The sequence below is a fragment of the Lampetra planeri genome, chromosome 4, assembly GCF_965212315.1.
Source record: "Lampetra planeri chromosome 4, kcLamPlan1.2.h2, whole genome shotgun sequence".
NCBI lineage: Eukaryota > Metazoa > Chordata > Hyperoartia > Petromyzontiformes > Petromyzontidae > Lampetra > Lampetra planeri.
The window spans coordinates 28,823,317-28,934,345 of record NC_136110.1 but is presented as its reverse complement, the minus strand read 5'-3'; the positions used below and the strand labels follow the sequence as shown (position 1 = coordinate 28,934,345).

At 48.9% G+C, this 111,029-nt stretch overlaps 4 protein-coding genes across 8 annotated transcripts; 3 read left to right on the top strand and 1 right to left on the bottom strand.

Moving 5' to 3' along the window:
- Positions 1-2,178: 2,178 nt before the first annotated feature.
- Positions 2,179-15,819, top strand: LOC144717903 (lysosomal-associated transmembrane protein 4A-like). The gene is made up of 7 exons (XM_078593689.1): positions 2,179-2,387; positions 5,686-5,809; positions 7,394-7,467; positions 7,782-7,904; positions 9,557-9,652; positions 9,862-9,954; positions 15,684-15,819. Exons 1-7 carry the CDS (start codon positions 2,286-2,288, stop codon positions 15,762-15,764), a joined length of 693 nt encoding a protein of 230 aa, XP_078449815.1. The 5' UTR covers positions 2,179-2,285; the 3' UTR covers positions 15,765-15,819.
- An 11,604-nt stretch (positions 15,820-27,423) lies between these two features.
- CARD18 (caspase recruitment domain family member 18) lies at positions 27,424-53,783 on the top strand. Of its 2 annotated transcripts, XM_078593687.1 has the most exons (15): positions 27,424-27,539; positions 36,006-36,085; positions 40,049-40,191; positions 41,776-41,941; positions 43,469-43,489; positions 43,677-43,697; positions 45,021-45,281; positions 46,548-46,583; positions 48,010-48,093; positions 49,084-49,128; positions 50,427-50,504; positions 50,600-50,668; positions 50,826-51,074; positions 51,728-52,180; positions 52,790-53,783. In XM_078593687.1, the coding sequence occupies exons 2-15, from the start codon at positions 36,064-36,066 to the stop codon at positions 53,665-53,667; spliced, it is 2,526 nt and encodes an 841-aa protein (XP_078449813.1). In that variant the 5' UTR covers positions 27,424-27,539; positions 36,006-36,063; the 3' UTR covers positions 53,668-53,783. The 2 variants fall into 2 exon arrangements, with proteins under 2 accessions (XP_078449813.1, XP_078449814.1); XM_078593688.1 differs by lacking the exon at positions 43,469-43,489.
- Positions 53,784-59,619: 5,836 nt separating this feature from the next.
- LOC144718018 (uncharacterized) lies at positions 59,620-68,319 on the top strand. Its single transcript, XM_078593877.1, has 2 exons — positions 59,620-59,982; positions 66,248-68,319. Exons 1-2 carry the CDS (start codon positions 59,646-59,648, stop codon positions 66,982-66,984), a joined length of 1,074 nt encoding a protein of 357 aa, XP_078450003.1. The 5' UTR covers positions 59,620-59,645; the 3' UTR covers positions 66,985-68,319.
- Positions 68,320-80,975: 12,656 nt separating this feature from the next.
- On the bottom strand, positions 80,976-104,021 carry LOC144717901 (NIPA-like protein 3). 4 transcript variants are annotated; one of them, XM_078593686.1, is made up of 12 exons: positions 100,748-100,896; positions 100,377-100,488; positions 96,730-96,798; positions 93,462-93,639; positions 91,730-91,789; positions 90,847-90,968; positions 90,472-90,568; positions 88,153-88,288; positions 86,847-86,935; positions 84,681-84,744; positions 84,105-84,199; positions 80,976-81,876 (listed from the first exon to the last, which is right to left on the bottom strand). In XM_078593686.1, exons 2-12 carry the CDS (start codon positions 100,389-100,391, stop codon positions 81,722-81,724), a joined length of 1,080 nt encoding a protein of 359 aa, XP_078449812.1. In that variant the 5' UTR covers positions 100,392-100,488; positions 100,748-100,896; the 3' UTR covers positions 80,976-81,721. The 4 variants fall into 4 exon arrangements, with proteins under 4 accessions (XP_078449812.1, XP_078449808.1, XP_078449809.1 ...); XM_078593682.1 differs by lacking the exons at positions 100,377-100,488; positions 100,748-100,896 and adding an exon at positions 103,526-104,021; XM_078593683.1 differs by lacking the exon at positions 100,377-100,488 and having other exon boundaries at positions 100,748-100,904.
- Between the last annotated feature and the right edge of the window lie 7,008 nt (positions 104,022-111,029).

Here is a 111,029-nt window from a genome sequence, read left to right as displayed (position 1 = left end):
TTAAAATGTAGATATTTTTCTGGGTTGGGACCCCCAGACACCCTGGAAGATTTGGTCCCCCCCCTAATGTTGACTCCATGGCTACAGCCTTGGTTGAGATGATGTGTGATTGATACGAATCGCTCTTATCGCGTGTAAATTGCTCTGAGACGCCCCAGCGTAAACAAGAGTGGTTCTATTAAAAAAATGTATGACTATCTTAATCATGGACGCCGCGGTGGCGAGATATGAAATACCTCGTCTGGTATAAAGGAAGTCGTGGGTTCGATCCAGACTCTGGCGCCTGCTGTGTATTTGCTCGTGGTCGCGCGAATTTTTCTCCAAGTTCTTGGGATTTCCCCCTCTACATTTAGAATCAACATCACGCGTTTAAAGTATTTAGCTTCTTAAATATTCACATGATAAGGGGCCGTCCATAAATTACGTCACGCGATTTTGGACGATTTTGGACCCCCCCCCCCATCGTCACACGGCGTCACAAAAAGTCAGACCCCCACCCTCAAATATGACGTCACAAAGCTCTGCCCCCCCCCCCCCCAAATATAAAACATGCTTCAAATCTTTTAAAACTATTGTCATTGTAGTGCGTATTTAATGTGGCGCTGCACTTCTGATGTTGTAGGAGAAAACATGTATTAAAAAGTCGGTTTAATTAAATGTAACGTGTTGTCTATATTTATTTAAAGTTGCGCATTTTGATGTGACGTCACATTTCTCACCCCCCCCACCCCCTTCGTTACACATCGTCACAAATGTCTGACCCCCCCCCCCCCCCCTAAGTGCGTGACGTCATTTATGGACGGCCCCTAAGCCACTTCGTTGAGCTGTCGTTTGTGGCCAGATAGCTTCTGAGAAAAGAAGCTACATAGCTCAGTGGGCATTGCCTAGAAAAAAATTAATATAATAATAGTTTAATCTCCGTCTGAGTGAGTCTACAACCACGACACCGCATTGTGATAGCAGCTGCCTGCTGCAATCGATCAGTCGATGGCATCACTTCAACATTATTCACGGGTTTCGGCATCTCCCTTACTGAAGACATCCTGCAGTCGTCACGTGACCATGCACCCGTCCTGTTGTGACGTGCCAATCGATGCCTACTTTATAGCGGGCGGTGTTGCTATTGGTGGGGGGTTAGGGAGGGGGTGGGGGGTGATTAGGGTGACGGTGTAGGGGGGTAGCGGTGTGGGGGGTGAGGTTGAGGGGTGAGGGTGAAGCAGAGGTCGCAACCGGGTACCCGATACCTGTACCCTACCCGATACCCGGCTACCCGTACCCGGGTACCCGTTTGCGACCCTGGTGCGGCCGGGTACGGGTAGACCGTGAGTCACTGGTGAGTCGTCACTGTTTGTCACTCATTTCCCAACGTCTTGTCTCTTCTCACAATTAAAGTTCCTAGAATCAACCCACCCGCGCCTGCAACATGGCTTCATCCCAGAGGTCGCAATCGGGTACCCGATACCCGTACCCTATCCGTACCCGGCCGGGTACGGGTATGGTACGGGTACGGCCGGGTACGGGTACCCGTTTGCGACCCTGGTGCGGCCGGGGACGGGTAAGGCATCAAAACCCGTTTGCGACCTCTGGGATGAAGAGGTGTGGGGGTGGCAGGGGTGAGGGTTTGGGGGGTGGTGAGGGTGGGGGGTGAGGGTGGGGGGTGAGGTTGAGGGTGGGGATGAGGTGGTTGGTGAGGGTGGGGGGGTTCAAGTTCATTTATTAGGTTGAGGGGGGTAAGGGTGGGGGTGACGGTGGAGGGGGGTGAGGTTGAGGGGTGAGGGTGAAGAGCGGTGGGGGTGGCAGGGGTGAGGGTTTGGGGGGTGGGGGGTTTGAGGGTGGGGGGTTGAGAGTGGGGGGTTGAGGTTCGGGAGGAGGTGAGGGTGGGGGGTTGCGGGTGGGGGGGGGTGAGGGTGGGGGTTGAGGGTGATGGTGGGGGGTTGAAGGTGGGGGGTTGAGGGTGGGGGGTTGAAGGTGGGGAGGTTGAGAGTGGGGGGGGGTTGAGGTTCGGGAGGAGGTGAGGGTGGGGGGGTTGCGGGTGGAAGGGTTGACGGTGGGGGTTGAGGGTGGGGGGTTGAGAGTGGGGGGTTTAGGGTGGGGGGGGTTGAGGGTGGGGGGTGACGTAATGCTTATCTCGTGCGGTGACGTCAACACTGCCGTTAGTTCCGCTCGCCGCCGCTCTACTTGTGTATCACTCCGCGAGGGGAGTGGAGGGGTTCGAGTCGCGTTTCGCTCCGTTGTTATCAATAATTCCAATTCTCTGTAAGTTAAACTTCAAACGTCGTCCTGCCATGTCTTTCAAGTCGCCCTTCCGTTACCAGTTCTACTCCACCAGCTGCTGCGTCTGTTTCCACGTCCGCACGGGCGCGATGCTGCTCGGCGGCGCCTACGCGGTGAGGACGCCGACGCAGTTGCCGGCTCGCGGGGGGATGGGGGGGGTGAGGCCCGGGGTGGGCATCAGGCAAGGCCGTAGGCTTCACCGACGTCGAGTTAGGCCGCGCTCTTGCGCACTTCAATGCGATTAAGCGAATAGATGCCACTGAAAAAGAACACCATCATTGATTGTAAATGTTTCGTGGATTTGCTCTCTGTGCTGTGCTAGTAACGAATTGGCATGTTCTGTTTTACGTGACAAACCTTAGTAATTGGCTACTAATTGGCTGGGTCGGGTGGTGGCGGGTTTAACGACACACACGTTTACGCGATCTCATCCAAAACAACAACAACAACAACCTGCGTTGTGGAATTGTAATCGCGTCGTGTTTTTGTAAGCTGCGTGAGTGTCGGGGTTGTTTATGACGCCGGTTTAAAGCGTCGTTAATGACGAAAAAGTGGATGCTTAAGTTTGGTTAAAAAATAAAAAATTGTTCTTCCGATAACGAGGAGATAAGAGCGATGAAATCGATAATTGAAGGCGCCAGGTGGATGATGGGAAGCTTCGTGAAGAGGTAGCTTTGGGAGCGATCCTTCATCCAGCAGTGGAGTGATTGTCATCAAGGGCTCGTGATTGCTGCCACGACGTCTCTTAAACTTTTGAGAGTCCATTACCACACGGTAGCAATGTCAACATCGTGGCTTACAGTCGATTTGTTTTATTAAGCATCGTAGCTGGATATATGAACACCCATTGAGAGTGATGTTTATATCAGAAGTTGCCCTTGGCCTACTAGCAATGTAAGGTTGTGCGCTGTATTGCTTATATCAGACCTGTGCTTATACTAGGAGTATTTACAATCAGCTTCTGTAGAGTTTTTTTTATTCTGAATGGTGAAGATCTGCAAAGCCCTAGGGGTTTAGCTTCAAGATAACAGCTGTCCGTTTCGTGTGGTCTTTTTAAGGAGAGAATGACTTGACAAACCTAACTATTTAAACTATTTTGTATTTTACCAGGTAAGGCCCACTGAGCTATGTAGCTCTTTTTAAAAATCGACCTCGCCACAAATGATAGCTCAACGAAGTGGCTGATGAAGTGGAAATGTATAGCAGCCAAATACTCTAAACGCGTGTTTTCTAAATGCGGAGGGAAAACCCGGAGGACCCTGAGAAAAAATCCACACAACCACGGGGAGAGAGACAGGCAAACTCCAAATATACAGCAGGCGTAAGGGTCGAACCCACGACCTCCTGTATACCAGGCGAGGTAGTTAACATCTCGCTACTGTGATGATGAGAGAGAGACACGCAAATTCCAAATATACAGCAGGTGTCAGGGTCGAACTCACGACCTCCTGTATACCAGGCGAGGTAGTTAACATCTCGTCACCGTGATGATGACGAGAGAGAGAAACACGCAAACTACAAATATACAGCAGGCGTCGTGGTAGAACCCACGACCACCTGTATACCAGGCGAGGTAGTTAACATCTCGCCACCGTGGCATAATGTGAAACTCGAGGTAGCTTCAGACACCCACTTCACTCGAGGGTTCCCCAATCTCCAGTCCTCGGGACCCACAGCGCTCCGTCTTTCCGTGTTTGTCAATTTACTCCCCCCATTCAAATACAGTACACATTTATTGTTAAACACTTTTCTCCCACGTGACGCGACAAGCAATTCGCGTTAATAAAGCCGATTCAAATTAAGATTGCGGTGTGCGCGTAGGCGCATGTGTTCCACGATTAGCACGGCTGGGCTACGTACGGTGTGAAAGAGGTTCAACAAAGATAAAGATCCCCCGTAAAGCCTGAACAGACTGTTGGGGAAAGCGCTGTTAGCGAGCACCTATGAAGGCCCGCGCGGTACACGAAGGGATGGGTGGCCAACACCACACCCGGCCGCCTTTGTCTCCCTATTGTCGATGTATACACACCGCACCAGGTGATCATTTGAGGCTGAGTCGACCTCGGGGAGGCCCAGGACCGGTTCAGATAATTAATCGTCACTGGTGTTGGCCGTGAGAGGGAATCGAACTCTGGATGCCGGGTTCGTAGGGCAGCGCGCTAATCGCTACACCACCGCTCCCCATTAACACACAGAACAACACACAGTACATCACAAAGTACATGACACAGTACATTAACATACACATGACGCAGACGGTGTTTATTGCATGGACTATCATCCTATACCGTCGTAGAGAGGAGCCGGTGTTTCTAGATTGATGAGCGTTCACAGGCAGCAAAGTACAGCGGTTGTGTTCTGTTACAAACAAACAATTTGTGTGCTTCATGGTGGTGAGGCACAACGCGTTTTGTAGTTTACGTGATGACGTTCTTGTGTACACGGATGTTAATCTTCACTTGTAAACTTGTACGACTTAGGTTATTAGGAAAGTTAATTTAATTGGTTTGTATACAAACTTGAGCTTGGGTTACAATATATTGGTAAGACTGTTACGTGCCAATAATTAAGTCTGACGACGTGATTACTTTTGGTAAATCCACTCAACACTTGGTTTAAAAATTAGAAAAACAAAACATTGCAGCTCATACAGCTTTATAATAAATTCACATCACCCACCATTGCCATTCTGACTGCACTTTGTGGCAAGCACAAATATCATTTCATAATGATTAAACACGCTCCTTACCCCCACTTGCCTTGGTGCTGTACCCTCCTTGAATCCCACTATATATTAGTGAAGTCTCCAGAACGCTGTGGACCACATACAAAATAAACATTAAGTTTCATTATTGGTATGTATATTTCCAGGCTTTAATTTAGTATGTAATATGTTTCCTGCACTGTCAGCATGTCTTATGCTTTGACAAACATATCCGCTTAAACGTAACAACAACAAAAAAATGTGGTGACATGGTGCAATTTATGTTGACCAAAACAAATTAGCAAGTATAAACATCTGCCGTGGAGATAACAGATTGGAAAAAATATACAATTACAATTGCCAGCCCTTTTGCCCAACCCACTGTTGGATGAAGGTCTCCCGCCAGACTTGCTGTGTCCGTCCTGGGAGTTTAACTTTGATCAAAATCCCTGCTGGTCAGAGCTGGTTGGTAAAGACAAGCGGGTGGGATGGTGAGACGCTCGCCACTGCTGTGGTTTCCAGCCTCGGTATTCATCAGTTTGCTGAGAATTGTACCAGCCACTGCGCCACCCGTTCCACCGTGAAACACAATAATGTGAATGTGTGGTGGGGTTTTTGTTATTGTTGTTGTGGGGAACTAAGTTCTGGGGCCTGAGTTTTCGAAACACCGACTGTCTTCCAAATCTTGTTTCTTTTTCTCTCTCCAGCTGATGTATTTGGTGATGGCGTCATTTCTCGCAGCTGCCACCATCAGCCCCGATGAGGTAGCAGAGTTCGCACACAAGTACGACCTTCCCAACAGCTACTACTCAAACATGTCCGACGGCGTCGGTAAGCTTGGTGTCAGCGGTCTCTGTCGGTGTCATTTCCATGTTTGCATTCGCCCCTTTTTGCAGATGGGTTTCGGTCGTGTGACTGCAATTTAGGAATTCCATGTTAAGTAGCTCGGCCAAGTTAAAAATAAACTCTGTATGCATGACCGTTCCTGTTTACTTTATAACCAGATTAGTGGGATCCTACCGCCGGTACAGATCGCATTGCATTTTACGTCTTCTGTTACTTCTATTTTTATTGTACCAGGTAAACGCCCACTGAGCTATGTAGCTCTTTGTCAGAAGCTACCTGGTCACAAATGACAGCTCAACGAAGTGGCTTATTCATGTGGGAATTTATAGCAGGTTTTTTCTAAACGCACGTTTTTGAAATGTGGAGGTGAAAAATCGGAGGACCCCGATAGAAATCCACGCGACCATGGGGAGAACACGCAAACTCCAAATATACAGGTGTCGGGGTCGGGATCGAACCCACAACCGCCTGTATAACAGGCGAGGGAGTTATCGTCTCTCCACCGCGGCACACGATTAGGATTTACTGTACAGTACATATGCATGCTAAGTAGCCTAAGCTGATATCAGGAGCATTTCCAAATATATTCTATTGCCGACTATTTAGCACTAATCTTTTTTGAATGCAGCAGAATAAATCCTGCGACTTTATCACGGAATGGTTATACATGTTATATTTGTTTGAATACATAAATTACATATTCTTTGGGTCTTTCGGTAAAGTCACGTAGATAGGTTCAAAGAAAATAACAAAAAATAACAAAACTTCGACGTTTCGATCGCAACACAAGCGTTCGTCATCAGGATGTGATGCGATCGGAATGTCGTAGTTTTTGTTATTTTTTGTTATTTTCTTTGAACCTCTCTACGTGACTTGACCAAAAGAACCAAAGAATATGAATTCATGCGGTCAAGAAAGTTTTAAGTAAAGATTTACATAAATTATAGTTTGTTTATATTTTTAAGATCGTGTATCATGAGCTATTTCGGTGGATGACTAAGCAAAGCATTGAAGTTGAATTCCTACCCCAATCCAATATCATGCAACGTATGTTCTATATGTGTAAAACTATTGGATGAGGGCCTCCCCATGCCATGTGGGTCATTTGACCATACTTCACAAAGTTGGTTCATGTGTCTTCTTGGTTCTTTCGGTAAAGTCACGTAGAATGGAAATAATAAAATAATAAAAATAAAACAATAAAATAATTCTCACGACGTGAAAGAACCAAGAAGATGAATCCCTGCAGTCACGAAAGCTTTGAATCGAAATTTGGTTCATGTGGTTAGTTACCATGGGAGCATAGCTGTGAGAGCATATAAATACAGTACAACAATGGATTTGGTGTCCTGTATTTATGTAGCACTGCCCTGCAGTTGATTTTACCAACCTGGCATGTGCATGGTGGTCACCCACGCAAGCACTGTCCAGGCTCAACTCTTCTCGACTTCTGAGATCGGATGAGGTCAGGTGTGCATTCCAGCTAATGTGGTCACAGGAATCGTCTTGAGAGTGAAATAATTTTTGTGGTATGGTGTTCTGCCTGATGAATTATGCTTTTGCTTACAGACAGCTCCATTGCTATGGTGATATCTCTGGTGATGATGATAATGAGTGGGATGCTGGTCTACGGGTCGTTCAAAGTACGTCCATGTGTTAATTACATATCTGATGTATTTGTCAATGAGTGCATGCAATGGTTATTTGTAGACACGGTAAAACTTAAAAATAAGCCACTGAATAAATCGTACATAAATGTAATCGACCAATGCAACCTGTGCGTACATGCTTTTAACTTTTAAGTCATATTTTGTTTTCAGTAGATTTTGCCTGAATCAAAGATACTGGTTATGGAAATGATATAAAGTGGTGTTTGTTGATGTAGGATGTTGTAAGAGCCCGCTCTGGTGTGAAGCAGTGGAGTGACCATGGCCACATCTTTTCTTTCTGTTCCCAGCATCGCAGTGGCCTTCTCATCCCATTCTTCTGCTACCAGCTTTTCGATTTTGCTCTCACCTGCCTTGTGGCTGTGGGATTTCTCACCTACCTGCCCAAGTTCAAGGACTACGTGGACCAGCTGGTAATTAATTGAACATTACATCACGCAAACTCCGGTCACCCTCGCAGCAGCGGCTTTTGGCTGGCCATCGAACAAAGACGGTCGCTGCATCGCACAGTTTCAGATGTGCTTCTGCGGCCGTCTGGAACGCTCTTCCTTGCGATATTAGTAAGGCACTGGAGCTGTGCACTTTAAAATAATCTAGATTGAAAAACTCGTTTCTTTACAACTGCTTTTTGTGTTAAGTTTGTTGTCCTTCCCCCATACCTCCGAGTAGCGCGATTGGCTACGTACCGTGCAAAAGTAGTTCAACATACATACATCAGCCGTTCTACTGGAAACTCACCAGTGTAAGGATAAGGGTTTTCACGTGGATGGCACTCAAATGTTATAGTGATGGTTTAGTTGTGAGTGCACTACGCTTTGCATCCAGCGAACTCTGTTTTATTTCCAGCCATGGCTACCAAGCAGTGGTGAGTGATATTTGAATCATTCATGGGGCACCCCCTTCACAACATAGGGCTGTAAAATGTGCTATATATATAAAAAGTATCACTACGAAAACTGAAAAAAATCTCCATAATGTAGCGATGGAGTTTCAGTAGGTCCGACTAAAAATTGTGAGTGTTTTAATACTCACAATGGTATTGTAGCTGAGATAAACATAAGTAAAGGTAGTTCTTGCTCTGCAGTAATATTATACTTTCTTTTGGAGTTTGTGTTTTATTTCCCTATATCATCCATAACGAAGGTTATTTTTGGGTTACATCGCGTCAATATAGATGAGATGTGTCGTTAAACCTGCCACCACTCGATGCAGCCAATTTTTGTGTCACACGCGTGACATTACTCCACATGCCACCCCCCCCCCCGTCATTAATATTCATGAGCGGGTGGAATTTTACACTCGCGCAGAAGAATGTCGAGCGGAAAGAAATGTTTTTATCCGCAAATTCGCTTTAAGTTTCACGTTTCTTTATTGAAAGTGAATCTAATAAATAATTCTACGCAGCAACAAAGTGGATTTGGAGTCTTTATTTATTTCTTCAGCACTTGCGACAAAAGGTAAGTCTAATGTATGCTTCTACATTATGGTAAAATAGACATTTCTCAGTGATTTTTCCATATATTGTATCGATTTCATATTAATTTCAATCCCAGCGACCGAATGCAGAAGAGAATAAAGTATCAGAGCTGTGAATTTGAACAAATTGAGGGTCCGTTATATACAGTGCGACAGTGACATGAAGTGAGGTGTTTTATGCAAGAATCACTGCCATTAATACAGTGCTACAGTGAAATGCAGCGAGGTCTTTGATGACGTACTTTCGTGCAACATTCACTGCCATTAAATTTACACAAGAAACAATTATACTCTGCTCAATTTTTTTTCGTAAATATTACAGCTTCCATCCTAGGACAGGCAAAAGGCTAGGTAGTAAGGTTTGTCCCAGAGTAGCGTGTGTCGGAAAGTGACGGACAATGAAATGCATTGATAACTGACAGTGTTTCTCTTCCATGGAACGTTTATTCACAACAATGGAAAGCTTTTTTTTTTCTACCACTCGTGGCTTTCACAGGACAGTGAAAAATGTCAGTGACTTAAACCGTCCGTGCGAATCTGTGGTTAACCGACCCGATTTTTCATGTTGTTTTGTTATCGTGTACTTCAGCCGAACTTCACGTACAAGGAGGACATTGAGAGCATGGATTCCACTTGGGTGGTGCTCATCTTTGTGCTGCTCTTCGCATTTGTCCTGTCGTTCAAGGTTGGTCAAACACACAGCTTGTGTGGGTGCTCACTGCATTGCGTGGCATTTATGTAAACTAGTGGGGCGGGGGGTGGGGTTCAGTGTTTCGTGTGGTTTCAAAATTTCCACTTTTATCCTAATTCCCGACGACCGCCGAACAATTAATATTCCACGCACATGCGACGACCTCGAGTAGGTGCTAATTTTGCTGTGGTTTGTCATTGCAGGCTTACATGATCTGCTGCGTGTGGAACTGCTACAAGTACATTGTGAACAGGAACATCCCAGACATGACCGTCTTCACGGATCAGAACAACGAGGTACGGTTTACCCATTCACTTTAGTGTACCCGGACTCCCGTCATTGGTAAGTAATGTACAGTAAAACCTTGGATTGCGAGTAACTTTGTCTGCGAGTGTTTTGCAAGATGAGCAAAATTTTGTAATAAATATTAATTTGATAAACGAGCGAGGTCTTGCAATACGAGTAGTACGTGTATACGCTTTGTCTGCCGAGCGTCACGTGATCACAACTGATATACGAGTGCTTTGGATTACAAACACGTTTCCGGAACGAATTATGCTCGCAATCCAAGGTTTTACTGTAACCGAAATAATCATCCATTGGCGGAGAGTACTGGCCAGAAATTGAGTTAATCCCTTCTTGTTGCACTTCGCCATCCAAACTGGGGGATTTAAGTATTAGAACAGTTTCTGTGATTAGCCTCTGGCTCTGACCTTCACCCATTAATGCTTTGGAATTACCAGACAGAAGCACATCTGGTGCAATGTATTGATATTGACGAGAGTCCACTAAAACAAAGCAGAGTATTGGGAAAATAAACTTATTGTGTTTGTTGTATAACAGCATATCATTTGTTTTATAAGTATGTTTTTTTCTTATTTCGTTCATGGTTTAGCTGCTCCCAAATTGGGATTTCTATTCCAATGGTGAAGTCATTTGTGGTGTGTGAACGTAATGGTTCGGCCATCTGCTGATCGAGTCTGTGAAACGCCAGTGTAGCAATTTGTGATATCTAGTTCCAATCTTCATATCTCTTGGAGGGAGTGGTGGTGCATTGGATAGCCCACTGCACTCTGTCACCTGTATTCGACCCCTGGACTCGGCTAACAGTATGCATGCGTGTCAGAATCAGAATATTTATTTATACTGGAGGAATCCGATGAACGTTACAAAAACAAACAATACAAAAACATGATAGTGTAAAGTACGAGAAAGGTAAACAATCACACAAACACGTAAAAATTTAACAAAACCATCCCCATCCAACCAGACAAAGCCCACTGAGGTGTATTGACTTATTGTTCAAAGGCGGCCTGGCCACAGATGATAGCTCAACAAATTGGCTAATCACTTGAACATTTTTAGCAGCAAAATAATCTAAATAGTCTAAATGCATGTTTCTAAATGCGGAACTTCTTTCGGACCGTACCTAGCCAGCCGTGTTAATCGGAGTAGTTGACGAGTGATATCCAAAGCGGACTTCGCCAACCCCCCCCCCTCCCCAACTCCTTTCATTAATCAGCACTGATGAGCGCGGTGAAGCGCGGTCAAACAATCGCCATGATGATATAGCGTGGGGGGTCTTCATCCAGCAGTGTGACGCAAGCATGTAATTACACTTTGTCATGGGCTAATTAACAGGCCTCTGTAGTCTCTGATGCAAAGCTAATTTAATTCGTGAACAAAAGCATGTTCAATAAGTTTGGATGCCCGTATTAACAATCGTGGCAAGAGAACAATCATTGGTTTTGGAGCGAAGTCCGATGGAAATGAATTTGACTACAGTGAAAAGAAAAAAACATCATTGCAAGCCTGTTTACCATGTGCGTTATCGCTTAGAACATTCCCTGTGCAAATATATAATATAGTCATGATTCATTTCCTTTTTTTTGAAGTGACAAAATGTATTAGTTGGAAAATTTGTATTAAAAACATGATGGGCGTATAAAATGTACATCTTTTAATGTTCATGATTTTCCTATCATCAAAGGTAAGCACATACACTCACATTAATGCACACACTCGCATATTAATCTTACAACACTTGTACCTCGTGCAGCATCCCATGGTGCACATACACACCAGCCATCGTACGTGCTGTGGAGGCCCAGTGCTCCGTATTATTTGCAGCAGCTGATAAACCGATGCTTGTTGGTAGAGGTTTTTTGAGAAGTAGGCATGCAAAGGTGTGTTCTTGCCAGCGAAAAGGCACAATTGTGAATGTTGGATTGGTCCTCCCCATCATGCCTTGCACGTCAAGTAGCGTCACGGAGACTGCATGCATAATGCACAAAAGTTTCGGTTTAGACCACCAACTCAATACAGTTGAAATGTGTGGCCTTATTATTTTAGTAGGATAATGAGAAGTCTCTTTCAAGGAGAGACCTATGTAAATTTCAATGCATTTTTGCAGCAAAAGATCAGCAGCAGCAGCAGCAGCAGCAAACCGTTTGTATTGTGATAAGTTGTGACAATAAATAGTGGGTTTTGTATAAAATTATTGTTAGGCTGTTGAGAAGTGAGGCATTTTGCACCTGTTGGTGAAGTAATAATGCATATCGACATTTTTATGCGGTGATCTAGACGACTCAAATAGATTTTTGTTTGTATCATGCCGGCTCCCAAGCCCACGGAATAAACGTGACAGTTATTTTGAAAGGAATTGCAGATGTTTATATACAATGACACACATGATTACAGGAATGTGTATATATTATACACTCCACATCGGTATGTTGTGTCGAATATTATATTCGGTTAGGTGTCGGTCTCGGGAGCCTGCTCGCAAAGCGGTATCATTTGTGAGTCAACATTTCTTGGTTTTGGCTTGACACCTGATTTGCCACGGTTAATTCGGAAAACCTGAATGCAACGCTTGTGTGGGAAGGGACCCGCACAGGGTACACAGAAAAAAAGCCACTGGGGCCATCATTTCCTTTTGAGTTTGTAAGCTCGCTGAATCTGAAACCAAGCACAGTTAAAACCACGCTCTCTATAAAGACGGAACGTAATAGGGGGGGGGGGGCTTCATGGTACGAGAATAAGAGAAGCCTTGTCTTCGGTAGAGGCGAGTTGCCAATGGGTAATCCGTGTGACCAGGCAGTGGAGTTCGGAGGGGAATTCTCACGTTTCACGCCCCCCCCCATACTTGAGCTGGTGTTAGTGATGCCGAATCAGAGTCTGTGCTCTGTGCTACACAACTCTTGCCTGTTTTCTACGGCGAGTGTGTGGGCAGCTGATATGCTTGGGGGCAAGCTACATTTGCAAGCAGCTGCTGGCTTATCTGGCTTTACTTTTCACGTGCAAGTCAGCATTTTTTATTTATTTAAAGTTGTTAATGAACTGTGAAAACCCCCCTTTTTTGGAAATTTTTTAGTTTTTTTGTAAATGACAAGTTTAGAAGGTGTAAAGAAATATCGTTAATATATATTAAGGCAATACAACTGTGTGCACTACCATATACAGTAGAACCCCTCTTAACGACCACCCCCTGTTAACGACGGGCTGTTGTAGGTCCAGCAAATATTAATGAATGCATTGATTAACCGTGTTTCTTTTAATATTATGTGTTTATAATGTTGTTAGTATCTTTATGTATTCATATCCATTGTTTAAATATTATAACGTACGTCTTTTGGGTGAAAAATTGATGACTCGCGATGGTTATCGGACCGAATTAAGCCTTTGACGTGTATTTCCTAAACTCGCTTAACGAGTAAATCACTTAACGAACGGTTTCGTGGAACCAATTACTGTCGTTAAGAGGGGTTCTGCTGTATTTCAGGCCCAACGCTATTAACTGTTGATTTATCGCTGTGTGTCGTGAGGGTTAGATGTGAGAGCGTTAACATGATCAGGAGCAGGCTTCTTTACCAGCCTCCGAACAATACTGACTTTCTGCAGGTATTTTAATAAGTAAAAAAAAAATTAAACACGCTTTTATGAAATGTACCCTACTAGTAATGGCAGAACTGCACGACTCCGAGGAAGTGGCCCCGAAGCTTGCCATAACGTAAGGGTCCGTGGTGATTTACAACCAACGTCAGTTGACCGTGGACAATGAGACCCAAGCCGAAACATAACATATAAAAAAATAATTTTGATAGAATATAGTATTGTCATCAGTATCACTGAAGTATACCAAGTTTTCAGTCGATACCACATTGGGAAGTGGGTTAAAATTGAGTTGCAAGCTTTGAGGATATGACAACAACAGACAGAGTGAGTTAAAAGAAAGCGTGTAAAAAGAGTCAGCGACTATGCAAGGTGGGGGGGTGGGTGGAGTTGTATCTCGGCACTGCATCGCCTTACTCAGCCTAGCAAGGACGCTCTGGTAACCGCCTACGTGCTGTGTTCACTTGAGCCGTGACGATAATTTTACGTGGACGCACCTTGAGCCTCTCCTCGCTGCAGTTGTCACGCGACGCTGACCTTCGCTACTCTGCTGCTGTGCGTGGGGCGGGCTGGCGAGCCCTTTGTCCTTTACCTGCTGTTGAGAAGCTTGGACATGTTTCTTTTACTGGTAGGAACCTCCTGGTTCCACCAGCCCACAGGGGATTATTGTGTCCGTCCGTCTGTCGTGCATCCACAAATGGGAGGGGTGGGGCTGGGTGGAGAGGGGAGGGTGGGGAGGGGCTGGGTGGGGAGGGTGAGGAGGGGCTGGGTGGGGAGGGTGGGGCTGGATGGGGGGTTGGGAGGGTTGGGGCTGGGTGGGGAGGGGCTGGTCACCCCGTGGTGCCCTTATAAAACTCAACGTTTAACCTACTCACGCCGGCTTGTGCCCGCCCTCACAGTCGGGCATATTTGCAGAATACACTACGCCGCCGTTGACTCTGGCCATTGACCGAGCAACCCAACGTTCCTACCAGCTCCCTCCGCTGGAAAGTGTTTTATATAATTTTTATACATCTTGTGCTTTTGTGTGCGGGTTTGCTGAAGAGTGGCACAAGGTTTTCTTTGCATTGTAGTGCTCTTTAGTGCTGTTAATGTTCAGGAATTTTTCACATTCTCAACTTTGTTTTCTTCGTTTATCATCACATGTTACATATATCAACGCCTGCTCCATACCACGGATATTGCAAAGCAATGGCGAGCTATTAGACTCGCGGGGGGATGACGGACACTCGCTGAAACAAGAAGGTCTTTGTGTTATTATTTTCCTTTGCTATACAATGCAAAAAGTATGAGGCATCTCCTTAAGCTTGAGCAACAAAAATAATGCTATCTAGGGGAAATGTTTATTAAGTCCTACGTTTGTGCTGTAATACTGCCGTACTTTACTGCGCACGTGAAAATTAAAGCTGCGTGCACGGAAGTGAATGCCGTTGAATGCATTCTAAGCGAAACGTGAATGCACAATCGGTCTATGTCGCCCGTGTGAACTTTGTACAGTTTCCTTGTTGAAAGTGGTTAGACGATAAGAGGTGAATTGTGACCGAATCAAACCAGCATGCACTTGGTCTCGTCACATGTCGGAAACTGACCACCACGCACGACCAGTTTGTGTCATGACAACCTTGGGGTCGTGTGGGGCGCATCAGCATGAGGCAGTGCAGAAAATACAGCCATTGCTGTACTGCGCTTCTACGCTCCAACGTCTCTGCTCCCCCCGCCTTCACCAACCCGCACTAAACAATATGGTGTTGTACGGTCGAGTAACCCCAACAACCTTGCTTGGCGTGGGGAGGCCCGCATCAAACAGTAGACTGGGGCAAGGGGCATGTACGTTGGTCGGTCGGTGTTTATTGTTTGGAAGGATATGTGTTTTTTGCTTAAAGTTCAGTTATATAAGTTTTATTTTAAGTTGAATAGACTCTTAGATTTTTATTATGCTCGTTTTACATTGTACACCATTTTGAACACATCCAGGAGTGTGTCCACTATGGAGATGGAGCGATGAATCGGCTTGTGTGCATGTGCTCGGCTTGTTAAAGCGGCATGGCAAAGCCCTCATCAAGCAGCGGATTGAACATGGCTGATGATGATGATAATGATTTATGCCGTGCGCGTGTGTACGTGTTCACAGTATCTTCTGCCTCCGTACGAGATGGTTGTGATGAAGATTCCACCCAAGGACGACGACCCTCCTCCGTACACTCCGGCTTAAGTAGCAGGGACCGGTCCCGCGGCCTGCTGCCGTTGCAGTGAGCCAGCAAGCCCCAGCAACTCTAGCAAAGTGCCCATCGATTTCCCTTCCGTGTCCTGGCACGGAAGTTGCGAACCTCAGGCAAAAGGTTATTTGGGAGTGTCCTCTGAGGCAAAACAGAATTCATGACATCGGAAATATCTGGAGGTGGACTGCCGTGTGTGCTTGCAGGATGTTGTGTAAGAATTGCGTTACGGTTGCCCCAAGGTTCAAGTGGTGTAACGAATCCCTGAAATCTTCTTGGTTCTTTCGGTAAAGTCATGTAGAAGGGAAATAATAATATAATCATAAAAATAAAAGATAATAAAATAATTCTCACGACGTTTCGGCCACACCTGAGGACGGCTGCTTGCGTTGTGGCCGAAACGTCGTGAGAATTGTATTTTATTATTTTTTGTTTTTATTATTTTATTATTTCCCTTCTGCATGACTTTAACGAAAGAACCAAGAAGATGAATCCCTGCAGTCACGAAAGATTTAAATCGGAATCCCTGAAACTTGAAGTGTAGGAGACACCCTGCGTATGGCATTTCTGGAACCTTTTGCCTCATGTTCGCAATCCCTATTGGAAGACAATCACCACATTCCTCGTAGATTATTTTTTTTGCTGCTTTACATGCCGTAGGTAATCTTAATTGCTGTGTTATTTGGTTAAAATGTGTGTGCGTGACTCATATTTTCAAAGTGCAGATTATTTAACGGAGTTTTCGTTCGCTTTTTTTGCTGTGTGTGCATTGTTGTTAAGTTACTCTTTAAATTAAGTTTGAATTGACGATTTTTGTAGTCTGGCCCCAGGGGTACACAATATATCGATTGTAATCTTAATTTTAATACGTGATTTTTGTTTGCTTCTAGTAGTGTGTGACTTCAAAACGGTTATCATATTGTGTGCTCCATACCTTTATTTACAAGTTAAAATGTTCCACGTTTCACAGGTTACTCATGCAAGGAATGTGACTTTAGAGAAAAGTATATCTCGTGGTAAGCGATGAAGGAAGATTTATAAAAATGAAGAGATCTACATCCAGTAAATATATTTAAATAACTGCTGTCTTCAAGGACTGAGAGTCATGGCGAGTTAGTTTCTCCTAATTAGCCATGTCCACTCCTTCAGATGTCTATTTTCCTAGGATATTTGTATCGTGTTCGCAGGACTTAACAGTATAAGTATGTTTTACCATACATCGAAGAAGCTTAAACTAATTTTCGTCTTTCGTTCAAGGTAGGCGCACTGCTGGCACCATAACGTTTTTTGGCTGTATTGTGATGTTTCAATGTGTTTCCATCCCTCGCCCCCGTTAATGATCCATATCTTTAAAGTGTGTAACGTAGCCGATGCTGTATCCATTCCATGCACATTTTCTTTACAGTCGATCTCAAGAAGGGGTTGTTCTATTCAATTGCAGTCATCGCTAGTTTAAAAACTTGGGACGGATCGTTGCAATATTTTCCTTGTGGCCGTGTGGAATTGCAATGTTTTGTTGCATGCTTTGCCATACGCAAAGGATATCTTTTAATTTAATGCCCAGTTTTGAAAACACCACCGCTATTGTTTATAAACTGCGATTACTGATATGCATATAGAGACTGCACATGACGGTAAATTAAATGTGTTATTTTTTGTTAGCATTTTCAGGAATCTAAGTCACTATAATAAATATAATTTGTATGATTGTCCAACTCATGTGTGGTTTTTCATGGTTCATTATAACACATTCCTGCGGAGGGAGCTGGTAGGAACGTTGGGTTGCTCGGTCAATGGCCAGGGTCAACGGCGGCGTGGTTTATTCTGCAAATATGCCCGACTGAGCGCGGGCACAAGCCGGCGTGAGTAGATTAAACGTTGAGTTTTATAAGGGCACCACGGGGTGACCAGCCCCTCCCCACCCAGCCCAACCCCTCCCACCCCCCACCCAGCCCCACCCTCCCCACCCAGCCCCTCCCTGCACGACGGACACAATAATCCCCTGTGGGCTGGTGTAACCAGGAGGTTCCTACCAGTATAAGATCTGTAAATGTTCAATAGTTGTCTGGAATATTTCATGGATGTTATAGGCTGTGGGTCTGGTGTGGGCAGTAGAGGTCAGTACAGCGATATGCATTGTTGTACAGTACTGAAGTGCTATGCTCAATCGTCTATGCTCCACCTTTACTGTGCACTGATGATCAGCGTTGCCAATTATGGCCAAATAATCCCCACAACATGCACGACATGGGAAAATCCCTTATCCAGCAGTGGGTTGATAATGACTACATATACAGTCACAACAAAAACAATCCAGCCATTTTTTAAATTCTAGATTTGAAGCTTTCGTGACTGCAAGGATTCATACTCTTAGTTTTTTCGGTAATATCACGTAGGTAAAAAATGAAATTAAAGTTAATAAAAGTAATTCTATAGAAATAAAATAATAAAAAATCACGACGTTTCGGAGGCAACACAAGTCGCCGTCATCAGGTGGGACCGTCAGCCAGATTTGCTGCATCAAGTGAGGCAGGGATTCCAAGATGCAAGTTCTTAAATACAAGTTAAGGGGGAGGAGGGGGGGGAGCTTATCAGAATGTGGTAGCCACTGAATGGAACGTATTGGGAGTGGGGTGGGCTAATTTTTTTTTATTCAACAATGGATAAAGGCCTTCCAACATGTTGAGTATGGGCGGGTGAGGGTGACCTTACATCCCCATGCACATTGGTCGGTGAAGGGGTGCGGGATCAGTTCTGATATCATACGATACTCATGTTGGCTTTGGCTTGGAATTCAATTTGGCTCTAGGTCGTTGGCTTAAGTTTTAAACGGATCTGTTGAGATTAGTTTAAAGATATATATTTGTACGCAAGTCACTGGTGAAGTGTGCTGGGAAGCTTTATTTATTTACATTGGCCCAACACACGGCTCTTTGGCCCACACTTTATTTTGTGTCCGGAGTCGTGTGGTTTCTTAAATTTGTATCGGGGTTCATCGTGACGGGTGCCATGAAGTCTCGTGGAATTTCGTGTTATTTTCTGTTAAGACTCTAAACAGGTTTGTATTGCACACTTTAATCGGTTGCCAAGCCCCTGAAGGTATGCTTCGCCAAGCAAAACAATGCTCTTAACGATTAAATGATTGGTATAAAAGAAGTCGTGGGTTTGATCCAGACCCTGACGCATGCTGGATGTTTGGAGTTTGCACGTTCTTCCCGTGGTCTCGTGCATTTTTCTCCGAGTCCTCCGGGTTTTTCTCTCTACATTTAGAAACGTGCGTTTAGAGTATTTGGCTTGCCAATAAAATGTTCTGGATGATGATGATCAGCCACTTCGTCGGGATATCGTTTGTGGCCAAGTCGCTTCTGAAAAATATATATATAGTATCTTCTTGGTTCTTTCGGTAAAGTCACGTAGAAGGGAAGTAAGAAAATAATAAAAATAAAACATACAAGAATATAATAATATAATATTTGTATTATTGTATTACTTCCCTTCTACGTGACTTTACCGAAAGAACCAAGAAGATGAATCCCTGCAGTCACGAAAGCTTTAAATCGAAATCTATATAGTAGCTCAGTGGGCCTTACCTAGTGAAATAAAAAATAGTTTAGTTCATAGTTGCAATGAGCCTTACGACAAGTAGGACGACAGCGAGTACGGCAAGGCAAGACTGCACGCAGGTCGAGTTTGCTATACAATTCGATACGCGTGGATTGGGCGAGCGAGGGATGATGTTGGGCGGCTGGGTTGGAGGAGGATTAAAGGAATCCCTTCACTGCGCCACAGTTGGCAGCGCCGAGCTCAGCCGTGCAGGTCGGTCGCCTTGGATTTCACAGAGCGAGCAGCGGGCGTCTCTGAACTCCTTCGGAAACGAGCATCGCCTGGAGCCAATCGACCGTCGGAGTGCGTCTCTTTGTCTCGCTCTCTCTCGCTCTCTTGCCTTACCCAGAGCTGTAAGGGTCCGCGCGTTCATAGTCGTGTACACACAAACTACAACAACAACACACGCGAGTTCACGTTGTGGGGGACACGTATTATTTGTTGTATTTCAGCACCCACGCCTGTGTGGACAGCGACGTAGACGCGACGGGGTGAAGTTTAAAACACCGTCCACCAAATGCGGACCGCATCTCAAGACGCTTTGAGGTTGTAGAGAAGACGTGCACTTCTCGGGCGTTTGAAGAAGAGAGGGGTTAAAAACACCCAACTTTAGGCAGGGACAGAGAGTAAGAATCATGCAGGCCAAAGGGTCAGTCGATACGACGATATGGTAGACTTGCAACAGAATACGTTAAAGGTCTCACGCCTGGACCTAAACACGATGAGAGCCTCAGCAGTGCGGACAGTCAGAGGAAGGAAATTTCAGACTGTGGGCACAGCAGCGGAGGAAGGCAGCGGAAGGAGCCCTCTCCGATCCGCTCAATCGGGCCACACAGACACACACAAACCCGTTAGTGACTTGCAAAGCGTGTAGACGATCGTCAACTTGCCTTTAGAACACGAAACACGGCCCCGGGGATGTGGCTGCGATGCCTTCACAGATGGAGTGACGAGACCGCCTGCATCCACGGACTATAACCGGGACCGAATGTCCGCTTTCCCAAACAGGAGCACGTATTTTTCTCACCCAAGTGGGGTTGGGGGGGGGACACGATGCCGACCGCCAGCTCTCGCGTCTTGTGGAGCGCCCTCCGAGTGCTCCAGCTGGGCGCAGCCCTGCAATGCCTGCAGGGGACGCTCACAACAACGGGACGCTCACAACAACGAGCGGAACGTCGGACGTATAAATTACAGCAATTTGACACAGTAGGGGGTACAGCTGTTGGTGCATTTGCCAGTCATCTCAACCGGCCAACCCATGGCACCTGCTGGGTCTGTCCCGTGACCTGTCAGCAGCGAGCTTTCGACAATTCATGTGGCCAAGTGTCCACTTGCAGTTGCCGCTGCTGTACAGCAGTCGGCGCTGTATTACTACACAAGTGCAGCAAAGTGACTTGTGGCGTGTCGGTGCGGGTTGACGTGGGCCCTGGTGGCAAGGAATGAAACGGAAGGCCCTGTCAAATTCCCCGCTCCCTCCCTTTGTTGTCTGGTGCTTGAACCCCCACGCCACCAGCCCATGGACCCCGGTGCAGTCGCACCGCCTGCACCCTGGATAGCTACGCCACTGGATGTAACGGCCCCTCTTGTAGGAGTGGTTGGTACTCGATCTAGACACGTGCCATGCATTGCGAGTCGTGCTGCTGCTGCCCTCAAAGCCAGATGTGAAAAATTGGGGCACATTCCTTGACTTTTATTTTAAAACAAAGAGATGGCATTAAAACACACATTCAAATTACTGGCATATGAATGTAATGTAGATACAAATGACCAAGTAATTGTGTCTCGTGTAACTAACCTCAATTCTTTTGAGGTGTTTCATTGAAATAACAATTACAACTTACAAATGTAAATTACATTACATATTTGCGTTACACGTCACGTACGTCACTGCCCCAAATCCACGTGTCTAAAAATCAAGAGGCAATGAAAATAGATTGACACCACGAGCCCCACGCAGGCTGTGTGCAGTCCTTCAAAACGTGAAGGGTCATGGACCTCGGCTGCCACACGACCAAGATACCCCACCCCCGCCCCCGGCTCCGTGTGAGCGGGCAGCAGCTGATTTCGTTTCACAATACGGAAGACAGAGATGCATTGCGGTGGTGCTTGTAACGGTTCAAGAACAGTGGCCAAAACCCGAGTTGGCGTTGCGTGGTGTTTTTTTTTATTCGCAAGAATTCTGAGTGTGACAGGCGACGAGGCTAACGCCCAGGGGAAGCGTGCACTTTCACACTTCAGGGCACCACGGTGGCGAAATGTCAACTACCTTGCCTAATACGCATGGGTTCGATTGCAACCCTGACAGCGGTATATATTTGGAGTTTGCATGTTTTCCCCGTGGTCGCGTGGGGTTTTCCCCGGGTCATCCGGTTTTTGCCTTCACACTTAGAAACACGCTGATATATGTCCACATTGATAAGCCACTTCGTTGAGTTGTTATTTGTGGCCAGTGGGCCTTCCCTGGTAAAAGGAAAAAATAGTTTATAGTTTAGTTTTAAAAGAGATGATTAGCTCAATGGGCTTTACTTGGGAAATAAACTTCTGATTATGACAAGAGTGGATATTTAGAGTTGTAGACTGAATTACTCTTTGGTTATTTCGGTAAAGTCACGTATAAAGATAAAATAATAAATTGGAATCATTGGACCGAAAGAACCAAAGAGTAATTCCTGCAGTCACGAAAGCTACAAATTAAGATTGTAGACTGAACCCTACACCATGAGGCCCGATTGAATGACATTTTTAAGATGATTCCTGATGGAAGTTTTTAAACTGGCATAACTATAGTTGCCTTTTTATATACTGTATATATAATGTTGCTCTGCACATGACTCCGTTGCTTAGAGGATAAAATCGACTACATCCTCTACATTGATCTGCGTTCACCATCTTCCCAGTAAACCATTGGAATCATTGGACCAACGTTGGGCCAACGTTCCGTGTTTACTAGGTTTGTAGAAAACGTTCTCGATTTTGTCCCGTTAGCTTTGCTTTGTTTTCTTTGGCTTTCAGCAGTCAATTAGATCATATCTGACGATGATGGGTAATGACAACCAAAACAACTTTCAGACCTTTGTTAGACCACTGCTTTGAGGAAGACGTCCCACGCTGTGTAGACCACATGGGTTGTTTTAATATAACTTCACCAACGTGTAAATCCAGAATTCTGTCCTCAATTTCTATCAAAGGAAAAGGTACGATTCTCCACATGCGTTTCGACTAATTGGCTGCTATACATTTCCACACAAGTCAGTTCGCAGGTCTATCATATGTGGCCAGGTCGCTTCTGAAAAGGAGCTACAGAGCTTACCTGTGTTGTGTTCTAAACTCGAGACACGAGTTGGAGGTACTTTCTCTTTATTTCTGGCCTTCTCAGCCTTCGTGGATAACTCCGTACCGGGTCGGGACAGTCAGCATGCTGCCAGACCCGCGGTTTGCGGAGACGATCATCACCGCACCCCAGAGGTCGCAAACGGGTTTTGATTCCTTACCCGTACCCGGCCGCACCAGGTCGCAAACGGGTTTTGATTCCAGGTTACCCGTACCCTACCAGAAATGAGTGACTAACGGTTACTCACCAGTGACTCACGGCCAACCCGTACCCGTACCCGGCCGCACCAGGGTCGCAAACGGCTACCCGTACCCGTAACCGGCCGGGTACGGGTAGCCGGGTATCGGGTAGGGTAAGGGTATCGGGTACCCGGTTGCGATCTCTGCCGCACCCCCGACTCTGAGTCGGAGCTCGCCTTACAGCCTGGCCAGCGTGACCAGGCTCCGCCCTGAGCCCCTGCACCCCTCTGGATCCCCCAGGTGGCTCCGTGCCTTGCCCCCAGGTGGAACTGGTAGAACGGGCTGTTACTACCCCCAATGCTATTGTCGACCAATCTCCCAACGGCACGCGCTCCAGTGACTCATTCCACGTCACTACACTTGGTAAAAAATTAACCCGGAAAAACAACGTTTTTCACTATAAATCCTTTATATGCGTGGCATCGGGGCGGCTAGAGTCCTCTCGTCCTCTGGCTTGAGATGGCTGCCACCTATGGGTCAGATGATTGTCTGGCAGCATTAAGCAATTGGTAATTAAATATTTTACAACATTTCCCTAAAAAGTGTAACATTTTGTAAAAATGTTTTCACGAACATTAATTGTCACACACAACGAGTCTGGGTGCAAAATGTCAGCTCGATTGGATCACGGGAAGTGGGTTAAAAAACGACCGAAAGATTTGCACGGTCCTAAGCAAGCAAGCGAACTTAATATAAAGGATTTAAAAATACTAATAATAGTGGCAGGATTGACTTGCTTGGTGCAGATGCTGCCTGAATTTATTCACAGGCCTGCATGGTGGAGTGCGATGGCATTTTTCCTCCCAATAGTACATGAACTCAAGTCACCTGCAACTCAGATTTCATGACCCATGATTGTGGTAGGGTGTATAAATGTCTCAGCGATATAAACACATTCCTGCGGAGGGAGCTGGTAGGAACGTTGGGTTGCTCGGTCAATGGCCAGGGTCAACGGCGGCGTGGTGTATTCCGCAAATATGCCTGACTGTGAGGGCGGGCACAAGCCGGCGTGAGTAGGTTAAACGTTGAGTTTTGTAAGGGCACCACGGGGTGACCAGCCCCTCCCCACCCAGCCCCACCCCTCCCACCCCCCACCCAGCCCCACCCACCCTCCCCACCCAGCCCCTCCCCACCCTCCCCTCCCCACCCAACCCCTCCCTTCACGACGGACGGACACAATAATCCCCTGTGGGCTGGTGTAACCAGGAAGTTCCTACCAGTATAATCAGTGTTGTCGGCTTGCCACCAGGGCCCCATGTTACACGGCAGCAGTGGAGGGCCACGCAGGCTGGGAGTGGCCCCGAGACCTTCCAAGCCGGGCGGGAGGCACGGACGGCCTCTCTCTGTAGCGGTGAGCGCTACGCTGCGCTACGAACCTGGCCAACCCGAGTTCGATTCCGGCTCACGGCCATGAACACCATGAAGTCACGTAGAAGGGAAATAATAAAATAATATTATTTCCCTTCTACGTGACTTTACCGAAAGAACCAAGAATATTAATCCATGCAGTCACGAACGCTTTAAATCGAAAAGACCATGAACACCGTTGAAGAATATCTCAATCGGTCCTGGGCCTCCCCTAGGTTGACTCGGCCTCAAATGAATACCTGCTGCGGTTGTGTAAACATTTCCCCCAGGGAGACAAAGGCGGCCGGGCGTGGTGCTGGCCACCCACCCCTTCGTGTGGCGTTCCGGCCTTCATAGGTGCCCGCTAACAGCACTTGTTCAAACAGTATGTTAAAGAGTACACAGTGGATCGTTGTCTTTGTTTAATAATGTATTTATCCAGAAGTGGTCAGGTGGGTGGGTATATTTGCTTGACTCACTGTGTATCTTGTGATCGCGTGCAATTTTGTTTTGATTATTATTATTAATCTGAACGGACGCATGCATGTCTGAGTGAGCTCCCTGTTTACAACACCGCATTAACAATCGCCGCATAAACAGAAAAAATATTATCCCACAGAGCCGGTGCTAGGCTACTTGCCCATAATAATAAACAAAATACAGAGAAAATATGAGATATGAAGAGATCCAGACTCGTTAGAGATCGGAGATTTGTTGTTAATTACAAAACAGATAAGCAATGCATCGTTCATATATTAGTACGTTATGTTGGACTTATTTCGCACCCTGCGGTAAGGTCAAACTAAACACGAACAAAGCAGTTCTATTTAAATAAACGAGTTTACAATATCAACGATTTAAAAGCCCATAGCCCCCAATGGCTTCCTAACACCGGGAAGCGAGAGCGTTCCAGACGGCCGCAGAAGCGGATCTGGAGGCGCCGCGCGCGACGATGTCGCTGACCACCACCTTTGTTCGATGGCTTCATCTCGCTAAGCGCAAGAACCACCACCACCTCCACCACCCATTGCAGAACGCAACTGAAACTATGGCGTGGGTTAAATGCCTTTTCCCACCCCGCCAATGGAATTTCCCCGCACGCCCTCTGCTGCTCCCTTTCCTCCCCAACTCTGAACATCTCTCATTGAAAGACACAGCAAGCACCACGCTTCTTGTGCGCCTACAATTGTGTGTGTGTGTGGAGGGAGGGTTTTTTTTAAATTATCCATCACTGGGAAATACCCCGGCCCGCGGCAGAGTGTTCGTTGAGTTTGCCCGTGCGTGGGAAATACCCAGAGGGGGACCTCACACACTCACACTGTCACACACCACCACCCCAAACACCAACGCCGCTCTGCAGCCGCAGTTCACCACTGAGCGGCAGTGACGATGATCACGTAACCACCCACCAGCAACCGCGGCGCTCGTGCCAGGCTAGGTGCACATGCTGATCTCCACCGATGGCTCTCTCTCTCTCACTGTCTGGGTCAGCAGAGAGCCGTTGTTTGTGAGCGTCGCTCCTCCGCTGTTGTTCAACGGAGAGCGGCTTGGGCCCCTTCTTTGATTGCTCTGGAAGTTCTAGATTTGATTCTAAATTTGAAGCTTTCGTGACTGCAAGGATTCATACTCTTAGGTTTTTTCGGTAAAGTCCTTCACGAGCCTCCTCCAACAGAGGCCGAGCTCAAAGAACCACCACCCCCCCACCATCACGGAAAGCCTGTTTCAGTTTTCATTCATTAGGTATAACCCTGTGAGCCATGCTGGCTCTTGACTCGGGTGCAACCGCAACAAAACAAAAACATGAACAAGAAACATCTTAAAGTGACTATACACGCAATAGGAAACTTCTGGAAAAAAACAGCAATCCTGGAAGAAAAAAACAACAACAGACTGCTGGGTAGTTTGACACGTAAGGTTTTGGCGACCAATATCATCATCCATAATAGAGGCTGGCTGTGTCGGGTGGTGGCGGGTTTTAACGACACATTTATATATTGACGCGATCTAACCCCCCCAAAAAACCCGTCTATTATAGACTGATGGGTGCAAGTGCTGTTAGGGGTCGTCCATAAATGACGTCACGCGATTTTGGACGATTTTTGACCCCCCCCCCTCCTAGTCACACGGCGTCACAAAAAGTCAGACCCCCCCCCCCTCAAATATATGACGTCACAAAGCTCTGCCCCCCCCCAAAAATAAAACATGCTTCAAATCTCTTTAAACTATTGTCATTGTAGTGCGTATTTAATGTGGAGCTGCACTCTGATGTTCTAGGAGAAAACATTTATTAAAAAGTCTATTTAATTAAGTATAACGTGTTGTGTGTACTTATTAAAAGTTGCGCATTTTCATGTGACGTCACATTTCTCAACACCCCCCCCCCCCATCGTCACACATCGTCACAAATGTCTGACCCCCCCCCCCCCCCTAGGTGCGTGACGTCATTTATGGACGGCCCCTTAGCCAGTAGCAGCACATAAGAAGGCCGGCACGGCACACGATCAGGAGGATAGGTGGCTGGGTGGGTGGCCATCAGACCACCTTTGTCTCCCCTAGTAGCGATGTGTGTGGGTGGTTGGGGGGTGTAGAGACACGTGGACACAAGCCTGGCTCGGCTCCCCACCCAACTTACAGACAAACAACTTGGCCCGGATCACGCCACCCCGAGGCAGATGAGCGCTATCGGTGCAGAGAGAGAGACGCTCGCAATCGTCACCCAAGCCACCCACACATCTGCCCGCCCACCTACCCACCCATTTGCCCATCTACTCACCCATTTGCCCACCCACCTACCCGCCCATCCACCCATTTGCCCACCCACCCATCTGCCTGCCCACCTACCCACCGACCCGCCCACCAACCCACCCGTCTCCCCGCCCACCAACCCGCCCGCCCACCTACCCGCCCACCTACCCACCTATCCACCCATTTGCCCACCCACCCATCTACCCACCCACCCATCCACCCACCAACCTGCCCACCCACCCGCCCATCTCCCCGCCCACCAACCCGCCCACACACCCATCCACCTACCAACCCGCCCATCTCCCCCGCCCACCAACCCGCCCATCTACCCACCCACTTGCCCACCCACCCACCCGCCCACCAACCCGCCCACCACAGCACGCTGATGTCAGTTCCGCGAGCGACTTTGCGCGCAGAGCCTCAATGTGAATCCGCCTCGAGAGAGTTTCTCCTCTCCCTGTTCAGTCGCGGCGGGAAGAGGTCTGCGAGAAGAGACGGAGAGTTGGGTGAGTAGATGAACCTCGGCGGCATCTTTGTTGTTGTTGTTGTGTGTGTGTTTTTTTTTAAATTAAGAATAAATGAAAATATTCATGGTACGCGACCAATTCGGCTGGGCACAGAAACGCGTAAATGTTTATCGCCGCTGGTTTGACTCCTCTTTCTTTTTTGGGTTCAATCGTTAATTTGTTTTAAATGGACAATGTTTAGACACAAACACAATGACCTCCCCGGTGCTATTGCACCCAGCCGATGTCCCGCACCCCCCCCCCCCCCCAGGTCGCCTCGGCCTCAAAATTATTCCCCTGTGGTGTGGAGTAAACGTCGCCACTGGGGAGACAAAGGCGGCCGGGTGTGGTTGCTGGCTACCCCACCTCCCTCTCGTGTGCCGTGCCGGCCTTCATAGGTGCTCGCTATCAGCACTAGCCCCAGCAGTCTGTCACAGGCTACACGGGGCATCTTTATCTTTGTTTTCGCCACGCGTGTCTTCTCTGCTCGCCAGAGCCCTTTTCTAGGCGACACTTCGAATCGGGTCGACCGCCCCGGGCCCCGTGCTTAGTGGTGGGGGGGGCACCTTCGACGTCACAGTGTGAGATGTAAAAACTTTCCCGGTTTGGTTTGAATGCGTCGGGCTGGGTGGGAAAGAGGCCCCAACATCACTGATTTTTCCACCAACGCCACTGATTTTGCACTAACACCACTGATTTGCCCCAACACCACTGATTTTGCCCCAACACCACCGATTTTACCCCCAACACCACTAATTTTGCCCCCAACACCACTAATTTTGCCCCCAACACCACCGATTTTACCCCCAACACCACTAATTTTGCCCCCAACACCACTGATTTTACCCCCAACACCACCGATTTTACCCCCAACACCACCGATTTTACCCCCAACACCACCGATTTTACCCCCAACACCACCGATTTTGCCCCCAACACCACCGATTTTACCCCCAACACCACCGATTTTACCCCCAACACCACCGATTTTGCCCCCAACACCACCGATTTTGCCCCCAACACCACCGATTTTACCCCCAACACCACCGATTTTACCCCCAACACCACCGATTTTACTCCCAACACCACCGATTTTGCCCCCAACACCACCGATTTTGCCCCCAACACCACCGATTTTACTCCCAACACCACCGATTTTACCCCCAACACCACCGATTTTGCCCCCAACACCACCGATTTTACCCCCAACACCACCGATTTTACCCCCAACACCACCGATTTTACCCCCAACACCACCGATTTTGCCCCGCGTCTTCCACCGACGGACCGGTGGGGGCCTTGTCTGCTGCAGTTGCTTCCTGGAAATGTTGTAAGCGTGAAATCCTCGTTGTCTCCTTCCCTCCCTCCCCCTTTGACGTCTGGAGATGCGTGGTTTTTTGTGTGTGGTTGGCCTTTTGACATCGTAAGTTCGCGTTGTGTTGTTCGCGCGGAATGTTGATTTTGAAGGCGATTTGCGACTCGCGGTTAACGCTCGCTCACTGTTGACAATTTGCTCGTAACGTCATCACGATTATAAGACGCTCAGGACAGTACCAAAAAAAAAGGCAACCTTTTGTGGCCTTGAAAGGAACACAAATGTAGGAAAGTCGACGTTTCTGACAATGGCCCGTATCGTCATGGCTCATAGGCCAGAGAGTCACCCTTGGGGCGCAACGGTGGCTAGGAGATGTTAACTACCTCGCCTGCTTTACAGGAGGTCGTGGGTTCGATCCTGACGCCTGCTGTATACTTGGAGTTTGCGTGTCTCTCTCTCTCATCATCATCATCACGGTGGCTATGAGATGTTAACTACCTCTCCTGGTATACAGGAGGTCGGGGGTTCGATCCCAACCCTGATGATAACTGCTGTATATTTGGAGTTTGCGTGTCACTCTCTCATCATCATCATCACGGTGGCTATGATATGTTAACTAACTCTCCTGGTATACAGGAGGTCGTGGGTTCGATCCCAACCCTGCTGTATATTTGGAGTTTGCGTGTCTCTCTCTCATCATCATCACCGCGGTGGCTAGGAGATGCTAACTACCTCGCCTGGTATACAGGAGGTCGTGGGTTCGATCCCAACCCTGATGATAACTGCTGTGTATTTGGAGTTTGCGTGTCACTCTCTCATCATCATCACCACGGTGGCTAGGAGATGTTAACTACCTCGCTTGGTATACAGGAGGTCGTGGGTTCGATCCCATCCATGATGACGCCTGCTGTATGCTTGGAGTTTGCATGTCTTTCTCTCCCCGTGGTCGCGTGGATTTTTTTCCGTGGTCCTCCGGTTTTTCTCTCCACATTTAGAAACAGGCTGATATATGTCCACATTGATAAGCCACTTCGTTGACTTATCATTTGTGGCCAGGTCGCTTCTGAAAAGAGCTGTATAGCTGAGTGGGCCTTACCTTGTAAAATAAAAAAAATAGTTTAGTTTTAAAAGAGATGATTAGCTCAATGGGTTTTACTTGGGAAATAAACTTCTGATTATGGTAAGAGTGTCTATTTAGAGTTGTAGACTGAACCCTACGCCATGAGGCCCGATTTGAATGGCATTTTAAAGATGATTCCTGATGAAAGGTTTTAAACTGTCATAACAATAGTACTGTATATCTAATGTTGCTCTGCACATGACTGACTCCGTTGCTTAAAGTATAAAATCGGCTATGTCCTATGTTGATCTGCGTTCACCATCTTCCCAGTAAACCATTGGAATCATTGGAGCAACGTTAGGCCAACGTTCCGTGTTTACTAGGTTTGTAGTTAACGTTCTTGATTTTGAGAATAGGTTTTTTCCCTTTTATCTGGCAACAAAACAGGTGTGTTAAGTTGTTACAACACCAAACTGAAACCTTTTACAAGGAATCATGTCTGCATTAACCACAATACTTGTGGTCAAAATGCAAACAAAAAACATGCTCTGATAACATATATGCGTTCTTGATTTTGCCCAGTTAGCTTTGCCATGTAATTGATTTTTTTAGGCTTTCAACAGTCAATTAGATCATGTCTGACGATGATGATGATGGGTAATGACAATCAAAACAACTTTCAGACCTTTGTGAGATCACTGCTTTGAGGAAGGCGTCCCCACGCTGTGTAGACCACATGGGTTGTTTGACCATAACTTCATCAAGATGTAAATCCACAATTCTGTCCTCATTTTCTATCAAAGGGAAACGTACGATTCTACACATCAACTTAACATTAAATAACAGTTCACTATCGGCCTTGTGACCGGTTTCTTTTCATCGTTGAAATGTGTTTAAGCAGGCGAGCCGTTGTTTAATCAGGCACAGCTCCATGGCCCAATGTGTTGACTGGAAGATTTGGGGCTCTTGCGGATGGCTCAAATTCTGACCTATAAAGCCTAACCTAACCTAAAATCTAAACTACTCTTAAGTTAGAAGTTAATAGATAATACAATTAAGATTTGTTTTCATTTCAAAAACAATGATTAACCATTCGTAATGCTATAACATGTTAGAAAACAGTCGTCTAGTGCTTTAAATTCATAGGAATAGAGTGTTAAGTACACAGTTTAGTACTAAACATACATTTTTAAAAAATCAAAATTGACACAAAGTAATTTTGATTAATCTTATTTTTTTGTACCTCGTCTTCCTTCCTCTTCTGTGTTTCGCAGTAGAATTATCACCGTTCAAATGTGTTCCGGAGTCATGCCGGGAAGATGCGTCGTAAATGAAGTTTCTGTCTTGAAATCGATCCATGGTGGCATTATATGCACGTCGCAAATATGGGTCGTAAATAAGACCTTCCTAAACCGGATACCGCCTGTAATGTTCCCCAAATTTGAAATCAACATTTTTACGTGCGTAAATAAAATATAAATGAAAACGACATTTGATTGAATATTAATGTTTTTACAAATGTTATGCGCTAAAACAAAAAGGGCCTTTTAAAAATACATTCTGGACAAACGGTAACAGGCAAACGTACACTTCCTCCATTATAGTATCAGAGATGATATAGTATGATGATGAGATGATGATAGGTCTGGCTCTGCTGATGAGACTGTCAGAGTACAAACCACCTCCAGAGTTTTCTGGATGGAGACCACACGGGTTCAGTAGGGGCTATCGGCAGAGGTGGGACAAAGTCATTGTTATGCAAGTCCAAGTCGAGTCGCAAGTCATCAAATTCATGACTCGAGTCTGACTCGAGTCTAAGTCACATGACTCGAGTCCACATCTCATAGGTGGGACAAAGTCATTGTTATGCAAGTCCAAGTCGAGTCGCAAGTCATCAAATTCATGACTCGAGTCTGACTCGAGTCCAAGTCACATGACTCGAGTCCACATCTCATAGGTGGGACAAAGTCATTGTTATGCAAGTCCAAGTCGAGTCGCAAGTCATCAAATTCATGACTCGAGTCTGACTCGAGTCCAAGTCACATGACTCGAGTCCACATCTCATAGGTGGGACAAAGTCATTGTTATGCAAGTCCAAGTCGAGTCGCAAGTCATCAAATTCATGACTCGAGTCTGACTCGAGTCCAAGTCACATGACTCGAGTCCACATCTCATAGGTGGGACAAAGTCATTGTTATGCAAGTCCAAGTCGAGTCGCAAGTCATCAAATTCATGACTCGAGTCTGACTCGAGTCCAAGTCACATGACTCGAGTCCACACCTCTGGCTATCGGTGCATGGACGTGGGAGTTAATTTATTTTCACGTGGAGAACCAAACCTTTGTGTACAGGTAGTCCCCGACTTACGATGGAGATGCGTTACGACGACCCCATCGTAAGTCTAAAAAATAGTATGGTGATGATTTAGCAAAACAAAGCAATTTAAAGTAACGTATTGTATAAACTATATACTGTATGTATTTATTAATTACAATACTGTATTGCACAGTAAAATGTAAAGTAAAAAAAACCAAGGTAAATTCTTAGCCTACCTATATGAACTGCAATTTAATATAAAGTTTTTTCAGGAAACAATCCTATCTGCTATAAAAAAAAACTTTTAACATGCATTGAACGTATCGTATCGTGGTAACCTTAAGATGAAATCGCTAAAGCTACGTATCATACATGCATTGAACGTATCGTAACGTATCATATTGTGCTGTACGCCACCAAGATTCTGTCCGTCGTCTGCAAACTTGAACGATGTTAGGATGTTGATGGCAATTTTGTCGTATTGCCAACGTAAGATCGAAATATCGTAAGTCGGACCATCGTAACTCAGGGACTACCTGTATTTTGAATACTATACTTTATTGTGGCTGTACGTAGTGGTGAAGTATGGTTAAAAAAAAACACCGGGTGGATATATCTCGAAGGTAAAATATCAAGACGAGGGATGATTGAGATTCACCGAAGCTGTGGTGCTGCTTTGTTAGAAAAAACCCTCGCCGGAGAGAGGGCTTCATCCAGTAGTGGAGTGCCATTCCAGCAAGATGATAGTTTACAAAAGGAAAGTATGCCGAAGGAGATAGCTGTTTAAGCTGTATGGGCTATGCTGTCGGTACAGTGTTAATGTACAGTGCAACATCCTTGTTGACTGGCTGCCAAAACGTGAAGGGCAGATCCAGCATTGTCTCTTCTTCCTGTAGAGCCACGTTTACCTCGTGGATATCACAATAAGTCGATTACAATTATACACAGCAAGATAAGAATACTACAGAGATTATAGCAATCGTCACTTCTTTAGTGTTGTCAATAAGGTAGTTATAAAATGTGCTTCTTTGCTGCATTTAATTTTATTTGGTTTGCTTTTGTAATTGTGTCATTTTGGTGAACCAGGTCACTCTTGCAAATGAGACTCCTTCATTCCGGTCGCTTGAGTCTTGGACCCGGGCGAAACAAATAAAGTCACACCAACAACATCTGAGATACGGGGGAGGCGATGGCGCTGTGGTTAGCGCACCGCACGACGGAGCCGGTGACTTGACTTATCGCTTGGCCATGGCCTACCATCCGTGGCGAGTGACATCTGAACAAGTCCCGACCCCCCCTCCCCATTTCCTTCGCTCGCTTGCATTGACCTATGCGGTGAAGTATGACAAAACAACCCCCCAATGGCCACAGTGTGGCAAGGCCTCCATGCGGCAGTGCATTGACAAAAGCCTGAAAGTAATTTTGTTTTAAGATTACGTTGTTATTTTTGTTGTGTGTGATGCAAAGTCCAGAAGGATGTTTTTGCACAGCCGTAATAATATATATTTGGGTAAGCTGCTTAGAATTGAGAATTAATTTGATGTCACTGGGTCCTACATTATTGTAATACTATTCCAAACCGTCATATTCAACCATGGAAGTGTACAGTTGTTGGTGGGGCTTCATAACATCGAATGAGTCCATTTGCGTAACAGTAGATATTTACTGGTACTTGATGCCGATATATAGTCGTATATAATCAGCTGCAAATCATCGTTATAAGTGGCGCATTCTGAAAACATTCTGGCCATAAAGGGACGATGGGTGCTGTTCGATGAGACGCAGCCATAACGCGAGAGTGAAACTGCTCGTCCTCCCCAGCGATTCGATGAATGGTCACGATTCAGGGCTGTGATTCTGATTGGATACTTCGTTTTGTCTCCTATTCACCGTCTCATTTGGTTTGCTTTGTTTTACCTCCTATGCTGTGCTTGCGTGCATTTCATACGAGGCGTGTCAGTTGCATATAATTTGCATCAATTTTAAAACATTGATCCACATATATGCCATTGGCTTCATGTATCGTGGAGCCTTAAGAATCGATGTCAGTTGTCGAATGGATTCATCGTTAGACCCCGATTTAGCTTGGTCCACTGGCTTCCTGGTCATCCGCTTTCTGGACTGCCCTGTGTTTTGGCATCGGCGCTATCAGTCACTAGCCATGAACAGCATCAGAATACGGCCGCGATTGTTTATGGCAGAAATTTTTAGCGTGGGTGGTGTGGCCAGTACCACGCCTGGCCGCCTCCGTCTCGCCTGCACACTGCACCGGGTACTCGTTTAATGCCGAGTCAACCTAGTCGAGGCCCAGGACCTGTTCTGATGTACACCACTGATGTTGTCCGTGAGCGGTACAGCGATTGAACTCCAGTCGCCGGGTTAATTGCGCGGTGCGCGCTAACCACAGCGCCACCGCTCCACCACCACAATCGCCCACACACACACACGGCTCCACAGTCTTGAATTCACAACTTTGACATTTCCATGGAATGCTTTGTCAGTAAGAGCTCTTGACGGTCTGCATTCCTCTAGGACATGTTTTCAAATTGTGCTGCTAGCGATACTGCTATATTGGATAAGTTTCCCAACATCACCGAAAAACACGCCGTACAACACGATATACATCGCAGACCTTCACTGTTCATGATTATTTTCAGTTTTCTAAACTAAGAATCAGTCTGTTCTAAGGTTGCTTTTACTTGACTCATGCTGATGCAACTTTCGGAGGGTGTCGTGACACATCAATGCCCCAATTGATATCGAGTCTTCGAGCGCACGAGAAAGGGACATTGCGCGGAACGTCGCCTGTTGTGTACATCATTCCTTTTAAGACCACAGTGTTATTGATTAATATTGTCAAGTGTTTTTTTGTGTGGGGGGGGGGGGTACAATCGCCACTGTGTCATGAGAACTGATTTCTTCCAATCAAATCGCGTCCCTGATTCATGGCAATTTGTTGAATCGCCAAAAGAGTGAATCGTTAAACGTCTGTTGACCATTTGCTACTTTTACTTGAAGACGTAGGGGAGTTAACTTACTTGAATCAAGATTGCCCTGTTTTTTTTTTGTCATTCAAATGTGAGTAGAGACCAGCCTCCAAATTGCAATGTAAGAGATAATTGCACATCCCAAGGGCAAATATGTATTTGCGTGATGCATTCCAGTACTTGTATTGCAATTACCGTAGAAATAGTTATGATAAACTTGTCCAGGAAAACTTCTTAAGACATTGACATTATTCTATATACTGTACATGTTGTTTAACGAGACTGCGTATTGTTTAAAAAATCCGATTCAAAACTTGTGATGTAATCGAAGAAAGATATATGACTGACAGCAAATAACTTGGGCCCAACTTTTTTTCCTTTGTCATTTCTAAAAACAATCAGTCAAAAGCACTCTGCTCCGGGTTGTTTCTCCTTTGCCGTTTCATGTTTTCATACAAATGTGCACCAACTTGTACTCGTGCTTTTACCAATGGGTTTTTTGGCACGATGTCCAACGTTTCGCTCAAAGTGGCTCCTGAAAAAGCCCCAAGCACGTGGAGCGAAACATCAGACCTTGTGCTGAACAACACGTGGCACAAACAGGAAAGCACGCTTGGGGGCTGTGCGACTCGACTGCGAAAAATCTACTCGGTCCAATTTTGTTTGTTTCTGTTTTCCTGTGTGCGAGCGCCGTAAGACAGGGAAGTGCGCTGCGTGTGTGTGTGAATGCACAGGTGTTGCACGCTTGGTTTTTAAAATATTTTTTGTGTTATTTGTGATGTTCCACAGACCGTTTTGCTGAATTGGTGTGTTGCGCTTTCAAGATTCCACGCCTTCCGCCTTCACGATGGCAGCGGCTCCTGCCTACGGTGAGAGCTCGGATATTTATAACGATTACGCAATAACATTACGTCATCGACACTGGTAACAAACTTAAAGGTGCAGCACTGCAATTAATTGTTCTCCAGTGCTGTGGGACCACGAGAGGGAGCCCTAGAAAGCCTCTCCAGGACGGTGTGTTGGCCCCACACTTCCACTCTGGTCAGACAACCTTGCAGAGGTTGGACTACGCACACTAAAACACGTTTAAACCTACCTACCTTTGTGGGATACACGAAATGTACTGCTGCTTCGATGAGGGCATCTAAAGATGGTTGCTGCATCGGGCGCTTTCTGATGCGCTTCTGCGGCCATCTGGAACGCTCTTCCGATATTGCAAAACTACTGGAGCCATGCACTTTTAAACCCAGAGTGAACATTTATTTCACGGTTGGCTACGTACGCTGCAACATAAGTTCTACATACATACGTGTGGACTAAAGAAACTTGACCAATGTAGCAACTTCCGTGCCAGGAGATAGATTTGAACCGGCGCCCTCTAGATTGCAAGTCCAGCCAGCTGACCATTACGGCACGGCGGCATTCGATTTGACACTGGACTTGTGAGAATATTTGCGCCGATTTTTAAAGGCCACCTTTTTTCACGGTGGGCGGATGAAGACATTGCGGGAGACGGGAAGAGAGCGTGGAACTGAACGCGCGGTTGGAGGTACGCGTCGGAGGTGTTTGCGTGGATATTTGTAGCACAGTGCAGAATGCATTGTCCTCGCTGGTTTGTTTCTTACCCGGGCGAGGTTTAAGTTGTTGTCCAAGCTGCTTCCTCCGTCTGCCCCCTGCTATAAAGAGTGTGTCACGTTGAATTGTCTGCGTGACGTTTGTGGCGGTTTGGACGGCTTGTGGGCACGCGTTGTGTAACTTACCGCTAAATCTGCCCAACTTGCGATTTTGTGTTCCTTATATTTCGTTACGTTTTCTTTTTGTGGTCGGCTGGTTTATGTTGTATACGCTTGCTGTTGTGGGCAGCATTTTGAGATGCTTCTAGCCTGTCGGGGTTTAAGTTATTTCCTGCTCAGCTGAGCATCACTTGCCACTCATTTCCGAATAACAGCCCCGAAGGTAGTGGTATAAACTCCACATTCCTCTGGCGGGGACAAGTTTACATTGTACAACGCACTGTTGTATACTTCCCCATGAAGTGGTGTATAATTAATGGGCCCAGATGACCCTTCTGTTGCAAGCCATGTGTACCGTTGCTGTGCGGCCTGGCTGCTTTATAGCGCTGTATTTAGATGATACTGTACATGATGTTTATGTTGAACTTCTTTCACACCATACGCAGCCAACCGTGCTAACCGGAGGTGACTATATCATCCAGAATGCACCCAGTCTCATCAGATCTCGAAATCTTGAAACTCAATTTTAACCCACTTCCCAATGTCGTATCGACTGCAAACTTGGTATACTTATGTCATAATGGTGACAATACTATATTCTATAATTAAAAATCAAATATTTATATTTTTAAGCAATCTTTTTTATATCTTATGTTTCGGCTTGGGTCTAATTGTCCACGCTCAACTCACGTTGGCTGTAAATCACCACGGCCCCTTACGTTATGGCAAGCTTCGGGGCCATTACTCGTATGGTACATTTCATTAAAGCGTGTTTTACATTTTTTTTACATTTTTTTTTTTAGTATATATTATTCAGAAGCGACTTGGTTCATTTGTGGCAAGCTCTTTGCGTCTAATGAGTGCAACTTTATAATATTAGAGACTTACCCCATTGAAAACCGGCCACATTGATCACATGGCTCTCCAAAACGTTAAGACGCAAACCAGAGGGGAAAAAACACGACAGTATTTGAAAATATGGAAGTGCATCTTGCCTCGTCGGCTATTTTTGTCGGCTTTCATACTGCCACTTAAAAATATTTCACAAGAAGACGCTCACCTGTGGGAGAGTGTCACGTTATCCATTCGTGTGCCGTGTCTCATAGTGACGATTGGCCTCCCACAGCGGTTGGATCGACACGATTTGGATAGCGGTTCAATTCAAGAATCAGTTCTGTCTCATTTTTGCCTTCTCGTTTGTATTATTTCTAACTTGTTTTCCCGTCTTATATTACGTATGCTTTTTTTCACGGCAATAGCCTAGCTATAACCTTACCATTATTTTCCCATGATTGGTACAAATGATAAATTATTGATTCTCATATGCATGTTCCGATGTATAAATGTATGTATGGTGTGCACAATAATGCATTTTAATAGACGAGTCGATGTATCATTCAACGTCCACCATTCGTGATATCTGCAAGCTCTGCGTAGCCTGGACTAAATCGTCAACGCATGCTAAGCCCTCTTAACACAGCTGTTTCCTCGCGTCGCTGAAATCCTTGGGCACAGATCGAGACAGATGCGTCTGATTCAAGTCGTTTCCCAAGTATGGTGGGTTTATGGTCTCATATTCTTAGGTTTTTTCGGTAAAGTCACGTAGGTAAAACATTAAAATTAATAAAAGTAAAATAAAATAAAAATCACGACGTTTCGGAGGCAACACAAGCTTCCGTCTTCAGGTGGAACCGTCACAGCCACGACAGCTGTATCAAGTATATTTTATTTTACTTTTATTAATTTTAATGTTTTACCTACGTGACTTTACCGAAAAAACCTAAGAATATGAATCCTTGCAGTCACGAAAGCTTCAAATCTAGAATTTATGGTCTCAGCCTGGTCACTGATGACTGCACAGAAAGACCACCACATTAAGTTTGCCTCGACATTTAATTCGGCTAAATTCCAGCTGTGAGAAATGAAAACAACAGTTTTGCTGTGGTGCGGTGATGAACTTTCAGTGGCAGCGCGAGTAGGAGAGCACCATCCACAACTCTGTGGACCAGAAGAGGTCTCGGGGGAAGCTCTGTGACATCCACTTCCGTGGGCTGTTCTCTAACATGAGGGCTTGTATTGCTCCGTGAGAGAGAGAGATATCTGAATGCATACTGGATCTCGTGACATGACAACGACGATAGCACTTGTTAGATAACATTCGCGAACAGATACAAAACATATTTTAAAACAAGTTAAGACAAACGTAAAAGTTGTCCTCATTTGTCTGTAAAAGTCATTAACTAGAGGTACGGAAGCCGATGGACAGGCAGCTGGCACAACAAAATATTACATAATTCTAAACACTGTAGTCCTTTCCGCTCTGGTTTGTGTTTCGAAGTTTTGGTCAAAAACACTTTTTTACATTTGGCCGACTTTTTTTTATGGAGTTAGTCTCCGACAGCAACACAACTTTGAATGAAAGTTCAATTGATATTGGAGCATCTTTATGAAAAAAAATAGTGCCCCCCTCACCCCCCCCGTTCATCAGGGATGGACGAAGCTCATTCATGCTCGTGTTTAACCTTCGTTGGAAAGTGCGCCGTGGTGGCGAGATGTTAACTACCTTGCCTGGTATACAGGAGGTCGTGGTTTCGATCCCGACGCTGACCCCTGTGTATTTGGAGTTTGCGTGTTCTCCCCGTGGTCGCGTGGATTTTTCTCCGAGTCCTCCAGTTTTCCCCTCCACATTTAGAATCAACGTGAGTTTTATAGTATTTGTCTGCGATACATTTCCACGTGATAAACCACTTCGTTGAGCTCTCATTTGTGATAGCCAGGTCGCTTTGGTGGGCCTTACCTGGTAAAATAAAACATTTTCATTATTCGTTTAGCTTTCAACTTTGAGTGACAGTGTGGAGCATTGGCAAACACTCGTGCAAGAATGCTCGGTTCGAGTGCCAACTTCAGGTGCCTTCTCCCGCTGTTTTTTGCACGGCTTTCCGCCGAGTTTCATAACTCAAGCAAGAGGCAACGTGTCGTGGCTGTCGAACCGATAGTTTACTGTAAAAAAAAAAAGTGCTTCGCAGCGAACGTGCCCACGTAGCGCGGTGTCGCGGACGGGCGAGCGTTCGTGTGACGCGGCGCGGCGTTTTTCTGCAGGGCACTGGCCCGGAACCATGGGCCCCCTGAAGCGCTGGGTGCTGGAGTCGCACGAGAAGATCGTGGACGCCCTCTACAGCATCGACCACCTGCTCGACCGCCTCATCTCCAAGCTCGTGCTCACCGACGAAAATTACAACGAGGTGAGTTCGCCGGCGGCTCTGTTCGCTCGGCTCCCTCGTGAACCGTCACGATTCGGGGGTTTGAATTGCCGCGGGGCGGGGAATGTGTTTTTCGCCGTTGCGCAATGCACGTGGAACCCAGGTCATTGAGGGGTGGGGGAGTGGGGGGCAGAGCATAGACACGGGAACATGGGAACTACAGTCCAGTGTATAAGAATCGTTGTTGCTGCATGGCCTTGTGCTGCCCCAAACATATCCCTGCACCCCTGTGGCACCCTGCCTTGTGCACGGTGCTCGCCCATCCGAGTGCTCCCCTCGCTCAACCCCTGCTGAGTTTTCCGAGATCTGCCGAGAGATTCGGGGCACATTCGATGCGATCTGATCTTAGAATAATAGGCACTTCACTTGTACTCGAAAACATTAGCGCCGCCGATTGCCGTTGCACGCGAACGCCGCGATCGCCGCGGCGATTTGAGTCGCGTTTGAAACGGAGGCTGGTAAAATGTGGAGAAGTGGATTGTGGGGGGCGGGGGGAGCAATGGTGGAATGGATTTTTTGAGAACTGTCATCGGCGCGCCGTACGCCTACGCCGCCCGCATCTGTGCCTCGCCCGTTCTTTCAGCAACCAAACCCACATTGGCCCAGCGTGGTTTAGTCCGATGAAAATAGCCGCACGTTGCAGGGAGGCCCTCAATCCCGCATTGGATTGACAAAAGGGCTGTGCGCGTGCACGAGGAAGTGGTGGTCTTGAGCAACCCTTTCTTTTGAAGCACGTGGGCTTTTTTGTTCCCTTTCCATTGCTCGGCTCCATTGCGTTAGTGGCGTGGTTATTTTTAACCCGTAGCTGCCGTGCAGTTGGCCTAGGTATCGAGTGTGCAGGCGGTGTAACCGCACTGGGGCTGCACGTGCTGGAGGGGCCCGGGCACCGGGCAGCCGTCAAGAAAAGGGGGAACATTTTTTAGATAACTGCACTTGTACCCTTGTATGTATGTTGAACTTCTTTCACACCGTACATAGCCAATAGTGCTGATCGGAGGTGCGGGGGAAGGACAACAAGCTAAACACACAAACAGCATCCTACGTTCATCTCTCTGCATAAAATGATTTGCCCGTTGTGTCGCCGTTTATGGATGTTTCGTAGCAACATTCGTATCAGATGGCAAACTGTAAAACCGGGATAGACGTCTGGTTCTCGTCAGCAGAGCCGGACGTGGTCTACCAATGCCAATGGCATGTGACTGATTTCCTGTTGTAGCCGTCTTTCAATCTGCAAGCTTCGTTTTAGGTGTTGAGAACCGCCTCGGTAATTGAGGGGCGGGGGCGGGGGGGCAGTGTGCGAGAGCCAGAGTGGAATGCACGATAAGATGGCAGCAGATCGTATCTTCACTCGTGCTGTTTCGCGTTTCTAGCTCGTCGTTTACATCGGCCGTGTCGCTGAGTTTTGATATGTGCCACACCACGGGTTCACGGTTTCAACAAGGTCGCGGCTACAGGGTTGCGCCACTGCGGTGCCCTCGGTCGTGGGCTCGGCAAGACCCCGGGGGTGGCTGCCGGGGGGGGGGGGGGGGTTCTGTTTGTGAGACGCTTGCCCCATCTCGGCGGCAGGTGCGCGCGGAGCCCATCCCGACGAAGAGGGCGCGCAAGCTGCTGGAGATCGTGCGGCTGCAGTTCAGCGAGCAGCAGGTGGAGGTGTTTGTCCAGTGCCTCGCCAACAGCCAGACCGCCTACCCCAAGCTGCGGACACTGCTGCAGCATCGCCCGCAGCCGGGAGGTGCGCACCGCAACCCGCCACGTGCGGCCCTCTGTCCGGCAGCCTGTGCACGTCTCTGTGTTGCGCGCGTGGGGAGCGGCGGCGCGGCGTGCCGAGCTGCGCACCCGGCGGACCGAGTTCGGTTCCCACTCGCGTCCAACACCCAGTGACAATGATATCTGAACCGGTCATGGGCATCCCCTAGGTCGACTCGGCCTTAAGTGAGTACCTTGTGTGATGTTGTCGCCACTGGGGAGACAAAGGCGGCCGGGGCGTGGTGCTGGCCACCCACCCCCTCGTGTGCCAAAATGCCGGCCCTTCATAGGTGCTCGCTAACAGCACTTGTCCCGACCACCGGTTAACAGGCTACACTCGGTGACCTGAGTTCGATTCCCGCTCGCAACAAATGACAGTGGCGAATATGTGAACCGGTCCTGGGACTCCCCTAGGTCGACTCGGCCTTAATTGAGTAGCCGGTGCGATGTGTAAATGTCACCACTGGGGAGACAAAGACGGCAGGGGCGTGGTGCTGGCCTCCCACCCCCTCGTGTGCCGTGCCGGCCTTCATAGGTAGTTGCCCCAACAGGCAGGCACTTGCCCTCACAGTCTGTTAAAGGCTACACGGGGGATCTTTGTATTTGTCTCACATCACACGGAGAGCATTAATTCAAGTGCACTCTGTATTTGATTGCGATGTGCACTGATCGTCAGACACATCATCGAGTCTAGAAAATGATTGACAGCGTTTTGTCAATCAGCCGCTGCATGAAGGCCTCCCGGTCATTGGGGTTGTTGACCATACTTCACCGCGCTGGTCGGACGAGCATCTGATTTTTGCAACGACTTAAATTGTATTCAAAAGGTGGGTAAACGTGAAATTAGTTGGGACCATTTCGCTTGACATCGCGATTGCCGAGCACAGGCACAACACCAAGTGACCGGCAACAAACAGCACAATTCAAAACAAAGGGTCGATAATTGTTTTTTTACCCTTTTATCTGGCAACAAAACTGACACCTTTTTTTACAAGGAGTCATGTTTGCATTGACCACAATACCTGCGGTCGGAATGCAAACAAACAACACAACTCTGATAATGTATTGCACTGTCCTTGAAATTGATTGGTCCACACCCGAGACAGCTTTTCTTAGAGCCCAGTCTCAGTCACATTCACTTTAAGATGTTTTTTTTGTTTATGTTTTTAGTTTGTTGCGGTTGCACCCGATTGAAGAGCCGAATGGCTCACAGGGCTATACCTAATAAATGAACTTGAACTTGAACATGGTGTTGGACCAGATGACGCCAAAAGGCGCACAAAGGGTCGGTCGTAAAAGACGGGAGATGGACACGATGATTTGCTGCTGTCTTTAATCACTTCACCGCTGCCTTACATCATTCGAGTTGCGGTCACTCTGTTCATCGCGTAGTTTGAGAGTGTGCTTTGATATTTTCACGCAGTAATTCTTCACTTTTTTTGGGGAGAATAATAATGGCACGGTGTTCCTTTTCGCATTCTGATTTGCTTTTATTTCTAATTTATTCTTCCAGATAAAAGATATGTCAACACAGGTATGTAGAAGGCGGCATAACTCCGGATGTGCTTGCCTCACGGCTACTAACAAAGCAGAGTTTCTTTTCACATTCTAACGGCAAGCTCACGTTGGCTATCGAAATAAGACTTTGCTTGAATACACTCTAAATTTTTTGGCACTTACTTAAATGTCGGTTGTCTTATGTTGCTCTCTTCTCTTTTCAGAGGTCAGAAGTTTCCCAACAGGTGAGAAAGAACACATTCATTAAAAAAATAAAGGATGATCAATGTATCGATACCCCCATTAAAAAATATTGAGAAATGATAGGAAAACCAATGTTTAATTTCATTGCCTCTACACGTCCCCTCCACCAATCACGGTTCTCGTATTCAATCTTTCCATTCTCTTTTCCTCTGTAATATACGGAGCCATCGCTTTCGCAATATCCCTACACTTGTGTGAAGTGCCATTCGAAATCAGTGGGGTGTCTATCCACGGTTCACCCTGTTGCATCATTTCGGATGGAGCGGCTGCACAAATTCATCTTACGATGCACGTTTGTCCACACTTCATTACACGGACAAGACAAGTTTAAAACGCACAGACAAACGATCCATCTCTCATCGCCTCGCCACTGCCCTCGGCATACTAAAAAGATTATTTAAGTCGTATCACGATGCTTTCCACTTGAACTGAATTGTTTTAAACAGACTCTGTTTTCATCAGCCAGACAGAGCGCCGTTGCTGTGTTGCCATACTAAGTTGCCACGGTTGTTGTTGTCTGTGGTTTTTGTTGTTGTCTGGTGACGATTGCCAGTGACGTTTGCCCTATGATAGTCAAAGTTGTGGTTGTGTATCGTGGCCTCAACACTGGACATTGCTTAACTTTTAAGTGGAAAGCATCGTGATACGATTTAAATATTATTCTTAGTATGCCGAGGGTAGTGGCAAGGCGATAAGAAATGCATCGTTTGTCTGTTCGTTTTATCCGTATTTTGTCCGTGTAAAGAAGCGTGGACAAACGTGCACCGTAAGATTAATTTGTGCAGCCGCTCCTCTCGTCTACACACAAATCTCGTGATAAAAGAATGTGTTTCACAGCCACTTTCCTCGACACTCGATACTCGGATGATAGGAGAAAGCAGGCACGCAGATAAATATGAATTTGCCCCGGGTCGATTACGGCGCACGGACAACTAGACGAATGGATGATAGGTGAATGAATCGGAGGCTTTTCACTGCAAGCGGCAAAGGTACAGCCCTGCAACTGCTTGCTCACGCCCCTACTGCTAGAAAGACCTCCACTCGAGGGAGCTGTAGAGTACCCCCTCCTTGGAGGGTGATGTGACCCACTCGTCCGCGCTGGCCAGACGTCTCGGAAGACGTTGGGGGGGGGGGGGGGTGGGGGGGGAGAGTACCGCCACCGCACACGTTCGTACCAGTGGATCCAAGAACCCTGTCCCGTTATTTCAGCGACCGCGCCGGTGAGATCTAACCGGCGAGCCCTCCGCGCTGACACCCCCCCCCCCCCTCTCCCCACCGCGTGCTTGTACTTCGCGCCGCCGCAGTGGAGAAGCTCCGCCGTCAGTCGAGCGAGCTGTGCCACCGCCTGGGCGACCTCACGGCGCCCATCACCGTGCAGCTCTTCGCCAACGAGCTGCTGGGCCACGTGGAGAAGGAACACGTGGAGAATGCCAACACGCCCTTCGACCGCTCCAAGAAGCTCATCGACGTGTGCCTGCGGCGCGGCGAGCCCGCCTGCTGCCTCTTCTACAAGGCCCTGCGTCACGAGGACCCCAACCTGGCCAGCGAGATGGGCGCCTTCGACGGTGAGGGCTGCCACCAACACCGCCACCCCCCCCCACCCGGCGAGATGTTAACTACCTCGCCTGGTATACGGGAGGTCGTGGGTTCGATCCCGACCCTGACACCGGTTGCATATTCGGAGTTTGCGCGTCTCTCTCTCTCACCTCCCTGCGTGGGTTTTTCTCCGGGCCCTCCGGTTTTTCCCCTCCACGTTTAGAATCGACTTGCGTTTAGAGTATGTAGCTGCTATAACTTTACACGTGATAAGCCACTTCGTTGGGCTATCATTTGTAGCCAGGTCGCTTCTGAAAAAGGAGCTATACAGCTCAGTGGGCCTTACCTGCTAAAATTAAACGTTTGGGTACGGGTAGCCGGGTATCGGGTACCCGATTGCGACCTCTGTTGTGTGGTGATGATGATGATGTCATGGTCCCAGATTTGAACAATTCCGGCAAAGTTAATTCGAATGGGATTACGATCATCGCCCCTCCCCACCCAACTTGAAAACTTGGCAGGACCCTCCTGAAAAAAAAACCTGGGTAAATGGGCACAACAACAATAATAATCATCATACTGTGTGACACTCTATAACCGTCCATGTTACGTCAAGGATACCCTGTGATTGGGCCATGGCTACGGCCTTTGTTCAAGCTTGAAGGTCACAGGTCACAGGTGAAGGTGAAGAGGTCGTCACTCCCGACCGCTAGACCTCTCTTTTTCGACGTTCAAAACGCGACCTCTAAGGCTCGCTCCGGCAGGCTCTATCCGCTGTCATCCAGCTTCAGGGTCTTTAGGTTTCTCATCTGTGGGTGCTCATTTAAATGTTTACATCTGTGAGCTGTCCTATTCCATCCTCTGCACCACTTGTACGTTTCCACGAGACGATGATGATTATTTACGATGAGTTGGATGGCTTCCATAGCACGCCTTACTGTGAAAACTACAACTTTTAAGGGAATCTTTTCAAATCTACGAAAAAGAGATGGTAAACAAGTTCGTCTTAAATTGCCTCTTGAAAGACTCGAGCGTTGCTGTGAGTTTAATGTCTGCAGGTGATGATGATGACGGTGATGTGGAAGCATGAATACAAAGATGATGGTCATTATCTAAAAGCACAATGTGTATAGGATGGAGGGGGCTGCAGGTTACGGATGAATATGCTCGCACATACCATTCTTTTACGAATCAGAATGTGAACGCGCGGTTTTACGATATCGACGTGCGAAACTTGGATGTTATCTTGGTCGTTCGCAAATCGCCGTGCTGACGGTGTCATTTTGCCTTTCCAGTCGAGAACGTGACCTGCGTCTCTGTCGAAACTACAGGTGTGTTGACACTTTCACAGCGATGCACGTGTTTTCAACCAGGCGCTTTGGAGGGTGAAGTAGATTTATATATAATAAAAAATCCCCACGCTTGGTCACATGTGACATGGCCAAGAGAGGCAGTACGGTCAATTTGGGTTGAGTTTTGAAATCCACCTTTGTGAACTTTTTGAGTGTGGTTATTAACTGGTGGTGTAGTTCTGGTGACAGAATAGGTGGGAGTGGTTAAGGAGGGGGGGGGGGGGGTGGTAGGGGTAGTGATAAGGGTTGGGGTAGGCCTGGTCGTAGCTTGGGGCAGGGAGTAGCAGAGTAGCAGGATGGGCTAGGGCATCGGTCGGCAACCTATGGCCCCGGAGCCGCATGCGGCTCTTTACGGGCTGCTTCTTGACGATATGTACGTATGTACAGTATGTACTCAGATGCATTGCGGCTCTTGAAATACTGAATTTTGTACCGAATTGGAAATAAATGGCTCTTCTTGTTATTTTGGTTGCCGACCCCTGGGCTAGACCTACGGGAGCTGTGTGCGTCTGTCCACCTTAGCAGTATAAATGTGTACACGACGGTTAGTCGCGTGTGGTGGGGTCAAATGTCGATACTCTGACCTCTTAAAAGATGGTCTTGGCGATTTCAAACGAGTAGGGAGGGATCTCTAGAACTCTTAACGAGCGGGCAAGCAATTGGGAGAGGCTGCACCTTAGCCATCTTTCAATTCAACCGCTGTTGGTATTACTCTTTGGTTCTTTCGGTAAAGTCACTTAGGTATAAAATAATATCCGCATTTCCAGTTTCTTCAGCCTCCCACTCCCAGCCCCGCTCACTTTCCCCCCCCCCCCCCCCTCCGGCATTTTGCCTTGCTCGTGCCTTGCTCGTGCCTTGCTCGTGCCTTGCTCGTGCCTTGCTCGTGCCTTGCTCGTGCCTTGCTCGTGCCTTGCTCGTGCCTTGCTCGTGCCTTGCTCGTGCCTTGCTCGCCCTGTAATCCCTCTAGCTTGCAGCACTCCACTCCCCCTACCGCACACCCCCCTCTCCTCCCCCCTCTCTACACCTATATAGCCTCTTGTTACAGCAGCCCTTTTGCCCACTTCAGCAATTGTTTCTTGCTGTGGTTGTCCCACCTGATGACGGACGCTTGTGTTGCGCCCGAAACGTCGTGATTTAATTGTTTTTATTTTCTACCTACGTGACTTTACCGAAAGAACTAAGGAGTATGGATCCCTGCAGTCACGAAAACTTCAAATCTAGCTGTTGATATTGCCCATGCACTTTCATTTTATTGTTGCACCCAGTGCAGTTGATGTTCGTCGTTGTGAGGTCAGGATGTGCGTGCAATGTGGCTGGCAAGGGGAGAGGGTGGTCAGCGGTTCGACTCAGGGGTTGTCTGTTCTTGCATTAGGTTTGATATGATTTTACTTTTCCATTTGTCTAGGGGAGACTCCTCAAAGCTCGCTGGTCTCCCAAGTATCGGTCTCTCCGCAGACGCCGGTCACCACCGCCTTCCCAGAGACGGGAGGTAAATACAGAGCGGGGCATTAACGCGGGAGGAGTCGCTTGAGGAGTAGGGAAGGAGATGGGCTCTCACCAAGGCCATTCACAATGTGACAATAGAAGATAAGCACCTTGTGGTTTTTCTTATTATAGCGCTTTCCCAAGTGTATATCTTAAAACATCATATTTAGGCAGTCCCCGCTTTTACGACACGTTGCGTTCCTGGAAACTCCCGTCGTAAATCTAGTTTCTGCGTAATAAATTGACCCATGGCGGCATTTGATAAATGTCGTGAATGTGGACCAACGTAAACCGGAGGCCGCCTGTTTATCTTCCAAAGCCGATATGAATAGCCTTGGCAAGAGCGCTTCTCCTTGCCCGACTCCACTTCTTCTGACTCGTAATTTGTGCGTTCGCAGCAAAGCCCTCCCGTGTCCACGAATAATTTTCATATTATCTGAATGTTATTTTTCTATGAAGGCCTTGGCCTGTAAATTGCTTTTATGACTGCATTGGTTTCCACTGAATCGGATGATGATGCACATGGAGTCATCGTCTGCCGTGATCAATCTTCCACCGGATGAAGGCCTCCCCACCTCTCGTGGTCCCTGCTTTGTAACAATCCATCTAGCACCCTGCACAGGAATTGCTTTCATCATCTCATCTCCACAGTGGGCATCCTCTAGGGCGTAGTTCCCTCCCCTGGCTGCCACTCCGTCGTTAGTCTCTACCGCTGGTCATCATCCCTTCCGGGGACGTGTCCTGAGGCTCACAACGGAGCAGCAGTCACAAGGAGGGAACAAGGCCGCTGCCGGGATGGAGCGATGAGATCGACGCGTGTGCAGGAGCGGATATGGATTGTGGCATCGCAGGATCACGAGGGATGGCGGTGGATAGGTCATGGCTGCGATGATCGTGATAATGTAGTAATCGCCGTGTATGTCTGCGCGTATAATCTCACGTGCGTGCGCATGTATAACTGCGTGTGGTTCGTTTGTTTCTGTCTTTTTCATAGTTCAAGGTGACCTTACATGGCTGGTCAGAGATAAGAGCACTGATGGTAAGTTGAACATGTAGGCTTTCGCGACCAATAAAGACACGATCTAACCAAACTAAACGTTATTATTACTGATGGTGGGTACGACCTCGGTACAGCTGCATTGCTTGTGTTGCCCGCGTCTCGAAGGGCACGATACACGAGGTCGACAGTGTTCGTTGCCGGCAACAGTTACCGTGACGTTTTCTTTTGTAAAAATACAAAACATTCAGTCGTCCAAATACAGACGCGTCTGGTCGCTGTTCACTCAAGTCGGTAACTGGGATGGCAACGTCCAATCAGCTCGCAGAGGCCACGTGATCATCTGAGGTTTGTCTGCCAGCTCTGGACCAGTCGCCGTTCAGCAAAAACACTTTTCAACAATCCTGATTTAATTGGCCAGACATAACTCAAGTCACTCCTTGCTATATGCGGTGCAAAGTTACCGAAGTAAATTTGTTGACGACGACTGCCATACATTTGGTCGAATGCAACTTGGCCTTAGAACAGGTGTGGAGGACAATCCTTTGCCGAGGGCAGATATGACTTTCAATTAAACCTTTGGCGAGCCACGCATTAAAACACACGAGCACACACCACAGTTACTCACTCCTGTCACTGCAAAATGCCCTGCCAGTTACACGAATGCATGGAGCGTGCTAAAATTATAAACACAGTCGAGCCAGGTTCAAAATATATTCCCCTCTAGTAGCCGATTAGTGCAGCTAAGATACTTCCCATGACGAGTCGATTCAATCTGTGGGCCGTTTCGATGACCTGAGAAGTTCGTTTTTGGGCTGTGTCTGGCCCACCGACGGCGTGTTCCTCACCCGTGCCTGAAGCGATCTGCACCTGGCTTGCAGGAGCGCAAGCCCCACAGGAGGTGCGTTGACGTTGCGACGAAGCAATGTCAATGACCGATGTCCGTTATTCAAAAATGACACGAATTGAATCGTTGGAGGAAAAGTCTCGCGGAGTCTCAAGACCGCATCGCTGCGATGTTTTGGCCAACCCCGTTCGTGAGCATTTGTCTTCATGTGGGTGTACACGGATGCCCGGAGAAATCCCTTTGTATGGGGGATGGGGGGGGTGGATTACAACTCAGCTCTGCCATCTCCTAGCCACCTTACAGCCCCATGTCTACAGCACCTGGGCAAGCCCCACCGTCGTTCATGGAAGCACCGAGCAGGCTCAACCCAGCTCAGTGTTTCGAGATTTGACGAGATGGGGATGCACTCAGCGTGGTCATAGGCAGTTTGTCTACGCAAATGTCCATGCGATTTCCGTGTTGTGTTTAAAAAAAAAAAATTCCTTTCATTTAGAACCCCGGAGCCTCGCGACAAGTCGGGACTTCGATCCAGCAACGCCCAACAGCAGCAGCGATAATGGATTTGATTCTGGTACGTACCGACAGCGGACTGGAATTGAGAAGCCCTCATATTCTGGGTCTCCAGCAGTTGACGTCAGCAACGATTTTTTCTTTTGTTGTCCCCAGTGTTCAGCGACAGCCTGACGCTGGAGTCCGTGGGAGGAGAGAGCGTCACTCTCTCAGCCACCGAGCAAGGTGAGCGGGTCTCCTGGTGAAATCCCACACACCCTTCGGAGGCTGGACGCAACTCTCTGCCATCGCCAGAAATACGAGTAACATGTGACCAAAGCGGTATGCACGGCCGATATGAATCCCTCCCCGTGGCGCACCCGGCCCCTCCCCCCCGCCCCAGAGCTGGCAAACGAAGTGATGCGCGCGCTGTCCCTGGAAGCTGCCGCCGCCACGACGAGCCCCGACTACGACATTCTGAGCTTCTCCGAGTTGCTGGGGCTGGGTCGTGAGCACGCGTGGGAGGCCCTGCAGGAGGCCGGCGGCTGGGACGTGCGGCGTCAAGTCACCGCGCTGGTGTGCACCTTCCTGAAGGCCACGGGCGGCGATGCCCAGAGGCTCCGTAACAAGCTGAAACAGGGAGATGCATCATGTAAGGCAGCGGGCGGTGGCGGCGTCGTCACGAATGCACGTGCACGGACACTTTTGCCAATCCTCTGCCGGGTGAGGGCCCCCTTCCCTGTGGCGCTCGGGTCGTGGGGGTCATTTGGCCATGCTTGGAACGCGCTGGTCGGTGCGGGTTAACGAAGGACGTCGCTGTCGCACTCGCAGAATGAGCGCAAAAATGCAGTGTCTCCCGGTCACTCGGACGCTGAGGCGGGGTACCGCTGACATCGAATCCGAATTCCGTTTGTTGCCTGTTATTTAAACCAGGTTCTCTCGAGTGCTGTGAAACGGTCTCGGCTACGTCGCCAGTGATGGCGTGAAAACAAACCTTGGCTTCTGCACTTAATTTAAAATGTCGATGCGAGTGTCACGGCCAAATGCGGCGTTGTTCCTCGTCCCCCTTGGCCTTGAGCCACGGAGTTGTCATTTACACTTTTCCTGCGAGAAAAAAACTTGTGGTTTCGTCACGTGCAACTTTTTTGACGACCCCCCACGCATTATCAGAAAAGAAAAAAAACGCTAAAAAAATTGCAACAAAAATGCTCCAAAAAAAACCAACCACCCACGTCGTCCTAGAATTTTCTCCGCAACCACGAACGACCTCGCTCGCGCCCTCCCCCCCCCCCCCCGCCACGACAGGGTTCCTCGTCTCCGAACGCGGCGTCTGCCTGCTGAACCTCATCTCGAAGGTGCACCAGGCCTTCCGTGCGGCCACCGACGTGACGGAGGGCGTCCGGGAAGCGCTGCGCCTGCTCGCGATCGTGCTGCGCGACTGCGCCCTCGCCCTCGCCCCCGACGATGAGCTCCTCCCCGACGCCGCCCGCCCCCCGCCGCCGCCGAGCGTCGAGCGGTGCCTGCGGCGCGTCGCGGAGACGGCGCCCTTCCACCGGGAGGGCGCCGACGAGCTGCTCGGCGACCTGGACGACCCGGACGAGGCCTTCCTGGAGCAAGCCTCGATGCTGGCGGCGCAGCTGGTGCGCGAGCTGTTCAAGGCCGGCTCGGAGAGGGGCTCCCAGTACGGGCTGCACGTGCGAGCCCGGGACGCGTACGCGTGCACGCCGCACTCACTCTGGGGCGTCACCGGGTTCGCTGGTGAGACTCGCGCGTGCGCTGGGGGGGGTGGGTGGGGGGGTGTAATGACGGGCGGGGAAATTCCGCCTCGTTCGGGTCGCTGTTACGCCGGTTAGTTCGTAGCGACGAGGACCAGTTGATGACAACGACCTGCGTTTGTTTATGGTCAGGTCTGTTGGCGGATATAATTGTTCGAGCTGCTTCATTTCGTCTCGTCTTAGTCGACCGCGCTTCGTTCTTTGGCGGGGCAGTGCAGTCGTCGCATCTGATGGTTTTCGGGCACGGATAACAATTGTTGGCAAACAAAAAAAAACACCCCTCGCTTTTCGATTGAAAGCTTTCGTGACTGCAGGGATTAATATTCTTGGTTCTTTCGGTAAAGTCACGTAGAAGGGAAATAATAAAAATAAAACAATTAAATTCTCACGATGTCCCGATTGCAACATGAGCAATCGTCATCAGGTGTGAAATCCACGGCAAGAAAATGTTATTTCCCTTCTTACGTGACTTTACCGAAAGAACCAAGAATATGAACCCCTCGCTTTCTCAACAGATATTACCATCGCGTAGTTTGTGAACAACGCCACTAACAGTGCCGGTGTGTTATGCTCCCCGGTCGTGGTCGAGAAGGACTCAGTCCGCAGGTGGTAAAGAAGCTGTGCAGAGAGCAGCAGAGCGAGAGCCACGAGGAGCTGCGCACGTCGCTGCGCAAGATTCTGGCGCGGACCTCGCAAAGCCCGGCGGACAACCCCCTGGGCGAAAGCGGCGGCGGCAAAAGCGGCGTCGTCGTGCCGGACGTCCAAACGGAGGTCGACTCGTTGCTCCGCTGCGGCCGCTTCGACGCGCGGCTCGGCGCCCGCGTGCGCTGGGCGCTGGAACCCGACGCCGAGCGGCGGGGCCCCGCGCTTCCGCTGCACGCCCGCACGCTCGCCGACCTGCTGGTGTACGCGCGCCGCAGCGAGCGCCACTCCTTCGCCTTCCGCGTGGAGCGCGTGACGATGCTGGGCGGGCGCGGGCGCTCGCTTTGCGGCGTGCGCAGCGCGGGCTCCCTGGTGCGGATCGACGGCGCCATGGAGGAGACGGTGGGCTTCCTGACGAGCGAGCCGGCCTCGTTCCTCGCGAGCGTGCGGTGCGCGTACGTGCACGACGGGGAGGCGTACGAGTGCGCCGAGCCGCGCGTCTGCAAGGTGGCGTTTCCGCGCGCGTCTTCCGTCGCAACTGCCGCCCCCCCGCCACGAGTCGGACTCGCGGACGCGGCGTCCTCGGGGGAGGTCGTGGCGGAGAGCCCCAACGCCGTTTGGATCCGCGCGCGGGAAGGCGTCGCCTTCGAGAGTCTCGTCAGCGACGTCAGAGCCGCCCTTGCGTCGTCTTCCGAGCCGTTCAGCGTGGAGGCGGAGGGGTTCTGTTTCCGGGTGGAGGCGCACGAGAGGGAGAGCCAAGTCAGGTTGTCCTTTGACGGAAATGGGATTCGTGCGGAAAGCACGAACGGAGCCGTGGTGAAAACGTGACGGTGATTTTTTGTTGTTGTTCGCGACGAGAGGTAAAGGTGTTGCCCTACAATTGCTTGCTGATGCCACTGCCGGCAGAAGGGCCTCCACTAAAGGTCACTGGAGAGCCTTCTCCCTCCAAGAGGGAGTTTGGCCTACTCTTCCACACTCGCTAGCCATCTCGGAAGTGGTGGGAGTCTCCAAATGTTTTCCCCCCTCCACACGCGTCCTGCCGAACGACTCAACTGCGACGCACCCATTGACTGCACCGCTGGGTGGAGAGAGGCGGGGGATCAACAAAAATAAACTTGAACCATTGTTTAAACTGCCGTGCTCAAGTCATCCTGCCATGAGCAGCAGTGGGGCCAAAAGCGTTATTATTGTTATAAATGGTGCACGTGTGGATGAGCCTGGATTTTTTTTTACGTTTTTTTATATTTATTAATGTCTGTCCGAGCCACTTTTGATTCTTTCAGCCTGTTGCTATGTGCGTGTTGTATTACGAGTATTTTTTAAAATATATTTCAACTTGTAATGTGCTTCTTGTAGATAATGCAAGTGCATCGCTCTCCGAAGTGTTTCATTGCTGCGTCACGTATTCTGCGGTACGACGTCCGACGTTTCGCTCCACTTGCTTGTGAGCTTCTTCAGGAACTGAAAACCTATGCAAAAGTAATGCAAGTGTGGTTTGATTTGAGATATTTGCTTGTTCTACTTTAATGATTCGTCCTGCAAAAACCACTCACGGTCTACAACGAGTTGGCTTCATATTCTTAGGTTTTTTTCGGTAAAGTCGCGTAGGTAAAACATTTTAATTAATCATTTACTTGATACAGCAAGTGTGCTGTGACGGTTCCACCTGAAGACGGAAGCTTGTGTTGCCTCCGAAACGTCGTGATTTTTTATTTTATTTTACTTTTATTAATTTTAATGTTTTACCTATGTGACTTTACCGAAAAAACCTACGAATATGAATCCTTGCAGTCACGAAAGCTTCAAATCTACAACGAGTTGATTTCCTCCGTGCCCCGCCTTGGCTCCTGCCTAAAAACACAACCGAGCCGCGCTGGTGCAACGCTGAGCCAGCCTGGCGTGGCTCGGTAGGCACTCGGAGGTCGTTTTTCCACTGCAGAAGCCGAGCCGTGCCACCAACGTCAAACGCGGCCATTTGAGGGGGTGTGAAGCTAAGGCAACACGCACTGAACCCGTCAATTGTCCCACCCCCTGGCCCTGCTTGGCCCCGAGCCAGATCCATGTGCGGTTCCGGCTTTGGCATGGCAATGGACCAGTGGAAAAACCGCCCATATCGTGAGGGCCCCGCAAAGGCCTTTGCTCAGATGTGCCAGTGGAAAAGTGGATTATCGACCGTGATCATTGACCAATGAGCTAAATAAATAATATCTCAATTGTTTTTACTTTTTTCACTCGCCGATTCGCGTCTACATTTTAACACATTGATGGTAAATGGGGGTTTGAATGTAATGTAGCAAACAATCGTTTCAAATAAAAAATGTGCTCTATATATACGTTTGTGACAAATAAATTAACATTTTTTTTAATGATGCTTGCTTGTCCATGATTTGTCCATAGCACTAGGTATTGCCTTTTAAATTACCGATACACCTACAAAAACGCGTTCCTGGATTCAAATCCTGATATCCGTCACCGAGTTTATGTCTGCGCCCGGCTACTAAATGATAATAGGCTTTCAATTTATTTTAAGCGTTCAAATCATTACATGTACACTTGGTGTTGGGGCCATTCTCTCAACAGCACAAGGCTATCACAGTTTGCAGTCGGGGACGACGACTGCCATGTGGTCTCCCAATTGAGTAATTGCAGGTAATGTTTCAACATTGGGAAATTTGCGCTATTGAAACTATTAAACTAATTATTTTTAATTTTACCATGTAATGTTTCAACGTTGGCAAATTTGCGCTATTTAAACTATTCAACAAATTGTTTTTATTAATTCCAGGTAATGTTTCAACATTGGCAACTTTGCGCTATTGAAACTATTCAACAAATAGTTTTTTATTAATTCCAGGTAATGTTTCAACATTGGCAAATTTGCACTATTGAAACTTCCAACAATTTTAATAATACCAGGTAATGTTTCAACGTTTGCCAAATTTAAATTATTCAACAATTTTTGTTTATTAATACCAGGTAATGCCCGCTTGAGCTGCGTCGCTTTTTAAATCCTTTATATTAAGTTCACTTGCTCGCTTGCTTGCGCGCTTACGACCGTGCAAATCTTTCGGTCGTTTTTTAACCCACTTCCCGTGATCCAATCGAGCTGACATTTTGCACACAGACTCGTGCGTGACAATTAATTTTCGTGAAAAATGTTTTCCAAAATTTTCCACTTTTTAGGGAGAAAAAAAATTTCATATTTAATTTTTAGGAAAATTTTTTTTCATATTTAATTTAAAATACCAATGTGATAAAAATAAAACTCTTACTCAAGAAAAACAGAAATGAATAATAAAATAAAACCGATGCCACGCATATAAAGGATTTATAGTGAAAAACTTTGTTTTTATGGGTTAATTTTTTCAGATGCGACCTGGCCACAAATTGGAGCTCAACGAAGTGGCTTATCACGTGGAAATCTTATAGCAGCCAAAATGACTCTAAAACGGACATGTTTCAAAATGTGGAGGGAAAACACGGAGAAATATCCAGGCGATCACGAGAAACATCCAAATATACCGCAGGCGTCGGGATTGAACCCACGTCCTCCTGTATACCAGGCGAGGTAGTTAACATCTCCTAGCCACCACGGTGAGATGGTAACTACCTACGACGCCGAAGCACACGGCCTGTTCTTCAAAACACATTCCTGCTGCGGAGGGAGCTGGTAGGAACGTTGGGTTGCTCGGTCAATGGCCAGGGTCAACGGCGGCGTGGTGTATTCCGCAAATATGCCCGACTGTGAGGGCGGTCACAAGCCGGCGTGAGTAGGTTAAACGTTGAGTTGTATAAGGGCACTACGGGGTGACCTGCCCCTCCCCACCCAGCCCCACCCCTCCACACCCAGCCCCTCCCCACCCAGCCCCTCAATCCCCACCCAGCCCCTCCCTTTCGCGACGGACACAATAATCCCCTGTGGGCTGGTGTAACCAGGAGGTTCCTACCAGTATAACGCCACGGGATATTTAACGGCCACTGAAGCAGACGAAACCGTGTTCATGGACCAATACACCCGCAGTTTTATCCATTTTACGACTCGGCACATACCACAAGCAGACCACAAGTCCATGAACTGGACTGCACATCTATATCCGTTGTGCGTTGGTGGGGGAGCGAGGGGGGCGGGTGTAACATTGAGACTCGAATATTTTTCCCCCGAGTAATATCAACCACAATAGTTTGCACAATGTATAAACGACTCGCCAGTCGGGTAAATGCAGAAGTGGAAACGTGCAAGTGGTTGTGACGTGGTGTGTGACATGCCACTCGCATACCTGTCAACCCCTTATCAGTGCTGCCTACCTTATTACAGATCAATTCAGACCTTATTGGTCACCCCGTGGCCCTTATAAATATCAACGTTTATCCTACAAAGTTTCATCACAAGGGAGAATCACAAAAACAAATAGACAATCACCACTACTACGGGGCCGTTCACTTTAAATACATCTTAACAATAGAATTGTTATAACAACACCCATTTTGATAAATTTTCATTATTAACTATTTTATTATTTAAATTTACTAAGGTCACTTTTTATTTATTTCATGAAGGAACATTTTGCTTCTCCATCAGAGAATGGAGAAGCATACATTTTGTAATTTTTTTAATGATTGTTATTGAACATTTTTATTTTAATGATTCTACCAGGGCTTTTCATTCTGTGGAATGAATGTGATTGTTATAATTGTACTCTCCATTTTGCTTCGTTCTACTACGAAGTTTCAAGTTTTTTTTCTAGTTATAATTACTTTTAATATTTAATAATTATAAGAGAATTTCTAAATAATATTCTGAACATCTGCAGTTTTAGTTATACGTTGAATATTTTCTAGTGAATTTTATGCAAAATTTCAGCTTTCCAACGCCTCCTTTTTAATAAATGTTTTCTCCTACAACATCAGAGTGCAGCGCCACATTAAATACGCACTACAATGACAATAGTTTAAAGTGATTGGAAGCATGTTTTATTTTCAAAATGGAAATATGGTTTTGGGGGCGGGGCAGAGCTTTGTGACGTCATATTTGAGGGGGGGGGGGTCAAAAATCGTCCAAAATCGAGTGACATCATTTATGAACGGCCACCAATTCCGTTCACAAAATCGACACTGGCGACAGGGCAGGCTGGTAGAATGCTGCCACCTAGCGCTGAATCACGCCCCATGCCTCACGCTACATCGGGCATTGTGCGATGTTGGCCATGATGTATGTCCAGTACTCTGAACTTCTTTCGCACCGTACGTAGCCAACCGTGCTAATCGGAGGTGCGATTAATGGGGCAATAGGTGTCGGCCTATTTGCGTGTCAGCCTATTGGCCTATGATCCCATTACTTGGGTCACAAATGAAGCCAGCTCCGCTGTTAGTCCACAGGCCAAAGTAGATGTTGGTGCCATTATAAGGTAAACCCGATTGATTTTGTATGGCTAAATAATCGTAAAATGACGTGACATTCCACGTACGTAGCAAAACCGTGCTAATCATCAACCGTGCGAGCCAACATAGCCATCCATGACAAATCCACTGCTGGATGAAGGCCTCCCACAAATTGTCGCCACTTCTCGCCAACCCTGATAGGGACTGAATCGTCTCTAGCGCCTACACGCAGTGCCGCGTTATCCTAGTAGCAAAAGGAGCTACATATATACTACTACATGTAGTAGTAGCTACTACTACATGTAGTAGTAGCTACTACTACATATTCTACGGGCCCCGCACTTTCAAGGGCCCCGCGCTAAATGCTTTCAAGCTATCAATTCCGGTTCAGTGATTCTGCACTTGCTCTATTACTATAGTACTATACCGCCTTCAACTTTTATGAACGACTGGGTGTTTAAGGTTAGCGATTTGTCGTATTATCTGGCCGTATAGCAAATGAAAAAATACAATTACTTTACCATGCAAGTAAAAAATGTGTGTTTTTAATATTTACGTGTTTTTTATTTTATTTAGAGCCCCTTTATGACATCATGCTACAGGCCCCGCACTGGCTTCATCATGCACCGCGAGCTGATTTCGCTGCTCCATCTCTCCCCCTGGGCGACCTTTCTCTCTCTCTCTCTCACACGCGCCACCTGGCCTCGGTAATGTTACTAATAGATGCCAGCTCGGGTCACAAGATGAAGAAGCCATCTCCGCTGTTAAGTCCATGGCCCAGGGCGGGTATCGTTGCAATTCTAACGTAATCCCGATTGATTCTTGCGTGGCCGAATAACGGTGAGACGATGTTGACATTCCGCTTATTTCACGCGGTTATCGCACGATTCGCCCAGATTGGCCCCATAAAGAAACTGGAACCACCGGCGTGGCGGTCATGCGCGTGTCACGCGGTGCCGATAGGCGAAGTCGCGTTCGGTCTGGGGCTTCATGAACCACGTGGATGGTGGAGGAGGAGGAGGAGTGGACGTCGCATTCGCGCGCTGCACTACGAAGCCGATGACCCGAGTTCGATTCCTGGCCACGGCTAAAACCAGTGGGCGAGTGACAGCTGAGCCGGTAATGCCCACTCACCCCCCACCCCCCTATCACTCGCCACTCCTTTCACCGATCCACACTAACCCCGTGTGGCGAAGTATGGTCAAGCGAACACCGCGTGACCGACACGGCGTGGCTGCGAGGGCGCTTGGTGTGGCTTCGAGTGTGGGAGGGATAGAGGGAGTGTGGGAGGGAGCGAGAGCGATGGAGTGTGGGAGGGTTGGAGGGAGGTAACGGGGCATAGACGGGTGGAGAGAAATTGTAAAGCTGCTTTCGTCTCTCACTCCCACCCACCCCCAGCACACACACACATCTCATACACACATCTCATGCACACACATCACATACACACATCACATACACACACATCACATAACACACACACACACCACACACCAAACACCACCTTCCTCCCCACCCACACCCACTTATCCAATAGCGTTGGCTGGTGGCTCCGTTTTAAAAATAAAAAGCTGACCCGGGGCTCCGTTCTTCCTCCTTGCGCGCCACTTCCCGAGCGCCAGGAGCAGGCTGGTCAGCGCTCCTCCTCGTTCTGCGCCGCCACGCCAGACGCCATGGGCTGTTCTCACAGCACACGCGTGCATCACAGCAACGGGAGACCCAGTGCCGCTCCGTCGGCTCTCAGAGCGTGGCTCCCATCACGGGGTAAGGCGTCCAGCGCAAGCCGCTTTGTCAAATCTACTGCCGGATGAAGGCCAACCCCCAACGCTGTGTCGCGCTGATGTGCGGTTTTTGCCATGCCCCGCCACTCGGTGCGATGCGGTGGCTAGGAGATGTTAACTACCTCGCCTGGTATACAGGAGGTCGCGGGTTCTATCCCGATCCTGACGCCTGCTGTGTATTTGGAGTTTGCGTGTCTCTCGCATCATCATCGCGGTGGCTAGGGGATGTTAACTACCTCGCCTGGTATACAGGAGGTCGCGGGTTCGATCCCGATCCTGACGCCTGTTGTGTATTTGGAGTTTGCGTGTCTCTCTCATCATCATCATCGCGGTGGTTAGGGGATGTTAACTACCTCGCCTGGCATACAGGAGGTCGCGGGTTCGATCCCGACGCTGACGTCTGTATATTTGGAGTTTGCGTGTTCTCTGCGTACCGATGTTAAACTGCGTACGAACGCAGACAGAAAGCGGTCCCCATCATAGTGTAAACAAATTAATTTGGGGTATCCGGTAAAACATTTTTTCGTTTCAAATTTTTTGGATTGACTTTAGCGTCGCACTCCATGCCAGGCGAATTACCTGGTGACAGGTAATCCTGATTGTACGCGTTTAGCACGAGACTGACGTTCAGCAATGTGGCACTTTAGCCTGAGAGCCGCCCGATGAGTTGAATGCTTAAAGCATAGCTTTAAGCATTGGCCGTACAGATGCCAACATTAAACGTGTACATATATATTTGAATACACTTCGGATTCGGATGTAGGCATTACATTATTGGAAAATGAAGCATATTTTACTCACACTTCCTCTCCGACCTCTTTTATGTGCTGTGACAAAGGCTCTTAGCCCAAAACGTCGCCTATTTTTTTTTCTTTCTCACTCGTAAAATTCCAGAACGATGCTGGAGTGGCTCGTCGTAGTACGGATTTTCGGTGTAAGGCACTACGACCAGAGCACCAGATACACTAATCCATAATAATCCTATATTGTGCCGTGGATTTCGACTGACTTGCAAACAGATTCATGACAAGCATGAGGACAAACTAAGTCGAGATGGATGTGAATATCTGTCCGGGCAGTTCCGCAGGAAGTTCAGCGCTAGAATTCGGGTTCGGGCAGCTCAGAGGCGACATCGCAAGAGCCGAATTCACGTTCAAGGATCACACGGATTTCTCCTCTGTCGCCCGCTGCTCGCGAAAGTTGTCCAGCGTGTCTCACGTCCTCTGGACGCGGTGGAGCTCCAGCAACACCCTGGTGGAGAGAGGCAGTGGATGTCCCAAATCGGAACATTGCTTTGGAACGTTTCATACTTTTACATGCATAGACTTGGCCGTGCTCGTTACCTCCCGGTTAACACGTTGGCTACGTGCGGTTCGAAGGAAGTTCAACATACATCCATACACTATGAGACCTCCTTTACCAGTGGCAAAAATATAGTAGTAGGTTTTCTTGGTTCTTTCGGTAAAGTCACGCAGAAGGGAAGTAATAAAATAATAAAAATAAAACATAATATTTTATTATGTTTTATTTTATTCTACGTGACTTTCGGTAAAGTCACGTAGAAGGGAAGTAATAAAATAATGTTTTATTTTTATTATTTTATTACTTCCCTTCTTACTTCCCTTCTACGTGACTTTACCGAAAGAACCAAGAAGATGAATCCCTGCAGTCACGAAAGCTTTAAATCGAAATTTAGTAGTAGGTTTTTACCCTTTAAACTGGTACAAAACTGACACCTTTATACAAGGCATCATGTTTGTAATAACTACACCTTTTGGTGTCATCTGGTCCAACACCAATGGAGACTAGGCTCTAAGGAAAACTGTCTCGGGTGTGGACCAATCAACTTCAAGGACAGTGCATATTATTATCATTATCAGAGTTGTTTCTATTTGTTTGCATTTTGACTACTTGTGTTGTGGTTATTGCAAACATGATGCCTTGTATAAACGTGTCAGTTTTGTACCAGTTTAAAGGGTAAAAACCTACTACTATACATCCATACATTTTTCGGTGCCAAAGTTCAGCTTCCTAGATATGCACTCGAGCGAGCGAGCGAGAGGGTGCGCGTGCATGAACGATGGGGGCGATTTGGGTTATTGTCGTGTTTGTAAGCCTCGCTTGAGATTTCCACTCGGGGACTTTCACTCCGCCCTTTGCCTGACACGCAACCGCGAGGGTTTGTAGAGGGCTCTCCGCATCGCTCTCTGCGTCTACAAAAGCTTGTAGCGTCGGGTTTACACGTCGGCTTTCGCGACCAATACCAATGCATAATACAGGTTGTTTTTGGTTAGATCGGGGTTTTACGCGCTCTAACCCGATCTAACCCCCCCAAAAAAAACAGGTTTCGGTGCCAAAGTTCAGCTTCCTGGATATGTACTCGAGCGAGAGAAGAGCGTGTTGTGTGTTTGTGTGTGTGAATGATGCGGGCGATTTGGGTTATCGTCGTGTTGCTTGATATTCCCACCTGGGGACCTTCGCGTTTTACGTGATCTAACCCGATCTAACCCCCCCCCCCCTCCATAAAAACCTGTTTTATGGTTGTAGCGTTGGCGTTGCAGAGTATTTCTAGATTTGAAACTTTCGTGACTGCAAGGATTCATATTCTTAGGTTTTTTCGGTAAAGTCACGTAGGTGAAAAATTAAAATTAATAAAAGTAAAATAAAAAATAAAATAAAAATCACGACGTTTCGGAGGCAACACAAGCTTCCGTCTTCAGGTGGAACCGTCACAGCACGATAGCTGTATCAAGTGAGAGAAATTCCAAGAAAACAGTCCTTGTATATATACTGGTTGGGAGGAGTTGCAGAGTATATTACTTACGTGATCAAATTCTTGTCGATTAAAATAACATTTGTGTTATACGTTGATATTTCATTTAAATAATGTTATTTTATTTAATGCAGGAAAGTCTCACTTTGTCAGGATAGTTCGACATTGGGGTATTTGTCGAATAGCACCTTCGATTAGCACGGCTGGCTACGTACGGTGCGAAAGAAGTTCAAATGTACGTATCAACAATGGGTATTTGGCCTCGTGTTGGAGAAAACCAGGGAAAACTGGACTGACACTCAACACTGCCACCACATGCCGTTTGAAAACAATCGGCTACAATTGCATATTTAATGTTGCGAGCCATTCCACGGCAGCATCCGGGGTAGTAGCTGAGTGGAGTAGCCTGCTTGTTCCATCATAACACGCGTGGTGTACTGGGGTAGCTGAGTGGAGTAGCCTGCTTGTTCCATCAGAACACGCGTGGTTGTATTGGGGCAGTCATCAGTGACACACACCAGATGCATTTCACCTAAACAGACTTTTGAAGCAAGTGCTGTTAGCGAGTAACACCTATGAAGGCCGGCACGGCACACGAAGGGGTGGGTGGCCAGCACCACGCCCGACCGCCTTTGTCTCCCCAGTGGCGATGTTTACACACCGCACCAGGAAACTAATTTGAGGCTGAGTCGACCTAGGGGAGTACCAGGACCGGTTCAGAAAATCCTCACCGGGTGTTGGCCGTGAGCGAGAATCGAACCCGGGTCTCCAGGTTGGTAGCGCAGCGCAGCGCTAACCGCTACACCACCGCTCCCCGCGTGGGAGACGGCGATGTGCCTGCGCAGTGCCCCCAGTCGCCATGGGATGGTCATTGCTGACCGCCCCCACCCAGCCCACTGCACCCACCACGATCAGACACATTCTGGCTTCTCGCTCGCCGCGCTCTGCGTAACTCGAGCGAATGGGTGGTGGGGGGGGGAGCGGTGACATGGCACAAAGAGCGGCGGCTGGACCAGAACAACCCCCCCAACCCCCCACTGTGTTCTCTCAGTCGCGGTAGAGAGAGAGGTGGGGGGGGGTGAGTCGCATTAAGAGCCTCTCCACGATTGCATTAATCGCTCCATCCACTTCCACGCGTGCTGCCCCCCGCCCCCCCCCCAGCACCACCAACCCCCCACCCCCCATCTCTCTCTCCTGCGCCATCCGCCAACTCGCAGCGAGCGGTGGCCCAGCGTTGTTGTGCCGAATTAAATCCACCCCGCCACCCGCACCCGCACCACCACCACCACCGTCCCCAACACGCGGCACAATCGCAGTGAGGTGCTGCATGAGCGTTGTGGTTCGCACCGCACCGGGCGTGCACATCCAGATGATCGCCGGTTCGATCTCCCAGCGCGGCAGTGGGTGAGAGTTGCTTGAATCTCCCCCCCCCCCCACACACACACACACACACCCCTGTCCAGTCTACAAGGTGGCCTTCGTTCCATGCGGCTGAACTGTTTCTACCCAACATGCGGCACACGGTGCGAGCTGAGTTCACTCTGCACGCGGCTACGCGGTCGGACGTGGGACAACATTGTGTACTGTGTGTGTATTGTGTGTGTACTGCGTGTGTACCGCATGTGTACTGTGTGTGTGTACTGTGTGTGTGTACTGCGTGTGTACTGTGTATGTACTGTGTGTACTGAGCGTATGTACTGCGTGTGTACTGTGTGTGTACTGCATGCGTACTGCGTGTGTATTGCGTGTGTACTGTGTCAGTACTGTGTGTGTACTGCGTGTGTACTATGTGTGCACTGCATGCGTACTGCGTGTGTACTGTGTCAGTACTGTGTGTGTACTGCGTGTGTACTGTGTCAGTACTGTGTGTACACTGTGTGTACTGTGTGTGTACTGCATGCGTACTGTGTGTGTACTGTGTGTGTACTGCGTGTGTACTGTGTGTACTGTGTGTGTGCTGCGTGTGTACTGTGTGCGTACTCTGTGTGTACTGCGTGTGTGTGCTGTGTGTGTGCTGTGTGTGTTACTACTGTCCGAGACTAATTAGAGAATCTATCAAAGTTGAAAGATATAAAAAAAATATTTTAACCGTTCGGATAGCTACCGACTTAGTGCTGCATGGAAGCGAATCATCAAATAAAACATTGTTTTAATGCATGCCTATACAGACCACCATACTTCAATATGCATTACCGTTGGTACAGCGATTCTAGTACACACAATGGACAGGAAGGGTACGATCAATGGGCTCGCATAATGCGCATGCATAATGTGCGTTGACTCATTAATCCCCCCCCCACATTGTGCAAGAGCGCAGAAGCGTGGTCACCACATCTACGCCTCCATATAAGGAACGAAACAGGTGGACTTCTCCACAAATCTGGCTGTCGCCTGATGAAGCTGGTTGTAATTACTGGCGAAACGTCGTACTCAGATTGTAAATGTTGTGGCTCGGCTCTCCAACACACCGGTGTGCTGTACTAGTGACGAATTGGCCACGTTCTGTTTACGTGACAACCCTTACTAGTTGGCTGTGTCGGGTGGTGGCGGGTTTAACGACACATTTATACATTTACGCGATCTAACCCAAACAAATATATTGTGGACGAACAATCCATTTGTCTACGCCAGGGGCGGGGAACCTTTTTTCTGCCAAGGGCCATTTGGATATTTATAACATCGTTCGCGAGCCATACAAAATTATCAACTTAAAAATTAGCCTGTTATATTTGGTCAAACAATTAATTAACTCGCCCCTAATGCGATGGCTGGAACTGCTTCTCTTTGGCGAGGCGTGTGATGTTAGCTGCTGGTGTTGATGTTGTTGCTACTCGCAACTGCTTTTGCAGGTTTGCTCCTAGATTTATTGAATTTCGAGTCCCGCCTGCGGTTGCCTCGGCAGGGCCACACCAATTGATTTCGCGGGCCTCATACGGCCCGCGGGCCGGACGTTCCCCACCCTCTACACTGACCTCTCTTCTGCCCACAATGTGACAAGTCCATAGCGCTTGCTTGACACATGGCGGTGGCCCATCCAACCACTCTCCGGGCTCAACCCCGCTTAGCCCCCGACATCTGCGTATCACGTAGGCACACGTATTTCAATATATATAGATAGCAAAGACAAAGATCCCCCCTATAGCCTTAAGAGGCTGGCGGGGAAAGTGCTGTTAGCGAGCACCTATAGGCTGAAACGGGACACGATGGGGGTGGGTGGCTAGCACCACGCCCGACCACCTTTGTCTCCCCAGTGCCGATGTTTGCACACCGTACCAGGTACTCATTTGAGGCTGAGTCAACCTAGGGGAGGCCCAGGATCGATTCAGATAATCGTCACTGTCGTTCGCCGTGAGCGGGAATCGAACTTGGGGCACCGGTTTCGCAGCGCGGTGCGCTAACCACGACGCCACCGCATCCCCAATACATCGATGTGACCTCACTGACACCGTGTCTCTTGCAATGCGCTCGCCCGCAGATCTGTTGACGGAACGCCCGCGCGAAGAGGACCTCGACCTCGAATCGACCGAGTCCAAAGTGACACAACAAGAACAACAACATCAACGACGACCCGGCCCGGGCGAGACCCTGGCGGACGTTTGCGCGGCCGATTCCGAGACGGACGGATCGCCGCCACTGCGGCCGCTGCCGCCGCCCCTGCCCTCGTCGGGACTCGTTGCCCCCGCAGGCACCGAGCCTCGCCCCTCCGCCGGTGCCGACGGTCGCTCCTCCGCCGGGGCAGACGACGACGACGCGAACCTTCGCTCGGACGCGGCGACACGCGACGTCGCGCAGCCCACGTCGGCGGAGGACCTCTGCGGCGTTCCCGACCGGGGCTGTCCGCTCCCCGTGGGTCGCTCCCGAAGTTTGTCGGACGACCCGCCGCTGCCGGGGTTCGTGGCGGGCGACGGGACTCCGCGGGCAGGGCTCGCGCAGAGCGGAGGGAACGCGGAGTCGAGCGAGGCGGACCCCCCGGCCGACGCTTTGCTACGAGAGGAGAGCCTGGCAGGAGCGACGGCGGCGGCGTCTTCGTCGATGTGCGTGGGAGACGGGGCCGCTCGCGGAGACGCGGCCGACGGGGTCGAGGCGCGAGAGGGCCACGTGCCAGAGACGGTCACGCCGGGTCTCCCCGTGGACACGGCGCCGGAGGAGTCTCGGGAGGAGGCGGAGACCGCTACGGGCGTCTGTCCAGACTCCTCGTCGGAGGGCAACTGAGAGCATTGTTGAGTCACGACTGTCGAGTTTGGCGACGGACGTTTGTCGTTTCGATCGCGGCGCAAGAAGCCCGAAAGCAGCGCAGGGGCGAAGTGATTCGCCAGAATTACGTATTCCAAATTGCAGGATTTTTTTTTTCATAGGGACGCGACCCAATACGGACAGCGGGCAAACTCGTAGAAACGAGCGATTGGTTAGCAGATGGCTGAATTTCAATATTTTCCAATCAATGAATGATCACACTGCATTATATGAAGGCGTTTGTTTGTCCATCGATCCGATTTTTAAATCGAGGAGCTTAAACCAACCCAAGCACGGGCCGCCCTACGCAAAAAGCCGCCCGGAATCATAATATTTATTCATACTGGAGGAATCCGATGAGCTATAAAGCTTTTTTCACACGAGTCCAGGAGGGCCACGTGGCCAGGACGTGACAGCACCACGGCTGCCATTCCATCTCGTCTCCCCTCCACACTCGTCGGCCACGATGAATCCACTGCTGGGATGAAGGCCTCCTCCACGCCGTCGCTGACGACCACTGCGACGTAGCAATGCACCGGCGCGCTCCATCTCTCCACGGTGGGCGTACCCTCGGACGCGTTCCAATCCTCGGCTGCCACGCTCCCATTGTTGTTCATGCGCCATTCGCCATCATCCCTTCTTGTGATAACGACGACGACGACGAGTCCCGCCCGAGTTTTATACAAACAATAATTTCACACGTGCCTTTGTATTACCTATGTGTGTACTGTATATATGTTGAACTTCCTTCGCACCGTACGTAGCCAACCGCGCTGATCGGAGGTGGTCAGTGCTGGTTGGTGGAGGGCCCAGGATAAGATCAGACATCGCTTGCCACGTGGCAACACGACCACGTGCTAATCAGACTAAACACAAAAAGTAGTTCAATCTACGTACGGTGAAGCATTTTCTACTTATGGTTGCGAAATAAGTTCGGCACATAAAGTGTCCACCTCGTGTGCACATGAAAGGGTGCTCACAGCACGTCTCGATTATTGGGCTGTGGTAGACATGCACGTGCACCTCCGATGAGCACCGTTGGCTACGTACGGTGCGAAAGAAGTTCAACATACGCACTTACGCAGCCTGTGCGGTCTTAGCCGGGCGTTCGTGGGATCCTACCCAGTCCAACGACTCATTCACAAGTTGTGTTTGGCCAAACGCAGGGAACCACACGCAACCGCAACATTTAAATGGCACTCGGTGCATTGAGGAGGAGCCTGCTGATGTAGAATGTGTAGCGTGTGTGTGTCGTGTGTGTGTAGTGTGTGTGTGTGTCGCGTGTGTCGTGTGTGTGTAGCGTGAGTGTGTGTCGTGTGTGTGTCGTGTGTGTGTAGTGAGTGTGTGTAGTGTGTGTGTCGTGTGTGTGTGTAGTGAGTGTGTGTAGTGTGTGTGAGTGTGTGTAGTGTGTGTGTGTGGTGTCGTGTGTGTGTGTAGCGTGTGTGTGTGTAGCGTGTGTGTGTGTAGCGTGTGTGTGTAGCGTGTGTGTGTAGCGTGTGTGTGTGTAGCGTGTGTGTGTAGCGTGTGTGTGTAGCGTGTGTGTGTGTGTCGTGTGTGTGTTTGGTGAGAACTCAACCAAGGTAGTGTAGCGGTTCGCGTGCTTCGCTTCGAACTCGGCAACCCCGAGTTCTATTCCCGCGGTGTACATTAAACATCGCCACTGGGGAGATAAAGGCGGCCGGGCACGGTACTGGACACCCACCCCCTCGTGTGCCTTGCCAGACTTAATAGGTGCTCGCTAACAGCACTTGGCCCACTAGTCTGTGAAGGCTATATGGGGGATCTTTGTCTTTGATGAGAACTCATGGCAAGTAAGGCAGCAACAAGGATGAGTAGTCTTGTTCGCTGTGAAGAAGGCTGCCAATGCTATGCCTTTAAACACAGCTGGAACACTGCATTTTAGTTTGTAGTGGCCCAGTATATAGGATGTTGGATCTATAATATCATAGTGAAGAGTTGCATTATTATTGTTTAGTTTTTGCAAACAAAAATATATCACGCATTTATATCAGAGTGCTTGTTAGTGATCTGATTGCGCCTTAGGCCTATATTATGACAAAAATAACGGAGCCCAAATATTTTTTCTGAACTACAATCCTAAGTCACGGTTTTTGTTTGGCTCGGGTCAAGAGGTCATAGGTTGTACATAGCATCGTACGCACTACCATCGGTTCCTGGTTCGCGCCGCGACTCAACTCCGCACGACGAGAGCTACTGAATTAAAATGTACGACAGATATTACTCCAAGTGCCGTGACCAACGGAACGGCTCGTGGACGGACAACGGGAAGTTTCTCGCAATGCGTGTCACAGCGCTGTAAAGTGAGCGCCCTCTATTCACCGCCGGATGACGGCCCGTACGCGGCACCGAACGCATAAATAAATGGTGGCAGTAAATAAATAAATAGCGGCTTGAACGCCTCGCTCATGGCAGGGGCCACGACCGATCATTCATCCGGGCCCAATCCATCCATTATTCACCAGAAGCCACTCGGCCCTGAAACCGACAGATGCGTGGGGTTAGTGGCTTCACGTGAAACCACGGACGGAAAATAAATAACTCGACGCGTCCGTTTTGCAAAAAAAGACTAATTTGAAGAAGCAAAAAGAAAACCCACGCGCCGATATTCTTTGGGTCTTTCGGTAAAGTCACGTAGATGGTTCGTTTTGTTATTTTTTCTTATTTTCTTTGAACCATCTACGTGACTTTACCGAAAGACCCAAAGAAAATGAATTCCTGCGGTCGCGAAAGCTTTAAGTCAACCTTCCACGCGCACGATTCCATGGAAAAACTTCAATTTTGCAACGTGGCCAGCAGCAACAGCAACAGCAGCAAAGTCAGCCTTTGGCCAAACACGGGAGGGAAATTCTAAAGCAACAAATTCGCAAACCCGTCAAGGCGGCCGCCTCGGCCGTACGGCGGCAAAGTTTTCTCAACCGCTTCGCTGCTCAAGTGGCGAGCCGACAGCGTCAAGTGGGCTGTGCGCGTTTGTAGGCGGGCTCTTTGGGGCGAGTGGAGAGAGAAGGGGAAGGGGTTAGTGGGGGGGGGGGGGTCTCATATTCACTCTCAAGACTCTCGCATCAAGCGGCGACCTGGAAGAGGACCGGTCATGCGTTACAATGAGAATAATAGAGACGGGGGGACTCGATGGAAAGTTGCGTGGGCTTTTATTCCTGTTATTTACATGCAATTTTTGTTTTTAAAAGGCAATTGGTTTCGTTTGTTCGCGTTACACGCACCACAAGGGTAACACAAAACGCTCCTCCGCGGTTGCGATGCCCCGTGCGATTTTTTTTAAACGATCGCGTAGACGTTCTCGCGGCCGGTGAGGCCGTTTTCGATGGCTTTTTAGTGTCGTGCTCCCCAAGTTGAAGTGAATTGTTTGGCTCGCCGATTTCGTCGATCGTATATACCACTTGACACACTCCTCTCGAGATTGCACTTTATTGAAGACACGTTCGCTTGACATCAGACGGAGACCCCCACTGCAACAGCCCCGAGTCTCCCGTGCATCTTCCTTTTATATCACTACGAGGCCACGCCTCCCTTCTCGAACCTTCTTGCTGCCTCTGGACGTTCGCTCCACCGGCAGACTCCACCGTCCTCTTCCGTCGCCTGTCCACGCTCCCTTCTCGAACATTCCCGTAGCCACCAGTCCCTTCGCACTCACAGCTGACTCCCCTGTCATTACCTCCCGTGGCCACCAGTCCCTTCGCACTCACAACTGACTCCCCTGTCATTACCTCCCGTGGCCACTTGTCCATTCGCACTGTAGGCTGACTCCCCTGTCATTACCTCCCGTGGCCACTAGTCCTTTCGCACTGCAGGCTGACTCCCCTGTCATTACCTCCCGTGGCCACTAGTCCTTTCGCACTGCAGGCTGACTCCCCTGTCATTACCTGCCGTGGCCACTAGTCCACTCACACCGCGTGTAGACTCGACTGTCATTACACGTGTGAGGGTTTATTTAACACGCTAGAGTCTGTGATGCTAAGCTGGTCTGGTCGGCCTGCACGATCGCAAAGGGCGCCACAGTGGCGAGATGTTAACTACCTCGCCAGGTATACAGGAGGTCGTGGGTTCGATACCGACCCTGCCACCTGCTGTATATTTGGAGTTTGTATTTTCTCCCAGTCCTCCGGTCCCCCCCCCCCCCCCACATGTCGAAACGTGTGTTGAGAGGATTTGCCTGCTGCTGTACGATTCCACGCGATAAGCCACTTCGTTGGGCTATCATTTGTGGCCGGGTCGCTTCTGAAAAAAAGATCTACACAGCTCAGTGGGCCTTACCTGGTTAAAATATAAAAAAAGAGTTAAATAGCAAGGTGACATGAACAGCGCAGTTAGTACAGCGGCACGTACCGAGATAATTAATTCTTGGACCGTTTTTGCTGAGCTTCGACGAATAGTCCTTAGGGGACTGCTCAGGAAAGCCTCAAACGCCGTCCGCGAAATCAAAGCGCGTGGCGTAAAACGGCGTGTCGATGCCACGCCATAACTACACTCGGTCACACTGCAGCCTTGCTGCATTGCTTCGAGTGTGAATTTACAATCGCCACGCATGACGGTGTTTCTGCGATGACGCGTGGAGTTCGAGTATTCGGATTAATTACGCCGATCGCACCCAGCGACTGGCCAGTACTAAAACTGAAACTCTCCAAAAGTGCAACTCGGCATTGCGGTCCCGATCACCTTTGGCCGAATTCTCGTGTCAGATTCAGTTCATTTACGATGCCGATTACGCTGTGAATTAATGTCGCCTGTAAACAGACACGCGCGTGTGCGTTTGTGTATCGAGCGCGTCAAAAATGTACATTTTATCAAGTTTAACTATTCTTAGTGTCTTAGTTATTTTTTGTAACTGATAAAGCGACGTGAACTTGATCAATACAAACACAGGTGGTGTACGTCCGCCAGCGTCAATATCGTGAATGTTTCTACACTTTAACGCTTTGCTGTTTTTATCACAGTTTGCACAATAATTTTAACAAGTACTTATTTAATAATAAAATTGACCGATTGGATTGCAATGGCAGCATTTGAACGTGCGTGTGTGTGTATTTACTTGTACTAGCAGTGGTTAGCGCATTGCGCTACGAACCCGGAAAACCGCGTTCGAATCCCGCTCATGATCAACATCCGAACCGGTCAAGGGCTTCACCCCCGCTCGGTCGATTCCGCATTAAGTGAGTACATTGCCCAGTGCGGTACGTCAACGTCAGCATTGAGGAGACAAAGCAGGCCGGGCGTGCTACTGGCTAACCCACTCACCTACCTCGTGTGCCGCGCGGGCCTTTAAAGGTTGCTCGCTCACAGCCACTCGCCTCAACAGTCTGGTTATCAAGGTCATCGAGTGGATCTTCGTCTTGTATTTACGAGTTCACGTGGCTTCGGGCGTTCTCTCGCGACGTGAGCGTCGTCCTCTTTAAAACAAAAAAAATGAACCTGGAAAATGGAGCAAATCGGACGAAAAAACTGATTTCATATTTCGATTACGGCTTGCACAAGTGGCCATCATTCATCATCCAGGCGCTTCGAGGCCACGTTGTGGGCAGTAGGCGGCAGCGCCGCAAAATCCAATCGACCGCCAACCAAGCTGCACTGGCCGGCGTGGTGAGAAGCGTTGGCCAAATGTCTCGCACGGCCCTTAAGGCGCGGGGAGGGCCTTCGTCCAGCGGCGGATCTCAACAAAACGCTGCTGTGCACGGACGTCTGCGAATGCCGCTGCTGTCAACGGCATCGCCGACATCGCGTGCTTTTTTCAGATGCGGCCGTCTGGAACGCTCTCTCCTCCCGATACTAGGAAGCCGCTGGAGCTATAGCACGTTCAAAGCATCTCGATTGCAAACTCGTGTCTTTTAGAACTGCTTTTTGTGATGAAGTTTCGTGTCCTTACCCCTCGCCCCGCTCCACACCTCCGATTAGCACGGTTGGCTACATACGGTGCGAAGGAAGTTCTACATACGTACATACAACATCTTTGGCGTACGGGACGCTGCGGCATGGCAAGGTAGGTGCCCGTTGTTATCCCTTAGGGCATTGCGCTGTGCAAAAAAAAAATAATCCTATCAGCGGCGCAAAGTCCTCCGCTCGTGAATGTCTGCGCCGTTGAGTGTCCGACTCCAGACAAGTCGTGGCAAGTCTCCCAGTGCCCCCCACTGCTCCAGCGCTCGTAGAGCCGAACAAATCCCCCTTGAGAGATTTGTGAAACGGGAGCAGAGTTAATTTTTTCAATGGGCGAGAAAATTTCGTGAAGTCATGTCGCCATTCGTCGGTGCTCTCGAGCTGTGCCGGATTGAGGTTTAAGAGGGAGGCCTTGAGGCGAATAAGGAGGGAAGGGCTCAAGTATGTGTGTATTACATATTGCAAAAAACACGTGTTAAGTCATCAAACATGTATTTATTTTCTCGGTTCTTTCGGTAAAGTCACGTAGAAGGGAAATAATAAAATAATATAAATAAAACAATAATATAATATAATAAAATAATGTAATATAATAATATAATTATTTCCCTTCTACGTGACTTTACCGAAAGAACCAAGAAGATGAATCCCTGCAGTCACGAAAGCTTTAAATCGAAATTTAATGTATTTATTTACCTATGGTGAACTTATTTCGCACCGTGCGTAGCCAGCCCGTGCTAAGCGGAGGTGCGAGGCATAAATTAAACGCAAAATGAAATGCAGCACTGAAAAAAGTAGTTTTCAATCTATGTAAAATTTTACTAAATGTATTCTGGGAAAGGTACATTCCAGTCATCGAACATAAATCACTTAGTACACTCATTCCTTCAAACAAATGCAAAAAAAAATCCTGAGCTTTCGCTGTGGCAAAGTCATCGTAACTCAAAGACGTAAAGAACCATTCCCGACGTCCCGTGCCTTCCCGTCACTCAGCTGTGACTTCAACGTGAAATTGAGGGCCCTAAAGGAGGGGTCACGAAAATATGAGGATCTCGAGATAGCATTGGGTAACTCAGCTGGGCTCTCATGAGGCCCTCTCCGCCTGGCTAGCAGATCGCCTCTACATTGGAATTTAGAGCATGGACGTATTGACAAAGGCAAGAATAAGATAGAATCGGCATTTATTGTTGTTGTTGTGAAACAAGCAGAGGTGGGACAAAGTCATTGTTATGCAAGTCCAAGTCGAGTCGCAAGTCATCAAATTCATGACTCGAGTCTGACTCGAGTCCAAGTCACATGACTCGAGTCCACATCTCATAGGTGGGACAAAGTCATTGTTATGCAAGTCCAAGTCGAGTCGCAAGTCATCAAATTCATGACTCGAGTCTGACTCGAGTCCAAGTCACATGACTCGAGTCCACATCTCATAGGTGGGACAAAGTCATTGTTATGCAAGTCCAAGTCGAGTCGCAAGTCATCAAATTCATGACTCGAGTCTGACTCGAGTCCAAGTCACATGACTCGAGTCCACACCTCTGGAAACAAGCCTGGCTCTGTCGATAAGTTGGGCTAAACGAACCAGAACTTGCCTAAAACAAATGTTGATGGTGAAAACGAATAAATAATTTTGGCAATGGCCCACCACATTAGTGTTGCTCAATCATTTGGTTCAGCGCCCCCCCCCCCCCAATCAAGACCACTCGTCTATTATCACTCTCTCTGGTCCCTCGATGTATGTGCTATGAGGAAGAGCCATTGTCCGAAACGTTGCCTATGATATGTTTTTTTTAAGGGCCACAATGTGATCGTCGAATGCATTGGGAGTTTTTTTAAATTTCATTCCGGAGTGGAGAGGCATAAGTTGGACGTGACTTCTCTTGTTCCAGTGGCTCGTTGCCTTGGACCTTCACGTCCCATTCTGGGTGCGCTTTGTCAACGCCCGTAGGCGTGGCTTGACTCTGCTCTTTGGGGACACCTTGTAAAAAAATTAACCCGTAAAAACAAAGTTTTTCACTATAAATCCTTTATATGCGTGGCATCGGTTTTATTTTATTATTCATTTCTGTTTTTCTTGAGTAAGAGTTTCATTTTTATCACATTGGTATTTTAAATAAAATATGAAAAAAATTTTTTCCTTAAAAGTGGAAAATTTTTTGAAAAAAAAAAATTTGTCACGCACAACGAGTCTGTGTGCAAAATGTCAGCTCGATTGGATCACGGGAAGTGGGTTAAAAACGACCGAAAGATTTGCACGGTCGTAAGCGCGCAAGCAAGCGAGCAAGTGAACTTAATATAAAGGATTTAAAAAGCCACCTCCCCCCCCCAGCATTTCAGGAGCGGCTGTGCTGCTTTAGCATCAGCAACTCGGCGTTCGTGTCGAGCGAGCAGCGGAACCGGTCAGAGCACGTTCCGCTCACTCGGGCGAATTCGCGGTCGGTCCACGTGGGCGAATTCGCAGTAGGTCCACGTGGGCATTGGCCTGCGGGGTGTGGTTTGATGCACCACCCTGTAGCAACCACCACAACCACCACGATCATCATCATCATCATCAGAACAATCATCACCACCTACCTCTACTAATACCATCATCGTTATCTACACCGCTACTATTACCACTACTATTACCACTACTATTACCACTGCTATTACCACTACTATTACCACTACTATTACCACTACTATTACCACTACTATTACCACCACTATTACCACCACTATTACCACCACTATTACCACCACTCCGATCATCATCATTTGTACCGCCGCCACTTCCACGGTTATCGCCACCACCGCCATCCCCACCAATCGCCGTTATCGACATCGTCGGTGCTAACACCACCGACACTGCTGATGCCACGACTAAACCATTGTTTCATCATCAGCCCCGCTCATTGAGCACCAGGTAAGAGGCCAATGAGTTGCAAAGTACACCAATTCTAAAAACATCATCTGTGCACACATTTGCAAAATCACGCTGTCAATTAAAATGCTGTCTACTAAATACGTAAAACAGAAAGACGTGCAATGATACATGGAGAAAGGCTGACTTCATCGTAACACGTTGTAGTGGCGCACCGAGCCATGAACCCGACGACGGGGGTTCGATTGCAGCCGCATTGACCAGCGTGGTCAAGTATGGTCAGAGAGCCCCCATGAAGAGTGGCGTCAGCATTGAAAGAGACTCATGGATGCACGTATCTAAGCGTATATGAAAACGTGTGTAACAGAGAAAAAACACGAGATTAATTTCCCGTTCATTGTCAAACAATGAGCGCAAACTTCTCGATTTATTAACTCGTATAATTGTCCTCACTTGTTTCATAACACTCCCACGGTGTCGAATTGTCTTGGAACGTAGTGCTCCTTTCATACCCGCGGAGGTCAACGCGAACGCAATACACATCTCAGGCTTCACGAGTGAAACTCGGTTTTGTACCCGCAAATAAATCTGCGCTCTGCACTCATTCAATCCGTCCGTGGGATGGTTGTGGCCTCTCTTGAATCTAATTGCACGTTGCTCCTCCGTGTTAAAACTATTCACCAGGCAAGGTCCACTTGAGCAATATCGCTCTTTTTTTCCTTCCTTTTCAGAAGCGACCTGGCCACAAATGATAACTCAACAATTTATAGCGGCCAAATAATTTAAATGTGGAGGAGGGGGGGGGACAGAGGACCTGGAAAAAAATCCACCCGGCCACAGGAAGAGAAGACACGCAAACTCCAAATATACAACAGGCGTCAGTCGGGATTGAACCCACGACCTCCTGGCGAGGTAGTTAACATCTCGCCAACGCACCACTGGACTCACAATGCATAGGTATCGCAGGATCGATCTCCAGGTGCGGCAGTTAAAGCAATGGGCACGTTTCTTAAATATTTCATCTCCCCACCTCCCCCCCCCACGCCTGTGTCCACCCAGCAGCATAACTAAATCCTGTTACGCCCAGTGGTTCGCAACCGGGAGAACGCGGATTCCTGGAGGAACGTGACGATTTCCCAGGGGGCTACGCGCGCGGTGGTTTATAATTGCGTGAAATGATCTCGTGCATTCGAGTCGTTGGTGAATAATCACTTGCGAATCTGCTCAACATAAAACAACTACGATACAGCTTAAATCCATATGGTAACCTATAACGATATAAAAATATATTAAACAAAAACCTTTCTGAACTCATTAATCGTAAATAATTCGGTTTCTAAGGGTAATAGGCGAGCGTGAACAAATTACGTCACGCGTAAGTTTTTTTTATTCGCTTGCAGTTACTACCTTAGTTAGGATAGCTCACACAATTCGACAAATGGTTACAATATTGATGTTCACTATTCTTCTCAGGACCATGGCTGGGTCATGCGAGGGGGTGGTGGTGAGTCACGGTAGCCACGGACAGCTGAGCACCACCGCTGTGCACACGGCGCGGAGGTGATTGGCTGGTCACGTGTGTTGGGGTCAAGGGTGGCACAGTCGGGTTTTTTACAATCGGGTTTAATTGTCTTCTTATATTAAACCCGATGATCTGAGATTGGGAGAAATCCGGTTGAATTGGTTCTAATTGCAGAACCGCACTTCGCCAACTTCTCAACGATGGGCTTCATCCATTCCAAGCTAAGGAACTCACTGGCGCCCACGATTGTGGAGGAGAAGCTCGTGTTCATCAAGACCAACCTGCCCGCCGCATTCTACGACTACCCCGTGCCCGACGGCCCCGAGTACGATAGCAGCACCGACGAGGAAGCAGCCTTAGCCTTGGATCAGAGTTTCGTATTCATTAAACCAGGTTTTAATTCCCCGAAATCGGGTTTAATTGTATTAAAGAAAAAACCCGATGCCTGCCGCTGGAAAAATCGGGTTTTTCCACCCATGGTTGGGGTAAAGTGTTGGGGTAAATCTGACCCCCCCTATCAAAAAGACGTCTGTGGCAGCGTGGGAAGAGTAGACCAAAACAGTGTGAGGGCCTCATCTTCTTGGTTCTTTCGGTAAAGTCACGTAGAAGGGAAGTAATAAAATAAAACATAATAAAACCATTTTTTTTATTATTTTATTACTTCCCTTCTACGTGACTTTACCGAAAGAACCAAGAAGATGAATCCCTGCAGTCATGAAAGCTTTAAATAGGAAGTGTGAGGGCCTTCCAGCAGCAGTGGCGGCGTGAACAGGGCAGTTGACGGGTTTGACCTTTGACCTTTGTCCTTTAACACACGTCACAGATGCTCCGTTTTCCACTTATCAACAGACACATTTTAGCGCTCTTATCAGTGTGTAAATATCACAGTCATGATCACACTTTAGAACCCGTTGTCAATCCACTGCTGGATGAAGGCCTCCTTATTTGTCCGTACCTCATCGTGCTGGTCGTATGTCAATCTTCTTTCGCACCGTACGTAGCCAACCGTGCTGATCGGAGGTGGTCAGTGCTGGTTGGTGAAGGGATGGCCCAGGACAAGGTCTAGGCATCGCTTGCCACACGGCAACACGACCGTGCAGCAAATAGATTTTCACAAAGCGTAACATAATTAGGATGAAGAAAATACATTAAATGCGAGTTTTCCCAATTAGCCAGCACCCCACCTGGGTGTTCAGTGAATTATAAAAATCGCTTCTCAAAAAACATTTGCACGCGTGCATTTAACGGGGCACCCATTTGGCAATCCACTGCCATACTTCACCATGCTGGTCAGTGTGGGTCGGTGAAGGTAGGCAACGTGGGAGCACAGAAGTACAGTACAATGGATAGTTGCGCACCGTCCCCCACTTTCTACCACGTAGGCCCGCAGCCTATGACATCCTGTTTAACACGTGGGCTTTCGCGAAAAATATCAAGGTGTTTTGGGTTGCATCGTGTAAATGTGTGTTGTTAAATCCCGAAGGTTAAAGGTTGTATATATATTTAAATATATACAACCTTTATTTTATATAACAACCTGTTGTGCACCCATCAAAAGCTGAGCATGCTCCATCCCGACAAGCTTCACGAGATCGGAGGAGATAGATGCCGGGTGATTTAAACATAAACAGATTTCCATGACGCATTCAAAACAAAACCAGTGGCATTTCATGGTTAAACAGCTGACAGCAGCAGCAGCAGCAGCGGGGGATGGTGCGGCATGACATTTGAGAGGCATCGGACGCTACTGGCGGCTAGCCACACGCCCAAGCTCTCAGGAACCACGAGGGCACTTGACCGTGACGTGGCCACGACATTTGTGCTCCCACGAGAAGTGGGGGGTGGGGGAAGAGGGTCGTGCTTTCGGACCTGCGCCCGGCGCGTCTCAACTCTTCACCGAGTCGGTACACGGCTCCTGCGTGGCTGTGCCGTTGTTTCGCTCTCCCGTCGTTGCACCGCTGGGGTTTTAATCCGTCCCCGAAGTCCGATGCTTCGATCTACGTTTCTTCCGGGAGCTTCCTCGATTCAGGCCCACGAAGACACTCCCAGCTCGTGGATGGATACGTCACGCCGTGCGGTTCGATCCCGACCCCGACTCCTGCCGTATATTGTGAAGTTTGCACGTCTCTCTCGCTCCCTGTGGTTGCGTGGCTTTTTCTCCACGTCTTCCGGAACTTCCCCCTCCACAACTGAGAATCAACATCAAGCGTTGAGAGCATTTGGCTGCAATCAATGTCCACGTGATGTCACTTCGTTGAGCCATCATGTGGCCAGGTTGCTTCTGAAAAAACCCGCTAAATAGCTCAGTGGGTCTTACCTGGTAAAATAAAAAGAATAGTTTGGTTTCACTGTATCAACTGATCGTCATTGACGATCAGTTGAACCATGAAGTCGAAATCAAGAGCAGAATTGAACAAGCAAGGCAAGCATTTATTAAATGGAAAACACTCCTTGCAGACCGCAACTTGAGTACATCACTGAAACTGCGCACACTGAAATGCTACATCTGGTCAATTTTGCTGTACGGAGTTGAGACGTGGACACTGACAATAACAGCAACAAAAAGGCTCGAAGCTTTCGAGATGTGGCTGTATCGAAGAATGCTGAAAATCCCATGGACAGCCAAAACCACCAATACACAAGTTCTGCAAGATATGGGCACTGACAGGCAACTGCTGAAGACCATCCTTAGCAGGAAGTGTTACTACCTAGGCCACATTGCCCGAAACGACCACAAATACCAGCTATTAAAGCTAATCCTGGAAGGAAAAATCGAAGGGAAAAAACGACCAGGACGGCCAAAAACGACATGGCTCAGTAACATCAAAACATGGCTACAATTAACAGCAGCACAAACTCTACACGCCGTGCTAGACCGGGACCAATATCATCGTGAAGTCGCACACGCCGTTAGGCAGCACTAAAGAAGAAGAAGTATCCGAAAGCACAATATTACATAATATTGTGCAATAATACTTTCAACATCAATTGAAAGTGTCAGATCTGTGCAAGTTTAAGACGCTGCCTCGCGACCACTGCTTGCGTGCGTGCACCATCAGTCGACGAGACCTGTTGTCGATACACTACCATCGACACTAAAAAAAGGAGAAACCACATTCGCATCATTCATTGCATCATCCCATTTCTTTTATTTCCACTCCGGGAGATGCTTGTAAAGTGCTCATGAAATGCACCATTCAAAAAAGCGATTTATTTTTTAAGCGACGGCGTGAATTGGATTTGTGTAACCGCAAAGGTAGGTTATTTGCAAACTGCACATCTCATTAGTTAAGGTTGCATCCAGAACAATATATAGCTACGATTAGTATTCCTTTATTCGTTACACATCCTATCTACATCACACATATTATACTTTCACGAGCAGTGACAAATTCTCTTGTTTATATATATATATAAGTGATATATACACAAACAATCACACACACACATACGAAAAATGTAAACATAACAAGGCAATCGGCAACTCTTTACAGGCACATGTTTACAGAGAATAAAATATACACGAATGGTGTGTGACTGCGAAGACAGCAATACAATTAACCGCATACGCGTGCCGGATATCGAGTATCGTGAATTAGCGCATGCCATGCGGGGTTTCGCGGCACCGATAAAGATCTGCCATGCACGGGGGGGGTTGTGGGGGGGGGCAGTGTGGTGGGGGGGGGGCGGTGTGGGGGGGGGGCCGGGACCCAACTCTCAGTGGCACCCCTCGCGCCCTGCTTGGCATCCTCCTTAGCGAGACGCACTGCTTCATCGATCAATGATCTACGAGTTGTGGAAGTCGTGTGGCTCAATGCGTCGTCTACACCCGGGTTAAAAATGGCAGCGGACAGAACGAGGCCGGATAACGCGACGCGGAACAACTCACTCGCCCGGCAAAGTCCGTCTCGGATGCTTCGCGGAGTGGAGGGGGGGGAGGTGGAAAGCGGAGAACCTAGAGAAGAACCCAGCACACGTACAACTCGTCACTGCCATCTCCCTCGCCACCTCACGGATTCATGCCGACAGCACCAACAGGCAAAGCCCGAGTTGATGGTGGTCACCCGCGCAAGAACGAGCACGAGATCGAGCTTTGTGGATGACCCCGACGTCATCAGGAGCCGTGACAATTTCTAGAATCGAATTACGGCCTCCGAAACGTCCAACGACGATTCGTTAAACCGTCCGTGGTGGGGGAGTGGGGGAGTGGGGGAGCGGCGGCATCGATGGTTACCTGGTGCCAGTGCTGTCAGCCCCCGTGCCCAAGCGACAACAACAACAACCACGCGAGGCACGTGCGGAAAAGGCATCCGCCACGTGCAGCGGCATAGCGAGCGTGCCGTCAGGTCATCCCCCCTCCCCCGACTGCTTCGTCAGTTTTACGCGGCGAGGCTAGCGAAGGTGTCCGTAGGTGGGGGGGGGGGGGTCCGTCAGTGCGAGGGGTCACGGAGGTCACCGTCACCCAGGGGGAACTGGACGGGCGCCGCTGGCGGCGGCTGCTGGGTGGCCGAGAGGGCCCCGTAGAGTGCCGTGCCCCCCAGCTCCGGCTGCACCGGCTCCTTCTCGCTCATCACCTTGCCGAGGTCTGAATGCCGCGCGCACGCACAACAGGGCAACACGTGGTGCTGTTGGCGAGCATCACCACCGATGGAGGCCCGCACGGCGCACGACCAACGCCACCGTACCGTCGCCCGGCCGAGCGACGATGTGGCTACGCGCCGCACCAGGTACTCGTTTGAGGCCGAGTAGACCTAGGGGAGGGCCCAGGACCGGTTCAGATAATCGTTGCTGGTGATGGCCAGGTTCATAGCGCAGCACGATAACCGCTACCTACCATTTGCTTGATAGAAGCGGTATATAAGGACATGATGCTGATATATAATAAACGTATAGCGTTATGGGATGAAATTAGCATGAATGACGCTATATAAAAGTAGTATTATTATTAGGATTACACAATTACTACACACTACCACTCCCCCCACCTCACACACGCGCACACACACGCATACGCACGCACACGCACACACACACGCGCGGGCATTAAGACTCGAGGCTACCATTCGTCTCCGCTTTGGCTGGTGTCCCTCTCAGCGGCTCCAACATCCGAGCCACTCAGCCAGCTCACCCGCTTCTTCGATGCAATTCCAATATACTTCCCCCTTACGCAAGAAAAGTGCGACCCCCACACGCGAGCTTGCGAGCACAAAGCGTTGCGATGATAACTGGCGAAGGTTGCATAACGCTCGATCAGCTTTCCCTTGGCAGTCGCGCCCCTCCTGTGTAAGGGGAGAACGAAGCGATACAAAAAGCGTGGTGCGTGCATTGAGATTTCGTGCAAAGTGCAAATTGTTGGCCCACTCTATTAATTTCACAGCACATTGTGATTCACTGCGTTGTGGAGGAAATGTTTCGGTGCAGACCTGGTTACTTTTATGGCAGGACTCGCCGCAATCCACCGTTGCACGTTCAGCAATCGTCAGCGTTCAGATACGAATCAAGTCGCCGCACGCAAATGGTGCTCGACAGTAAGCGACGTACGGAACGCAGATTGAATTTAAAAGCGGTGTGTGTACGCGGGGAGCGGTGGTGCAGCGGTCGGCGTGCTGCGCTACGAACCCGGCGACCCGAGTTCGATTCTCGCTCACGGCCAAGAGCAGCGACGACGATTATCTGAATCTCCCCTAGGTCGACTCGGTCTCAAATGAGTACCTGGTGTGGTGTGTACACATAGCCAACTCGGGAGACCAAGGCGATTGGGCGTGGCACTGGGTACACTTCCGCTCGTGTGCCGTGCCGGCCTTCATAGACGCTACCCGCTAAAAAGGTGCTTGCCCCAACAGTCTCATAAGGGCTCTATGGGGGATCTTTGTCCGTGTGTCCGCACGCACACAGGTGCTCACGAACAGTGCTTGCCCCAGCAGTCTGGTAAAGGCTATATCGGGTGGGGTGGGGGGGATCTTTGTCACGTCTCTGTTTGCGTGCTTCCCGCAAGGTGTAGACACAACTCTGAACTCGGCTCGACGCTTCTCCGCGTTATGGTCGGGCCATCGTTCGGCAATCGTCCGGAGCATCCAGCGTGTAATGACTTGGGGCTCGGTCTTCCACAGTTCAGGATGGAACATTTGAACAGAGTAAAATTGGTCAACATGAGCAGAGAAATCTGGTCAACACGATGGGTCGGGCCACAGGAAATTACTTTGGGAAACTCACGATCCATCTTCCCCGGAAGCCCTTGTTTGGGCATTCAACTCTTACCTTATGTCTCTAAACGGAGACAAAAGATCACCCACGTAGCCTAAACACACAGCTGGGGCAACAGGTGGCGATGCAGACGGCACCGCGCCCGGCCACCCTTGTCGTCTCAAGTGCCGATGTTTACCCACCGCACCAGGTGCTCATTTAGAGGCCGAATTCACCGCGGGGCAGGGAGAGGGCGGACAAGCTGCTGCCGCTGGCGTGAGATGCTGGGCATGACCCCGGAGTGAATCCCAAGTCGCCGAATTCGCAGCGCAGCGAGCTCACCGCTGCGAAACCGCTCTCTCACAACGACAACAACCGCCGTTTCGTCCACCAAGCGGCAGTGACTTCACCACGGCGCCTGTGGCAGGCCAGGTGCACTTCGAGGCAATGAGATGTGTCGAAGGCTCGCTGCTGGCAGGAGGTCACCGTGACAGTCGCCTGCCCATGGGTTGACCGAGTGAGGTGATTGGCAGATGCACCAGCTTTGCTCCCCTACCAGCCGCGCACACAGCAACAGCAGCAGCAGCAGCAACCACGGCAGTGGCAGCGCACAAGCGAGGCGCCCGCTACCTCTGAACATGTCCATGTTGACGAAGGGCGTGGGAGCCGCAGGCTTGGGCCGGTTGCGAGTGATGAGAAAGACGCCCATGAAGGAGAGCAGGCAGCTGTGAAACACAAGGCGCCCCACGCGTGCACGTCAGCGCTCGTCCGTCTGTCTGTGGGCGCAGCAGTGTCTGTTAGCGAGCGTGGCAGTGTCCGTTTGTGAGTATGCAGAACTTCTTTCGCACCGTACATAGCCAACTGTGCTAACTTAGAGTTGCAGGGGAAGGACAAACTAAACACTAAAAGTAGTTCTAAAGAAATTAGTTTTCAAGCCAGATGATTTCCAAGTGCGTGGCTCCAGTGGATTCCTAATACCGGAAGGAAGAGCGTTCCTCCAGACGGCCGCTGAAGCACACCCGAAAAGGTGCGATGCGGCGACCGCCTTTGTTCGATTGCCAGCCAAAAGCCGCCGAGGATATGCGACGTCGCACTGTACCTCCAACGGCGAGCACACGCGTTGCCGAGTGGTACATGATCCGTGCGTACACACGTGAATTTTCCTAACGTGTCGTTCAGCAGCAGCACAACGGCGAGAGCGCTCACCCAAACAGGAACATGGTCACGTTGAGCACGGTGGTGCCGTAGAATTCCTGGTAGTAGATCGCGCCTGCACACAATAAAAAACCGAACAAACTTAACAATCAACAAAGTGAACAATCAACCATTCGTTAACCAAACGACTAATCAACTAGCCAATCAGCCAGTCCAACGAATTAACAAACCAGTCTGTCAAACAATGAACCAATCAATCTGCTCAGATAGGCCACTTCGCGTTCATAGGAACGCTTCACGTAAAATAAAATGTACATGAAGCCCAAAGCTAAGAAAAACACGTGACATTTAGTTTAACACAAAAACAAAAGAAACGTATGTTGGGCAATTTAATTTAAAGCGAATAAAAGATTATATTTAAATGAAGACAAATAAAAAAACAAGCTCTTTCAAGATGTCTGGCCTGCGTGGAAGAGTAGGCCAAATACAATAAAATAGGGACCCATCTCGGGCTCTCTGTGGCGGAAGCTTTCCCGCGAGCAATGGCGCTTGCGTGCTGCTGCCACTTGAAAGCCGAGACCTCGGCAAATAAAAAGGAAACCAGAGTGAACGGAGAAAACCACGGCGGAAAGCTCTGCACCAATGGGATTTAATCCGCCCTTGTCCTGCCATCTCCTGGCCCACCTCACAGCACAAACTAAGCCCCGAGCCATCAGAATCCGACACTAAATCGGCGATTCCCCCCCCACTGAACGGCTATAACAAACCGCCTGCCGATCCCCGGAAGCAAGTTCACCGCTATTAAACTTTCACGTGATAAGCCACTTTGTCGGGCTATCATTTGTGGCCAGGTCACTTCTGAAAAATAACTAAACAGTTCAGTGGCTCTTACCTGATAAAATAAAAAACGTGTTTTTTAAAAATAGTTTATATCGAGTGTGTTCGCCGTTACAGGTTAAATGAAACATTTACCCGGGCCCCGGAAAAAACACGAGATCATGACTGCATCGCCATGCGTGGCGTGGAATTTACATGAGTGCGTGTACGTGCATCTCCTAGCCCGATGCAAAATTAAAACGAGATCCGCAGGTGCATCTGCACAGAATGCAACACCGCAGGTAAAACTAACGGAGGGAGTGGATTTAACACGTAGGTTTTTGCGACCAATATTATCCATTAATGTTTTTTTTTAGGGGTTAGTCTTCACGCCCGATAGCCCCGCAGCGATGACATGACCTTTACTCCCTCCGTTCAAGACCGAAACGGGAAGACTTCTTCACAATTCTGGTTATCGCTTGACAAAGCAATCACCAGAAAGAAACGTCGTACACGAATCATACAAATGTCGTGGCTTTGCTCTCAAACACACCGGGCGTGCTGAAGTAGCAACAAATTGGCGCGTTTTGTTTACCCGACGAACCTCACCGATTGACCGCGTCGGGTTTTTAACGACGCATTTATAGCGACGCGTTAGAACCCAGAAAAGCCTTTCGTCACGAGGGTTGTGGATGTTTGGCGGCGCGTACGCGTTGGGGTCGCGCGGTGCGGCGTTTCGTGGATGCGCGAGTCGGTGGAAATCTACGCGAGAGAGCGGTTCGTCCCCGCGGCTACGAATGGCGTAGCTCGTCATGTGGATTTTTCTCCGGGCCCTCCGGTTTTTCCCCTCCACATTTAGAAACACGCTGATATACGTCCACATTGATAAGCCACTTCGTTGAGCTATCATTTGTGGCCAGGTCGCTTCTGAAAAAGAGCCACATAGCTCAGCGAGCCTTACCTGGTAAAATAAAAAATAGAAATTTAGTAAAATATGCATCGTAACTCCGCCCCCCCCCCCACACCACCGGCTGATACGGCCAATTAATAAAGTTGGCACGTCAACGAACGAGACCAGCTTATTACTACGACAGTTAACGATTGGGTACGGACGATTCGCTGGTAGGTACAGTCACAGCAGCATCATCAGGCAGTCGTCGGCCGCTAAAGCCCGAGGAAATAACTCGGCTTGTTTTGCGGTGCTCTCGGCCAAACAGGAAATCCGCACGTCGTCAAAACGTAGACGCCAAGGAGCTGGAAAAGAGAGGACACGTTCAAAGTGTGTGTCCGTGCAGTCCTCCTGGACATGTGCAAAAAAATAATGACATTCACAAGCTCATCGGATTTTTCTCCGGGATAAAAAAAAATATTCTGAAAAAAAAAAGGATTCCGACGATTCACCTGCGATGATGGCACTGGTGGTGAAGAACACGTAGTTGATGGGAACGACGTGGATGGAGTCGTGGTGGCACATGGCTTCACGGAGGAACCTGCCAACGAGACGGTCCGTCGTCAACGTTACGAGGATTTTCAAGAGCACCCCGCGGGGCGTGTTTATCGGGGCTCGTGCCGTGCGTTGTTTGGCCACGATGTCCGATGTTCCGCTCCACGTTTTGTAAAGGGGCTCGCCACCCCCCCCACCCCCGCACAGCACGTGGGGCAATACGTCGGACATCGTAGCGCGAATGACGCGCGGCACAACCCGGGAAACGCGTCGGAGAGCTAAGCGGCAGCAGCGCAACAATGAAAGGCTACGCAGTTGTACGGATCCGCAAGGCATACACTTTTAAATCTAGATTGAAATCCAATTTCTTTATAGCAGTTTTTTTGCGTTTAGTTTGTTGTCCTTCCCCCGTACCTCCGATTAGCACGGTTGGCTACGTACGGTGCGAAAGAAGTCCAACATAGGAACGTTTAATCGCCAGTGTTACCAGTTATGTTTCGACGTGTTATTATATATTTTAAAATAAACTTTACTTGCGGCACATACGACGCATGGATTAGAAACACTGGACATTCACAAATATGTAATTAAAGGGACGAAACGTTCAGAGAAGCACGGGGAGGACCCACGCTTGGAAGTATATCGAGGGTGCAGAAAGAGGAGCGCGTGCATTTCACGCAACACACGAGACGTAGAGGCATCGTCATAGCGACTGTGATCAAACGTGCGATTGGGCAGGGCACACATCCATCGCTCGAAAAGATACTGGCCGATGGTCGAGAATAAGGATGGAGTGGCGACTTAAGGAGCCGACCATGACAGACAGCCGATTTCACCGCTCTGGAGATGGAGTGGTGAAATCGGCTTGAATTCATATGGATTGCATGTACATTGTGACATGGTAGGACCATGGGAGATGGGATCGGCTCAGAGCGGCCTTCATCCAGAATCGATCATCGCCGACGATGACGATGGTGACGATGGTGACGATGGTGACGATGGTGACGATGGTGACGATGGTGACGATGGTGACGATGAATGTGACGGCCGCTGACGATGGTGATGATGATGATGGGTACTCCAGGAGTCGGTGAAACGGATCTTCTATTACGTATGCAGAACCTCTTTCGCACCGCATGTAGCCAACCGTGCCAATCACCGGAGTTGACGCCACCAGCAGTTGGTGCGAGAGCAGGACACGCCGCGGGCAGCGGACAACACAAACAAACTAATTAATCAATTAATAATTGAACAACTCCTTACGAGACTTGGGCCACCGCCGTGGCCACCATGACGACGAACATGACGTAGAAGATGGGGTGGTCCAGCTGCATGCTGCCGCGGGCGGACAGCGTCACCATCCCAGACACGGCCTTCACCGAGATCACCGTGATCGATCCTGCCCACCCAAGTGTGACAGAGTCAAGGACAAAATCGAGCACACGCTCGGCTTGTGCAAGGCTCTGCAGCAACACGCGGAGTTTGTCCTTCGAAGAATTTTAATTCGCAACCCCGGATGCCGACGGTGGCCGTCGGTGGAAAGCCACGGTGGCTAGGAGATGTTAACTACCTCGCCTGGTATACAGGAGGTCCGTGGGTCTGATCACAACCCTGACGATGCCTGCTGTGTATTTGGAGTTTGCGTGTCTCTCTCTTTCATCATCATCATCACGGTGGCTAGGAGATGTTAACTACCTCGCCTGGTATACAGGAGGTCGTGGGTCTGATCCCGACCCTGACGATGCCTGCTGTGTATTTGGAGTTTGCGTGTCTCTCTCTCCCCGTGGTCACGTGGATTTTTTATCTTCCGGGGCCTCCGGTTTTCCCCTCCACATTTAGAATCAACGTGCGTTTAGATTATTTTGCTGCTATAAATTTCCACGTGATAAGCCACTTTGTTGAGTTACCATTCGTGCTTCTGAAAAAAGAAGCTAACAGCTTAGTGGGCTTTATCTGGGAAGGTACAAAAAATAGTTTAGTTTTCCATAACAGGTGTTTTTGGGTTAGATCGCGTAAACATGTGTCATTAAACAAATCACCACCCGACGCAACCAATTCGTAAGGTTTGTCACCTTAACAGAACGTGCCAATTCGTTACTAGTACAGCACTAACCGGTGTATTTGAGAGCAAAGCCACAACATTTACAATCCGAGTACGACGTTAGTTTAGTTTTCATTGAATATTTTTTTAAAGTGATTTGTTTACCTTTCCTATACTTTTAACTGCTATTCTGTTGTTGTACTGTTTGTTGTCGTCAATTCCGACCCGCCCCCTAACTGGACATCTGTGAAAAATAATTGTACAGCTTTTCGGATTCCTCCAATGAGTTCGTATGTCTCTCTCCCCCCCCCCGCCCCGGGTCCTCCGTTTTTTCCCCCCTCCACATCATTATTTGGCCGCTATACATTTCCACAGGATGATGAGAAGCCACTTCTCGTTGAGTTGTCATTTGTGAGAGCCAGGTCGCTTCTGAAAAAAGAATAAGCTGTAACAGTTCAGTGGGGGGGGGGGCTTACCTGGTACACCTAAATGGTAAACCTAATGGGAAGCACGTTGGCATATTTTGCAAAACCACACCCGCTGTTTTGCCCTTGCGAATTTTTTTTTTGGGTAACAACGTCACCGAAGCGTTGTTCCCATGGCATCATCTTCAATATATTTTTACTGTGCCCCCCTCAACCCCCCCTCACCTTGGAGTCCATTAAAAAAATGGGGCAAGCACAACCGTCACCATCACAATCGTCACTCGGCATGTAACAACACGCATCAAATCATTCATTTAGCGTTCATTCTCGTTTAACACCATGCCAGCATTTAGATCGACGGTTATCGTTTTAAGATCGCTGAAAGTTCTGAACACGTAAAAATCCGCGAATATTACACGTGTGCCCGTGGACTGAATGATGCCGTATGGACGAAGTGGAGCAAACCACAAACAATACAAATGAGAAACAAAAATACAAACGAGATGGCAAAAACGAGATGCGCGCACGCAACAACCACCGCTATTCGCCACTAAATGGCGGTGACGTCACCACGGCGCTTGTGCCGGGCTATGCGCACTTTAAGGCCACGTGAAGTGTCGAACGCCCGCTGGCAGGAGGTCACGGGGCAGACCCAGCAGGTGCCACGGACCGACTGACCGAGACGAGTGGCCGATGCGCCACCTGTGCCCCCTACTGTGCCAACTTGCTGCGTTTTAGCCGCCTGGCGCTCCGCTCATTGTTGTGAGCGTCGCTCCTCTGCCCTCCGTTGTTGCTGGAGGACGACTGCCTCCAACTGCCCAGCAGTAGCAGCAGCAGCAGCGTCCTTCACGAGCCTCCTCCACAGAGGCCAATCTCTCAACACCGCCAGCACCTGTCATCGGCAAGTTCGCTCACAGCTCCATATCCTCTCGTACCACGAATTGATTCTTGAATCAATTCGTGACCCCTAATCTTGGTGGCCCTTCAATCGCTGAAGGTAGGGGGGGGTGGTGATGGTGGGTTGGTGAAGATTTATATTCCTATTCACCACCAGCACCACCGTCCTCATCTGGATAACAGACTGCCCTTGAAATTCGGGTAACAAAATTCGCTCACCCATCAACGCCGCCAGCAAAAGACACACGACGATGTCGGTGATGCCGAGCTTCAAGTGGAAATAGAGCAGGACGGAGAAGAGGACGATTTCCAACAACTGTAACAACAACAACAAAAAAGGTAGATATTTGCGCAAACAAAAATCCTCCCGGTGAAAACGTTTCAAATCGGTGTGCACTTCGTGGACCGCAAACGTGGGTCGTCGGCGGAGGAAATTGAACGGAAGCTCAACGATGCGCAGAGCAGCGCGGAGAGGCGCAGGCCTGGAATTTCACCGAGAGAGAGAGAAAGAAAGCGGCGCACGGACTTGACTTGCGTTGGAGAACCATCCACAAGCTTTGGAGAACATGGGTCAAGTGAAGCTCTGCTGCTCACCAAGTAGAGGAGGAAGGCCCAGCTGATCGTGTACTGCACCACGTTGTCGCCCGTCAGCTGCTGCTGGTCGCTGGGCGCAAACGTCACGAGCAGGTACGTGCCGGCGAGGCCCAGGGCAGCGCCTGCCAAGAACGCAAAGGAGAGGAGGTGGGGAGTGGTCGGCCACGCACACCAACAACGACGACAACGACAATGACGACAACGACGACAACGACGACAACGACGACAACAACGACGACAACGACAACAACGACGACAACGACGACAACGACAACAACGACGACAACGACGACGACGACAACGACAACAACAACAACAACGATGACAACAACAACAACGATGACAACAACAACAACGACGACAACGACGACAACGACGACGACAACGACGACGACAACAACGATGACAACAACAACGACGACAACGACGACAACGACGACAACGACGACAACAATGACGACGACAACAATGACAACAACAACGACGACAACAATGACAACAACTATGACAACAACAATGACAACAACAATGACGACGACAACGACGACAACGACGACAACGACGACAACGACGACAACAACAACGACGACGACAACGGCGTTTCTCGACGATTTTCCTTTTTTAAACGCCGGCACGGCTATCGGGTGTGCGCAGGCGGTGCAACCGCATCAAATCCGACAGAGCCGGAGAGGTCCAAGCGACCGGGCTACAAAGTGATGTTGGGGGGGGGGGGGGGGCGATAATTTAATTCCTCGCACAGGAGGAATGAAATAATCGACGAGGCTCCCGGCGCGCGATTGTTCTAAGTGAAGCGTCAGCGGTGGGAGACGATGGTGCAGCGGCGGCGGTGGCCGCCGTCGAGGTGCGTTGGCAGGGGCCTTACCCAGCAGGTCCGAAGCTCGGCACGCCTCCTTGAGGAAGAACACCGCGATGATGCCGCTCGCTTCAAAGGCGGGGGGGGGGGGGGAAGAAAATGCAGCGGGCAAGGAAGGGGTGCGCGTGAGACTCGATTTCGAACGCCGTTCACACGCCGCTGCGCTGCCCTATTTGCACGCGCGGTTATTTGTGGCCAGGTCGCTTCTGAAAAAAAGAAGCCGATAGCCCAGTGGGCTTTACCTGGTAAAATAAAAGTGGTAGAGTTTATTTGTGCGTGCGATTTGTTTACCTTTCCTAGACTTTTCACGTCTGTCGTGTTTTTTTTTACATTGTTTGTTATTTGTAACTTTCTGACCTGCCCCTTACGGGACGTCTGTGAAAAATTACTTCACGGCTCATCGGATTCCTCCAGTATAAAAATTCCGATTCTGATGGACGATGGCCTCTCTACACCGTACAAGGCTGTTGGGGTAACTTGACGATGCTGCAACAACCACCGGTCCCCGGTGCCAGACGGCGAAGGGACGGAAGCCACGAGCGTAGATGATAAGCCAAGTTCAGCACAACAAATCGACTTTGCTGCATTGCCCTCTGGTGTCCACAGCCCCGGCAGCTGCCTACGACAGCCTTGGATGCACTGTGGTGGCCAAATCCAAGCACTACCCAGGCTAAAAACCCACCGAGAGTTTCCGGGATCGCTGAAATCGGCCCACATTCCCGGTGATTTGGTCACAGGCTGTCATTTAACTCCCACGCCCCCCCCCCCCCCCTGCATGTCGTTTCCAAGATCCGGAGTCGCGCGCAAACATCGAGTCGGATTTTGCGCTGCACATTTGTAGTGCCCAGCTACGGCATCGACTTTGGCAGCCGTCGGCACCACGGCAGCCACGATTTATTGCCACACAGGGGGCTCAACCTCGTGCTATCTTTAAGGTAATCTTCTTGGTTCTTTCGGTAGAGTCACGTAGAAGGGAAGTAATAAAAATAATTGTGAGAATTATTTTATTATTTTTATTATTTTATTACTTCCCTTCTACGTGACTTTACCGAAAGAACCAAGAAGATGAATCCCTGCAGTCACGAAAGCTTTAAATCGAAAAATCTTTAAGGTCCTCGAATTCAAGGTGCAATGGTCGACAAAAACGCATTTGCAATAAAACAAGCAGCGTGAATGATAAACGTGTAAAATCACCAATTCAGCAATCCATCAAACGGGCGTCTTTTAAGTGAGCAATCGCAGCCAACCGATCAATCGCTCCACGAAACGGTTTCTCCTGCACTCCAGGTCAAGTGCCAAGAGCAAAGCACTCTTGCTAGAGAGACACTTCTCAACACCTCATTGCCTTGTTAATGTGAACACTTGGAACTGTTCTTAAGCCGCATCCTGCGGCAAATTGCCCCGGTTAACTACCTCGCCTAGTGTAGAGGAGGAGGTGGGTTCGATCCCGACCCCGACGCCTGTATTATTTGGAGTTTGCATGTTCACTCTCCCCGTGGTTGCGTGAATTTATCCCAGGATCCTCCAGTTTTTTCCCTCCAGATTTTGAATCAAAGTGCGTTCAGAGTATTTGCCCGCTATAAATGTCCACGTGATGATAAGCCGCTTCTCGTTGGGCCATCATTTGTGGCCAGGTCGCTTCTGAAAAAGACCAATATAGCTCAGTGGGCCTTACCTGGTTTTAAAAAAAAAATTGAACACCTTTTAAAAATAGTTAACGTGCGTGAGCGGGCGCCCTCACCGATGACGGTGATGGCACCGAGCGGCGCGATGAGCGACACCGGAGCGAAGCCGTACGCCGCGAAGTTGCCCAGCTCCCCGAGCAGCATGAGCAACAGGCCCGTCCACCACAGCTTGCTGCGCTCGTACGGCCGCCGCCGCTCGCAGTCCAGCGCCGAGACCCGCGAGTGGGCACATTTCTGCAGGAGGTGGGACCACGCGGGGTTTTTCATATATATATAAAGGACTCCTTTCCCGTTCTGAGACTGCAAGTTTTGCAGGGTGTGGGTTCCCCGTTCTTCGCCGAATCTCGTAACGCGTGAGCGGTTTGGAGTTAATTTTATTCAGAGAGGCGGAGTGCCCGCTGTTCTTAAAAGAAGTTGTTACTCACCGCAGAGAACCGTAGCGACACGACCACACTCTATAATAGCTGGCGCCAAACTGTGCCACACGCCCTCCCCTGCATGGCCTTGTGAGAGCCTCGGTACCGATAAAGTTACTTTAGTTTTTATTCTGGTTCCGTTCCATTGACATACACGTACGTCATCAGAACTGAATCGGAAGAAAACCGATGCCGTACACGTGCGGAACGGGAAAGGGTTAAGGTTAACAGGACAGCTACAAATAGCGTCCAGACTGCAAGCAGTCGCCACACAGCGACCGCCCAGACTCGACCGCCAAGCCTCCGCCACCGAGCGTCCACCACCGCAAACGTCCACCAACAGCAACTTCCACCACCCGGTCTCCACTCAGCCTCCACCACCTCTGAACAGCGAGTCACTCCAGCTGTAATTCAGAGCCCGGTAATGGTTTGACAAAAAAAATATACACTCCTGGTCTCCGAGCTGTTCATAATGAAGCCCCACGAATTAAACCAAACGTGTCCATCTGCGTTGTGTAGCTCAGCCAGAGGGCTTTCGGGTTGGATCGCATTTCGTTATTTTTTGTTCGGAATTAACTTGTTCCTGAAGAAGCATGGGGACATCGTACACCGGCACAAGCCGAAAACACACCGGGAGAGATTCCGTGTTTACCTGTCCCCATCGTGTCCTCGGCTGGTTGCCAAGCTGCAGGCAACTTGAACAAGTCAATAGGTACTGTATGCACAAAGGTCTTTTTAACGGCTATAGAGCGGGCACGGGGGAGGGGGCTCACATCTGGCCTGCACAGGGGATGGAGGTTGGGGGAGGTCTGGACACCCCCAACATTTTCAGACATTGATTCATAATTTATCTTGTTGGTTCGACCACACAATGATCTGCCCACCATTTTTAGATGTGGATGTTCTCTCTCGGTCTCTTTCAGCAAATGAAGAACAACTGATGATTACATTATACAGTAGCTGCGTGGCGAGTTAAAGTCATCCATCCGATGGGCATCACGAGTTTGCTCGGCAGTACCTCCTCTGTTAGCGAATGATGGGCAGCGCTCGGCTATGTAACTACCAAATTGCACTTCGCCACAATTCACAATGAGGGCCACTTTCATTTTCCACAAGTGAAGGGAACAGCCGCACCTGCCCGGTTGCGTTATTCTAACACGATTGGTCGCAGCCTGTTGCTCGCTACTCTTTAGATTTGGCCGCGAGACATCCAAACAACGTTTGGATTTGAGTGCAACCGTCTCCCGTTAAACAAAGTGAACACAACTGCCGATTGTTCCGATGATGGAACCCACAGAATACCGAGTAGCATAAGAACAGTCAGCTCACGACCCAGCGAATCGACAGCAACGGTGTCCCTCGCTTTGCGAACTTTCCGTTTAGGAAATTTCACGTGAACCCAATTGACGAATTGCGGACGCTTTTCGATGAACGAAATGTATATTTCCGCTTTCACGAAATGTCACCGCGGCCACACGCGCCGTGGGGTCAAACAAAGAGCCGCCCGGGAGGTCGCGTCATCCGTCTGCGACAGCGTCACGGTGTCCCTGCGACGTGTCGTCACTTTAAGATGTTTCTTGTTCATGTTTTTGTTTGTTGCGGTTGCACCCGAGTCAAGAGCGGCATGGCTCACAGGGCTAGACCTAATACATGAACTGAACCTCTCCAGGCATTCCAACATGTAGCAGATGTTATTGGCGAGTTCCGTGAATTTTTTTTATTGAATTAATACGTTTTAATATTCATTTTTTGACTTAAAAACTTTCGTGACTGCAGGAATTCATAGAATATTATATTTACGTTCTTTATTATTATTTTTGTATTGTGAAAAGTGATTCAGGTGTGTGTAGATTTTTACGTTAGATGTAGATTTGGAATGACTGTTCGAAACACGTCCCTAGTTTTTTTGTCTTAAATCATTGGGAAAAGCCGTTCCCATTTACAAAATTTCGTTTCACGCGCGTGTTTTTTTGAAGAACGCATCCCTTTCGTGTATCGAGGAATACATGTACTGCGCTTGTGCAGGCTTTATATCGTCCTGACATCTCACGCAGGACCCTACCATCGAGCCTCCCCAGTTTCAACCTTCCACACCGCCGCCAATGGTCGACCATCAACCCAATCGGGGCCGGGCCACACACAAACGGTGCGTTCAAGATTCGGCAGCCTGCGAGTGGTGCGGGCACGAATCCCAAACGATCGACCACATTTGTCAACAGCTGCTGTCTTCACTCGTTTAACAAATAGAGGGACGGACGAGATCAACTCTGCGTCTGAACAGTGGATAACAAATTAAAAATTACATCTTTAATCCGCTGCTCTGAATCCACACGGTAGAAGAATGCAGTTATAGTCCGGCAGTTTAGTTGACCGCCGATTTCTTGTTAAAAACCTCATTTGGTTTCTTTCCTTTGTCAACTTCCACGAGATAACAACACCACTCCCTGCCATTGTTCGCAAATACAAAGTTAAATATACGTTTAATAGGGTTTGTCATTCGTACACAGAGCTTGACAACATTACCGATTTCATGAGCAAATAGCGGGTCAATGTGTATCTGTGGGGAGTGGTAGTGCAGAGGTTGGCGCGCTGCGCTACGAACCCGGTGTGCCCCGAGTTCAATTCCTACTCCAGTGACAATAATCGGAAACGGTCCCGGGCCTACCAAGGGTCGACTCGGCCTCAAATGGGTGCCCGGTGTGGGGTGAAAACAACGGCACTGGGGTGACACGGGTGGGCAGGCGTGGTGCTGGCCACCCTCCCTGTCTGGGGAGGTCAGGGTCCTGCCCACGTGGTGCCCGCGTGGTGCCCGCGTGGTGCCCGTGTTGTTGGCTGTGGATTGGCTGTGGCGTCCGTGTGTTGCCCGTGTGGTGTCTGTGTGGTGGCGATGTGGTGGCGATGCGGGCACCTGGACATTGAGCGAGATGCTGATGATGATGTTTCCAATCACTGCCAGCAGCGTGCCCACCAGGTTGTCCTGCGAATGGAAGGAATGCGGGGCGACAATATCCGTTCAGCGTTTTCATCACCAGTTTTTAATTTCGCTTCTCCCGCACCATCATAAAACGAACCAGGACTTTCAAAAGTCGATGCAAATCACGTCTATGCTGTATACCACATCTACAGCACACCCACGTTGTTAAAATCCACCGCTGTACGAATGCCTCCCATACGATGTTGAACGGTAGAGTCCCTGACTTACGAACGAGAATGCCACTAATCGTGCGCGTAAGTCGAGGACTCCCCGTACTTTATAACCCAGGTCATCGTGGTTGGTGAAGGCTACAAGCGGAGACGGAGAAGCATTGTGGGCACCTGTTGAACGCACGGTGGTCACACGTCCAAGCACTATCCAGGCTTGAACCTGCCGAGCTTTCGAGATCTGATGAGATTGAGCTCATTCCGGGGTGACGCGTTCATAGGTGCTGCTCTGCAACATCATGGTTGGAGCTGGGGGGGGGGGAGCGAATTCCATTCTTCTCTACAGAATGAATTAAACGTGTTTTTGTTTAGCCCATCGACCCATGCGCCTTCCAGACAAATTACGTTTACCTGTGGCCAGAATGTCGCGTGGCATAACCCGTGAAAATACTGGTGGACACAACATGGATTGTTTCATGTGCCCCCTGCAATCTCGTCCAGGGGCTTGGCAACACGCGTGCGGCTCTTCAAGGAACGCATCGCGAGAGTTATGTATTAGTGACCATCGTCTCGTACTCGCGTGCATTGCGGCTCTGGAAAATTAGATTTTATTTTTTAACTACTGAATTTGAAAAAAAAAATTGGCTCTTGTCATTTTGGTTGCCGATGACTGATCTAGCCAATGCATTGTGTCTCGCCAAACTCTTTAGCACCACTGGCAAGCCCGAGGCAATTTAAACAAAAAAACGAACGTCAACCGGTTAGTTGAAGCGTTCCCAGAAGGAGACTGGGACTTGGTAGCAAAGCCTCCTCCTCCTCGTCTCCTCCCCCCTCTCTCTCTCTCTCGCTCTCAGTCTGGTGACGCTACTACCATCAAGTTGTGCACCTGGATCCGCATTTGCGAACTGCGATCTGACAACCAGCAGATTTGCAAGTGTAATATATATATCCTCTTTGTACAAAATTTAACTACAGCCGTATTTTATTTTTTACAATAAATTATTCCGTTGTGTTTTTTTTGTTTGAGCTTACGTATGACCGAGTTTACATTCGATTCAGTTTATTGACGATGTGTTCGATTCATCTCCCTGGGCAACTTCTTCCATAATTTTACACCACGTCCGACCCCAGATTTGGGATGGTCCTCTGTGAAAAGGAGTTTAACCACTCATCGGGGTTCTTCCAGTTTCAACGAAACGTCCACGTCGATGTTACGTTAGTGCGGCGTTACCATAAGAGTCTCCATTAAACATCCATCAACAGTTCATAGGACACACCATATTTGAGAGCCCATAACTACATTGCACTGGGCCTGTGCCCACATCTCCCAGAATGCACCTCGTCTCTTAAATTATCAGAAGCTTTAAGCAGGGGTTGATTGGATGGGTGATCACCCACACACTAATAAGATTTCTACCACTGGTGGACAAAGATCCCCCGTATAACCTAACAGACTGTTTGGGCAAGTGCTGTTAGCGAGCAGCTACGAAGGCCAGCACAGCACACGAGGGGGTGGGTGGCCAGCACCACGCCCGGCTGCCTTCGTCTCCCCAGTGGCGATGATGTTTACACACCACAACGGGTACTCATTTAAGGCGGAGTCGACCTAGGGGAGGCCCATGACCGGTTCAGATAAACGCCACTGGTGTTGGCCGTGAGCGGGAATCGAACTCGGGTCGCCGGGTTCGTAGCACAGCGTGCCAAACGCTACAGCACCGCTCCCCACGCACACACAGAGAGATATTCCCCGTATAGCCTTAACAGACTGTAGGGGCAAGTGCTGTTAGCGAGCACCTACGAAGGCCGGAACGGCACACGAGGGGGTGGGTGGCCAAGACCACGCCCGGCCGCCTTTGTCTCCCCAGTGGCGACGTTTACACACCTCACGAGGTACTCGTGAGGCACACTGGTACACACAACGGACACAATGTTCTACACACACGCAACCACTCTGACGTCATCCCGTTCATGCTTAGTGCATCATTGCCTTCAGACTATAACATTTCGTCATGAACAAAAAAAAACACACAATTTCTAAAATGATCTCATAAACACGCTGTACAGTCCCAGTACGTGCACAGACCTATTGCCCTCATCCACTGCTGGATGAGCCCCCCCCACTCACGCAATGCGAATTGTGGTAGTTATGTTGTTGTTGTTTGACTTGCATCCCACTGGGATTTTTGCACACAGCGTTAGTGTACGGTGTTTTTTCTGCAATATTTTGCTGTCTTTTCTTGGATTTTCTGTTTGCACTTGGTCACATATTCACTTTAAGATGTTTTTTTGTTCATGTTTTTGTTTTTTTGTTTGTTGCGGTTGCACCCGATTCAAGAGCCGAATGGCTCACAGGGCTATACCTAATAAATTAACTTGAACTTGATGTGACCATACCTCACCGGGGTGGTCACTGGGTGCCGGCGAAGGCGAGGGTCGTAGATATGGAAGCATAGAAGCGCAGTACAACCGTGGAATTTTGTTGCACTAATCTCTGCTACCCATTGCAATTATTATAACTTTTAAAAAATGTATATCGTTGTTTAAAGTACAGTGCAGTGTCTTGATAATTGATCAACCGGTGAGGGCTTGTGAAATATCCGTATTTTATTTCTGTGAGGAAGTGTGCCCAAACAATTTTAGTGACGGAGAGCGTGGTGGGGGGGGGGGGGCTTTCATCCAGAAGCGGACCGATACAGGAGAAGCAATTTAACAACAAAAAAACCCTCTAATGAATACCAGGCGCAGACCTGCAATTACTCGCTCACACCACTGCCGATGGAAGGTCTCCGCAAAGAGGGACATCTATAAATAGCCTCTAGGACGGTATTTAAAATCACTATGGGATCACAACAATACTAATAACGGCAATGCTACTTAACCGGGGTAAGCCCGAATCTTAAGCCTCCGTTTCAGGAGGGTCCTGCTACATTGAGATGGGTGACCCATTCCAGGGTATGGCAACCAAAATAATGAGAACCATTTTTATTGGTTCAATGGCCAGGGTCAACGGCGGCGTGGTGTATTCCGCAAATATGCCCGACTGTGAGGGCGGGCACAAGCCGGCGTGAGTAGGTTAAACGTTGAGTTTTATAAGGGCACCATGGGGTGACCAGCCCCTCCCCACCCAGCCCCACCCCTCCCACCCCCCACCTAGCCCCACCCTCCCCACCCAGCCCCTCCCTCCCCACCCAGCTCCTCCCCACCCTCCCCACCCCACCCGACCCACCCCACCCAGCTCCTCCCTGAACGACGGACGGACACAATAATCCCCTGTGGGCTGGTGTAACCAGGAGGTTCCAACCAGTATTAACCTTTACTGCAGCCTTGCATTCATTTGGTTCCCAAGCGTCAAACAAAATGTATCATGTTAACAAATACACAGGGGATTGATGAAACAAAGCAAGTTGTACTTACATGCCAGTGCTTCATTTGTGTTTGGACGATTTACCTCCTAAAAACAAATCTGGCCGTGTCTCGCATCCCCAGGGGGTGTGGCGTGCACCTCACGTTAAGAACAACCGCTGCTCTGGAGGGTATTTAAATCACCATGCGATGACAACAACAACAACATCAACAATAATAGCAATGCTAATTAACCGGGTAAGGCTGAGTCTCAAGCCTCTAGCTACATTGAGGCACTACATTGAGGCGCTCGATCTACCCACACCAAGAGAGAGCGAGAGAGTGAATGGCCTAGTGCGAGCTAGATGTTGCTGAGATGTTTCTGAGATGTTGCCGAGATGTTGCTGATATATTAATGAGATGTTGCCGAGATGTTACCGTACAATTTGTCGCGTGCGCATGGCGCCCGGGCACAGCTGAGGAGCGAACTCTCTCGTCGTCGTCTTTACCGACGAAACAACGAACCACACGGTTTGGCTTTTAGTGCGAAATGAATTGCATTACCCCTCGCCCCATCCACCACTTCCCCCCACCTCTCATGCAAAGTCCTGCTATAAATATAATTATACTTAGGACGACGACGACGATGACAAACAGGTGGCATCGACAGGCTAAATGAGAAAGGTGTAAATTAACCAACACAATGCCGATCTATGACAAGAGGCACGCGTGTTTAAAGGCACTCCTGGTTGATTGGTATTTTTTTTAGTGAATGGAATTTGCCTCCACACCGGTTTTACACGTTTCACTCTCCGCCCCGGGAGTCGCCTCGCAACTTTGAAGAAGGCTGCCCCCAATTTCAACTTGCGGTGGTGGTGGTGGTCATGTGAACGAATCCAAAACGAAACCACCTTTCAAGTAACCCACCGCCCCCCAGCCCCACCTTTCCGTCCCACGTAAGAGGCCAGGAGATGAAACACTCCGTGAGCTGAAGTAGTCCATACAATTCTAGATTTGAAGCTTTCGTGACTGCAAGGATTCATACTCGTAGGTTTTTTCGGTAAAGTCACGTAGATAAAAAAGATTAAATTAATAAAAGTAAAATAAAAATAAAATAAAAATCACGACGTTTCGGAGGCAACACAAGCTTCCGTCTTCAGGTGGAACCGTCACAGCACGATAGCTGTATCAAGTAAGATAAATTCCATGCAAGTACAGCCCAGCGTCTCGCCATGGACACACGACGTGGTGTCTGTGTGGTGGGATGGTCTGACCGATAAAGCAAAGCAATCGGCCAGTGCATGGTACCACCCATGGGGTCGTCTTGACTCGCGTGTTCCATGAAGGTAAACCACAGAATCACCCTTAACCCTCACCACACCCGCCACACCCTCCGATTAGCACGGCTGGCTGCGTGCGGTGCGAAAAAAGTTCAGCACGCATAAAAAAAACGCGACCCAATCTCCCTCCGGCGTATACCACCCGTGTGTGTTGTTAGCTTTGGCTGGGAGATGGACAATTTTCTAGAGTAGCCCCCCCCACCACCACCCCTCTCGTATTATTGGTGGGGATAGCTTTGCTTTACTCGGGTTTCCTCCCACACGACGCCAGCCAAATGGCTCTAATGGAATTGGCCCAACATCCCTCCTGAGAAAAAATAAATATCCTTGCCTTGTTAGGGCGCATTACTACAACACCACTGTACCAACGCGCACATTCAAATTGTTGCGCCCCGCCCCGAATGTCTTTTTGTCCGTGTCCCCCTCTGCACGTCTCTTTCGCCGTACGTCTCATCGTCTTTTGAGTAAGGGGCCGTTCATAAATGACGTCACGCGATTTTGAACGATTTTTGACCCCCCCCCACGTCACATGGAGTCACAAAGTCAGACCCCCCCCCCCCGCAAATATGACGTCACAAAGCTCTGCCCCCCCCCAAAAATAAAACATGCTTCAAGTCGCTTTAAACTATTGTCATTGTAGTGCGTATTTAATGTGGCGCTGCACTCTGATGTTGTAGGAGAAAACATTTGTTAAAAGTATATTTAATTAAGTAGAACGTGTTGTCTATATTTATTTAAAGTTGCGCATTTTGATGTGACGTCACATTTCTCAAACCCCCCCCCCATCGTCACACATCGTCACAAGTGTCTGACTCCCACCCCCCCCCAAGTGCGTGACGTCATTTATGGACGGCCCCTAACTGGGCATCTCTTGCCCTCCCCCTTTTCCACGTCTTCCCCGATGTGTCTCTCTCTCTCCGTGCCCGTCTCGCTGCGTCGGTCTTTCCCTCCCTTGCTTCCTGCTTGTGTTGACCACCGTCTCTATGGACTCTAACATCGTATTCACGGGGACCCCCCCCCCCCCCGTGGTGTCACTACAGCTGTCGTCACACAAAAGGCCCCCTCGCTGATCCGGTAGGGAGTAGGGGGCGGTGGAGAAAGTGCTGTTAGCGAGCACCGATCGTATGTCTCTCCAAAGCAGATTGATTTTGGCAGCGTCACTCAAGGTCATCTGTCTCTGCCCCCCCCCCCCCCCCCAAAAAAAGATGGTAAATGTTTAAACACCCCGCTTGGTATTAATTCAAGGCCAATTTTGACCCAGGGGTGGGTGGGCCTGCGGATTTCGCTCGCCCACTGCGCGATTTTCGTTCGCCGTGACTGGCAAAATCAAACTCGGGCGGCGCAAAAGTTCGTAGCGCAGCGCGCTAACCGGAGCGCCACCGCTCCTCAGAAGTTCGTAGCGCAGTGCGCTAACCGGAGCGCCACCGCTCTTCACACCTCGACCGTGCAAGCGCTGCCGTTGGACTTTGCTCTGTTGGCGAGCAAAGCTGCTGCGAGTGTTGGTGGCGGGGCACGCTCTGTAGGGCCCAGACGTCGTACGAGGAAGCGGGTGGCAAGTGCCTCGCCCGGCCACCTTTGTATCCCCGGTGCTGATGTTTACACACACACACACCCACCACCACCAGCGCTCACTCGTTTAAGGCGGACGAGCGGACCGACCCACGTACAAAGACTAAACCCAAGATGTCCCATTATAGCCTCGGCATTTTCGGAGCAAGCGCTCTCAGCGAGTGGCCGGCACGGAGAGGGGCTGGGTGGCCAGCACCACTCCGGGCCGTTTTTGTCTCCCTAGTGACGACGCGCACACACACGCACACACGCGCACGCGCACACACGCGCACACGCACGAACGAACACTTGCGCGCGCGCGCGTGTCCTCACGTCAATAATCAGAGGCTTCAAGATGCCGTCGGCGGTCGAGGTTTCGGGAGTCGCCGTGGTCGCATTGACGCCGCCGCGTGCGACCTCCATCTGCCGCCGCGCCCGGGAGTCGCGAACAACGTCACGGCTCCAGCCAGACGACTCCGACAAGACGCAGAATCCACCACCCCCACCACACCGCTAATCGCGTCTCCTCCTCTTCCTCGGGGTGCTGTGGAGGACGCGAGACGAGAGCGAGAGAGAGGAGGAGGAGGAACCCCCTTCAGTCCGTCGCCAACATCATCATCATCGCCACCGACGCTGTGTGGCGCTTCTCTTGGGTGGGGCAATGAGGGGGGAGTCCCGACTTAACGACACAACAATTCGGCTGCTTTATCGCCCTTGGGAAAGAAACAGAAAGAGTTGTGTTCTCTCTCTTTAGAGAGAGAGAATGTGACGAGAGGGGGTTCACTGCCGCGCACTGTACGAGCGATTCGTGTCCCGAGTCATTGGCGCACCCCGCCCAGCGCTCGGCGCTTTTCCTGCTCTGCGTGTTTCTTCTGTGCTAGGGAGGGTGTGGGTGAAAATGTGTATGTGTGTGTGTCACGGTGCCTGTGTGTCACGGTTCCTCTGTGTGTGTGTGTGTGTCAGGATGTGTGTGTCAGGGTGTGTGTGTCACGGTGCCTGTGTGTGTGTGTCACGGTGTGTGTGTCACGGTGCCTGTGTGTGTGTCACGGCGTGTGTGTGTGTGTCAGGGTACCTGTGTGTGTGTCACGGTGCCTGTGTGTGTGTGTCAGGGTGTGTGTGTGTGTGTCACGGTGCCTGTGTGTGTGTCACGGTGCCTGTGTGTGTGTGTCAGGGTGTGTGTGTGTGTGTCACGGTGCCTGTGTGTGTGTGTCACGGTGCCTGTGTGTGTGTCACGGTGCCTGTGTGTACCTGTTAGGGTGCGTGTGTTAGTATGTGTGTCTCTGTGTGTGGGGGGAGCGGTAGCGTGGCGGTTAGCGCGCTGCGCTACGAACCCGGCGGCCCGAGTTCGATTCGCTCTGACGGCCAACAACCCAGTGACGATTAATATCTGAACCGGTCCTGGGTCTCCCCGAGGTCGATTGTCTTGTTTTGTACCTGTCAGGGGGTGTGTGTGTGTTAGGGTGTATATGTGTGTGTCTGTCGGGGTGTGTGTGTGTCTGTCGGGGTGTGTATGTGCGCGCGCGCGCCTTTCACAGTGCGTATGTCAGGGTGTGTGTCTGTCGGGGTGTGTGTGCATTTCATGGTTTGTGAGTGCGTGGCATGGTGTGTGTATGTGTAGATGTGTGCGTGCCGGCCTTAATAGATGCGCGCTGATAGCGATTGTCCAAACAATATGTAAATGCTTAGAGAGGGCTGTGTGTGTGTGTTTGCGCGTGTGTGTGCGCGTGTGTGTGTGCGCGTGTGTGTGTGTGTGTGCGCGCGCCCTACGTGAGCGAGCTGTGAGTTCGTGTTCCTTATGCGAGTGTGAGACGGCTTCTGTGCGTGTGAGGCTGTGCGGAGGGGCGAGTCTTCGTTGTTTTCAGTGCCGGATGAAGTGAGTGGTGCGGGGCCTGTAGCATGATGTTATGAAGGGGGTCCTCAATAAAAAAACACACACAAATATTAAACGACATGCATTTATAACTTGCGTAGTAAAGTAATTGTATTTGTTCATTTGCTTTACAGCCAGATAATACGACAAATCGCTAACATTAAACACTCAGTCGTTCATAAAGGTTTAAGGCGGTATAGTACTATAGTAATAGAGCAAGTGCAGAATCAGTGAACCGGAATTGATAGCTGGAAAGCATTTAGCGCGGGCCCCTTGAAAGTGCGGGGCCCATAGCTACAACACGTGTAGTGGCTACACGTGTTGTAGCTACTTTTGCTACTGGAATAATCCGGCACTGGTCCCGCTCACGGCCAACACCCTGCATGTGACGATCATCTCAAACGGTTGTGGGCCCTCCACTAGGTCTACTCTGCCTCAAATGAGTACCTGCTGGGGTGTGTAACATCGTTCTCGTGTGCCGTGTCGGCCTTCATAGGCGCTCGCTCACAGCACTTGCCCCAACAGTCTATTAAGGCTATACGGGGATATTTGTCTTTGTGTCTACGTGTGTGTCTGTGGGGACTGTGCAGTGCAGGGGTTAGTCAATCGACATAACAACGAGAGCCATTTCGAGTTCAGCTAAAACAACTCTGTACTTCAAGCACCGCAATGCACGTGTATCCGAGAGACGGGTGGTCCTTAATCAACGACGTCGCCAAGCTGGGACCCCCTAAAGAGCCGCGTGCGAGATGCGAGCGAGATGCGAGTGGCTTGAGGTCGAATGTGGATGAACCACGGACGCTGCATGATCAACAGCGCTGCTGCTGATGCTGCTGCTGTTGATGATGCTGCTGCTGTTGATGCTGTTGCTGTTGATGCTGCTGCTGTTGATGCTGCTGCTGTTGCTGCTGCTGTTGCTGCTGCTGTTGCTGCTGCTGCTGTTGCTGCTGCTGCTGTTGATGCTGAAGATGAACACGAGTCGCCCGGAATACGCCCGACCTCCGATATCGGAAGCTAAGCAGGCTGGAGTCTGGCGAACTCTTCGATCCGTGATTCTTCTTCACCTGGGGGGGGGGGGGGTGCGCGCACTCCCTGGGGGTGCGAGATGCCCTTTTCTGGGGGGTGCGAGACGTAGACAGATTTTTATTTTATTTTTAGAAGGTAAACCATCGAAACGCAAATTAAACACAGGGGCCGTCCATAAATGACGTCAGGCGATTTTGGACGATTTTTGACTCCCCCCCCCCCTTCGTCACACGGCGTCACAAAAAGTCAGCCCCCCATCAAATATGACGTCACAAAGCTCTGCCCCCTCCCCCCAAAAACCATATTTCCATTTTGAAAATAAAACATGCTTCAAATCGCTTTAAACTATTGTTATTGTAGTGCGTATTTAATGTGGCGCTGCACTCTGATGTTGTAGGAGAAAACATTTATTAAAACGTCTTTAATTAAGTAGAACGTGTTGTCTATATTTATTTAAAGTTGCGCATTTTGATGTGACGTCACATTTCTCAAACCCCCCCTCCCTCGTCACACATCGTCACAAATGTCTGACCCCCCCCCCCTAGGTGCGTGACGTCATATATGGACGGCCCCATGGGCGCGTCAGTACAACTACTTGGTTTCATTCAAACTCCTACCTATTTATGAACATTATACGTGTCGTTTGTAACGATTCGAGAACCCAAGGGGATGCAAGGCTGCAGTGAAGGTTCAGAACCAGTTTTGCTCGATGAACAACCACCAACGACCATTGGAACCTCATTTGCCAGAAGAAAAAATATGATAATTGTTTTTACCCTTTTATCTGGCAACAAAACTGAGTCATGTTTGCATAGACCACAATACCTGCAGTCGTAATGCAAACAAAAAACATAACTCTGATAATGTATGCACTGTCCTTGAAGTTGATTGGTCCACACCCGAGACAGCTTTCCTTAGAGCCTAGTCTCACATGGTGTTGGACCAGATGAGGTTCCAATGGTGTAAATGCTTACCCCGAGCTCTCATCCTCTGATGGTGCATTGTCTTTGAGTTGTGCGCCTTTTGGCGTCATCTGGTCCAACACCATGTGAGACTAGGCTCTAAGGAAAGATGTTTCGGGTGTGGACCAATCAACTTCAAGGACAGTGCATACATTATCAGAGTTGTGCTTTTTGTTTGCATTCCTACCGCAGGTATTGTGTTCTATGCAAACACGACTCCTTGTTAAAAAAGGGTGTCAGTTTTGTAGCCAGATAAAAGGGTAAAAAAACAATTATCAACCACCATCGACGCATCAGAGAGCGGTTACGCAGAGCCACGTTGCCAGCCAGCAGGAGGGGGCAGTGTCGTGATGCCCATTGTCCTGTAGCCTCCAAGTCTACACGTGCCCGCCCCCCCGCGCCCTCTGTCCAGCGTGCTGATGTACACCGAGTCCACGGACGCCCACGAAGCCAAACCTCGTCGTGTTTGGAGGACCTCTCGTCCAGCAGTGGATTGTGCAAAGTGGGGCCGGGCAGCGATGTAACAACGCATGTCAAAGTTGTGTGTGTTGTGTGTATGTTGTGTGTGTGTCTGTTGTGTGTATGTTGTGTGTGTATTATGTATGTTGTGTGTGTGTATTGTGTGTATTATGTTGTGTGTGTATTGTGTTGTGTGTGTGTGTTGTTGTTGTGTCTGTGTGTGTATTGTGTGTATGTTGTATGTGGTGTGTTGTTGTTGTGTGTGTAGTGTGTGGTGTGTTGTTGGGTGGGTGTGTTGTTGTGTGTGTGTGTGGTGTTGTTGTGTCTGTGTGTATTCTGTGTATTGTGTGGTGTTGTTGTGTGTGTATTGTGTGGTGTTGTTGTGTGTGTGTATTGTGTGTATTGTGTGTATGTTGTATGTGGTGTGTTGTTGTGTGTGTGTTGTGTGTTTGTGGTGTGTTGTTGTTGTGTGTGTGTGTCTGTGTGTATGTTGTTGTGTGTGTGTGTCTGTGTGTATGTTGTGTGTGTGCCTGTTGTGTGTGTATTGTGTGGTGTTGTTGTGTGTGTGGTGTTGTTGTTGTTGTGTATTGTGTGGTGGTGTTGTTGTTGTGTGTGTGTGGAGGACACAAACTGCACTAGGTTCTCGAGCGCTGTGTGGTTCGTGGACATGCGGCATCGCTATCGGCACACGGGGGCTGGTTACGCGTGCGAGTGTGTAACGACTGTTAGACACGCGGCGTGACGCGTGCGTCTGTGCTGGAGGCGGTCCTCCAGTCCCTGGGACGAGTGCGCCCTCGTGTGGACTCCACGGCACTGCCTCTCAGAGGTCGCAATCGGGTACCCGACACCCGTGCCGGATTAAGCTAGTGCGGACCCTGTAGCAAATGTTATGAAGGGGTCCTAAATAAAAAAAAAAACACAAATATAAAAACACAATTGAAATTGCATGGAGTAATTGTATTTTTTTCATTTGCTGCACAGCCAGATAATACGACAAATCGCTCACCTTAAACACCCAGTCGTTCATAAAAGTTGAAGGCAGTATAGTACTATAGTAGCAGAGCAAGTGCAGAATCACTGAACCGGAATTGATTGATTGAAAACATTTAGCGCTGGGCCCTTGAAAGTGCGGAGCCCATAGCTACTACATATGTAGCTACTACACATGTAGCTACTACATATGTCGCTACTTTTGCTACGAGGATTATCCGCCACTGTGCAAGACTGAGCTCTTTATATGAATAGCTATTTTTCAGAAGCGACTTTGCCATCACGAATGATAGCTCAACGAAATAGCGTATCACGTGCAAATGTGTAGCAGCCAAATTATTCTAAACGCATGTTGATTCTAAAATGTGGAGGGGGGGGGGGAACAGAACAAAATCAACGGGACCAGAGTGAGCGGGAGAGAGAGAGAGACACGCGGACTCTAAATATACAGCAGGCGTCAGGGTCGAACCCACGACCTCCTGTATATCAGGCGAGGTAGTTAACATCTCGCCACCACGGCGCCCGAAGAGATATCATGAAGGAGACCATGGAACTCTGGTCCGAGTCACAGTTGTGGTTCGTTTACGTCAACTTGGCTTGTGACGATTGAAATGAATTCTCAATATCTGAGGTCGTGGTTCAAATACAATCATATTATTTTTACACGCTTTTATTTTACTCACTCTGTCTGTTGTTGTATCCTCAAATCTTGCAACTTAATTTTAACCCACTTCCCAATGTGGTATCGACTGCAAACTTGGTATACTTATGTCATACTGATGACAATACTATATTGTATCATAAAAAAATAAAATAATATATTTTTAAACATTATTTTTTATATGATATGTTTCGGCTTGGGTCTAATTGTCCACGCTCAACTGACGTTGGCTGTAAATGACCACGGCCCCTTACGTTATGGCAAGCCTCGGGGCCGCTTCCTGGAGTCGTGGAGTTCTGCCATTACTGGTACGGTACATTTAATGAAAGTGTGTTTTTAAAACAGTTTTTTTAATATATTACTTATTTGTCATGCACATCGCAGTGCATTGTAGCAATCTGCAGTGACCTGGCAAAATGTCACGGGGCTCCACAGGCTATTGACGTGGCGACTGTACGAGCACGCTATGCCGGCACAATACGGCCACCAGTGTCATGCCTGGTGGCATCTGACAGCCCGTCGAGTGGCAGTGCCGATGATAGCCGTAGCCGACAGCGCGCGATAATCTTCAGCCACGTGAACACGTGGCCTAAAGGAACCCGCGTGCAATCATCCATACCCGCTGACACGGGACTGTCACTGTTATTGTCAAAATAACTTTAAAAAATGTTTTACTCTCTTAAAAATGTTGCTAACAAGTTCAAGTGACATTTCAATTGCAAAAAAACAAAACTTGTTAACTTCTCCCTCCTAATGATTACATCCATTGTTGCTGCTATTAGTGCTGGTGGTTTTATTTGCCAACACTCATCAAACATGTTGCGTATCACCATAAGACGCTCTTACCAAATGGGACGCCGCAACTTGTCAAAGGCTTTAAAGTTTAAAGGCAATGCATTTGCCCACGGTTGTCAGTGCGCTGTGAAAGACCATTGAGCTTCGGTTAAAATCGACCTCACTGATTCCTGTCAACAAATCTAACTGGACGTTTCACGAACGTTGTTCGATGCAGCTCCGCACATAAATGAATCACGGCCAACAACTTAAGAGAGCGCGCGCGTTTCACTGCACAGGAGGAGGAGGAGGTAATCATCTGGGTGTGGACTAGACTAATGCACAGCACGCGATGGCCTGTATTCTTAGTCACGGCACGGGCTTGGCTCTGGCTCAAGTGAACAGACTCAAAGCTTCGCTTGAGCCGGCTCTGGGCATTTTGCACGTCCGTGCGTGCGTTTTCTTTTTTGCTTACGACCGTGCAAATCTTTCGGTCGTTTTTTAACCCAGTTCCCGTGATCCAATCGAGCTGACATTTTCCACACAGACTCGTTGTGCGTGACAATTAATGTTCGTGAAATTTTTTTCTCCAAAATTTTACACTTTTTAGGACAAAAATATTATATTTAATTACCAATTGCTTAATGGTGCAATGCAATCATCTGACCCATAGGTGGCAGCCATCTCAAGCCAGAGGACGAGAGGACTCTAGCTGCCACGCATATAAAGGGTTTATAGTGAAAAACTTTGTTTTTACGGGTTATATTCTGGCTAAACTATTTGAAAACGACGGTCACTGCATCGCACGCTTTCATCACGCGCTTCTGTGGCCGTCTGGAACGTTGTTCCCTTCACGAGTCGATATCAACCACCCCCCCCCCCCCCCTTAGAGCGTTTCTTTAAACGAGTGTGATTTAAGTGCCCATTAGGCACGTTCCAATTCTCACCCATCGTGGTTCCACTACCAGTTCACGATTCGATTAAATAACCAATTTTAACTTTTTCATTTGTTGATTGCTGATCGGGACTGAGTGAACCATACAACGCACGCTATATTAAAAGTCATACTCGATTAAAACACACGCGCGATTCGCG

What these genes read in the sequence shown, in the direction of transcription:
- LOC144717903 (XM_078593689.1), top strand. Translation starts at nt 2,286, where the DNA reads ATGTCTTTCAAGTCGCCCTTCCGTTACCAGTTCTACTCCACCAGCTGC. An exon ending in CATTTGTCCTGTCGTTCAAG is followed by an intron (nt 9,653 to 9,861) that starts GTTGGTCAAACA and finishes TTGTCATTGCAG; the next exon opens with GCTTACATGATCTGCTGCGT. An exon ending in TCACGGATCAGAACAACGAG is followed by an intron (nt 9,955 to 15,683) that starts GTACGGTTTACC and finishes ACGTGTTCACAG; the next exon opens with TATCTTCTGCCTCCGTACGA.
- CARD18 (XM_078593687.1), top strand. Translation starts at nt 36,064, where the DNA reads ATGGCAGCGGCTCCTGCCTACG. An exon ending in GGTCAGAAGTTTCCCAACAG is followed by an intron (nt 43,698 to 45,020) that starts GTGAGAAAGAAC and finishes GCGCCGCCGCAG; the next exon opens with TGGAGAAGCTCCGCCGTCAG. An exon ending in CGAGATGGGCGCCTTCGACG is followed by an intron (nt 45,282 to 46,547) that starts GTGAGGGCTGCC and finishes TTGCCTTTCCAG; the next exon opens with TCGAGAACGTGACCTGCGTC.
- LOC144718018 (XM_078593877.1), top strand. Translation starts at nt 59,646, where the DNA reads ATGCACACACATCACATACACACATCACATACACACACATCACATAAC. An exon ending in AGCGTGGCTCCCATCACGGG is followed by an intron (nt 59,983 to 66,247) that starts GTAAGGCGTCCA and finishes GCTCGCCCGCAG; the next exon opens with ATCTGTTGACGGAACGCCCG.
- LOC144717901 (XM_078593682.1), bottom strand. Translation starts at nt 103,615, where the DNA reads ATGGAGGTCGCACGCGGCGGCGTCAATGCGACCACGGCGACTCCCGAA. An exon ending in TGAAGCCTCTGATTATTGAC is followed by an intron (nt 96,799 to 103,525) that starts GTGAGGACACGC and finishes TTCCATTCGCAG; the next exon opens with GACAACCTGGTGGGCACGCT. An exon ending in CACCAGTGCCATCATCGCAG is followed by an intron (nt 84,745 to 86,846) that starts GTGAATCGTCGG and finishes TATTGTGTGCAG; the next exon opens with GCGCGATCTACTACCAGGAA.